The sequence below is a fragment of the Diceros bicornis genome, chromosome X, assembly GCF_020826845.1.
Source record: "Diceros bicornis minor isolate mBicDic1 chromosome X, mDicBic1.mat.cur, whole genome shotgun sequence".
Classification (NCBI taxonomy): Eukaryota; Metazoa; Chordata; class Mammalia; order Perissodactyla; family Rhinocerotidae; genus Diceros; species Diceros bicornis.
In genome coordinates, this window is record NC_080781.1 from 138097504 (window position 1) to 138241275 (window position 143772).

General features: G+C 46.2%; 4 protein-coding genes across 4 annotated transcripts in view; 2 read left to right on the forward strand and 2 right to left on the reverse strand.

Annotated features, from left to right (window-relative positions):
- Positions 1-11338: 11338 nt before the first annotated feature.
- MECP2 (methyl-CpG binding protein 2) lies at positions 11339-70334 on the reverse strand. Its single transcript, XM_058535003.1, has 3 exons — positions 70208-70334; positions 13888-14238; positions 11339-12555 (listed from the first exon to the last, which is right to left on the reverse strand). The coding sequence occupies exons 1-3, from the start codon at positions 70267-70269 to the stop codon at positions 11472-11474; spliced, it is 1497 nt and encodes a 498-aa protein (XP_058390986.1). The 5' UTR covers positions 70270-70334; the 3' UTR covers positions 11339-11471.
- Positions 70335-105324: 34990 nt separating this feature from the next.
- On the forward strand, positions 105325-116101 carry LOC131400219 (long-wave-sensitive opsin 1). The gene is made up of 6 exons (XM_058535005.1): positions 105325-105436; positions 109406-109702; positions 110347-110515; positions 111667-111832; positions 113363-113602; positions 115991-116101. The coding sequence occupies exons 1-6, from the start codon at positions 105325-105327 to the stop codon at positions 116099-116101; spliced, it is 1095 nt and encodes a 364-aa protein (XP_058390988.1).
- A 471-nt stretch (positions 116102-116572) lies between these two features.
- Positions 116573-129455, reverse strand: TEX28 (testis expressed 28). The gene is made up of 4 exons (XM_058535004.1): positions 129444-129455; positions 123292-124022; positions 117598-117733; positions 116573-116929 (listed from the first exon to the last, which is right to left on the reverse strand). Exons 1-4 carry the CDS (start codon positions 129453-129455, stop codon positions 116573-116575), a joined length of 1236 nt encoding a protein of 411 aa, XP_058390987.1.
- Positions 129456-135609: 6154 nt separating this feature from the next.
- TKTL1 (transketolase like 1) overlaps positions 135610-143772 on the forward strand; it is a 31586-nt gene continuing 23423 nt past the window's right edge. Inside the window, exons 1-2 of the mRNA XM_058535002.1 lie at positions 135610-135757; positions 142305-142422. Coding sequence (XP_058390985.1) covers positions 135624-135757; positions 142305-142422 — 252 coding nt within the window. The 5' untranslated portion in view covers positions 135610-135623. The remainder of the gene's footprint in view (positions 135758-142304; positions 142423-143772) is intronic.

Sequence of the window (143772 nt, forward strand, 5' to 3'; positions counted from 1 at the left end):
GGCGCGGCGGGCTTCCAGGAGGAGGGCCCGTCCGAGTGGGGCTCTGAGGCATGGAGGAAAGCCGTTCCCAGCCCTGAGGACAAAGGGCACGGCCAAGGCACGGGACGTTCCCGAAAGGGCTAGAGCCGGGCCTTGTGAGAGTCGCTGGGAGGTCCCCTTAAGAAGTTTTGGCTTTCTTTGGGAGGCAGTGGAGAGTCGTCAGAGAGCCAGGCAGGACGGGGTCAGATGTGGGTCCCACAAAGGCCCCCGGCCGACTCCCGTCAGCTGGCTGTCAGGCTGGGTGCAGGGAGAATGGTCTGGAAGCTTGTACAGCAGGCCACCCCCGCTCAGAGGATTTCTGCCCACCTCCTGAGCCCTGGATCCCATCTTTTCCTCTCCTTCAGGAACCTGCTCCAGCAATTGTTAGCTCTTTGCAGTATCTGTCACTTTTCCTTCTTTGCTGGCTCCTTCCCACTAGCACATAAAACGTATTCATCTCTCTTAAAAACGGGCCTTCAGCTCCTGCTGTCCCTCCTCCCTCTTGTTGTCATACTTCTGGCTCAGTTTGCACGGGACCCTGTGAGGACAGCAGAGGCCGGCCTCTTCCTCCCTCTTTTCTGAAGCAGTCACCAGGCACCAAACTCAGTTCCCAGCCTGTTCCACATCTTCCTCCATTTCTCTCTTGCCCATTCCCACAGTGCTCCGCAGCCATTGATTTCTTCAGATTTTCTGGCACTCCTCCATTCCCCGGCCCCACATCAGCAGCCACTATTTGCCTGTCATCTCCCTGAACATCTCTGGAGTCCATCTCTTCCCCACAGGCCCGCTGCTCTCACTACTACCACTTACCTGGATGAAACTGCTGGCTTCCTGATGCTTCCCTGCCTTGTCTGCCTGGGTGGTCTTCCTCAGGGACAAATCAAGCTACATGACTTTCCTGCTCAAGACCTTCCTGTGGTTCCCAAAGGCCTCCGGTGGGGTCCCAGCTCTTTAGTGCAGACTCCATGCCGTCAGAATTTGGCCACTGCCCACCCATGTCATGTCTAGCTCTCTGCACACGTCAGCAGCCTTAAGCCATCTAGAACTCATTAGGGTTCCACAGATGTGCCAGTGCTCCCACATCCAGGAGTTTGCACGTGCAGTTTCCTGGCCCTCATGTGACAAGGTTGAGCTCAAACAGCTCCCCAGGTGTAAGCCAGGGTGAAAATTCCCTGGGCCCCTCTGGCATCTCTCATGCATCCTTCTTGAGCCTGTGCACTTGCCTGCCTCCCCCACTACACAGGGGAAGACCCCAGAAGTAGATTCTCCAGCTGGATGCATGCTTGCAGGGCAACAGGTCACCTTCCCTGATGGCCCCCCCTTGCCCTCTCAATTCTGACCCCAAAGGGTTCCCCCCTAAGCTGTTCTCCCTGGGACTTAGGGGAGTTTCTGGAAACTGGGTCTGCCTAAGACAGGCCTCCATTGGAGCCTCTTCCCAGAAGTCACAGCCACTGCTGGCCACTCCCAAAGAGGAGGCCAGCCATGCCCTAAGCCTCAGTGGCTTATCGCAGGGACAGCCCTTACTGAGACTACCAACCCGGGTATGGGAAGTTATCATGCATGTACATACTAAGCTCCAAGAAAACAAGAGACTTGGTCCTACTTGCTCACTGCTGGACTGCAGCTCCCAGGACAGGCCTGACACACAAGAGATGCTCAATACACACAGGTCGAATTTCAACCCTTTGTTTTAATGTTCAAGGCCAGGACTTTCAAGTGCACCTTCTAGTAGGTGTGTCCACATTTGCATGTGAAGCTGGACTCTGAGCAGTTGTCACCCCCTCCAGCCCAGCAACAGCCTGGTGAGGATGGCTGTGGCGGGACAGGCAGCTCCTGAGAGCCCAGAGCCTTGCGGGAAGCCAGGGAGCGTGGGCAGGGTGTGATAAGGCCTGCAAACCCCACAATGACAATAGCGCCCCCTTTGGGCAGGGAGCCAGGTCAGCAGAGGCCATAGGAGCGTCTTGGGCGATAGGCACAAGAGGAGCTGGAGCTGGAGCTGGGGGGCGGGGCGGGTGGTGGTGGTGGTGGTTTCCAAAAGCACCTCGGCATATCCAGACATATCCAGACCGAGTAGGCACCCCTGCCATGTCCCTCAGGAACAGGGAGGTTGTGCTGCTGTGCAGAAGGCCTGCAGCCTGCCTGCCCTCTCAACCTAGGGCATGGCGGGCAGACTCGTGCCTGGCCCTTCCCGGCCTGCTGCCCCAGAACTTTCCATCACACGCAGGAGCAGTGTGCCCGGAAAGTGTGGCCTTGGAGCACCCAAGGGGAGGTGGTGCATGGAGTAGGCTGCCCTTCCCTCGCACAGCAGTCCTGAAAGCGGCTGGCTATTTGTGTTTAGGGACAGCCAGACTGAATCAGGAAACACACCACCATGCTGTCCTATGAGCTGTCTGATAATGAAAGCCCAGACCTTGAGTCACTTTCACAGAGAGATTTATCAAGAATGCTAACAGCACAGGATACAGTACTTCCCAACAAAAGGTGCAAACGCATCACTTAGAAAGGCATGCTGAGTATTCTTTGCTTTCACACGTATTAAAAAACTTACAAAAATAAAATAAAACTGCGTGCTGCCCATCTTTTCAAATAGTAAAAGAACCTTATGAAAAAAATCACTTGATTTTACAACAAAAGACACAAACGGACATTTTTATGTAAATTTATAAGGCAAACTCTTTATATAATAAATAGGTTACAGGGATTCAGTGGGGGGTGTTTTGAAACGTATACAGGTACATTCAGACAGGTTTACTGAAATGGTACAAATTTCCTTAATAAATTGCCTTTGTTTTTAAATATATCAGTGCTTTCAGTCATTTGGCTATACACAAAGAACCTTTTTTTGAACACTACAAAAAAGCAATCAATATTTTTTGTTTTTAAAACGACCTACTTATTTTCTAAAGTAATTGTCCCAAAACACAAAAACTGAAGGTGAATGCGATCAATAGAGGGCTTTTCGAGACATCTCCAGCCAAGTCTGTCCTGGGCGGCTCCCAGCGCCCCGTGCACACCTCTCCCACAGTCAGCCAGGCTTCCGGGCTGGAGCCGGCTCCCTCTGCACAGGGCGGCCTGTTGTCACTGCGACTCTGGAGGGGACAGCCACCCTGCCTGGGTCTTTCTGCTACTGAACCCCATGTACAAATGGTCACTACAGTCAGCACTGTCCTCGCCTTTCAGAGGAGGTGCCACTGGGCACTAAGGGAGCACACATTTGTCCCTGTTGCGTGAGCCCAAAACAATGTCTGGTGGGGGTAACAGCTTTTCTGAGAAGGATCTGGTTTTGGCATGGAAAGGGAAAGGGCTTTCTCACATCCAAATTTTGCTGGGGATTAGATGACAGCAAAGAGAGCGCACCTCCTCCACCGTTATCTTACTGCCCTGATGGTGGGATCAAGAGGTCACATGAGCGTTGTGCACTGCAGACAGGGTGGGATGTGATGGAGGTGTCCTAGACCGTAATGCCCACCGCCTGTCCTGTCCAGGAAGAGCTGTGTCAGGTGGAGAGTGGCCAATCTGCCCTGTCAAGATATATGTGACCTGTGGCCACAGTGGAGGCCTCCAGGGAGATGCCCACCCTTTGAGCCACATGGCTCAGGCCCACTCCATCCTCCTCCCACGGAGGCGAGGTCGGCTCTGCTCACACCCCGCCCTGGCTCCCCTTGCAGGAACCTCAACCTTGTGAGTCCTTAAAAATAGCGATGATGCTAATCATCACAGGGGTGAAAAAAAGGCAAAAGAATCCACAAGGTGGAACAAAACCTGGTTTTGCTCTGACTTTGAAAATGGTAACACATCAGCTATTCGGTCCGTCGGCTTGGGCTTCACTTCTTCTGGTGGCTTTGGGCTGATTGGGGCAGGGGTCATCTTCAGATCTCCCCTCCTGGGGAAAAAGGACAGCCCCTCTCATCTTGGTCACCATCCCCTCCCTCCGAATTCTTTTGTTTGTAAAGAAAAGGTGTCTAGAAGCATTTGTCTCTGGAACAATTACTTTAAACATGGTTACAATACAGACCAGTTCAAACACAGAAGAGATTTACTTAGCAAAGTTCCTTTCACCCACCAAAAATTACACAAATATAAGCCTCAACACCACAGTTAAGAGGACCAGTAGAGAGAACCTCAATGTTTGGAACACAAAAGGAGAAATAAAAACCAAACCAAACCCAAACAGAAAACCCCCAGAACGACAAGGGGAGGGCGAGGGAGGAGGGAGGAGAGCAAACACAGCACACGTTACAGTGTCCGGGTACACGGGAGCCCAGTGCGAGGAACGGGCTCGGCACACATTGAGTAACAGTCCTGGTGATATTTGGTCATATATTCATCAACTACTGACTCTGGAGTGGCTGTTATTGATTGAAGCAGTGACAAATCAAACGGAAAAGGAGGCCTTGGTAGCAAGGGAAGGAGCAGGCTTCGAGTTCTGCAAGCCTTTTGCACTCCACCGTCCAGCTCCCCAGAAACACTGAACTGGGTGGGCCCCGCTCTGTCCAGGCGGGGCAAGAGGTCACAGGGTGAGGCTAACTTGGGCGCTGATTTCAGATTTCAGTCAGACAGCACGCACATGGACACATGCGGACACCCATCTGTTAGTGACCAAACATCAGAGGCAATGGCCTCCCTGTCTCCTCTGCCCCCATCCCAGGCTGGGTGGGAAAGGACGTCGTGACCCACCACTAAGCTAATACTGAACGCAGACTGGAGCGGGCCCCGGAGCAGGCCCAGAGGCTGCCCCAGCCCAGGTCCTCCGAGGGGCCCGAGGGCAGCCCGGCCACCCAAAGGGCCTATGAGCTTTCTCTCTTGGATTCAGGCCTCAGAAGAAGTAATGACTCAGGGAGGGAAGCTTTTGGCCCTGGTGATTATAATGCTCTCTGCTTTGGAAGAACAAGTTTCTGGATTTTTTTTTTTGGTGTTTTTAATTACTTAAAAAAACGATCAAAAAGAACTGTTACAGCTAAACTCTCTAGCAGATATTGCTCATTAAGAATTACAAAAGCAAATGCAATTACTCATAGGATGGGAGAGAAGAGAAACGGACGTTTCTGGAGTCTTCGCTACCTCCTGGAAGGGACCCACTGGACTCTCATATGTGGTTCTGGGTCCCTGGTGTTCTACCTGGTGTGGCTCACACATTCAGAGACACGACAGGCCTCCCATCTCCCCTCCAGCCCCTGGACTCGGCAAAGTGGGAGCCCCACTGGTGGGGAGGCCTTCTGAGCCGACTCTCCACACATGATCACTCTGACCACATCAGAAGGGGTGGGGGGGTCAAGCCACCCCTGTGGACTCCAGCTGCGCCACCCAGAGGTGGAAGGGGACCAGGCGGTGCCAACTACATTCCAGACTTCGCCAGGGGAAGGGAGCGCTCTTGCACCCACCCATTGAGGTGAACTGTCCTGCACCAGCATCCTGGGACCTCTGTCACAAGCACAGGAGAAACAGTGCGAAACTCGGTGCAGCCTGGAGCCTCCTTCGCTTGGCACAGGGAAGCCCTTGAAAGAAGCAAGGAAAGACCACGGATCTGCTTGGACAGAAGAAGTGACCAGCAGACAGATCTGTCTTTTCTGTTTTTTGTGTTTTTTTTTTTTGTTTTTTTTTTTGTTTGTTTTTTATTTTCCCTTGTCCTATGCTATGGTTATCAGAAGTATTGTAATTAAGCAACAGGTATAATTTTAACAGGTCTTTTTTTTGTGTGGAGCCACAAGCAAAATGAGTTTATAATTGTGCAATATACAGATATATATATAAAAATTCAACTGCTTTGTGTGTCTAGTTGGTACATTAAATAAAAGGGACAGAAAAACTAAAAGCAAAGCTAAAAAGCAAAAGCCCAGGATAGAGGAGGCCAAGGAGGCCTACGTGTACAGTCTATAAGGTACTGGAGAGACTCAGCGTCACCAGGAAGAACAGCTTTGTCACTTGACACACAAACACTGCGGGGAGAGGGACTACCAGTGGGCAGGAGCCAAACCTCTCAGTCTTTCCATCTCATTTTCCCTCGCTGCTGAGCAGGACCTGAGAAAAGGCAAGCTAGAGGGGGAGCTAGGGGAGCCAAGGCAGTCTGCAAGTCTCCCAAACGTTCTGAAACTCAAAGGCCAGAGTTCTCCCTGTGAGGGTCTTGGCTCTGCCTGGCACCTGTCCTCACACCTGCCCTCCCTCTGCCCCGGGATTCTCGCAGGTGAGGGGTGAGGGGGGCACACACCTCGGTGAGTGCTCAGGCCTCTGTCCTCACCTCCGAGTTCAGAAAAGAGCGCCATTTCACCTAGGCCCTAGCCTCCAGGCCCCAAGGCAAGCAGAGCAGGGGAATGTCCTCAGCGGACAGGCTTCACCACAGGCAGAGGCTGAGGGGAGACATCACTCTCTCCTTCCTAGTTGCCTGGGCCCTAGTTAGAACTCATTTTTTCCTGACAAATCAGTGCTTGGGTAGGCTCTGTAGAGATGAGAATGGAACAAGACGCAGGTGATACTGGGTAGTGAGAACGTCACGGGCCTTCAGAGTCACTGGTGAACACTCCACTTCCCACACTGAGAGCTGGGCTCCTGCGGCTTTGGGACCAGGCAGGCCACCCCACAGGACAGGGAGGCAGCCAAGTCCCTGGAGACTGCTCCCCAAGGAGAGCTGGGCTCTCCAATGACAGCATGGCCCGGAGCCTCAGCTTCAGCAGCTTCAGGCTGGATCCTCCTTCACCTGAAGCCCTCACCACACACCAGACCAAGCTCCAAGTATTTTTAGATAAGCATTTTTGCAAAAGCTTGCTCTTATTCATTCAGAAACATCGAAATGTAATTTTCTGCCAAATGTTTTCTAGGTTTTCCTCCTGAATTGTTGAGAATGGGATTCCATGTTCACTGTTTCCCCTTTAATATGTAACTTTAGACCCTGGGGGAACGCAGTATCCTAGCAGTGTGTAACAATGAGACTATGCCTTTTGTAAAGAAAAGATTGATAGAGTATCTAAAAGAGAAAGAAACAAAAATGGAGACTCAACAAACCCCTCCTCTGTGGATGAGTTCACTGACCAGGGGAGCAAAGATGGGGCCCTTGCAGAGAGCAGAGTGAGTGGGAACACAGCATGGCGGGACCGTGGGGCCACGGGAGCAGGGGCTCTCCCACAGGCCTGGCGACGCTGCCACACTTGCCCCCTGCGCCATCAGCTGGGGCTCGGGGGACTGGCTAGGCAAACGCCCACAGGACTCTAGACAGTTGGCTTCCCGAGGTCTAGGTCATCGGTCCTAGAATCTGCGCATGAAATTTGCATCAGGAAACAACTCAGGGCAACAACACCAGCTAGGAATGGATGCACAAAGTTCTCTAAGAACTGGTACCTGTGACCTCTCCTGGCCCCGTCAGCCCAGAGAGCCCGGCAGGAATGCTCTGAAAAAGGGGCAAAGAGCTCAGCTGCCAGGCTCTACTTGGGCTCCGTGAGATCCAGTAGGCCCCGCCTGGTGGATTCAGTTCATACCCACTGCTCCCTCCCAGGCTTGAGCTACCTACTGAAAATTACTTCAAATCCAGAGGTCCTGTCAGCTAAGAAAACTCCTTTCTCACCAATGTGGTAATTTGTTTCTGGCCAATACCCTCTTTCACGATCACAGTCACAGCAATGACAAGCTGGGCAGAGGAGCAGGTGACAACTTGGGGCTGCTCCAGGGCCCAATGCCACCGCTCATGGCCTCTAGCCTGGAATGACGCCACTGAACAGACTGTTGTCCGCACCTGCCTTGGACAGAAGTAGAAGTACTACTTCAGGAGTAGAAGCCAGGTGCTGGCTGTGGCCAGCATCCATGGGCTACCACTATGGCTTTCACCTTTCAGGGAGCTGAGGGGCTGGGGTCCTTGGCTAGTTTGGCACCGATGGACTGAGGGATGTGGCATTTCTAGGTGTCTCCTGTGCCTTCTCATATGGGAATACAGCACCAGCAGAAGGGAGCTGTAGTAGAGCTTAGCTGTGGCCCAGTGTCCCCAGTTCACTGCAGTCCAAGGCAGGTAATTCTATTGGTTAGGACAAGCCCACCAACGGGCAGCCCAACGGGCTGGGCTGGGCTGGGCTGGGCATCGTGGGAGGAACTGGAGAACATACAGAACCCTGTCGGGAGAGGAGGTAGTAACTAACAACTAGAACGAGGGTCAGGGAGACTGAACATGACTCTGTGATCTAGTCCCATGGGTATCTGAAAGCTGTCAGTCAATTCCTGTGTTCACACAGTCCCTAAAAGATGCCCCCCCAATCTTCGTGCTGTTCAAGTACACATGAAATCGAGGTCACACCCCCAAACTGGGCCAGACACAGCTGGTGAGAATCCCACGGCTTAGGACAGGGGTGGCATAGGAGCCGCAGGGCCCCTGCATGCCAGGGCAACAAATTGCCAAAGTGGCCTGTTTAAAGGTGACTCACTTGTGATGCTTTTTCTTTGGGGAAGAGGAGGAAATGTGGAAGAAGGGGGGAAAGAGAGAAAACCCTAAGGAGCCTCAGACACCACCTGCAGCTTTGGAATTGCAGGGGAAGAAGCTGGGGAGCAAGGGGCTGCAGGTTGGGCCAAACTGAAAGAAAATGAGACTTGAAATGCTGTGCTCTTGACCACCAATGCCTAGTCAGCCCCTGAATGAACTGTCATGGGCGAAAGCGGGGCCTGGTGGGCCCCACACTCCTCTTCCCAGGACCAGATGGTACTGAGCCGATGGGGAAGCCGGCTCCTGACACTGGTCCCAGGAGCCACATTTCACTGGACTAAGTGTAATGCATAAAAATCTGACTGACCAAAATGGACAGGTCTCCACGACAAGCTGGCCAGATGCCATGCTCGTGTGGATAGGCGTCCTTTGGGGGTGCTGGGAGTGTGAGGCCACTGTGGGGTCAGGAGCCTTTTGTCCTTGGAGGAAGAGGGGTCCCGAAGGACTCAGCCCTTCTGACCCTGCTTCCCTTCCTGGAGAGGAGTCAGAAGTGAAGCCCAGGGGGTTGGCAGCAGCAGGAGTCTGGCTGCGGGACTTGCTTTTGCAGCATAAGGAGATGGATACAAAAATGCCAGAAAGGCCGACTCTGACTCTACAAACAGAACAGGGCAAACTCCCTTGCTTCTAACCATTCTGGAAGAGACAGACAGTTTTTCTTAAGCTACTGATTGGAACTGTCAACTATGGTTCCTGATCACTAAGGACTGGCAAGGAAGTGCTAGACAGTTTCTAAGATGTTCCACTCCTTCATGGTTATGCCGCAGTAAGGAAGCCAGGGGACAATAACTGAAATACACGAGACAACACACACTTGACAGTTCATGGCAGCAGCTCACATGGGACGTGCTTGTGGGTGTTTCTGGAAGCATAAGACTGCTGTCTCATTTGCTACTTTGATAAGGTACTTCTCAGTTGGACAGATTTAGATATAAGAGACATCTCTGTAAACACAGAAAAGGATATACCAATATGATGAAGATATGCAGCTAGATAAGGACTTCCTGAACAGAGGTTGAAAGGATGGGATCCCAAATGAAAACTGATTAACACCCCACAGCAAACCCAAGCCTCTAAGCCCCCACACCACAGCCCTGGCGCGAAAGTGGAAAGTTGTGATGTCCTGGCCCCACATAGCCTCCAGCAAGCAAAAGCCAAATGTTTTCCATTAGAAAAGAACTCATGGTTAATGGAGGAGCAGAGGGGCTGGGGGCCTAGGCTCTGGTCCCAGCTCAGCTCTGGGGGCGTCTACATTTGTTCCACCTGTTGCCCTGTTGCACTGCACTGTGCTAGCCAAGCCTGGTAGAGGCCAAGGTCAGGGCTGGGCCACTCAATGACTCCGGCAGGCCACAGCAGGCCTCCGTGCTGTCCTAGGCTCCCAAATCCAAATCCGGCTCAACTTCTCCCACCCGCTTCTCTCGAGTGAAAGGTTGAGAAGGCCGTGTCCGGGGTCTGACCAGGGAAGGGGGCTCCCTAGGAGAGCAAGACCTTGCTGCTCTCTTGCCCTTCAGAGAGGCTGAGGTACTAGGGGCCAGGTGGACTCAGCAGAGGCCAGGGCTTCCTCAGGGCTCAGAAGGGAGTGGGGGTGGGGCTGGGGCTAGCGGGCAGCAAGGCCAAGGGCAGGGTGAGTTCTGGGGGGCTGAGCTGACCAGCGTCGGCTCAGGGTACATGGGCACTGCAGCTGCCTGGAACAGAAGGGACGACCAAGGAGGGAGGAGGAGGGGAAGAAATGAAAAGATGAAATGAAAGAAGGCAGAAATGGATGGAGAGAAGAGAAACCAATCAGGAAGTCCTTATAAAATTGCAGCAAACACTTAGAGTTTCGGAGCTTCGTGGGAACCCTATGTGCTGAGCCCACTTTAAAACAAGCGCAGCTATATACAGATCCAGGTAGTTCTAAACACCATCACTTCTGGTGGCTTGAGGGACAAAGTGTCACCGATTCAAACCAGCTTGCTCTCAGAGCATGTTTGTTTTGAAGTGGGAACATGAAGACTCAATAGTGCAAATAGTTCTAAGCTGTCCCTAAAGGAGTAGAATTGGAAAGTTTTGGAAGAACGTTTTTCCCTCCTTCCCCCTGGCCCCCCACCCGTCCACTAAGCCTCCACCTACCAGTCACAGACTGCTCTGGGAGAACAGGAATCCCTCCTGCCCCGCTGCGCTGCGCTCTGCCGAGCCAGCCTGCCTCTGCCTTGTCCTGCTGCCTGCACGGCCTCTCTCTAGCGCCACCCACTGGAGGATGGCCCTGGGCCATCCTCTCTGGCTCAGGCCAGTCTACACCCAGCAGCTCAAAGGACAACTCCCTCCTAGCCATGCCAGAACTTGAGCGAACAGGTGCTATTTCCCTGTCCTGTGAAATGTCCTTGTCGGTTTTGGATTGGGGCTGGCGTGGGGCCAGATTTGTGCCACCATGGGTGGGATCACATGGACCATAGGCACTGGCCATCTCCATCTTTTTCTCTAAAGAACCCAACTGTCTCTCCTGTCTCACACCTCCCTGTCCCAAAGTGGGTGAGATTGGGGCAGGTGGGGGAGCTGGGGCTGAAGCAGGGTGGGGGAGAGGAGAGCTGAAACTGGGGCACCAGTGGCACCAAAAATGGGAGTGTCCTCTCAACTGCTCTCTGTCCCTAAGGACCACATGGGGGGAAGTCTGGGTGGGAGGGGAGGTGCAGGCGTACCCTAAGAAGCCTGGTCAACAGCTTGTCTGGTCAGTAGTATCTGCAGCAAGCCTTGTTGAAGGAGCCTAGTTTAGAAAAGTGCAAAGCTACTTCTGGCCCTGGTTAGGTCTTCAACCTGACTGTGCTTGTCGGTAAGAAAAACATCCCCAATGCTCCAACTACTCCCACCCTGAAGCCACGAAACTCTAAGTTTACTGAAAGAAAAAAAAATATTTTTTATTTCAGTTAATCGGGAAGCTTTGTCAGAGCCCTACCCATAAGGAGAAGAGACAACAGCTGCCTTTATTCTTGTTGGTTTGCTTTGCAATCCGCTCTGCGTAAAGTCAGCTAACTCTCTCGGTCACGGGCGTCCGGCTGTCCACAGGCTCCTCTCTGTTTGGCCTTGGCATGGAGGATGAAACAATGTCTTTGCGCTCTCCCTCCCCTCGGTGTTTGTACTTTTCTGCGGCCGTGGCGGCGGTCGCAACCGCGGGCTGAGTCTTAGCTGGCTCCTTGGGGCAGCCATCGCTCTCCAGCGAGCCTCCTCTCGGCATCTTCTCCTCTTTGCAGACACTGCTGCTCAAGTCCTGGGGCTCAGGGGGGCTGGCAGGGTCCTCAGAGCTCTGGGGCTCGGGCGGGGGCAGAGGCAGGGGCGGGAGCAGCGGCGCGGGTGCCCTCGGGGGCTCTGCGTGGTGGTGGTGGTGGTGATGCTCCTTCTTGGGGGGTGAAGAGGCGCTGCTGCTGCGCCCCTTGGGGCTGCTCTCCTTGCTTTTCCGCCCAGGGCTCTTGCAGGTCTTCAGTCCCTTCCCGCTCTTCTCGCCGAGGGTGGACACCAGCAGGGGCTTCACCACCTCCTTCACTTCAATGCTGACTGTCTCCCGGGTCTTGCGCTTCTTGATGGGGAGCACAGTCTCCTGCACGGACCGGATGGAAGACTCCTTCACGGCTTTCTTCTTGGCCTCGGCAGTAGCGGCTGCCACCACACTGCCTGGCTTTCGGCCCCGTTTCTTGGGAATGGCCTGGGGGTCTGCCTCAGCCTTTCGCTTCCTGCCAGGGCGTTTGATAACCATGACCTGGGCCGATGTGGTAGCCCCACCCCCTTCAGCCTTGCTCCCAGGTGAAGCTTGAAAAGGCATCTTGACGAGCAGCTTCCCGGGACTTTTCTCCAGGACCCTTTTCACCTGCACGCCCTCGGATGCTGCCGCCTTGGGTCTCGCGGTGCCGCTCCCTTTGGGGCGTCCCCGACCTCTGCCAGTTCCTGGAGCTTTGGGAGATTTGGGCTTCTTAGGTGGTTTCTGCTCTCGCCGGGAGGGGCTCCCTCTCCCAGTTACCGTGAAGTCAAAATCATTAGGGTCCAGGGAGGTGTCGCCTACCTTTTCGAAGTACGCAATCAACTCCACTTTAGAGCGAAAGGCTTTTCCCTGGGGACTGTGGGAACAAATGGAAAGACACAAAGAATGATGAGAAACTTCCACAGCAATGTCGGAGATGGGGCAGAGCAGAAGATGGTGATGAACTGACAGAAGACGTTCTCAACTGACATGCCATTGATGACACTAATGAACAAGAGTCACATTTAAGAGAAACCAAGATGAGCTAAAAGGAGAGGGGCCCAGCCCTGGTTATACCTGAAGTAACTGGACCGCCAGGGAGCAGTTGGCGCCTACACAGCCTGCTCTGATGCCAGAACAGCTTGGTGCCGGGTGCCCCACAGCTGTCACCTGGATGCCCCCAAGGACCCACCTGTCACTGAGTCCCTTCCTTTGGCCCCCAGTGGGGTCTGGCCCAGGGACCCTGTTTAGTCTAGTCGTCAGGCTGGGCCCATCCTGCTGGCTGAACTTGGGCATGTGGCTTAGCTTCTTTGGGACTTGGTTTCCTCACCTGTCAACAGATAATGCTTTGCTCAACCTTCTCAGAGTTGCTGGAATCAAACAAAGCTGTCTACATATGTCCTTTGAAAACTGCTAACCTTTTCAGGATCATCTAAGGGGAAGACCTGAAATGTACTTTTTCACTCCTCCTCTGAAGCTCTGGCTTGGAAGTTACTCTGTTTCAACAGAAAATGCCTGGCGACCAGCCCAAAGCTGGACAAACGCAAAAGGGACGGTTGGAAAGGCACATGGAGCCTGTTTATATCTCTCCCCAGAGGCCCTGTCAGAGAGCCCACCTTTCCCAACACGATTCAGAGTGGACTGAGCCCTATGAACTCCTATTTCTTCTGGTTCATGAAGCAATGTCACAGAATGACTCTCCCAGGAAGAAGAGGTTAACAGACTCTGAGAAGAGCCCCTTGGCTGGATGTTCTCCAGCTGGGAAACGGCAGGAACTCCAGGGAGCTCCACTTGCCTCCCAAGCACAGGCCACTATGCACAGCAGGCCCCGTGGCCTCCGGGCCCAGCCTAGGCAGGGCCTTGTGTCCTCAGTGCTTCCCAGGTGACCTTTCCTGGCATGCTTACTGTGGCCCTGGGTAGCCCCTACTGCTATTCCATCTCCAGACAAGGCCTCAAGGGCTGGCTGGGTAAAGTCACACCCTGCTACTCTGTGCACATTTCTCTCACTCAGGGCAGGGACCTCCGTACCCAGTCATTCCAAGCATACGTGGGTGTACCTGCAAGCGGTGTTCACTGGTGAAGCCCCCCTGAGCCAAGGTGGGATTATGCACACACATTTTCCTGATCACTGACCAGCATCAGTTTCTTAGTGCCTGTCCCCGCCCCCAGCCCACCCCGCTCTGCAGAGACAGGAGCTGCCCTTACTTACTTGATCAGATACACATCATACTTCCCAGCGGAACGGCCAGATTTCCTTTGCTTAAGCTTTCGGGTCCAACCTTCAGGCAGAGTGGGGTCATCATACATGGGTCCCCGGTCTCGAATGATGGAGCGCCGCTGTTTGGGGGAGGCAGAAGCTTCCGGGACAGCTGGGGCTGAGCCCGACCCTTCTGAGGTCTCCGCTTTGCCTGCCTCTGCTGGCTCAGCAGAATGGTGGGCTGGCGGCTGCAGGGGCTCATGCTTGCCCTCTTTGTCTTCTTTCTTATCCTTCTTCACTTTTTTAAACTTCAGGGGTTTGTCCTTGAGGCCCTGGAGATCCTGGTCTTCTGACTTTTCTTCCCTGAAGTGTTAAACAAGTATGTTAGTATCACAGAGAACACACTGGTTTGCAGAAAGAGGGAGCAAAGGCAGGTTCAGGGAACCCCAGCACAGGCAGGGCCCCAAAAGATGGGGCTGCCCTGCCAATACACACCCAGATCCTGATGCCACTCCCATTCATAGGTTTCTTTAGAGGCTTTGGGCTGCTGCTGGTGGTGGCCCACTGCCTGCACTGTGGCCACCCCAAGTCCTGCTGCCCTGAGTCCCACTCCTATTGTGCAGGACAGTGAGCGGCCTGCACAGATAGCATTTTTCTGAGTAGAAACACCATGTGGCTTCTCAGCACGCTGCCTTGGCAGAGGCCACTTTATGAGCCGTGCCCGAGGGCTTCTGGGCTTGATGGCTGATAAGACAACCTCAACTGCTGGAGAGGGAGGTGCCCACCCAAAATGGGGTGGGGGCTCCTCTTCACAAAGGCCTGGCTTGGCTGTTACTATAGCTTCTGTATTTTGGGTTTTCTCAAATGTGTGCTCGATAAAAAACAGCCGTGGGGCACAGTACAACTTGCTGATGGGAACACAGCCAAGCACTACCTGAACTCAAATCTTGACTCTGCCATTTCCAAACATGGACCTGAGCAAGTGACCTCAATGTCCCGTGCCTCAATTTCCTCATCTTGACAATGGGTACCAACACTCCAGAGGGAGAAAAGTCACAAAGGCACTATATAAATACTGGCTAACTCAGGCAACCAGAAACCATTGCCCAGGGTTCTGCCATGGGAAGAGAAGCGATCCCAGGTCAGATGAGCCTTTATCACCAGATGCTCCCTTACAACGCACAGCCTTGGCCAATGAGAGGGAAGAGCCAGGAGAAAGGCACAGAAGAGCACCCTCCCCATTCAAGGGCAGGGGCCTCCCCATTCTTTCACACTGACAGAGTAACTCTTTCCCTATTCTTCAGTTCCATCTGGTATGGTCCCGTCCTCGTGCACTTCAGAAATGATCACTGTGAGGCCCTGGACCCTAGGATCAGAGTCTGGGCATGATGCCCTTGTGGCTAGGCTAAGAGGGCAAGAACACAACCCGAGCCAGGGGAGGCTTGGACAGAAGAATCATGGGCTTGGAATCAGCCACCTGCCAGTCCCTCAGTTGGCAGTTCATTCTGGAAAAGAGCAAGACTATTCCTGTCCTCTGTATCCAAGCCCTAGAGCTGCCCTGTTCCACGTGGTTCATGTCAGCACTGGTTCACTGCCTCGTGGCTGGTCTACCCCAAGTGACCTCCCTTCTCGTCCACACTGTGGAGACTTCAGTGAAAGCACCATGGTGTGCAGTGGAAACGAGACTCAAATGATGTGGGTAAGTCACTGAAGGCAGGTTAGCACCAGGACTCACTTGGCACCATGAGGACACGCCTTTCCTGAACAGCTCAGGTCACGCGTGGGGAGACAGGTTGTGGTGAGGGTGTGTCCCAGCCCACCTGAGGCTCACCCGAGTTCCTCCCTATCCTAGATTTTCCTTCAGCAGTTGAGTGCCCCGAGCATGGCTGCCGAGATCTCCCAGATTCAGCTCACGACCTACAGGAGACCTTTTCTCGCTTTTGTAAAGCGAGCGTCCCTAACCTGTTTCTCCCAGTCTTAGCTTCTCAATGGGAAATGAGGAAGAACCCTGAGAAGCTCGGTGTGGCCTGCCGCCCACTGTCACGGAGAGGAGAAAAGGAGCCTGCCAGCAGCAGAGCAGTAAACAGACTGGAATCACTACTTCCACATAGTCCACAGGGGACTGCTGAAGGCCAGGGTTGCTCCTTGGAACCTGGACAGTCCTGGAGTCAGAGAAACCACCACACCAATGGAAAAGGTCTGGCTTCTTCAGAACTGTCATCTGTAGTCCCCAAATGCTTCAACCACCAGAAGGTCAAGTACAAACTACACGCCCCAGGAATGCCTCTTAGATACAGTCAAGGGTGTTGAGGCTATCTAGGGCAATTCCTTCTAGAAATTAACCCTGAAGAGACACCTCTATAAATGCAAAACAAAAGACGCATGATGTTATTTGTGACAGCATTATTTTTACTAGCCCAAGATTGCAGACAACTCAAGATAGCCACCATCAGGGACCTGTTGACTGGACGACAGCACGCCCACACCATGGAGAGCTGTGCAGCCAGAGAAGGGGCTAAGCAAGAGAGCCCTGCAATGCTGCGGAGTGATCCCCAGGATCTACCATGAGGTGAAAAATGTGTATTGTAGGCTGCCTTTTCTGTGAGGAAGAATGGAACTTTAGGAAGCATACAGCAGAAGCTAATGGAACTGATCCCCAGCACAAGGTAGGTGGAAACAAGGTAAGGTACAGGCGCTGGGCGAGACCTCTCTGGGTATCCTGGAGTGTAATTTAAACTTCTGAATCATGTATAAGTTTACATAACCAAAACCAAAACAAAAACAAAAGGGAACAAAACTCCACTACATTGAATGCAAACAGAAACAAAGGAATTGAACTGTATATCAAGTTGATAACATACCACATAGAAAAGATTTACTTCAAATACCTCTGACTGCAATGCTCTGTACTCCGCGGGTGGGACATATTCTAAGGCCAGTGATGGCACATCAGGGACAGGGAATAAGCCTCGAGTCTGCGGAAGGGCATCAGGCTCCGGGGAGAAGTGGGGGTGGAAGGCGAGGGAGTGCTTGGAAGCTAGCAGGGAGAGTCGAAGGGCCCCTTGCACTGGGCAAGGCTGTGATCAGGTGAGCGTCTAAAAGAATGAACTGATCAGAACACATTGAAGAAAAAAATCCATATGGTGACACTGGAAGAAAAATGAAAGACCTAAAGGAAGTGAGGGGGCAAGCCATGTGGCTGTGTGGGGGGAAGAAGGTTCCAGGCAGCAGAGAGGCCTCAAGCGGGGATGTGGAGGGCTTTCTTGGGTTTTATTCCGAGTGTCACAGGAAGCTACTGGGGAGCTTCGAGCGGGGGATGGAGACGAGGGCTCTTATCTTCAAAGGACCACTCTAGTCGCTGTGTGGAGAACAGTCAAGAAGAAAGCAGGGAGGACCCATGAGAAGCCTCTTGCAGTGGTCTTGGCGTGGCCCACGGTGGGGACAGCAGAAGATCTGGGATGTGACCAGGATGGGGAGCAACAGAGCTGGCCGCCAGACAGGTGTGGGGGTGAGGGGCCGGGACAAGTTAAGGACCACAGCCAAACCTGGGGGGATGACGGTGCCACTGAATGAGGATGGGGAAGCCTGGGCCAGGAGTGGGTGGGGGTTATAGCCACATCCACAGTCAGAAGTTCAAGGAGAGTGGAACATAGTTCTTCGGCTACTAGCTAGAAAGCGAGGAGACTCAGCTGTGCCCAGACTCTGACTTGAGTCTAAATGAACTGTTTGAGGTTTCAAGTTTTTTATTGTGATAAATATACACAACATAAAATTTACCTTTTTAACCATTTCTAAGTATACAATAAATGAACTTTTACTAGCACTGAAGATGAGGAATAAAAGGGTCTTTATCTGTAATATTCTAGTTCTTTTAAATTTAAATTACTTGAAGCAACTAGGACAATACGGTGATTTTCAATTCTGTGCATTGAGGGGCACATAGGTGTTTGTTACTTTATTTTCTGACTGCTCCTTCTCTACTTAAATAACAAAAACCCACAAAGAAGCCTGGAAGCCATTCTGCTGGGTGTGAAGTGGAGGTAAAAATGGTGCAGAACAGGTAACCTAAATGAGTTTACCCTTGGCCCAGCTGCCTGCTCAGTCCCAGGGTGACCGGAGGAAGGGAGGCCAGGCTGGGGTGCTAGGCAACTCCCCACGGCCCCGCGCGCCAGGAGGTTTAAGGGGTTTGTTGAAACACACACTTTTTCAAAGAAACCAAGCAGCCCTCTTCGTCCTCCCTCTAATCAGACCATATGTATGTGCATGTGTACACATATGTACACACACATGCGCACATGCACACACAATCTTGAAATGAGTATAAGGAGAACTGAACACCTAGTTCACAAGTTCAACTCTTCAGCATTACAGATGAAAAGAAAAGGAAGTACAACTAGACAAGGGGACTTGTCTGAGGTCATGGTTGAATCCACGTGTGTTCATAGACTGTCCCTGCCCTAAGCCAGACTCTGCTAGGGGCTGAGATGCCAGGGTGAAATTAGCATCATTCTTCAGTCTTCAAGAGCTCCCAGTTCAGTGGGGGGACAAAGAGATAACAATGTAATAGTGACACCTTCCCCTGTTCCAGGCACAGGGGAAGCCCAGAGACTGAAATTCCCTGCAGGAGGAAGGCCTGAGATGGGATTTTAGGGCTGATGAGGAGTTCCACAGGCCAGCAAGGAGGGCTCAGGGCAGGCAACACCAGATGAACAGAGGCAGCGATATCAACAGCCTGTCCCATCACCACTGTGACGCTCCTCCCTAGAGGAAAAAGTGACTAACGATGCTCATCCTGTGTAACCAGTGGCTCTGGACCAGCCCTCTCTCCCATCTTGGGTTAAGACCACACTTCTGAGAAGCCTTCCCTGCTCCTGCCTCCCCACTCCCATGAGCAGGAGCACCCTATGCTCCCCAGTGTACTTCAACTACACTACCGTGTGGGCCAACCTCCCTAGACGGTACGTGCCTTCTTTACTGTCATCTCCCTGCTGAACGCACAGTGCAAGGCACAGGAGTAGCACTTAATAATCCTGTGCCAAGTGACAGTCACAACCCAAATGCTATGCTACCTTTGCTTCTTTTGATGGCTGTATCCCTCTGGCCATTAGCTTCAAGGAACAGGGGCTAACTTTGCACCCAAAGCAAGCAGGCTTTCAGTAAGTGAATAAATGATGAGTTTGGGTGCTACCAGCAGCATGCTGGGCACTGCTGGGTAGGGGTTGGCAGGAGATGAGGCTAAGGCAGGCACTGAAGACCTTGCTGTCATGCACGCCCAGGAGCGCAGACAGTGACGTCTACAGTGATGGGGAGGGAAAGGTCACGGGAACAGCAGTATGGAGGATGGTTACACTGGGAGGACAGGTTCCAGGCTTCCACGGATTGGCTTCCAGCAATAAGGTGGTCGGGTCCACAGACACTCCTCCTGCTGAAACTACTAAAAATGCTGGACTGAACATCTTCTAGAAGATGCTATAGAAGACGGTGTTTAAAATGTCTTACTGCAATTACAAGCTGGGAAGAAAGTAAGGAATACACAGGTTAAGGAGTAAGGGAAGGAAGGTAAGGGTCCTGTTCTGCAGAGAAATCTGGCAGGCACTCCCTTAACAAGTGATCAAACAGTACCACCGACCATGGCCAGCCTGCTGAAGTGCCGCCCCATCCTGCAGGAAGGGGTAACTGAGGCCATGAGGAAAACAACTGCATGAGTCCAAAGACAAGGGCATTCCACACAACAGTGGGCCTCGGTTCTTCAAAACAACCTGCGGCATGAAAGAAGAGGGCTGGGGACTGCCCCTGGTTAAAGGAGACCAAAGAGACGGGGTGACTGACTCGGGGGCTCAAAGGCGCTAAAAAGGGGCAGTAATGGGGTTTTTAGGGAATGTGAACATGGCTCCATGTTAGCTCGACGCTAAACTTCCTTAGTGTTGGAACTGTACTGGATGCTCTTCGGAAAGCCACACTGAAGTACTTAGGAGTCAATGTAACCACGACTGCAACCAATCCTCCAATGGCAAAACACACGCAGCACCAATGTGGCAGCAGGTTTAAAAAGGGGGAGCTGACATCAATATAATTGGAAGCTGTGCTGGTTGATAGAAATATTGTGAAGCAGTTTCAGGCAAGCTTTCTAACAATTAAAGAGAATGCCTTCATGTTACACGAACACATTAAGAGAAAAAGCTGGAAACCTTGCAGAAGTGCCTTCTTTGAGTGGCTCAAAGAACCACAGTGTTATGTTCTATATGGTGAAGCTGTGAGTGTGAATGAAGGTGTCAAGATATTTCCCCGTGTTTAAAAAAAAATCATTGCTGAAGGTGGCCTTGCCTAGAACCCGACTTTTAATGTCAACAGAACAACTCATCTGTGCACGTGTGGGAGGAAGCACAAATCTGGGGGCTATGGTGAAAAAGGGTCGGCTGATGGCGACGCTGGGCACAAATGCCAATGCAGGCTTCAGTGTGCCCCGGCATTCTGTCTTTTAACCAGAATTGTCATTGGTTTTGTTAGTGAGCTCTGGTTTCCAAATCATATAGATTTGGCATGGTCTACCCCACCCCAGTTTTTCCCATAACAATTCCTATTTTTTATTGTGTGATTTGTAGAACACAAGAAATGATTTTTTTTTTAGGAATGCACATGTCACACTGAAGCAGAAAGACCTTTACAAATCTTAAATATCTATGAAGCATGAGAGAAGGCTCCTGACTAATAAACCATCATCTAGAGATTTTGCTGCTAGAAAGCAAACATTAGATCAAATCCTTCCTTTGATCTAGAGAAAGAAAATTAGAGTTGCAGGAATCTTGTTTTCAGGCCAAATCATTGTATCCCAAGGAGTCTGATGGCAAGAACTGCCTGTATTTTCATAATGAAAGTAACCTACAGTAATCCTGCAGAATGCAGCCTCAAGAGGCTGTACCTGGCGCTCATTTGACCCAAGGCTCCTGTATATCACAGGGGTGTAAACAACCAATAGCTGGCAGGTGCAGCTGGCTAGACAACTGCGGCTGAGGAGGGACCACTCAATCCCCAAGGCTTTCAGATTAAGAAGGAAAAAAAAAAAAAAAAGAAAGGCTACAAAGCCAGGTGAAAGCAGCAGCTGAGAGGTGTTTTTCACTTGAATTGGAATTCAGCCCCCTCCACGATGAGCTCCAGGGAAACTTCCAGAGCCCCAGCAATATCCTGACCTTTCCCAATTTCAGTCATGTTTGCATCAGGCCAATTTCAGGAGATGGTATTTCTCAGCACCTTTCATTTCCAGTCATCCATCCCATGAAGCTGCATAAGGAGCCCAAGTACCACAACGAGGCCAGGAATTGGAAGGGCAGGGTGGCAGCTACTTCCCCAGGTGAACGGTCAGGGACCAGAGGAGAGAAATGGCCTCCTTGCAGTGGCTGCTTCCATCCTGAAGTGTCATTCACTCGGAGCTTCCAATTCTGTCTACCTCCAGTATGAGCTGCAGAATCTCAGGATCAAGGAGGCTTCTCTGTACGAATCGATAAAGGCAGCAGCACTTTGAGACTCCAGCTTCGGCCCCTTTAAAGATCTGAGAGAAATCAAACTGGCACCAGAAGAGGGTCTCAGTGGTCTCTGGGGAGCAAAAGAGGGGATGGGGTTCAGCTCGAAGGCTATAGCAGTGGAACCTGAAGTTCAGCAGCACTGCTCTGAATTCAGTGTATTTTTTAATATCCCAGTTTTCAGAAGATGTAAGAAGCTGTCTATGTTTTGAAAAGATAAATAAAACACAGTTCTTGCCACCCAAAGGGAGATCCTTCTCCAAATACAGGCAGCCAGTGCCATACAGTGAGTCTCATCTTTATAGCACTGGCCACCACATAAGGGGGAAAAAAAGCAAGTTTAAACAAACACTGCCACTGTGGAGAACAGTCAGGCAGTTCCTCAAAAGGTTAAACATGGAGTTCCCATATGACCCAGCAATTCCACGCCTAGGTATAGACCAAATAGAATTGAAAATATACATCTATGCAAAAACTTGTACACAAATGTTCATAGCAGTACGATTTACAGTACCCAAAAGGTAGAAGCAACACAAGTGACCATGGATGGACAAATGGAGAAACAAAATGTGGTCTATCCACACAATGGAATGTTATTCAGCCTTAAAAAAGAAGGAAATTCTAACACCTGCTACAACATGGATGAACCTTGGGACATTATGCTAAGTGAAATCAGCTAGTCACAGAAGGACAAATACTGTATGATTCCATTTATATGAATTGTCCAGAATAGGCAAATCCACAGAAAGTAGATTAGTCATTAACCACCAGCAGCTAGCAGTAGTGGGTAATTGGGACTGACTCCTAATGGGTACAGAGTTTTTTTTTTTAGGGATGATGAAAATGTTCCGGAAGTAGACAGAGGTGATGGTTGCACAACACTGTGAATGTACTAAATGCCGCTGAATTGTAAAATTTAAATGGGTGAATTTCATGGTAAGTGAATTATATCTCAATTTTTACAACACCCCACTAAAACGGCAGCTGACTTCACCAACTACCCTTAATTGTACGTAAAGGTAGGTCTTACAATGCCCACGCAGTGCTCAGAACCCACAGCTGTCTCCAAGCAAGCCTGCCTGGCTGCAGGCATAGGACCCAGGCAAGCAGCTCTGCTGTCCATCTGAGAGAAAGAGGCCAGCATGGGGACCTAGGATGACGATACATGTTAGACTGGACCAAGCTGACCAGAATGCCATCTCTGAAGCCTAAGACATGGTAATCATGACAGAAAGGAATTTCGTTCAGGAAGTTTAATGACTAGGCATTTAGCCAAGTCGAAGGCTGTTGGCTAAATATTCTGAGGGCATTTGATCAATCTTTTTTTTATTGTGGTAAAATGCACGTAACATAAAATTTACCATTAGCAGCACTTAGCACATTCACAATGTTGTGCAACCATTGCCACTATCTAGTTCTAGAACACTTCATGACCCCCAGAGGAAACCCCACTCCCATTAAGCAGTCACTCCCACAGATCCCCTTCCTCCCAGCCCTTGGCACCCACTCATCTCCTTTCTGTCTCTATTGATTTGCCTCTTCTGGCCTTTCACAGAAATGGATTCCTGCAATCTATGGCCTTTTGTGTTGGGCTCCTTTCTCTCAGCATGTTTTCAAGGTCCATCCACGTTGTAGCATGTGTCAGAACATCATCCCTTTTGATGGCTGAATAACGTTCCAGTGGGTGGATACACCACACTTCGTTTATCCGGTCTCCTGCAGATGGACACTTGGGTGGTTTCCACCTTTTAGCTGCTATGAACATTCGTGTACAAGTTTTTGCATGGATGTATATTTTCAATTCTCTTGGGTCTATACCTAGGAGTGGGATTGCTGGGTCATATGGGAACTCCATGTTTAACCTTTCAAGGACCTGCCAGACTGTTTTTCCATGGGGCTTCCTTTGTGGGTGATTAAAATGTTCTGGAACTAGATAGGAGTAAAGCGGGATGGCAGAAACTGCTTCTACTCTGGAATGCTTAGCAGGTAGGGGCAAACTTCATTTTTTTAATTTAAATTTTTTTTAACATTTTTTTTTTAAGTTTCACAGTCTTGGAGAGGGGCCTCCAAGGCAGATTTCAAAGAAACCCTTCAATTTCACAATTTCTAATTCCTTTCAATAAGGCATCTGATTTGGGGTGTGGATTTTTTTTTTCCTGAGGAAGATTCGCCCTAACATCGGTGTCAATCTTCCTCTATTTCGTATGTGGGTTGCTGCCACAGCATGGCTGCTGATGAGTGAGTGGTGTAGGTCCACACCGGATAACTGAACCCAGGTCGCCAAAGGGGAGCATGCTGAACTTAACCACTAGGCCACAGGGCCAGCCCCGGGGCAAGCTTTAAACAGAAGTCATCACAGCAAGAACACTGGGAGCGGTGCTGGGGTGTTTCATTTTACCTATGCACTCATTCAGTAGTCAGCATTCCTTGAGCACCTCCCAGGTGCTGCACCTGAGCTGTGCGAGGGCAGGGGTGCCACAGCAATGAGATATGCTTTCTACCTGTGTCCATCTCTTCTCTCTCTGGGGCAGCCAGTCTTCTAAGGCAGACGGTTGACAATGAAATCATAGCAATGTTGATGAGTGCTGTGGAAGGGGAGATACTGGGAGCTGGGGAGACTCACTGAGGAGCTGGGGAAGAGCTCCAGAATACAGACGTGATGGTGACAATGTGTCCCAAAGATGTGGGGCCACTGGGGGTGGGGGAAGGATAGAGTCCAAGATGGTAAGGCTGGTAAAGTTGTGGACCACAAGTGGAATCCAAGCAGGGTGGCTTCACCACCAACTGTCCCCATGAAGGCAACTGCAGAGGGAGCTGGTCAAATAAGATAAGAATGGGAGAAAATCAAGCACCCAATCCTTATTAATGATGTTTGTGTTACTTCATCTCTCCCCCTGGAAAACCTGTATTGCTAGGATTCGTTCTCCATTCTCTAGTTTCCACATCTAGCAACTTCTCTTCCATCATGTCCCCTTCTCTTCCTTTGTTCTTACATCCTGCAGGATGCTCACAGTGATCCTCTGCCAACAGTGGTGGAACACTTGCCAGGGCCAAGTTGGCCTCCAGTGCCCCCATGACAAATATCCAGTCTTCAGGGTCCCAAAAGCCGGTCTCCATAGACACTTACACTATACTTGCCTTTTTGGTCCCTAGAAATATATTCCCACCGCTGCTTCTGCCCCCAGTTTTCTGTTGATACTGTTTTTTCCTTACTTTTGTATACTTTGTGTGAAGGAGTTTTGCAGACTTCTATCAAAGTGTTGGCTGCTTTTATTGAAGAACAAAATATTTGCCAAAATAAATTTTCAACACTGAGGCAACATATTTTGGGGGAAAAAAGGGGCAGAAAGGAGATGTCTAGTAATGGAAGAGAGAACTCTGTGTAAGGGTCAGCTCACTTTGTCTAAATCTCTTGTCACTAATGTGAAGTGAATGTTCTTGTTTTTATTATTGTGCCTCTCACTAGTGCAGGTCACCCCACATCTGCATGCCTGAGCAACTTCTGTTTCCCTATGATGACATCTGGGCCCACTGAAATGACCAACAAAATAGAAAAAGGGGAAATCTCTCTACCAGTGCTGGAAAACAAGAAGGGTACCACCAACGGCTGAGGCACTTTGAGAGACTGCTGTAGGATGGGGTGCGGTTGGGGTCACTGCTTGCACGGTTCTATCACACTCAAACATGGGAGCAAAGGAGGGACCCACCAGGGAGGTCTGGGGATAGGATTCCCCAAAAGAGTCCTAGGAAATCTTCAAGGTCAGAACAACAGGACCTGGAAGCCAGGTTGGCTGAAGTGCAGTTTGCTGGTGGCAAATGGCAAGGCCCAGAAGCCCACTAATGTCCTAGGCTGAGGGGAAAGGCCAGTGACAGGCTGAGGGGTTTCCCTGGGCACTGCTGAGCAGGGAAGGGGCAGAGAAAGGCTGCAGCCTCCAGTGCCTCTGCACTGCTGGAATCCCCAGAAAGAGGTACACAGATATAGATGGAGACCTTACTTGTCTCAGCAACTGCCCAGCAGCACCCTGGGCCCCCACTCTATTCCCACCCTGGTTTCTGACGACAGGGGTTCAAAACCACTGGGAAGCTACAGGGACTAAATCTCTATCCTATAAACAACTCTGGGGACTGGCTAAAAACTAACATGCCTGGTGACAAGACAAATATCACCAAATTGGTCATTTCCCTGTGTACAAACACCAACTGGGTAGAAAATACAATAAGACTGAATGCCATCCTTCCAGTTGAGATCCCCACAGAATTCCCTCTGGAGGCTGACATTTACGCAGAATAAGCATCTGTGAACAGTCAGAGAAAGTATAGAGGGGGTGAGGGTGTGAATTGCTTCTTGTGACCACTGCATCACATGCCACACAAAAGAATCAATGCCACACGGATTAGAGAATTAGATTCAAATGGTAGGTTACAACTTCCCACAGAATTGCTCTGTCTTAATCCCTAATAAAATGAAAAACAAAGGAGGGGAGGAGGAGTGTGAAGGGAAGAATTCATCAAACAAAGGAAAGATCCTGCATAAAATCAAATGCAGGACATTTCAAAGCCTGGCAGCCTCGGAGAGGATTGCTGCCCATAGACAAAGCAGCAGCAGGACCGAGCTCCTGCCCCTGCCCCACTCCTAGAAGTCATGCTAGGGAGCTGACAATATCCTGAGACTTCTCAGCCAATAAGCTGGAGAGAAACAAGTGGCTCGGAGTCTGTAACTATTTCCTTTTAGGCCCAGGAATTACAGAAGCTCCTGCTGGGAGGCTCAGAGGTGCAGGAGAAACAGCTCAAGTGCCCAACGAACCAGGCCAGCTCTGTGGGAGACAATTGCTCTTGGGTACACACAGACTCAGGGAACCACCTAGAGCCTGAGGTGCCCCCTTCCTGCACCCCTATGGGAATGGCATACATGTCCCTCAAGCAGCTAGAGTGAGCTTTGGTCTAAGACATTTAACACAGTTCTTAGGACAGAGAGAAGAATCTAGATACTGCCGAAGACCGCCCGGCTGCAGCCCCCCCAGCGTGCAACTTCTCTCTGACCACACGATAACAAGCTCACGACAGCCCAGAGGGGAAAGCAGTGAGAGGATGCCAAGAGAATGGGAAGAGAAGGCCAAGAATTTCCCCGCTATACCAAAGCAAACAGAGCGACTGGACGCAGCCATCCAACCTGAGCCAAGATGACAACAAATGACGTGGTAACTCTGCAAACGTATTACAGCCAAAAGAAAAAAAAAGACAGGGAGAGATGGCTCAGGAAAGGCAAAGTCTCCCACGAAGAAAACACTGCAAGGAAGAGAAGGAAATTCCTCACAACTTTATAACACATCCTCAATAAGAGTTCAAAGATGAGGTGATAAAACAGTAAGATGAAAGGTCAAATTCCCAATCTAGAGAAACAAACTGCCCACCCAAACACATCATTACGGGACTAATAAATGCATTTAGAAACAGCCATAAATAGAATATACATAGTTGAAAATCAAATTAGACAAACAGTGAATGCAGATGAAAAAGACAAAAGCTAAAGCAATTAGAGCGAAGCTAACAGCATTGGAAGAGAGACAAAGATAATCCAACATAAGGATAATTTGTGTCCCTGTAGTAGGGAACCCCAAAAATGGAACAGAAGATGCCATCAAAGATATATTATGAGAACTGACCTGAAACAAAGACAAACTGCATCTGCAGCTCGAAAGAACACACTGTGTTCCCAGGAAAATGTGATAAAGAAAGCTCAACAGTAAGACAGATTCTGCCTAACTTCAAGGATAGGAGAAGAACTCTTCAGGCACCTTGAGAGAAAAAGCAAACAACTTTCAAGGGGGAAACATCAGAAGCCCAGGTGTACAGAACATCTACAAAGTTCCAAGGCAGCTCCGTGCAGCGGTGAGGAGCACAGGCTCAGGAGCCAGCCCGCCGTGAGCACAAATCCTGGCACGGCCATTTATAGGTGTATGGGTGCGTGTGTGTGTGTGTACATGCACAGAACAGAGGTCAGAGATGAGGTCAGAGAGATGGGCAGGGGCTCAATCCCAGGGGGAGGCCTCTCTGAGGTGAGTCCGAACCCAGATCTGAAGGAAGTGAGGGGTGAGGAAGCAGGTCATGTAAAGAGGAACCCATGCATAAGGAGCAGCAAGAGCCACCGCCCTGACACCAAGAATAATCTGGGATGTTCCAGGAAAAGCAAGAGTGATGGGCTGGAACCAAGTGAGCAAGGCAGAGAAAATGAGCTCAAAATGAGGCAGGCCCAGCTACGTAATTTGCAGGGACCAGTGCAAAATGAAAAGGTTGCGCCTCTTGTTCAAAAATGGAGAATTTCGAGATGGCCACAGTAGAGCATTAAATGAAGCACGATTCTTCTAAGCCCTAGGCATTATATAGGTTGCATGCCCAGGAAGCCAGCCCTGCTTCCAGGCAACCGAGTTTGGGTTTTATTCTGAGAAGGATGAGAGGCCCCTGGTGGGTTTTTCTCAGAGGACTGACATGATCAGAGGAACAGTTTTAAAAAGTTCACTCTACATGGAAGATGTAGAGTGGGAAGGCAGTGAGAGGGCAGGGAGATGCAAGGTGCTGCAGAGCAGGCTCACAGTTTTGGGGGCTAAATATTTATGAGGGATTGACACCTGTGAAAGGAAGGAGGAGGAAGTGGACCTGGGCAGAGGAAGAAGCCAAAGTGGAAGCAGGCCCAACAAAGCTCCAGCCCACCTCACTCAGGCGCCTGGGGTCTGCCCTGGAAACAGTGTGACCTCAGTGAGGAGGCTCTGGCAGCTGAAGGCCACCTGCTGACTATACTCCCCACCGGAGATCTGCACAGTGACCTCCATGCCTGCTGCACGGGGCTATTGCAGAGTCCAGGCAGGCAATATGGTGGCTGGTACAGGGGCCATCAGTGGAGGGTATGTGTGTGCAGGAGGGAGGGGGAGTGCAGGAGATCAAGAGTTCTGACTTTCGTATTTTCCGTTTTCGATGTTGAGGCATTTCGCCTTCCAGAGGTCTAGAGGGCAGTTGGATATACGAGTCTGGAGTTCAGGGGAGAGGTCCGGGCTAGAGACAGACATCTGGGAGTCCTCATCACAGACGTCTGAAGAGTCAGGTGAGTGAGTGAGGGCACCTTGGATGGGAGTGTGGACAACCCCTCCCCCCCACTATCTGGAGTCGTGATGAGGAGAGTCACCAAAGGAAATACAGGAAGTGGAGTGAGGCGGTAAAAGGATGAGTGGGTGTATCTGTCCAGATTATTGGTGGCAAGCAACAGAGACCAATTCTAGCTGATTTACACAGACAAGGACTTTATTAAAAGGCTACTGGCAAGTGGAAGCTGGTGATGTTTCCACGATATGAATATACTTAATACCACAGAAATGTACACTTAAAAATGGTACAAATAGTAAATTTTATGTTATGTGTATTTTACCACAATAACAAAAATTGGAAAGAAAAAGGCTCCTGGGTGACCAGAGATCCCTAGAGGGCTGGAGGAACAGGTTTGAGTCTAGTTGGCCAGAAACAATATTCCAAATCCTGCTGCCAAGCTGGTGCAGGGCAGCCAGCACTGCCTCTGCCACGCTGCAGGGGCACCACAGCCACTGTGGCCCAGGAGCTGGTCCTTCCTGCAGCCCCAACGCTGAACAAGGGCTCCTCCTACTGGCTGGGAGGAGGTGGGTATGACTGGTGGAGCCCAGGGCACATGCCCACACCCTTGTGCAGGGCTCAGGCCATCTTTTTCTGTAAAGGGCCAGATACTAAATATTTTCTGCTTTGCCGGCCACACGGTCTCTATCACAACCACTCAACTTGCTGGTGTGGTGGGAGAGCAGCCACAGACAATGCATAAAGAAAGGAGTGGGACTGAGTTGCAATAAAACTTTATTTACAAAAACAGGCAGTGGGCCAGATTTGGCCTTGGGATGTAGTTTGCTGACCACTTCCTCAGCTGAAAGGGAAACTAAGAAAAGCAGCATCTGGCATTTTCAGTGACTACAGTCAGAGATTACTTGGCCTCCCATCAAACTCATAAGGGAGGGTGCGAGTTCCCCAAACACAGAAGGGGGCTCAGGTGTGAGGTGAGGTAGTCAAAGACAATAAAACCGACTAAGCCAGTGACACTGCACCAAAAGAGGTGGGATCCCTGAAGAGACACAAGAAAGGGGTTTCCAGGAGGGAACAATCAAGTCAAGAAGAGGACTCGCTACTGGCCATAGCAACATGGACATCCACTGGGGGCTGACAAGACTGTTCCGTGGAGTGGGCTGAGCAAAGAGTGGGAGGAGAGGAGGGGGGACAGTGAGTAGCCAAGTCTTGAAGAGCTTGGCTCTTCAAGGGGGAACAGAGAAGTGGGTGGGAGCTGAGGAGGGAGTGCTCAGTGAAGATGGGGACTTATTTTTTTATTTTTTTTGTGTGAGGAAGACCAGCCCTGAGCTAACATCCATGCCAATCCTCCTCTTTTTGCTGAGGAAGACTGGCCCCGGGCTAACATCCGTGCCCATCTTCCTCCACTTTATATGGGATGCCGCCACAGCATGGCTTGACGAGCGGTGCATCTGGGCACGCCCAGGATCCAAACCCTGGGCCGCCACAGCGGAGCACACGCACTTAACCGCTACGCCACCAGGCTGGCCCTGAAGATGGGGAATTCTAAAACATGTCTGTATGGTGATGGGCATGATTCATGAGAGGAGGGAAAATTGACAGAGTCCCGTGGAGCATGGAACCTGCAAGCAAGGAGCACAGGGTCTTTGTCACCAGTGGAGTTGTCTGTTAGAGCACTGTGGGTGGAGCAGTTTCCAGTGATGACAAAGTCCAGGCTGTGACAGTGGCAGTGGGTGGGTAAGGTCACTGGAGCAGAGGTGGTAAGAAGACAGGGAGCCAGGCACTAGGAGGACCATCTATGTGCACACTTAAATCACCTGTAGGATGGAAGGGAATGGAACAGAGAGACAAAGACTGTAGGCCTGGCATCGAATCCTCAATGGAGGGGGACTGTCCGGGGTGGTGAGCAAGCCCACGACAGGGAGTGTATGGGCTTGGAAAGCTGAGTGGCATGAGCGTCACAGCGTGCTTTTTATGAGAGCACGGGTCTTGAACGCAGAAGACACAGCCCCTCCTCCTGCCTGGGGAACATGAGCCGTGACAGTCAACAGACTGCTCTCTTGGTATGAGGTACTGCTGGGGAGCTGGGGGCATGAGATGAGGGATCTAACCTGGATGGGGCTTGGGGGCTTAGGGAGGGCTCTCTGCAGGAAGAGATACCTGAGCTGAGTCTGCAAGAATAAGCAGGAGGAGGAAATGCAGCAGGGGAACCAGGGACAAAGCCCAGGAGTGTGAGAGTAATCCTGTACGGCCAAGGGGCACATGAAGGAGAAAAGGAGTGGAAACAGAAGAGGCCAGAAAGAGGCAGGGGTCACATTAGCGGCCTCGACGCCATTTGAAGACAGGGGTACCAGTCTTGGGTTTCAAGCAAGGGAGTGAGATTTGACTCTAGGGACTGCGTGGAAGATAGAAATGTGTAGGAGAGTTGGTGAGTTATTGTAGGAGTTCTAGAGAGAGGAGGGCTTGAACCAGGGTGATGGTGGAAGGGATGAAGAGAGAGGTGGGAGAAGTGAAGGAACAATGGGCAGGGCTGGCTGGCTCCTTGGATGTGGGCAGTGAAGGGCAGGGCGGGCGACTCTCGGGTTCCCAGCTTGCGTGACTGGTGCTGCTGTCAACTGACTGAGACCAGAGGACATGGCGTGTTGCTGGTCTTCTGATCTATCCCCCTTATTTTAGGGGAGGCAGGGAATGGTAGGCAGGCAGTGCGTTAAGGACAATGCTAGGGAGAAGAAAGGGCAAAACCCCTCAAACAGTAAAATCTGACTAACGTGCACATACACCCCATGAGCCTTTTTTTAACATGAAGCAAAGCAAGTTTTATTTCCTTCATACTTCTTTTTAGTGCTCTCTGTCGCCACCTAATGGGATGTCAGCTGAAACCCAAAGACTCACCCGTGGACTGACAGGAGGCTCCTGAGACAGCAGCCACCCAGGCAGGGGGGAATGGGACACCGCCCGGGTGAAGGACCTGCCCGGCTAACTTCAGATGTCTGACAACACCTCTAGGGTCCACGGGACCACCTTCTGGAAGATCAGAGGTTCCTGCAGCTAACAGAGACATTCATTTGTTAATAACACCTCGTACAACTTAAGATCATTTTCCACAGACGTGCTTCCAGCTTGACTTCTCTGTACTCCCAGGATCAACTATCAAATTGAGGCATGCTAAGGGAACCACTGTGTAGACATCCATGAAACTGTTACTTGGTGGGACAAAAACTCTGGGGCACTTAAGCCTAGCTGAGCTCAGTTTTTGGTTACAGTGTTTAACATGCCACCTCTAGGTTTAGGTGGACTTACTTTATAAATTTGGGAATGCAAAAAAATCTCCTAGTGAAAAATCTTAGCTCTGAGGGCACAAACAAGGAGCTACACCCCTTGCTGCTAACTTTCTTCCTCCCACAGTTCTGGCACGCCTACAAACATCATTCACTGAACAAGAAGTGTAGCAAGTGCTGCCACACCAGAGGTGACAAGGGGAGGCTGTGGTAGGCGAGCAGACGCAGTCACTGCCCTCAGTGGCTTCAGCCTAGTAGGGGGCACATGCAGCAATAGGTAACTTCACAATCATCCAGGACCGCTTGGAGAGAAGTCCACAGGAGACTCAATGCAGAACACAGAGCCCAGTGCAGCGGAGGGGACAAAGACAGAAGGGCCAAAGAGCATGACCTGGTTTAACTCCCCTTTTTGCCAGTGAAGAGCTGCAAGAAGGAAATCAACATTTTCACATGCCAAGGAGAGGCCACTAGGACAAACGCTTGAGTCTGGTTAAGTTCTCACCTGCAGAGTGTGGGTAAGGAGAAGTCTGCCTCACGGGCTCGTACGGATTCCATGAGTGGATCCTGATCAGGCAGGCAGGCAGAGAACAGTTCGTCCGGAACCACTGCACGTGAGTGGGGGTTGGGTGGAAGGACCGAGTAGAGATGCGACCCCAAGGGCTGACTAACAGGGAGATGGAGATCGTGAATCTAAACTATTCTATTGGAAAGCTAGGCACAGAGAAGATGTGGGGTGACCAGAGGCAAGGGGTAGGGAGCCAAAAGGCGGCCAAGACAGAAGATACACTAAATTTGTGATGGAATATAAGGTAGCTTTAAAAGGATGCTTACTGCGTTTCATAACACAGGTGTCTTAGTCTGCTTGGGCTGCCATAATGAAATACCAGAGTCTGGGTGGGTTAAACAACAGAAATTTATTTCTCACAGTTCTGGAGGCAAGAAGTCCAAGATCAAGGTGCCGGCAGATTTGGTGTTTGGTGATAGCTCTCTTCCTGGCTTGCAGGCGGCCGCCTTCTCACTGTGTACTCATATGGCACATGATGGGGAGACTGTGAGCTCTCTGACGTCTCTTCATGTACGGACACTAATCCCATCGGGCCCCACCTTCATGACCTCATCTAACCCTAATTACCTCCCAAAGGCTCCATCTCCAGATACAGTCACATTGGGGGTTAGGGCTTCAACATAGGAATTTTGGGGAGGACACAAACACTTTAGTCCATAACAATGGGGATGTTTATGTTCTATTGTTAAATGGAAAATGAAGAGGCAGGGTATGGCACTACGTATACTGCATGATACCAATTAAAGCTCAATCCAAGAGATGGTAGTACAACAATTTGAATGTATTTAATGCCACTGAACTGTACACTTAAAATGGTTAAGATGGTAAATTTTGTATTATGTGTATCCTACCACAATTAAAAAAAAATGAATCCAAGAGAAAGCAAGAAAGAAGAAAAAATAAACAACAGATAATGTGAAAAAAATAGAACGCACAAAATAAAATGGTATCAAAAAATCTAAATGCATTGGTAATTAAATAGATGTTAATGGATGAAACAGACAGAATGGATTTTTTAAAAATCTAGATATTTGCCATCTTCAAGAGCTACGTCTAACCCACAAAGACAGAGAAGGGAGGAAAATGAAAAGCGGTAGCGCTGACCAGAAACGTAGGCGCACAGCGCTACTGCTTTCAGACGAAGTAAAAGTCAAGGCAAAAGCACTATTTTTTTTTTATAATTTTTATTTATTTATTTTTTCCCCCAAAGCCCCAGTAGATAGTTGTATGACATAGTTGCACAGCCTTCTAGTTGCTGTATGTGGGACGCAGCCTCAGCATGGCCAGAGAAGCGGTGCGTCGGTGCACGCCTGGGATCCGAACCCGGGGCCGCCAGCAGCTGAGCGCGCACACTTAACCACTAAGCCACGGGGCCGGCCTCAAAAGCACTATTAACTACAAAGAGGGTTACTTCATAATGTCAAAGGGTTCAATTCACTGGGAAGATAAAACTGTTTCTAAAACTGAAACTCTGGCCTCCAAATAAATAATAAAGCCAAAATTAACGAAGCCCTTGGAGAAACTGTGACACACGTTCCCCAGCAGTGGGTAAACCAAGCAGACAAAATGAGAGTAGGAAGAGAGGATCTACACTTTCATAACCCAGTGGACAAGACTGAGGTGATGAGCTTATTCGGGATCCTGTACCCCCAGCTGGTGGCTGCACGCTCTGTTCAGGTGGTCACGCTCTTCCCAACAAACCGTGAGGGCTGCTGTCACACAAACCACATTCTCTGACCATGGTGCAGTTCAGCTAGAACTTGATTTTTTAAAACAGTAACTAGGAAAAAAGCACAAAGCCACGTGCTTTGAAATTTAAAAAACACACTGCTAAATAATTTATGGGCCAAAGAAAGAATCATAATCATAAATAAAATTTAAAAACCCTTCGAGCTGACTTAAAATGGTAACACTGCACATCAAAACTTGTTGGATGGATGCAGCTGAAATAGTTTGAGAGTCAGCTGTAAATGCTTACACTGCAGTTGAAAAGAAGGTTGGAAATCAGTGAGCGAAGTTTACAATTTAAGAAGTGAGGAAAAAAAAACCAGAGAATGTACCCCAAGAAAGTAGAAGATATAATAAAGATAAAAGCAGAACTCAATGAACTAGAAAGCAGACATGCAGTAATACAGGACAATAATGCCCACAAGTTTGCTCTTTGAAAGACTAATAAAACTGACAAAATTCTACAAAGACAAGGAAAAAAGGGAGAAGGTACAAGTAAACAATACTAGAATGAAAAAGGAGACATAAATACAGATGTTGCAGAGGTTTATAAAAAGATGTGCACAACTTCATGCTGGTAAATTTAGTAATGTAGACAAAATGGACAAAAATATACCTTAGCCACACTGAGCCAAGCAGGTGCAGGGAAAATAAAAATAGGTTTCGAAGTGTGTGTACGTGCACAAAACACCTCAAAGGACACATACAAGACCCTGGAAGCAGCTGTTCCCTGCAGACGGGCCGGGTGGCAGCAGGGACACTCACAGACCAAGCATCACTCTCGAGTTCGCACCTCCTGAGTTGTGAATCGTGTGCATGCGTCACCTGCTCAACAGTGGATCCAAATACACCCGGTAGACAAGGAAAGGCCTCACCTGGCTGCGCGTGCAGACTGGCCCAGGAGGTGGGGAGCAAGCTGTGCAGCAGGAGCAGATCCCAATATCAGCTGGCACTAGGTCTTGTCTGTCTTTCTTTTTGTACTTTTAATCTTTACAAATTTGGTAGGTGAAAATGGCATCTTCTTTGTTCTCATTCGTGTCTCTTTCATTATCACCGAGGCAGAACTCTTTTCCTATCTTCATTGGCCACCTGTATCTCTTCTTTTATGAATTTCCTGTTCATATTCTTTGTTCATTAGTGGTGACTAGTGGTAAGTTAGCAATAAGAACTGCTGCATTCAAGTCTAGACTGAAAAGGAAATTTAAAAATCTGCCCAAGTGCACTCACAATAAGTGACTGTTGAATAGCCCAAATAATTGTTCCCACTGCCCAGTTGGAGGCATTAAGCCTAGGATGATTCATTGGATGGTGACCTGCAGCTGAACTATTTTTCCCAATCCATACACTTCAGACACACCCAAATCCCACGAAATTGCACGCAAGCATTCATTCATTCATTCATTCACTGAAGAGCCTCTGTTTGTCAGGCATTGTGCTTTGATGGAGGCCGGGGTCTGCTGAGAGCCTCACTCAGAGGGGGCACCAGCGGCACTTCCCACCCTTCCTCATCCCCTTTCCAGGAGGGCCCTTTGAGCTGCTATCAGTACTCCTAAGTTAATAGCCCATTACCTAAATGATATACAGTCAACCAAAAAGCTCAGACCAGAACATTTCCCCAATACTTTCACAATCGCTTTACATACAATCTCATTGAACGCTCAGCAACACACCAAAGCAGTGTTTAACCAAAGGCAACATAGAGGATCAAGGAGGAAAAAGTGATTTGACAGCCAGTAGGTGAAAGAGCTGGGATTTAATCCTAAGGTGACATGGCTCAAAAAACCTATGCTCATCTACTATATTCAAGATAAAATTGCAAAAGCATGTTTTTACCTTGCCCAGACCCCATGAACTGCATCAAGGTCCTGGGTTGCTAACAACAGAAACCAACTCTAGCTAACTTCAATCACAAAGGAGTTCTTTGGCAGATCTGGAAATGGAGAGAACAGAGAACTAGGCCCAGAAAAGCAGTTGCACAACTGAAAACACAGCCAAGGTTGTAGTAAAGGGACCGTCTGGTTGGGACACTCACCGTGGGCACCACTGCCACCTCATCATTGGACTTAGCCACTACTGCTGGCTTCCTGATGCATGTACCACTACCACGACTTATCTCTCACTGTCCCTCAAGAGTCAAAGTCCCTGAGGGCAGAATGGGTTTGGCCAAGCCTAGGACACATCACCATCCCCTAGCTTCCAGGGAGCAAGGGGAGGCAATATCTGTCCCCTATGGCAGGCATTGCTAGCTTCCCCCCAACACCCAGGTTCTCCATCTGCCTTCCTAACAGGACCCTGTGCTCAGCTAAGGAAAGATATTTCCCAGCTTTCCAGCAGAGCTGGGACAACATTCTGGCCAATGAGATGGTGCCAGTGTGCTGCCTGTTCCATTCTTCATGGCTGCTCTTGCCTCGTGCACTGTGAGCAGAGCACACCTCCCCGCCCACTGGCTCTGTGCTTGCTCATGCATCTGGCATCCACTGATGGGATTGAGGAGGAAGAGACTTTAAGAGGCCTCTGTGTCTCTACTCACTCCTCTTGGGCTCCTGACACGCACCTAAGAAGAGACTGTCCCTAGCAGTTGCTTCTCCTCACTGGGTCCTGGAATGACAGGCTTGAGAACAGATCTGAACCTCATCTTGCAGTTGACCCAGACCCATGAATGAGAAATAAATGATTGCTGTTGTAGGCATTGTTTGTTCCTCAGTAAAAAATTACGGCTCTGGAGATGGAAATTATTGAATGGGACTGGAGGGTGAGCCAGCAAGCGCCTGTTTGCCCTTCCTCCACACCCTCCTTCTTCCTAACTGGAGAGAAGGGTGCAAAAGCTAGAGCTGCAACTGCCTTCTTGTGACCACAGGCAACCTTACGGATGGAAGTCACCTGCTCAGGGTGATGGAGGAAAAAGACTGAGGGACCCTGGATCCTTACAAAGCCACTGTATTGGCCATGGACAGCCTGCCTCCAGACTCCAGGGCACATGAGAGAAGAGGACACCACAATCCTCCAAACCCATTTGTTTAGGCTTTCTTTTTTTTTTTCCTTCCCCCTTTTCTCTACAAAGCCCCAGTAGACAGTTGTATGTCATAGTTGCCCATCCTTCTAGTTGCTGTATGTGGGACGCTGCCTCAGCTTGGCTGGAGAAGCGGTGCGACAGTGCGCGCCCGGGATCTAAACCCAGGCTGCCAGTAGTGGAGCACGCGCACTTAACCGCTGAGCCACGGGGCCGGCCCCTTTTAGGCTTTCTTAAGTAGAAGCTAGGGCTCACCTGCCTCCTACCCAAGATCCACACAACGGGGAATTCTTTTAACACAAAAAAGGTATTAAGGTGCTTACAAGCCAAAAAAAAAAAAAAAAGACAAAATGTTCATGATAAACTATATGTGAAGTTTACTTGCTACATAGCTTTTTCACCAAGTTATCACAATAACTATAACTCAAGCCATTGAAAAATGACAAAATAAATTTTGAGATTCTTTCTTCCTATTTCTGTTGGCTAAAAATGCAACCTGTGAATTGTTTATAAGTGAATTCAAGAGACAAAAATAAACCCAGATAATTCAGAATGTACTGAAGACAACACATGTCTTCTATGTGATAAGCTCCTAGTATTATTTATTCAAAGAAAACTTTTCTCATTGCAAAAATATAAAAAACAAAACAATTAATGACACAACACAGCACTTCATACAACACCAGCTTCCTTTCTTTTCCTTCATAGTAGTGAGTGTCATAACCTGACCAGAACAAAAATAAAACATTGTTCAAATTGCTGAGACTCAGAAAGTTCAATTAGCCAGAGCATTTTGGTTTCCCAAACTACAGCCCCCAAGAAGGGAAATGAGTGGTCCCCACCTGCTGAGTGAGCCTGGACACCAGGTCCTGGCAGCAGGCAGACACACATGGGCCTGGAGGCCATGTGGTGAGCCAGAAACCCTGTCCCTTAGTGCTCCCAGGAGACTCAGGTGCTGTACTACACAGCAGAAGGCCCTGAGGAGTTGTACAGGGTCTCTGCTCCAGAAGCTCATAACCCACTAAAGAAAGAGCAACATGCCAGAAAACTGTTGTCCTTTCTGGCTATAGGGGCTGCACCATATATCTGTAAGGGTCACTAACGGCCCAAAGGGGGAGTGGTCAGGCCCTCAGGCCCGGGAGCTGGAGTGGACAGTGCCAGCCTCTTCTCAGGAAGCAGTTCCTGAGGTTCCATCCAATCAGGCGGAAAACCACAAAGGCCATTCTCACGGGTACTTTAACTAGCACATCTGTTGGCAAAACACAAATGTTTTGACACAAATACAAAGCCAAAGATTACAAAGGTACCTGACAGCCTTTAAAATTCACTTCTGTTTTGCAAAGCTGCATTGGGAAATGGTGCTGCTGTATTATACATTCATAAAGGATTATGTTAAAGTGGGGGAACTGTGTGGGTGCTATATAGCTTTTCATCAATTTATTCCATGTTTTTGGATAACTGTAAATCCCCAAAAATTAACTTGAACTCTGACTCCACATATCTGCCCTTTACGCGTACCTTCTGACTCTAGACTGCAGGTTTGATTAACTCATAAACAATATTCTTCTTCTTGGCCTCGTAAAAGCCAATGAGTCAATAGCAGAGCAGGCTGCATTCTATTCTGCCTCTCTTAGCATTAGATGAAATCTTAGGGCAAGGTCCCACTGCAGAATTCACCCATCCATCCAATAAGTATGCATGATTCCAGGCACTGGAAATACAGCAGGGAAGAGGTGAAAAAAATCTCTGCCCTCATGGGGCTTAGGTTTCTAGTGGATGGGAGAGGGAAAGGGGGGGAGTAGGAGGGAGGGAGGGAAGGAGAGAGAGAACACAAATAAAACCAACGAATAGAATAAAATGGGGTACAGCAGATGGTAAGTGCTGGCTAGGCAGGGGGAAGTGATGGGGTGGATGCAGGTGTCAATTTTCAGGGAGGGCCACATTGGGAAGGTGACACTTGAGCAGACTGGAAGGGTAAGGGCCAAGGCCCTGAGGCACGGGTGTACCTGGAGGATCCAGGGAGGAGCAGAGAGGCCAGGGAGGTCACAGTGAATGAGTGACGGGAGAGTGGCAGGAGAGGTGATCACAGCAGGCCTTGTAGCCCACTGTGAGGACTCTGGGTTGACTCTGAGTGAGAGGGGAGCCTCCCGGAGGGTCCTGAACAGAAGAGTGCTGCACTCCGGCCCGGACATTGCACGACTGAACAGAGACACAGGGAGCAAGGGCAGAGGCAGGCAGCAGGTGGTGAAGCTGGGAACTAGGACCAGGATGGGATCAGTGAAGATGGGGAGAACTTGCCAGGGGGCATGAACAGGGTGGACATGTGTGAGAGAAAGCATCATGGGTAACTAGCACCAGGTTTGTGGCCTGAGGAGCAGGAAGATGGAATTGTTGTTTACTGGGAAGGGGAAGACAAGGGAAAGAGAAGGTGTGGGGGGGTCAGAAGCTCAGGTTTGAATAGGTACAGTTGGAGAAACCTGGTAGAAGCCAAGCAGAGATGTCAAGTCGGCACTGGGAGCACAGGTCTGGAGTTCTGGGGACCCGGTCATCCTGGAGACACAAATTTGGTAGCCAGTGGCTTGCAGATGGCATCGAGAGCCACGAGGCTGGATAAGATCACATTGGGAGTGAGGGTGGGGAAAAGAAGTCTGAGCCGAGGCCCTCCAACACCACGTGGGGCACAGAGGGAGACCCAGCACACACTCACCAAGGACTCTTTGAGGACCCGTGGATGCCAGACACCATTCTAGGTACCTGACAGTGGACAACCCTGACCTGTACAGTTCTGCCCCAGTAGGGATGACAGACAGTTAAGATGAACATGATCAGTCACCTATTGTGTTAGAAAGGGACCAAAGCTGTGGTTTGGAAAAAACAGGGCAGTCAGGTTAGGCCCCATTAAGAAGGTACACCCTGGCACAAAGCCGCAAGGGAGGGAAGGGATTGGCTCATGCAGATACTGGGGTCACTGACGCTGACAGGTCAGGTAAGAGGAGAAGTGACAACTGGCCCCCAGATTTAACAACACGAAGGTCATCATTTGTGTCAGCAAAGGACCGACTGGAGAGGGCTCAAGAGAGCATATAGAGTGACAGAGTGGAGTCTTGCTGGTAGAGGGAAGCAGAGAAGCTGGAAGGGTGGTGGGGCCAAGAGCAGCTTTTGTCAACGTGGGGTACGTAGCAGCAAGCATCGAGGGAGGAATCTCAGAGGCGGGAAAGGGCTGGAGAGATGGCCCAGAACAGGAGCAGAAGCAAGGGCCCAAGAGAGGAGTGGGGAGTACAGAGCGGGGGCAGATGCTGGCAAGGAGATGCGGGGCCTGTGGATGTTCTCTTTGGATTGCTTCCTGGTTCTCCAGGAACTAGGAAATGAGATATCAGCGAGATGGTGTGAGGGCTAATGAGGAGGGTGGGAGAAGCAAGGAAAGACTGGGTAATCGCAGTATACTAGCTGGGCAGCGTGAAGTACTCCTGAAGTGAGTGGACATGAACTTGAAACGGGAGCAGTCAGGGAGCCACATTCAGCTGCATGGAAGAGCAGGTGCGGGGCAGGCAGATGACTGAATTTCACCAGGGTTGCGGGTTCATCAACTGAGTATGATGCGGCAAGCCTGAGAAGGTGGTATGCCAGGGAGTAATCATGATTGCCCATGCCATTTACGCTGGGAAGGAGATGAGTGAGGATACGAGGGAAGCAAGGGCCAGAGAAAAAAATGGAACCATCAATGGCATCGGAGTGCCCATGAGGGCAAAGGATTATTGGAGTTGAGTATAGAGGCAGTGAGCTGGACATATAGGAGGATCTCTGCTTTTACAGATGACAAAAACGATAAGGGCTAAATTTTCAGGCACCAGCACCAGCCATTGTAAAAGTTGTTTGACTTTGAGAAAGAATAAAAAGATGTGGCTACCCTTCAGAGCATGTGCATCTTTAAAAAGTTGTCTGGAAGAGCATAACCGTAAGCACCTTCACATTTTAACGTTTCCTTTCCATGTCTAGTCATAGAACAAGGTACAGAAGTATGAGAATGGACTTAAGGGAACACTTGATTTTAACTACACAAACTCTCCAGTGAATAGCGAGGGTTGTCCTGTTACAGCTGCCAACCTCGGGCAACCAGACAGCCAGGAGTTCTAGGGGTGCTATGTGAAGACTACTTAGAAGAAGATGAGCATCTCATTAAGTCTACCGTGAACTCCTTTAGCTAAAGGACTGTAGTGATGCTACACAGACTAGGACTGAATTGCCACAGCCCATTTGCTTACAGCCTGGATTCCATTGCAAACAACTGTTCTGTGGAAACTCCTAGCCTTACCTGGGCCCTTCTATTCTGGAGATGGACAGGCTTCTATAGTGGGTTTAATGGTGGCCCCAAAAAGGTACGTACATGTTTTAACCCCCAGACCCTGTGAATGTGACATTATTCGGAAAAAGGGGTTTTGCAGATGTAATTAAGTGAAAGATCTAGAGATGACATCATCCTGGATTTACGGTGAGAAGACACATGCACAAGAGAAGGCTATGTGAAGATGGAAGCAGAGATTGGAGTGATGCAACCACAAGCCAAGGAATGTCTAGGATTGCCAGACAGCTGCCAGCGGCTGGAAGAGGCAAGGGAGGATCCTCCACTAGAGCCTCTGGAGGGAGTGGGGCTCTGCAACACCTTAATTTGGGACCTCTGTCCTCCAGCACACTGTGCGAGAATACGTTGCTGTCAGTTTGGGGTGCTTTGCTGCAGCTGTCCTGTAAACTCACCAGCCTGTACTTGAGCTCTAATTCTCACTAGACTCCTGAGCTTAAACGAAGGATTCATGCACCTTCTACCCTCCTCGCCTTTACTAAAGAGGACGTGCCTGCCCAAAGCCCACCCTCCAGCGGCTGCTCTCCATGCAAGAACTCTGCTTTTCTAGGGTCCTGTCTCTTCCTCCTCGCGCAAACATGCTCTCATAGCCACCCACCTGAAAAAGACTCTCTGCAACCCCACATCACGCTCAACCCCATCCCCATTTCTCTGGTCCTCAGCACAGCAAAACTTCTCAAAAAGAGTTGTCTATACCCAGTTTCCACTCCCTCACCTCCCACTCACCTACTCCAATCTGGCTTCTGTCCTCATCACCTCTGATGAAATCCACCACATTACAGCTAGTTTCCTGCTTAAAATCTTTCATTAGAGGATGACCAACTATATGCATGCATTTGCTACCTAGCCCTTCAAATCTCAAAGAAACAAAGTACAGATGTATAAAGAGGAAGAAACCTCCAACAGATAGTAGGAGGGGACTTCTGAACAGATGAGATATGTTTCAGAAATTTCTAGATGCTGGAAGTGGGAGGAACATGTTGACTAATGGAACAGAGCAGAAAGTACTACTGCACAAGGGAGATGGGAGCCCGTGTGCCTGTTAGAACTCCAAAGAGACTCTAAGATTGGAGCATACCAGGCCAGGGGCAAGCAGTGCCCCCCCAACTTTCATATACACATGAGTCACCTAGAGAGCTTGTTGACTGTCAGATTCTGATCCAGAAGGTTTGGAGTGGGGCACTTCCAGCAAGCTCCCAGGTGAGGCTGATGGTACTGGGGCTGGTCAGTGGAGCACACTTTGAGTGGCAAGGTGCCACTTTCTTCCACTGGCAAGAAACCAAAGTGTCTTTTCTAAATCAATGACTGGAACCTTCCCTTCCTCTCCCCACAGCTCCTTGTGCGGCTTGCAGCAGCCCAGGTGAAACCCACCTCTTTCTGGCCTCTGAGGGTCCATGGTGTTAGGGCTGACCCCTATCTGCTTCCTTCCAAAGCCAAGTCTGGTCAACCACACCTGCCCTGCTCCCCACAGAACTCGTACTCCAAAACCCCCTTGGGGGAGAGAACCCATAAGAAACAAGCGACTCCACCAGAGCAGGGACAGCACACTAGTTACCCAGGCCTCATGTCCCCAATCTGAACGGCTCTCCAGGTCCAGGGGAAGAGATCCAGCAACACGGAAGACAGAGCAATTCTGTTCCTAGAGGAAACATATAATTTTCTCGGAGAAATTCTAGAAGATAATACAGCCATGAAACCAGAACAGAAACATCCACAAACAAGAAAGAAACAGATGATAAGAGTTCAGAGATTAAAAACCAGTTAGCTACAAATACAAAACAACAGTGTGGCAATGTTTATAACAGAAAAGGACTGAAAAGGACCCAAATGTCCATCCACAGGGAGCTGCTAGACTAAAGCATGGTTCATCTATACAACAGAGTCTGTGCAGGAGGAACAAAAAGAATGAGGAAGGGAGAGCCCCACACTGCCATAAAAAAGGAGAGTATCTACCCCGAGAGGGAATGATCTCTAGGACAGACAAAGTGAAAACTAAAAACAAGATGTGCAACAGTATATCCAGCACGCTCACTTTTCATGTAAGAAACGAGGAGAAATGAGAATACATACACATATTGGCTCATCTTTGCAAGAGGAGACACTAGAAGGATGAGCAAGAAACTAATAAGAATGGTCATCTATAAGGGGTGGGAGAGACAGGATCGGGGGGTAGAGACGGGAATGTGACTTCTGAGTATACCTTTCTATATAGGCTTGGCTTTTTAAAAAAAATTTAAGGCTGCTATACTCGATTCAACAGACATCAAATTTCATTTCGATAAATGCAACCAGAACAAATAAAACAAAAGAGATTTACAAAAACCATACACGTTGTTTATGTGTACATAAAGTGTGCATATAGGCCATTAATATAAAGAATCACTATTACAATCATAACTTTTTATTATTCCACAATCATAACTAAACAAAATTTGGTGAAGTAGCAATTCCCCATATTAAATTAGGCTTGACTTTTCTTGAACCATTAAATACTTTATATATTTCAAAAATAAAGAGAGAAAAAAGCAAACCACAAAACCAAAAACAAACCTAACTGTATATGAAATCAATAACATAACCACACAGAAAAGAATTATTCCAAGTGACTTTTTTCCAACATATTATAAAGAAAAAATTCAAACATACAGAAAAACTGAACAAACTGCACAAATAACACCCACATACTCATCACCTAGACTCGACTGTTGTTGACATCATTCATCCATCCATCAACCCACTGTATTTTTGATGCATTTCAAAGTTCACACACAAGTACACTTCATCCCCAAACACTTCGGCATGTATATCATTAACCAGAGTTAAAAACTCATTTTCATTTTTTTAGGTAAAATTTACCTCCAGTGAAATGGCCAATCTTTTTTTTGCGAGGTGAGGAAGATTCACCCTGAGCTAACATCTGTGCCAATCTTCCTCTATTTTGTATGTGGGTTGCCACTACAGTATGGCCACTGACAAGTGATGTAGGTCCGCACCCAGGAACCGAACCCAGACCGCCGAAGCAGAGCACGCTGAACTTAACCACTAGGCCATGGGGCTGGCCCCAAATGACAAATCAAGTGTATGATTTGATGAGTGCTGTCAGGTGCACACACCTGTATAAGCCAAACCCCTATCAATATAGAAGACATCACCATGGCCATAGAAAGTTCCCTCGTGCCACTTCCCAGTCAGCCCCTGACACTTGGTCCTCAGCAACATTTGGTGCTGTCAATTTTCAGTTTGGGCCATTCTAGTGGGTGTGGTATATCGTTGTGGTTTTAATTTGCGTTTCTCTGATGACTAATGTTGAGCACTTTCTCATGGGTTTACTGGTCATGATTCAGATGCCTTCCTTTGTGAATTATCTATTAAAATCTTTTCCCCTTTTAAAAATAGGTTATCTTTTTATTATTGACTTGTAGGAGTTCTTTATATATTCTGGATACAAGTCCTTTGTCAGATACATGACTTTCTATTTTCTGTGACTTGTCTCAACTATTTTCTCAGTGACTTGCCTTTTATTTTCTTAATGGTATCTTGTAAAGAGCAAAAGTTTTAAATTTTAATGAAGTCCGATTTACCTATTTTTTTCCTTTAATAGTTATTGCTTTCTGTATCCTCAGAAACCTTTATCTTCAGATTGTGAAGGTATTCTCTTATGTTTTCCTCTAGAAGCTTTATATTTTTAGCTTTTAAAACATTTAGGTCTATAATCCATCTCAAATTAATTTTTACGTATGGTGTGAGGTAGTGTTATGGGTTAAATTGTGTTCTCCTTAAAAAACGTGTTGAAGTCCTAACCCCCAGTACCTAAGAATGTGACCTTATTTGGAAATAGGGCTGTCACAGATGTTAGTTAAGATGAGACCATCTTGGAGTAGAATAGGGTCCTAATCCAATATGACTGGTGTCCTCATAAGATGACAGCCAAGTGAAGACACAGACACACACGGAAAATGCCACGTGACGACAAAGGCAGATACCAGAGTTATACAGCTCCAAGTCAAGGAACACCAAAGATTGCCAGCAAATCACCAGAAGCTAGGAAGAGGCAAGGAAGGATCTCCCTACAGGTTTCAGAGGGAGCATGGCCCTGTCAACACCTTAAGCTTTAAGCCACCCAGCTTGTGGCACTTTGTTATGGCCCTAGGAAACTGATATGGGTAGGGTTAAGGTTCATTTTTGTTTGGTATGGACATCATTTGCTGTCACCCAGAACCATTTACTGATAAGGCTGTCCTTTCTCCCACTGAATTGCTCTGGTAACTATTACAAATCGACTGATCATAGAAGTTTGGTTAATTTCTGGGCTCTCTATCATATTCCATTGAACTATGTGTTTATCTTTATACAAGTATCAGGCAGTCTTGATCATTGTAGATTTACAGTAAGTCAAAGTCAGGTACTGTAAGTTTTTCAAGATTGCTTTGGATATTTTAGATATTTTGCATTTCCATATATGTTTTAGAATCAGTTTGTCAATTTCTACAAAAAAGCCTGCAGTTATGATTGAGATGATGATCAATACATGGGGAACTGACATTGTAAAGATTATTTAGCCTTTCAATCCACGAACACGGTATATCTATTTATTTAGATCTTTAATTTCTTTCAGCAATGTTTTCAGTTTCAGTGTATATATCTTGTACATTTTTCATTAAATTATTCCTAATGGTACTGCATTGTAAATTTCACTTCCCAATTAATTTTTGTATAACTGACCTTGTATCCTGAGACCTTGCTGAATTCACTTTTTAGTTCTAATAGGTGTGTTTCCTTTCTTTCTTTCTTTTTTATAGATTCTTTCAAATTTTCTACATTACCTCCCAAAAAACACACCAGTTTTATTTTCTTTAATATTAATGCCTTTTATCTTTTTTCTTACCTGATCATAGTGGCTAGAACCTCTAGTACAATGCTGAATAGAAGCAGGAAGAGTGGACATCTTTGCCTTTTTCCTGATTTTAAGGGGTAACATGTTCAATATTTTACTATTAAATACAATTTATCTCTAGCTCTTTCATAGGTATACTTTATCAGATGAGGTTCCCTTCTCTTTCTTATCTGCTGACTTCCTATTATGAGTGGGCATTAAATTTTGTCAAATGCTTTTTCTATATTTATTGAGATAATTATATGCTTTTTCTCCTTTATTCTCTTAATATAGTGAATTACAGACTGGTCTTTGAATGTTAAACCACATTTGCATTCCTGGGATGAGTGAGCCTCACTTGGTTGTGATGTATTATCTTTTTTATATATTGTCGGATTTTGCTAATATTTTATTCAGATTTTTACATTTATATTCATGAGGGATATTGGTCTATAATTTTCTTTTTATGTAATATCTTTGTAAGATTTGGTATCAGGGTTATGCTGGACTCATAAAACAAGCTATGAAGTGTTTCTTCCTCCTCCTCTATTTTCTAAAAGCTTACGTTTATGTAAGATTAGTGTTATTTCTTAAATGTTTGATAAAATTCACCAGTGAAACTATTTGGGCTTAGAGCATTCTTTGTGGGAAAATTTTTTGATAATGAATTAAATCTTTTACTAGATGAAGGGATATTAATATTTTCTATTTCTTATTTTGTCAGTTTTGATATGTCCTGTTTTTCAAGGAATTTGTCCATTTCATCCAAGTTGTCAACTTTAGTTGTTCATAACATTCCTTTATAATCCTTTTAATGCCTGAAGAGGCTTTAGTAATATCCCCTTCTATGCCTGATACTGGCAATTCACGTGCTTCTCTTTTGATCTTGATTAGTCTGGCCAGGGGATTATCAACTTTGGTGATAGTCATGCACCAAATAACGAGGTTTCGGTCAACAATGGACCGCATATACGATGCATATAGTGGTCCCAGGCTACTGTTGCAACTGAAAAGACACTGATGCAATATTGGAAGGATTACAACATCTATGACTGACTGCATCAAGAACCTTGCTTGGGCTTGGGGTGATGTCACCAAGGAGTGTATGAATGGCATTTGGAAGAAGACATTCAAGAGGTTCGTGCATGACTTCAAAGGATTTGCCAAGGATGCGGAGGTTGCAAAAACCAACAAGGCTGTGGTTGTGATGGAAAACAACTTTAACCTGGGTGTAGAGGAAGATGACATTGAGGAGCTCCTAGAGGTGATTCCTGAGGAAGTGACTAATGAGGAGTTGCTGGAACTGGAACAGGAATGCAAAGCTGAAGAAGAGGCAAGAGAAAAGGAAACTGCAAGAGAAGAAAAACAAGAACATCCTCAGGAAAATTCACAGTGAAGGGTTTAGCAGAAGCTTTTGCAGACCTCAACAAGCTCCTTAAAAAGTTTGGAAACATGGACCCCGACACCAAAAGGTTTTCATTAATAGAGAGGAATGTTCATAGTGCCTTATCTGCTTACAAGCAAATCTATCATGGAAAAAAGAAACAAGCCAAGCAAACCACTATGGATATATTTCTGAAAAGAGTGACACCTCCTCAAGAAGAGCCTCAGGCAGGTCCTTCAGGAGGTATTCCAGAAGAAGGCATTGTTATCACAGGAGATGACAGCTCCATGCATGTCACTGCTCCTGAAGACCTGCCAGTGGGACAAGATGTGGAGGTGGAAGACAGTGATACTGATGATCCTGACTCTGTAGGCCTAGGCTAATGTGTGTGTTTGTGTCTTAGTTTTCAACAAAAAAATTTAAAAAGTAAAAAAAAATTAAAAACAGAAAAAAGATTATAGAATAAGGATATAAAGAAAATATTTTTGTACAGCTATACAATGTGTCTGTGCTTAAACTAAGTGTTATTACAGAGTTAAAAGTTTAAAAAATATTTTTTTATAAATTTAGTGTAGCCTAAGTGTACAGTGTTGATAAAGTCTACTGTAGTGTACAGTAATGTCCTAGGCCTTCGCATTCACTCATCACTCACTCACTGACTCACCCAGAGCAACTTCCAGTTCTGCAAGCTCCATTGATGGTAAGTGCCCTATACAGATGTACCATTTTTTATGTTTTCCCCTACCTTTTCTATGTTTGGATGTACAAATACTTACCATAGTATTACAAGTGCCTACAGTATTCAGTACAGTAACATGCTCTACAGGTTTGTAGCCTAGGAGCAACAGGCTATACCATATAGCCTAGGTGTGTAGTAGGCTATACCATCTAGGTTTGTGTAAGTATACTCTATAACATTTGCACAATGACAAAAGTACCTAATGATGCATTTCTAAGAATGTATCCCCATTGTTAAGCAATGCATGACTTTATACTCAAAGAACCAACTTTTGGCTTTGTTAATTGTCTCTATTCTTTGTTTTCTATCTCATAGATTTCTGCTCTTACTTTTATCACTTCCTTCCTTCTCTCCACTTACTTTGGGTTTACTTTGCTCTTCTTTTTCTAGCTTCTTAAGGTGGAATCTTAGATCACTAATTTTATACCTTTCTTCTTTTCTAATAAATGCATTTTATTAAAGCTATAAATTTCCCTCTAAGTACTCCTGTAGCTGCATCCTATAAATCTTAATATGTTGTATTTTAATTATAATTCATTATTGCTTGAAATATTTTCTAGTTTTTCTTGTGATTTCTTCTTTGACCCATGGGTTATTTAGAAATGTGTTGTTTAATTTTCAAATATTTGTGTTTTTTTCCCTAGATCTTATTGTTATGATTTCTAATTTAATCCCATTCTGATCAAAGAACATAATCTGTAGGATTTCAAGTCTCTGAAATTTACTGAGACTTGTTTTGTGGTCCAGCAAATGATACCTTATTGACCTGTATCATGTACACTTGAATAGAATGTGTGTTCCGGAGTTGTTCAGCGTATTGTTCTATAAATGTCAATTAGGTCAAGGTGGCTGGTAATGTTCAGATCTTCTACATCCTTACTTCTTTATTTTTGCCAATTTTTTCATGTATTTTGCAGCTCTGTAATTAGGCACATACACATTTATGACTGTTAATGTCTTCCTGATGAACTAACCCTTTTATCATTATGAAATGTATCTCTTTATCTTTAGTAACATCCTTTGTTTTAAAGTCTGCTTTTTTTGATATTAGTATTGCCATTCCAGCTTTCCAGTGCTTACTGTTCGCATGGTACATCTTTTTCCATCCTTTTAGTTTCAACCTAGCTGTGTCTTTATATTGAAACTGCTTATCTTATAGACAACATATAGTTGGGTCTTGCTTTTTAATCCAGCCTACAATCTCTTGCCATTTAACTGAAATGCTTAGTCCGTTTACACTTAATGTAACTAGTGATGTGATTGTATTTAGGACTACTGATTGTTCTTTCATTACGAGCATATTTTCTTTTATGTCCTTGAGCATAGTTATAACAGCTACTCTAAAATCCTTCTCTGCTAATCCCAACATCTGGGTCATCCTGGGGTAGGTTACCACTGATTGTGTTTTCTCTTGAATGGGGGTGGGCAAAGTACGACCTGCAGGCCCAAGGTGACCCACTGCCTGTTTTTGTAAATAGTTTTATTGGAATACAGCCATGCCCATTTGTTACATACTATGACTGCTTTTACACTACAACAGCAGAGTTGTATAGTTGTGACAGAGACTGTATGGCCTGCAAAGCCTAAAATAATTACTATGTACAGAAAAAAATTTGCTTACCCCTGCTCTTGAGTAAGAGTCACATTTTCCTACTTCTTCAAATGTCTAGACATTGTGAGTGATACACTGTCAGACTTTGGATTCTGTTATGTACCAACGAAGAGTACCGATTTTTTATTTTAGCAGGCAGTTAACTTGACAGAACTCAAAACTCCAAACTGTCTTCCCTATGGTGGACAGCAGTTGAAATCTCTGTTCATTTCCTCTGCCTTAGCTGGATTTTAGCAGAGTTTATATGAAGTATCTGGGCTACCCGCCTGTGGCTATCTGCTTTCCAGGATTTCTGCCCTCAGTTTCCAGCTTCTGTGGTTGCTCTGAACTCTGTGCTCTTGATTCCTCAACCCCTGAGACTGCAGGTCTCTATGCAAGTCTCAGTCTCCCTGCAGCAGCACTGACTAGGACCTCCCCCAGGCAGAAAACCTTTACAAATAGGAAACTCACCTAATGCAGTTTCCTTCTTCCAAGTATCAACTTTCCTCCAGTTTCTGCCTGCTTTTAGTTACTCTCTAGGGCCTTTAAATAGTTGTTTTTTATTTTTGTCCAGTTTTTAGCTGTTATCTGCAAGAGGGGTAGTCCAAAATGAGCTACCTCACTACTACCAGAAGTAAATCCCCCAGATGACTTTTGAACACAATAATCTTGATTTTACATCCTGAGTGAGATATATCCTAAGGACAAAAAGAAATCTTTTTTTTTTCATTTTTATTTTTTCCCCCAAAGCCCCAATAGATAGTTGTATGTCATAGCTGCACATCCTTCCAGTTGCTGTATGTGGGATGCGGCCTCAGCATGGTTGGATAAGCGGTGCCTCGGTGCGCGCCAGGATCCGAACCCGGGCCGCCAGCAGCGGAGCGCGCGCACCCAACCGCCAAGCCACGGGGCCAGCCCCCCCCAAAAAAAGAAGTCTTAAATTTCATTTAGTACTTTTATTGTTAGTAGTAATATTGGTATTATAATTTTATAATTATTTTATGTATATTACAAGATAAGGCAAATAAGTAACTATGTTAATGTTGATTGGGAATCAATATTTTCAGTGTAAGACAAGATATATAAGGATAAAAGTTAAAGACAAATCCTCTAATGTTAAATTTCCAATAAAGATATCATATGTAGGGGCCGGCCCCATGGCATAGCGGTTAAGTGCATGTGCTCCACTGCTGGCGGCCTGGGTTCGGATCCTGGGCACGCACCAACGCACCGCTTGTCAGGCCGTGCTGTGGCAGCATCCCACATAAAGTGGAGGAAGACAGGCACGGATGTTAGCCCAGGGCCAGTCTTCCTCAGCAAAAAGAGGAGAATTGGCATGGATGTTAGCTCAGGGCTGATCATCCTCATAAAAAAAAAAGATATCATATGTATTCATGAGTTTAAAATTTTTTTCAGTAGATTTTCTAGCTTTGTCCACTGAAAGAGCCTATATGCAATGTTACCCCCGGTAAGAATGAGCATATCTAGCACCCAAATCTTGGATTCTAAATACCATTTCCCACTAAAAAGAACCAGAACTCTTGGAACCAGTTCTGGGGCAGGAAAAGCACATGGTAGGATGGAGTATCTTGTGCCAGAAAGCAAAGAATCACTCAACGACTAATTAATGAGGGTATGCCAAGAGGACACAGGTGACACCATGAAGGAACTCTCACTGACCAAATATGGAACAATTTGATCAAAAGAGAATAGTGACTGTAGCCGAAATGTAAAACATTCAATAAATAAAACTCCACGAGTCCATACTGACATGAAAGAGAAGATAAAAACGCAACAGCAAATATTTTGCCACCATTTGAGGTGACTATTACACCAACTCCTTACTCTGCCATTTAACAAAGGCAAAGACTTAGCATTTATACTGTCTTTTGGGGAGGAAATACAGTTCCCCCTTACTTGATGAGGGAAAGTTCTTTACAGAGGAATGCCAATATTAAATGTAGAATAGATGACAGAATTAGAAAACCCATCATTTTGTAACCCCCAATGTAATAATAGATCCAGGCATGGATCATCAATGAATGCTAAAACCACTGGGTGAATGGCTATTGGGCAACAGGATCTTTGTATGGTGCCAAAGCATCATACTACAGATTACTTATCAATTACAACAAGAAAACTGTACAACTGCAATGGAGATTCAGAATTCACCTCCTTCTTCAACCAAGTGGTAAAATGTAGCATCAGGAACCACAGGAGAACCAGCCAGTATGTGCTTCCTAATCTGATGCTAATATGAAATATTCTTGCCCAAAATGTTTACCTAAACAAGCTAGCAGATCCTACCTCTCATTTACAATTAATATAAGGGATAAACAGGAAAAGAGACACATCTAGAATGTGGGCCTTCTGTAAGACAACTGGGCTGGTTGCTTCAAAAAGTCTATGTCAGGGGCCAGCCCCGTGGCCTAGTGGTTAAGTTCGGCACGCTCTGCTTCAGTGGCTCAGGTTTGGTTCCTGGGCATGAACCTATACCACTTGTCGGCGGCCATGCTGTGGCAGCGACCCACATAAAAAGTAGAGGAAGACTGGCACAGATGTTAGCTCAAGGTGACTCTTCCTAAAGCAAAAAGAGGAACACTGGCAACAGATGTTAGTTCAGGGCGAGTCTTCCTCAGGGAAAAAAAAATTTACGTCACAGGTGGACTGGAGGTAGGGAGGCTATTCTTGTTAAAAGAGACAAAGCAAGCATACTCAAACACAAGATATAAATCTTTATTGCTTACTAGCTCCCCCCCACCCCCAAACAGCTATAAGAGACATTTGGGGGAAATCAGAATTTGGAACGTCTGTCTGATAATGTTAATTTTTTAGATGTGCTCGGGGCATTGTGCTTTTATTGGAAAATGTCTTTATTTTTAGGAGACATATGCCGAAGTAGCTAGGGATGAAATGTCATGATGTATGTGAATTCTTTTCAAACAGTCAGCAAAAAGGTATAAAAATGCACGTATCTATATATACCAAGTAAATATGCCAAATGTTAACAATCGTTGGATCTAGGCAGTGGGCATACAGGCTTCACAATAAGTTAGAAAAAAAGAGTTGGCTGGAATAAAGAATTTAACAGAAGGGATAGAAAAAGTCTAGGAGATCTTCCAAAATTCAGAGCAAATAAATAAATAATTAAACAGAAAATACGAGAGAAGATCTAGACAGAGGGTCAATATAAGAAGTCCAAAATTAAGCTAACAGGAGTCTCCACAAGAAAGAGAAAATGGAAGGATGGAAGCTAATGTATTTTTTTAAAAAAGAGTTGACAACAGACAAAAGTATTCTGATTGAATGACTCCTGCATAGTAAATGAAAAACACACAACTCTAGGCACATTCTCATGAAATTTCAGGACACTAAACAAAAAGAAAAGACCCTAAAAATTCTCCAGGAAAAGGGAGAGAGACAAGAGGGCTACCCTACAAAAGAACCACAATCAGATTGGCATTATGCGTTTGTTTCATATGTGACTCTGTCTACTAGAAAACAATGGGAGCAATGCCTGCAAAGTTAGGAGGGAAAATGACTTTCAACTTGGAATCCTAAATTCAGCCAATTGAGAAGAGCAGAAGAAAGGCATTTCAGACAACCAGTGACTCAGAAGTCATATCTGTTATAAGGCTTTTGGCTGCAAGAAACACAAAAGTCAACTCAAACTGGCTTACACAATAAGAAAATATATTCTCTCATGTAACTGGAAGCCCAGAGCTGGGGGTTCCTCCTGTCTCTCTGCTCCACCATCCTTGGTGAGGAAGCGTTCCCTGAGTCTGAGGTTACACAAGAGCTGCCAGCAGCAGCTTCCTTATTCACATCCAGTTAGGGGGAAAAAAAGACAGTCTTCCCTGAACGTGCCATCAAAGGCCTTCCCTTCAGTCTGAGTGGACCAACTAAGATCATAGGTCCAGCAACTGATCAATAACAGTTGCCAAGGGAATGTGATGTGTGGAATGACTTAAGGATCCTTGCTAGAGTTGGGAATAAGGCAGAAAGGTGAATAATACCAGGGTCCTGTCAGGAACAGGAAAAGAGGGAATGGATATGGTAAGCAACAATGGTGTCCGCTACAGTTTACTACCCAAGCACTCTACCTTAGCAAGTTATTTAAAGATGTATTCCAGAAAACAAGGAGTAAACCAAGTAAAAGATATGGGTTCTGGGAAACAGTGGCTCCAGCCCAAGAGTTCAGAGAAGGGAAGATCCAGGTGGCAGCTGTGTACAACCTGAGCAAGTACTTGTCCAGATTGCAGGAGGAAGACAGAGAGCTCCGGGAGGAAGGCCCTTGAGGGAGAAACGCAGAATCGCAGGAAAAAAATAGCATAACTGAGAGGATTTTACAAGATCAGAGAATACTATTAAAGAAAAGCGAAAGGCAGGCAGAAACAGTGGGAAAAACAAAGAGTTGTACAAGAAAGCCAAGGTCCAAATATGAAGCAGGTTGAATTCTGGCAAGGATTTTAAGCAGATGATGGAGTCTAAGAAAAGAGAATCCATTTGACCTTGATTGGTCATTCTCCTTTGAGCGGTTCAGCGATTGTGATCTAGGCCTGTAAAGAAGGAAATGTAATCCTAGCATTCGTCATTTGGCCTCGCAGTGAACAATATTTATATATGCATGGTTTTCAACGTTAGAACTAACCTATAACCACTTGAATGTGGTTGCAGGGCAGAGCATAAACGTCAACAATTCTAAGAATAGATATGGTCAAGTATAGCTTTCAGGAGGCAGAAGGGGGTGGGGTGTGTGGAAAGTAAAGCAAGGTCATTAATATCCTCATCTTATACAGAAGAGAAGTGTCATCTGGACTAAAGATGACGGAACGAACGCTGTTTAAAATTAGAGAAAATGTGAATATGAATCTCAACATGAGAGGTGATGTAAGCTAAGTCTTCCTCCTTCATTTCAGGGAGTTAATATAATTCCCCAAAGTTGGCAAATCAAGAAAGATGCATAAGCATACGATTTAGTTTTCAGGTAACCATCACAGAAACTAAAAGTAGAAATGGTTAAAAGCTGTCATTTCTGGGTCGTGGAACAGGAAGCAGAAGGCGTAGACTATTGTTTTCACCTCTCTCTTTTGAGAGAGGTTATGCTGTTATTGAGTGGCTGTAGTATTTTGATAAAAACTTAAAATACAAATAACCTAAGCCTTCAATAGTTTCCTACTGCTCTGACGTTAACATCAAAAATCCTGCACCCAGCCCATTCAATTTCTCTGCCCACATCTATAACACCCCCCCACACCCTACTCTGCTCTAGCCACACAGGGCTTCTTAAGTGCCTCATACAGCTAAGCTCCTGCCAGACTCGGGGCCTTCACACATGCTCTTCTCTGTCAGGAAAACCCTCCTCCACTCTGCGCCTTGCCCACTTCTGTTCACCCCTTGGTTCCCAGCTTCAGCATCGCCTCCTTAGCTTCCTTATCCCTCCCAAGGCTGAGCTGTTCCCCCATTACACATGATCACAGTGAGCATCCCCTGCCCCCCGCCATACTTGTCCTTCAGGGCACTTAACCCGCTGTAATTACATAATTACTTGTGAATTATTTAAAGTCTGTCTCACCCACCAAACTTAAGCTCCATGAGGAAAGGTACCAATCTGTCTCAGTCACCCTACAGCCTGCCTACCACAGTGCCTGCAGTACTGTGGCCACCTGACTCCATCGTGGAATGAATGGCTAGATGACAGACTGATGAACTGTAGATCCTTCAGCATGGAGCAGCAAGAAACTCCATATTTAAACTGAACTGTATTGGCCAGATGAAAAAGTTACTAAATGTGGAATAATCCTATCACTTACAATTGAGTGTCATTATAACAAACAGTCCTTTGAAACGTGTAGTGTTTCACGAGTGTCAGTGAGGAAGCTGCTCAATATGTCACTCAAAGGCCTGCTGCATCCATCTGCGAGGTGACCTGTGGTTTGGACTGAGGTCTTAGCAGTGGAGATGGTGACAAATGATTGGTTCCAGGGTACCTTTTAAATGCAGAGCCCCACAGGACTTGCTGGTGAAATAGAGGAAGGTGCGGGAAAGAGCAGAATCTAGGACACCTCCTAGAATTTTGGACTGGTAACTGAGTGGATGTTGATGTTATTTACTGACACAGAAAAGACAGGAGGAACAGCAGATTTGAAGGGGGAAAAAAAGCAAGCGTTTCCAGTGGGATTTGTTAAGCTGGAGATGTCTATAAGCAGCTCAAGTGGAAATACTGAAGAGGCCATCCAATGTGGGGCTCAAGAGGGAGGTTAGAGATGCAGGCACAGAATAAAATCATCAGCACACAGCCATACCCATCATTTGGAGCACTGAAAACGCAGAAACAATGGAAATGTCCCTAATTAAATCAAGGCATAGCCATCAACGCAATGTCATGTGGTCATTAAAAACGATGGTGTAAAGACATTATCCAGACATCATCTATCTGTAGATGGTAGATCTTTGGGCAATTCTTACTTTTCCTCTTTCTATATTTTCTAAACATTTTTTTTTCATAGAACAGGTATTACTTTTATAACTGGAAGATGAAATTAAGTTATTTTTATTTTAGGGAAAAGTTATGATATAAATCTATCTTTACCGACATGGACAGACATCTACGACATATCACTGAGGAAAGAAGGCAAGTTACAATAGCACATATTACATGATCCCATTTATCTAAAACAATATGCATGCATGCACACGGGTGCATAAAGAAGACTCTACAAGGATGTTCAAAATGTCAACAGCAAAGGTAACTTTTAGGCTATTATTTACCAAGCAATTTATGTGGTATTAAGTATTCTTAAACAGTTTTAGTTGCATTACACTTTGCATGGTATCTGTAAAATACTAAATGTGTTCATAAAAAATATCTGATATAATAATTTGAACTAAGCTTTAAAGGTCATTTGTTTCCCTTTATTGCACCTCTGCTTTAGGGCTTTCCTTGGTCTCCTTCCCACACATGCTGACTACTCAACTACTGGCTGTCCTTATACTTGTAGTTGCATGGTATAACATACACAATAGGTGTTCTTCACCTTTTTCTGCCGTGGACCCTTTTGGCCCTCTGGACTCCTCAGAAGAATGTTTTGAAATGCATAAAATAAAATGCATAGAAATCGATTAACAACATACTCCAAGAATCAATGCTAGAGTAATACGTGCTTCTTTAGTAATCTATTAAATAACCAGATCTAGAGATGGGTCTAATAACTACCCTAAGTTTGAAGCAGTGATGAGCACAAATGATATGTCAAAATACTTGGAACTATAACATGATATGAAAGTATCTTTGATCTCTATTGGTGACAAAGTCACAGGTACTACCATGTTAGGTAACTTCAGGTTAGTGAAAATAAGGATGGAGTGTTTTTCCCACCCAAGGTCACAGAACCCCTGAATTCTCCACCCTGAGTTGGAGCCCTCGGTCTAGAAAGATACACACCCAACAATAACAGCACTTTTCTCTGCATGGTGGAATTTCCAGAATGATTTCCACACGCATTTTCCAAATTTTCTACAACGATGTTTTACTGGTGTAATTAAAAAATCAAGAGCTTAATAAATACTGTTTTTGTTTCTTTGTTTTCTCTTAAACAACCTGGAAGAGTGGCTAAAAAATTTCATACAGTTGCTTACAAGCTACATTAACATTTTTTACAGGGTGATACCACTTAAAAAATGACTGTCAACCTTCCCTAACTACTTAAGTATTATGACGACTTTAATCATTCCCATGTTCTTACAAGCCTAGAAAAAAATTCACTAGAATTATTTATTCTGCAGTTAAAAAGAACAAAAAGACAAACTGTCACAACTGCAGACATTTGTCTATTTTTTTGCCAAGTGTAATTCCAAAAACAGCTGAAAATATTAGAGCAAATTAATACTTAATATGGACTAATACCTTCTGCTGTTTACAAAAACCAGAAACACACGGTAATTTATATTTTAAAAATAAGTTACTAAATATCTGTATAGAAATTTAAAATACAACTTATCAAAGTAATGTCATAACTTAAATACTACTAGAAGCCCTAGAAAAAACAAAATGCTTTAATATTTTCAAAATTAATTCACACGTGGAAAGTCAGCTCACGCTGAAAAGTGCTCGAGTTCCTGTTTTAGCAGCAACGTGGAATGTTGCAAATGAGACAGGAACGAAGGGAAATGTGCATCTCTCAGAAGCCTGCTTTGCTTTCTTTCAAATCTAAAAATAAAACATTTGGACTGCCCTATTAATAAGTCTAGAAAATGGATGCCTTTTTTTTGCGGAAAGCTTTCACAAACACAGAAATAAAAATATCTTCTTCTCAGTTAATAGGACCAAAGAATGTAAACATAAACCAGATGTCAATCCTTGTTTCTCTACAATTCTCTTCACCCTCAGGGCTCCAGTGGGGCTTCTGTTGTAAAGATGTGTCTAAAGCACAAGGAGACAAGTGAAATGAATGAAGGTCTGCATAGAGCAACACAGACCAGGCTCAAAAGCCAGGTATTGGGTGAAAAGAGCCAGTTGCAGAATGTTACATACAGTTAGGACACCATCCTGTAAATTTACAAAACACTTTCGAATGTTACATATTGTCACATGTAACACAGCATAAAGCTTGCATGGAGAGTATCTCTATTACCTTTGGGGGACAGGCTACCTTGGGAAGGCAGGGCAGCAAGTGCAACCATGGTCTGGGATTTCGCTGGAGCTGTCACATTCAAGTTCCATAAAAGGAGGCTGACATGAATAGGGCAAACTGCTAACATTTCCAAAGTCCGAGTCGACAGTACCCGAGTAGCTACCACATGAGCAGAGTGCAGAGGCCGGGGAGGAAGAGGGCCAGGACGACTGTGGAAAGGTAGGACCTCAAAGGCAGAAGGGTCGGCATGGCCTCAGGGAGGGTGGAAGAGCAGGCACGGATGAGCGGCCGAGAAGGGCTCCGATCCTACCTCTGGAGCCCAGGCTTGGGGGAATTACAGCAGTGCTGTCCACCGTGGCCATCAGGGTGGACCTGGTCCTTGACAAGACAGGAGTGAGCTTGCTTACCTACTGCTTTCCTTCACCATGAAAGTCTTAGTAAAAAAGTAATAAATAGGGGCCGGCCCAGTAGCATAGGGGTTAAGTTCATGTGCTCCGCTTCGGCGGCCGGGGATTTGCAGGTTCGGATCCCGGGTGGACCTATGCACCGCTTATCAAGCCATGCTGTGGCAGGCGTCCCACATATAAAGTAGAGGAAGATGGGCATGGATGTTATCCCAGGGCCAATCTTCCTCAGCAAGAAAAAAAAGGTAATAAATAAAAATCAGAAGAACTAAGCAGTGCGTTTGGTACCATAGTTGACACACGCTATGCAAGCTCCTGCCTTCCTCCCAGTATTGAGTATCAGAGAATGAAGTGTGTCAGAGAAAGGGAAGCCCTCTCCTCATGGGTCCCCCAGGTCTCCTGGGACAGAAGTGAAAGAAAAGAAGGCTCCATGAAGAGACCTGGAGTGGGAACCCCAGGGGCCTGATGAGTGGGTGGGAAGTCAGCTCAGAGCAGATGGCTTCCAGAGTGGCACAGGGTGGAAAGGGGACAGGATGGATGGCAAGAGTGCCTCACACTGCCTTCCAGGGCTCAGGAACATCTGAGTGTGCTGCAGCTTGGAAGGAAAGTGGAGCCTATTTGGCACAGCTGGTGTGGCTGTGTCTGATTTCCTACCAGCACGCCCTGGTAGGAAACCACTCCTAGCCCCTCGACCTGTTTCGCTCCGCCTGTCTCATCTCCGCACTCCAAACTCCTAAGACCCGGCCAAACAGTTCTCGTGTCCGAGCCTCCATACGTGCTGGTCTCTCTCCCACTCATACTTTCTCCTGAACTCGCTCATGTTACCTTATTGTTTAGGTCCTGGGGGTCACTTTTCAAAGAAGTCTCTTCCCTGATCCCGCCCCCAACTCTAGGTGGGATCCCTCGAATGTTTACATGCTCCTTCAGTGGCCAGTACTTCTCCATGGTAACATTTAGCCCCTTGTGAAGTAATGGCCTGTTTGCCTGTCTGTATCTTCCTTTAGACCAGAAGATCACTGAGGGGAGGGACACTCCCTGGCATCTAGCACAGTAACTGACACATAACAGATGCTCAGTATAGGGTAAACAATAAAGTATTGCTCTACACATAAACAGTACAACAGTCAAAGAGAAATGAAGCAACAGCAACCTGGTCCTGGTCCAGGATATTCCTTATGCATATCACAATGCAAACGAGGCAGAAGGTCCAGCAGCTGCAGGCGACTCTTCAACCCTGAGTCCCAAGGAGCAACTTAGTACCAAAATCAAAATGCTCCATTTTCTTCAAGATTCACACATGAGAACTGGCTGAAGTTCCCCTTGCCAAGTAAAGGGTCCTACCTCCAGGCTCTGCTCACACGAGGTCCCATCTGATGAAATGGAAGCTTCCGAAGTTTTGCTTTCTAGTACTAACTGCTAAAAACTATTTCTTCCCAGCCTAATTAATAGCTCTCTAGTCTCTACAAGTAGCATTGCAGTCATAAATTTGTGTGCTTATCTACTCATATGTAATCTTTTCTTTAAAACTATGCAATTAGAAGGCCACCCTTGACTTAGCAATATCTATCAAAGTTTAAAATGCAATAAGTCCCAATAAGTCCCTTTGACCCAATAAGTCCCATCTCTAGGAATTTCTCCTACAGATAAACTTGGCAGTGAGCAAAATGGTATATGTAAAAGACTATTCACTACATTATTAGTGAAATAAAAAACACTGGAAACATAACTACCCATCAATAGAAAACTGGTTATATAAATTACAGTGTATCCATACAATGGACTACTAACCCAACCCTTAAAAAGAATGATACCACTCTATAGCAACTGATATCTAATATATCTCCAAGATACATTAACTAAAAAGAGCAAACTTCACAAATGTGCACGGTGTTTTACTATTTATGTAAAAACACACATATCCTTGTTTGTTTGTGCATGTATACACACATAAAATATATGCATAAACATATATAAAAATATAAAATAATATGAGGTATCTAGAAGAGTCAATTTCATAGAGACAGAAAGTAGAAGTATGACTGCCAGAGGCTGGGGGAAGAGAGACGAACAAAGGGGGAGTTATAATTTAATGGGGGCAATTTCAGTTTTGCAAGTTGAAGAGGGTTCTGAAGATGCATAGTGGTGATGGTGGTACAACAATGAGAATGTACTTAATGTCATTAAGCTCTACACTTAAAAATGGCTAAAATGGGGGCCGGCCCGGTGGCGCAAGCGGTTAAGTGTGCGCGCTCCGCTGCGGCGGCCCGGGGTTCGCTGGTTCGGATCCCGGGCGCGCACCGACGCACTGCTTGGTAAGCCATGCTGTGGCGGCGTCCCATATAAAGTGGAGGAAGATAGGCACCGATGTTAGCCCAGGGCCGTCTTCCTCAGCAAAAAAAAGAGGAGGATTGGCGGATGTTAGCTCAGGGCTGATCTCCTCACAAAAAAAAAAAAAAAAAAAAAAAAAAAAGGCTAAAATGGTAAATTTTATGTTATCTATATTTTACCATAATTTAAAAACTTTACACACACACAGATTAATAAGAAACTGGTAATGATGGCTGTCTCCAGGGAGAGAAACAGGTGTCTGAGGACAGGGTGGCAAGGAGATCTTTTACCATGTAGCCTTGAAAACCACCTTTTTCATTCTGTACTCTATACCTAACTATGCAAACAAAATCATTAAAAAAAAAACAGCCTTCCTTAATCACAAGTCATTTATATCCCTTCTTTAAGTAAAAAATATTTTCAATCCAAATCAGGATTCCACTTCAGTTTTGAGGGTATTTATTAGATTTAAATGATGCAAGCTGCAAAAAAATTACACTTGTTCCCAGAATATATTCACCAAAAGCTTATCTTTATTTGTATCAGCTATTACAGAAAAGCTTCAAAATCATCACAGAAGAAAATTACCATTTTTATCAGTACATAACTTTTATTCCATCACAACCGAGCTAGCTGAATATAGAACTGTTTCAACAGCAAAAAGCCCTCGTCATAATTCAAGACAAAAATCAGCCTGCAATTACATGAGTTAGAAAACAAACTATGCTTATGTCGCAGTCTACTCTAAAGCTCTAACTTATACGTCAGAATTTAAAACACACAGACACACACACAAACCATCTGGATGCCTCCTAGTTTATCTAAAAGACACTTTTGTAAAGATCCACTATTTTCTTGGGTCTTCTGGAATAAGCACTGCAGCCGGGCTGTTGGCATCGCAAGTCTGTAGCCCCACTCCCCGTCAAAAAGAAGGCAGCCCTTGAAGGGCATAGAACCACCCCTGGCTCAAAGTAGGGGCTCAAATATTTATTGGGTGAATGAATAAATGATTATCTGCTGACAGGCCTGCCATCAAGCCTCACACACACACAAAAAATTTCAGAAACAAAAAAGCACGAGATGCTTTTTTCACTTGAAGTCAGCACATGAGAGAAGTGAAGACTAGAGGATGGCTGCAACACAACTGGCTAAGTAGGCTCTAGACCTCATCCCATCCCAAAATTAAATACAAAAACAGGTATTTTAAAGACCATATGAAAAACATAGGACAACTTACCTATAAGATTCTTTTGTATGCATCAAATACGTGTGTATGAATACCGTACATCATTAAGTTTTTTAGGAAGAAAATACAGATTATTACTGACATGTTCTCAGAGTAGGAAAGGACTTCTAAGTATAAAAGCAACAGAAGAAATCATAACAGAAATTTTACATATCAAAAAGACAAGCAGAGGGGCTGGCCCGGTGGCGTAGCGGTTAAGTTCACGCACTCCACTTCAGTGGCCCGGGGTTCGTAGGTTCGGATCCCGGGCACGAACCGATGCACTGCTTGTCAAGCCATGCTGTGGTGGCATCCCATATGAAGTAGAGGAAGATGGGCACGGATGTTAGCCCAGGGCCAGTCTTCCTCAGCAAAAAGAGGAGGATTGGCAACGGACGTTAGCTCAGGGCCGATCTTCCTCACACACACAAAGAAAAGACAAGCAGAGTCAAAAGATATATGACAAAGTAGAAAACATAACTGCATGATGACAAAGAATTAATATCCTTAATACTTTACAAGTTCTTACAAATCGACTTAAAAAGAAATATCCTGATGGAAGAATGAAGGCAGAACATGAACAGGCAAGACCAAATACAAATGGCCAATGATTACTGAGTTTCAGCCTCAGTAATACAAATTTAAAAGATGGATATCCAGTTCTGGGAGGGTATGAGAAGTGGGACTTTCTCAGACTGTCGTGGGAACTGGGAAAGCCATCCTGGTAGGCGATGTGGTGATAACCACCAGCAACTCCAAGTCTAGGCAGTCACTCTTCAAAAAGACTGGCACATGAGGAAGTTCAATCCAGTAGTATCTCTAATAGTGAACCATTGGAAAAACCAATGGGGGAAAATGCAAGACAGTAAATCAGCACCAGACCACACTGCTATTTAATAGAAATGAGGCAGAGAGAAATGTATCCCATGGACAGATGCAGAATATGTATAATACCATCTTCATTTTGTTAAAACCACAAAAGGTGCATATTTGTATAGCCTGAGAAGAAGATTCAGAAGGATCTACGTTAACCAATTAAGAGTGGTTATTCTGGGTAGTGGGTGGGGAGAGTACTGGGAAGTTTTCACTTTTTTACTTGATATACTTTAAAATGGTTTAAATTTCCTATAAAAGCATGTATTATTTTTATAATTTCTTAAAAAGTAAAGAAGAAAAATACTAAGATATCAAGTACTTATCTACTAAAGACAGGTTCTGTCCTTTAAGAATTCCCTTCAAAGTTCCTTGAAGCTCAAATGGCCACGTCTTTCCCATTCATAAGTAATAGATATTTTTTAACACATCTCTTCCTTTCTACATTTCTTAGAAGAAACTGTATAGAGTCACTACTACCTGTTTTATAAAATCCGTTCATAATCTGAGAAAAAGACTATTAAAAACATAAACCTCCCCACCAGGCCTAGCGTCTACCAGAAGAAACACATTCACTGCCCATATTACATTTAGTCCACACAATTTCTGAGACAATGCACAAAGCGCCAGCCACACAACTCCCACCAGCATAAATACGTGGTGTACAAAGAACGTCCTGTCAGCAGGGCCCAGGGCACATACTGCAGCAGTAAAGGGGAAGGACAATTTGAATCACAAGATCAGGAGTGGAACCAAATTGGGGACTTGGAGGCAGTGCGATGCTCTTCACTTCCTTCCACACCTTCTAGTCTATTCTGCCCAAACCCCGCCCCTCATGTAGTCCCTAAACAGGCTATCTGTTATGGATGTCCACACAGCTTTAGACTGAGGTGTCAGAAACCACTAGAGAGACACAAAAAATGCTACTTGGGGGTCTCAGCTGGAATCACAATGGAAGCATATGTGTAAACTCACATTTTTTTTCTTAGGAAAAGAAATGGAAAAATTCAATTAGAGTGTTCTGCCTTACCACACGAAATGTTTGAAACCCGAGTGTCAAAACATTAAATGTGGAGTGACCACTCATTTTAAAAAAGCTTGAGATACTGAGACTGACAGTTGAGAAATTAAGAAACCATTCATTTTTACAAAATGAAAGTCCACACAATGGCACCAAAGTAGCCAAAAGTGCTGCTGACAGAGCACCTGAGCATCAGACCTCAAATGGCCTGGATCCCCAGCTTTTCAAAAGGCATTCATTCTGCTCTAGAGTCTCAAGAGCCAGCTGCATCTGGGTGCTCTCTTTAGTTCCTGCGGGAGGAGTGCGGCAAACGCCATCAGCCGTGGGCTCTCCTGTTCTCTGACAGCTTTCAGGAGGCCATCCTTCTAGGGGGCCACACACCAGTTCCCATTTCTGAAAATGCATTACCACCGCCCACTAACATTGACCAGGAAGTCATTTACCCCAAACCAAAGCAAACAAAGCACCATGCTGAAGGCCGCTGGGCAACAATGGCAGCGGCAGGTGAAGAGCTCAGTCAAAGCGCTCTCAGGGCAGCTGACCTGCTTCAAGGTGAACTGAAGTTGCAGATCACCAGTTCCGGCTCTAATCTGACGCCCGCCCCCAGATCACGCTGTGGCTACCAAGTAACCCTACCCAAACTGACATTTCAGGGCTCAGGGAAGTGACTTTTTTTTATTATATGGCACAGTTTGGCACAGTTATGTCTTCAATCTTTGGGGTACTTTTATACTGTCCAAGAGTAGTACATCTTGTTTTTTTCCTTTTTTTTTTTAAAAACAGATGGCCAAACCAGGACATATACTAAAAAAAAAAAAAGGAAGGTTACTTACCTGAGCCCTAACATTCCAGCTACCATGGAATCCTGTTGGAGCTGGTCTACAGAAGCAAGATGTATTCTGGGGAGTCACATGTCACATCAAAGCAGGAACTGGTGAGTCTGTATTTTTATGGAGCCTAAAACAAAGAAAACCGTAAGTTGAAAGCCCCCGTTGTGCTGCACGACCTCTTTCCCAGGACTATGCGGACATTGTGAAGATAAACTACAGACAAAGTACTAGGCTATTTCCTGGCTTACCTAACTAGAAACAAAGGACACACTGCAAATGACTGGCACATAACACACAGGGCTAAAATAAAGGAAAGATTCATGCGGGTTAGAATCAGCACTATCACAGGTCTTGTCACCTCTGAGGGACACTGTGACACCATAAAGCATACCGTTAGTGGTGATCTCTGGTAAGCACTTCTTGCACTGTCATACAGAAATACGCAGGGAGATAATACATGTTCAAGAGAACATGCAACATCAAAATGTCATTCCAAAAAGAACACGTGAAATCCAGAGGCAAAGCCTCCCTTCTTTTTCAAGCAGCTGAAGTTGCAACGAGCTGCTGTAACATCACGGAAAGGGGCTTTAACCCTGCGAGAAAAAAAGCAGCACCAATGGAAACCAAGTGCTCTGGGAGAGTCAAAGCCATCCTCCAAAACCTGCAAGTCTGTTTCAGAGCCTCTCAGAGCAGTAAATTGCAATGTTCAACAAACTGAGTTATTAGTTTGATAGTTTCTCTTTTGCTTTTGAACACGTTCAAAGAAGGACTTTTGTCATTACATTTTTCATCGTTAAGATAACCATAGGTTCCTTGTTAAAATCTAAACTGTCCCATATTAGCTAATCTCTGATACCTTGCTGGCCCAAGAGTAGCACTTTTATCTTTAGACTAAAAAAAGCCTTAAGTGTACAACTTAGAGGCCATTCACACAATTACTCATGTACTCAAACCCAGAGGAAGGGCAACACCAACCAAGTCTTTTATGGCTCGTCTATAACTACCAGGATGATACCTAGAATTATCTATTGAGGTGCAGTGAGGCCTTCTAATTCCCTTAAACAGTCGAGTCATAGAATGCTGTGAAACCCCAGAAGTCAAGGTAACAGTATTACTCAGTTAGCTATATAATAAAAATCAAACTGGTATCCTGGCTGGGAGGCTCTGGAAAAGCCACAACTTCTCACAGCCACATTTTTTTTTTTTTTACTTGTAAACTGAGGGAGCTGGACCAAGGTTCCTTCCAGTTCTGAAAGTTTAAGATCTTTGATTAATTCAAGATTCATGGGGGGAAAAAAGAGCCAGCAAATGAGAGCAGTTAGGTGAAAACCCAAGAAAGCAGTCATTTGCAGGTCCATATAGAGAACGCCCTCAGCTCTTAGGCAAGGAAGACAAGTGAACCCTTCCTAAGGCTTGCTCCCAAGAGTACAGACTTCTGCAGTAACTGCAAAACAGCTCTGGTGAGGACACATTCCCATGCCAGCATACCCAACAGAAGTGTGCCCTGAAGAAGTTACAAAGGCCAAGGCTTTATTCTCTTAACAGAACGACCACGGCCCCCCCTTGACATGGGAGTGGGGCTGCCCTGCCCACCTCCAAATCCCCATTCCCACTCAGTTCCCCCTCACACCATACCTACCATCAAAGTGGTGGAACCAAGTATTTAAGCAATAGCATGCAAATCAAGGTTTCAATAGGAAAAAGTTTCTTGCAAGAGAAAGGCAGAAGAGAGCAGGTAAAGGCAGAAGAGCACAACTTGTGTGTAACTGAGCCCAAGGAAGAGGAACCTGCTTACATCTGTCCTACCCGAAATGAGTTGAAGGTACAGTGGTGACAATGGCAGTTGGACTGGAGAAGGCTGGTACAGAAGCACCGAAGATAAGCTCCTTCCGCCGGAGTGGCAATAATGTTCTACCCAAGAAAGAAGGTTGTGTCTGCCGGCCACACGAAGCTGGTCTGCACGCATGTCACCACTGCAGAGGCAGTGAAAACAAGCAGGTGTCCTGCCACACTCCCTGGAACTTGTTGCCAGTCTAGGACTATGTTTTTACCCCATGTGCTTAAAACACTAGTTACTACAAATGTCAAACATTTTCTACAATTCTCTCCTCATAGATAACTCAGGCAGCCTGGCGACAAACTGCTCCTAGCTAATTAAAAGATTTCCACTGATATTCACCTTTCTAAAAGATTATGGGTTCCAAGACACATCATTTATCATGCAAACAGTCCCAGGCATTAGTGGTGGAAACTATTTCACCTCTGCTCTTCTTTATTTTGGGTTCAAGAAGTGAGCTTCTCATTCCATTTCCACATAGGGGAAGGAGTATTCCAGTGGGGGCAACATCATATTGGACTCATCTAGCCAGTTTTTCTGTCAAACTCCACAGCTTGCCTCCTCACCCCACTAGATTCGGCCACTCACAGGCAGGGCAGGCGGGGAAACAATGACTCTGGCTGGAAATTGCAAATAGAATGCAAAATTGTATTCTAACCCTCCCAATACACAAACAGCACAAAAGTCAGAGAAAGGTTTGACTGCGTCATGCTTTATCAGGTGAAACAAAGACCTGGTACTCTAGGTTTAAAGCATTCCAGGCAAATTTGTAACAACAAGAAAAAGACAGGGTGACAGGCCAGTACCAGCAAGAAAGTGTAGAAGGTTTCTTCGAGCTATTAGGACACACACTCTACATGCCACCAGGCACCTTGCAGAGAACTATATTCTGGAAGCTGTGCTGTTTAAAGGGCTAAGGGTACGACCAACAGCTAAATGGAGGGGCACCCGAGGAGGCAAACGCATTGCCAATGAAGCATAACAAAGCAGAGCCCTCGTCCTGTCATGTCTCAGGTTGAGAGGTACAAACCTTGGAACCTTCGTCAAGCGAGGCTTGTGTGTCTTGTGTGTGGACAAGAATGAACCTCACCGATCTGCCACCTAGCTGACATGCCACGATAGGGTGATCTGTGGCGACTTATTTAATCAACTGTATGTCTACCAGATTGATTGTGCCCTTTAAGGTTCTGACATGTCCGGATAAGAAAATAAAAGTGTTTCATAGGCTTCCTGACTGAGATTTGAAGTAGAAGTCCTAAAAAGCCCATAAATAAGCCTATTTCCCTATATCTCTGATAGAGATTTCCAAAAGACCTAAAAAATCCAGACCCTGGTTTTTTGTTTTTTGGGCTTTTTTTGGTAAGGATCCAGCATACTTCAAAAGACCCAAGAGGTCAGCTTAATCTCGTTGTTAACTGAAATCACTGAGATCCAGATAAAAATTCCAGCCATGAAACCCAAATTTATCCTCTAGAGTAATAATTGCCTATTAACAGTGAGTTTTACTACCAAGGCCCAAATATGCTTCATATTTCTAGTATAACAAAATACCTAAAACTTGTGAGAGACCTACAAATTCTAAGCCACTTAGCATCACACGCTGGTAGGTTTGGTTCCACGATCACAACCACCCCCTGAATTCCATCCTACCATCTATTTGGGGTACTGATCCTGCACAGGAGAGGCACAACATGTGAATGGTTCTGCAGAGCCCATTCCTGTTCCTGGAAAAATAACCAGAAGCACACATCTGCCTGACCATGAGTCAGGAATATCAATTTTGTGGTGGAGCCCATTTCTGCTGTAACCAATCCACACCAAGCGACCGCCACAGAGGTATTCCAGAGCAAGCTTTTCCCCCCTCGGGTCCACACTTAGCAATGTCATAAACGGTCGGTCGGTCTCCTCTGTGAGAGCAATCTTTTTAGACTCTTCACAATGACCTTAAGTCTTCAGTGCAAAACCACACAAACACTGGCACGCCACATAAAAGTCACCTGAGTTTCAGTTTGGGTGATTCAGTCATAACCAAACTAAAAAGAAAACAAACTTTCAGGGACAATTGACAGGAACCACAGCGATGCGATGAACTTGCCTCATCTGGTACTGGTGATCTTGAGCAGGGCGCGCTCCAGGTCTATGGGAGCCCGTTACATACTATGTCCCACTCCACTTATGTAACTGGAAGATCGCTGGTGAAGGGGGGGAGGATGGGAAGGCGCTCATATTCTGAGGCCACAGCACCCCCAAAGACCCTGGGGGCATGCTCCCACCGAAGAGCCTCAGGTGCTGCCGGACACACATTGCCCTACCCACGGCTCCTAAAGGGAACTATAACCGCCTCTTTATGACGAGTTGTGGGACCAGGAACACACTGTCTAGTCCCTTTTGTGGGTGGACGATAATTGCCACCTACTTGTTCTTGCTAGATGGGAAAAGAGATGGTGGACCGACTCGCTCGCAGTGGGGGCAGAAAGTCATGGAATAGGCGAGAAGGAGGGGGAGGCAAAGCCTGGAGATGGGGGTGAGAGCACAGGAGCCCTTGTGGCGCACTCTCCCGAAGGGAGGCGGACTGCGCACGCGCGCCGGTGGGGGGGCCGAGTAACGGGAGAGGGGGCGCGCGAGGGAGGGAGAGGGGAGAGCGCGATCCAGGGAGAGGCCGGGGCCGCGGGCGCGCGACGGCGCCGCGGGCCCGAAGCCCCGCGAAGGGCACGACGCGCGCGCAGCCCCGACAGGCGAAGCCCGGGCAACAGGGGCGCCTGCCGGGCAAGGGGCCGGGATGCGCGCCGAAGGCGGGCGGAAGGAAGGGGGCCGCCAGGCGACGGCGGCCTTGGGAGGCCGCGCCGACGACGGTCACCCGCAAGTGCGGGTGACGGGCCGAGGGGGGAGCCGTCACCGGCGGCGGCGGGAGGGGGAGGGTAGAGAGGAGGGACGCCATCCGCAAGCCTTGTCGCCCGACCCCGCGGGCCCCTCCCGCGCCACGTCCCGCCCCTACCCCCCGCCCCCCGGCAAGGGTCCCCACCCGCGGCCGCGGCGGTCCCACTCACAGTCTCTCCTCCTCGCCTCCTCCTCCTCCTCCGCTCGGCGCGGCAGCGGCGGCGGCGGCCATTTTCCGGACGGCTTTTACCACAGCCCTCTCTCCGAGAGGAGGGAGCGCGCGCGCCGCCGATGCCGGGATCCCGCACGGCCGACGTCGCGCCCCGCCCTCCCAGCCGGCCTGCGCGCTGCTGCACCTGCGTGCCCGCGTCCCGCCCCCGGCGCCGCCGCGAGCCCGCTCGCCATTGGGTGCGGCGGCTGGGGCAGGGCGGGGTCTCGGCGGTGACGCCGCCAATTGGCGGGAGTTGGTGTCCATTCCGGCCAGGGAAAAGGGGGCGGACTCCCTGTCCAGCTGCCGATTGGCTGTCGTCAGCCGTCATTTGGGGGAAAAGAGGTGGCTTGGGCGCGGAGGGGCTGGTTTAGTGGGCGGAATTTGAATATTAAGGATTAATGGGCCCTTGCGGATGCTGGGGCGAGTAAAGGCCTAGGCTTCGGACGCCTGATTGCGCGGCCCTCCCGGGCCATTGACCCGCGCTGTCCACAAACGCCCAAAATACGCGGCAGTAAGCGGTTCACTGCACCTGCATTTTCTCAATGTCATCATCTTCAGTAGAAGCAGCAAAGTTGCCTGCCCCGGAGCCTGACGTTGTTCCAGCCGAGGGACCTTGGTTTAAGAGGCTTACCCATTGCATTCTTTCATCTGAGCCTGCCTTGTGCCACACTCTCATAGGGACAGGGAATAAACTGACAACAAATCACAGCCCTGGCCTTCGTGAACCTCTGGTGGGGGAAGACGGTGCATGCCAAGGCTGCACGAGTCCTGTCGTTGGTGGATCAGATGGTTTGGTGGAGGCGTGGAAAAGGGGCAGTGGGAGCACAGAGGAATCGCACTTAGCTCTGCCTCGAGGGAAAAGGGAAGACTTCCTAGAAGAGATGATTTGGGAGCTAAGATCCAGCAGTTCCGTTTTGGAAAAATATTTAAGAGTATGAGAAAAGTTTTAGCCAACGGGGTGATCAGGACAGGACTATTTGTCAAAGCCACCTGACTCTGATCCAGCCATCATCCAATTCATCTAATGCTCCTTGTGCTGCTTCTGTGCTTAACAAGGAACCTTCTGATTCTGATTTGGCTCCCCCAACCCATTCATTTATTAAATACCTCCTATGTGCCAGGCACTATTCCAGGCTCTGGATACTCAGTACTGAACAAGACAGTGAACTAAGATTCTTGTGGGGAAGATTCATACTAAACATACAAATAAGCATATAATATAATGTCATATAGTAATAAGGGCTTTGAGATAGATAAAGCTAGGGTGAAGGGGTTGCTATTTAGATATCCATAGACTTTTGCCCTCGTTTTATTTCCCCATATGGATCTCTGGGGAGAGAACATCCCTGGCAAGTTCAAAGGCCCTGAGGAGATACTATGCCTGGCATGTTGGGGACTAACAAGGGCTAGAGAGTGATAGGGTTTGCAGTTGGAGAGGCATCTGGAGCCACCATGGGAACTGGGAGCTTATTCTGAGATGAGATGCCCTTGGAGGATTTTAAAGTGGGAGCTGACATCATCAGATCTATATTGTAGGTGCAGTGTGGAGAGCTATCCATGGTGGGAGAAAACTAGGAGCAAGAGCCCAGTCAGGAGGCCCTGGCGACAGTCTTGGAGAGGTGATAGTGGCTTTAACTAGGGTGGTAGCAGTGGAGGTTCTGAGAAGTTGTGAGATTCAAGCAATGTTTTCAAAATCGATGCAGCTGGCCTGGTGGTGTAGTGGTTAAGTTTGCACGCTCTGCTTTGGTGGCCCGGGGTTTGCACGTTCGGATCCCAGGAGCAGACCTGTGCACCGCTTGTCAGGCCATGCTGTGGCAAGCGTCCCACATAAAATAGAGGAGGATGGGTATGGATGTTAGCTCAGGGCCAACCTCCCTCAGCAAAAAGAGGAGGATTGGCAACAGATGTTAGCTCAGGGCTAATCTTCCTCACCAAAAAAAAAAAAAAACACAAGCAGAGAGGATTGGATGTAGGGTATAGAGAAAGAGAAGAAACAAGGATGATTCCTGAGTTTTTGGCCTGAGAAACTGAGTGAAAGGGTGCCTTTCACCATGATGGGGGAAACTGTAGGAAAAGCACATTTTTGGAGGTAGAGATCAAGAATTCTGTTTTGGCTATGTTAAGCCTGGGGTGCCCATTAAATGTGCAAGTGGAGATGTTGAGTAGGCAATTGGGTCAACAAGCAGTCAACAGGCTGAACATCCAACTCAAGAAGCTATAAAAGGAACAACAGTGTAAACCTGAAGAAACTAGAAGGAAGAAAAATTAAAATGAGCATAAATTGATGAAACAGAAACAAATGATAGAGAGGACTGAGAACATCAAGAGCTGATTCTTTGAAAAGCTGAAAAGCCAACCCACTACCAAGCTAGATATAAGGAGATAAGAGACAAGCAAATTGCACTAGAAATGAAAAGGAGATGTAACCACAGATACAATAGATTATACACTAGATAATAGATAAAACAGATAAATTTTTAAAAGGTTATTATGAAGAACTGTATGTCAGTATATTGGAAAACATAAGCAAAATGAATAAATGTGCTTCCCAGACAAGCACAGCTTACCAAAACTGATTCTAGAAACAGAAAACCTGGACAGGCTCTCTATAACCACAAAGAAATTGACTATATATTTTAAAATCTACCCTCCCCCTCCCAAAAAAGTTCAGAGAGCTTTACAGATGAGTTCTGCCAAATCTTTAATGAGTGGGTAATTCCAGTGATAAACAGAAAAGAAAGAAATCTCTCCAAACTTATTTTATGAGACTAATGTAACTACTATAAGGAGCCAATGAAAGTATGACAGAAGACATAGAAATAGATGTAAAAATTCTAGACAAATAAACTGAATCCAGCAGTATGTAATGATATATCATAACCATGTTGAGTTTTCTCCTAAGAATGCAAAGATGGTTTAAAATTAGAAAATCAGGGGCCAGCCACCTGGCCTAGTGGTTAAGTTTGGCACGCTCTGCTTCAGCAGCCTGAGTTCAGTTCCCAGGGCAGACCTACACCATTCGTTGGTGGCCATGCTGTGGTAGCGACGCACATACAAAACAGAGGAAGATTGACACAGATGTTAGCTCAGGGGGAATCTTCCTCACCAAAAAAATAAAATAAAAAATTAGAAAATCAACCTTAACAGATTTAGGGAGAACAAATATATGATTATTTCATTAGATGCAGGAAAAGCATTTGATAAAATTCAACACCTACTTATAATCAACAACAACAACATCTTCGGGAACTATGAATAGAAGGGGCCTTCCTTAGTCCGATCAAAGGTAATATCTGTAAAACCCTTAGAGCAAACATCATACTTAATGGTGTTAAGTAGGAACAAAGCAAGAAACAGCACAAGAGCTAAGGTGCAACATCATCCGTGGGACATAACACCCAAGTGTCCTCTCCTCCCATTCTCTTTGACACCTCATCCTTGGAGTTTCACCATGAGGAGAGAGACCCATTAATCTCAAGTCTATTCCCTGGTTGTTAGGACACAGGCATATAGACCCAGCCAGTAATAAAAAGCTGGAAAAAGTAATGGGAAAAAATAAAGATTCAACTCAGTCTAGCTATAGAAATTCTAAAACAGCTGGGAATAAACTTAATAAGAAATGCCGAAATCCCTACATTAAAAAACAATAAAAATTTACTGGAAATCATAAAAGAAGACCTGAAAAAAAAATAGAAACTACCATGTTCCTGGAAAGGAAGAGTAGACATCATAAAGATGTCATCTCCTCATAAATTAATCTGGAAATTCTTTGCACTAGTCAAAATCCAGGAGTTTTTATAGACTGCAACAAGTTACTTTTGATCAGGAAGAGTAAGTGTACAAGACTAGAAGTCAAGACATTTTCAAAAGAGAAAACCAATGAAGAGAGTCTTGCTAAATTCCTTAGCTTGAATAAACGAGAGTTATTTTTTTTTGAGGAAGATCAGCCCTGAGCTAACATCTGCCAATCTTCCTCTTTTTTTTGCTGAGGAAGACTGGCCCTGGGCTAACATCCATGCCCATCTTCCTCTACTTTATATGGCACACCGCCACAGCATGGCTTGCCAAGCGGTGCATCAGTGCACGCCCAGGATCCGAACTGGCGAACCCCGGGCCGCCGCAGTGGAGCACGTGCATTTAACCACTTGTGCCACCGGGCCGGCCCCTGAATAAATGAGACTTAAATGATACAATTTCACTCTTGCCATTGAAAAGTAGAAAAATATAGAGTTTAAAGTATTTATGAATAGGGCCAGCCCCGTGGCTTAGCAGTTAAGTGCGCACGCTCCGCTGCTGGTGGCCAGGGTTCGGATCCCGGGCGCGCACCAATGCACCGCTTCTCTGGCCATGCTGAGGCCGCGTCCCACGTACAGCAACTAGAAGGATGTGCAACTATGACATACAACTATCTACTGGGGCTTTGGGGGAAAGATAAATAAAATTTAAAAAATAAAAAATAAAAATAAATAAAGTGACTAGCTTTAAAAAAAAAGTATTTATGAATAAATTTTTTTTTATTTTGGTGAGGAAGATTGGCCCTGAGCTAACATCTGTGCCCACGTTCCTCTATTTTTTGTATGTGGGATGGCACCACAGCATGGCTTGATGAACAGTGCATTGGTCCAAGCCAGGGATTTGAACCTGTGAACCCTGGGCTGCCAAACTGGAGCCCTCGAACTTAACCACTACGCCACTAGGTGGGCCCCTACTAGTAAAATTTAAACTGGGCCATTTTAAAAAAATGGAACTATAACATTTTTTAAATGGGTCTCCTTAAAAATGGGACTGTAGAAGATAAAATCCAGGAAAATATAGTGTAGAAAGCAATTGACAGGAAACCAACAACCAGAAGGATTTTATCGATATGGCAGACAGAGCACAAACTTCTACTCCATCTGTCTAAAATTCCCTTGAACTGATAGCAAATAGGTATTTTTTAGAAGAGCAAATCCAAAATGACAATGGAAAATGAGAAGGGTAAAACAGACGGTCCCAAATTTTAGAACTAACATCCCAGATGATGCCACAAAATAACTCAAATTTGTTTCAAACACTATGCTTCTCTGGCAACAATACATTAAAATTCAAACTTAGAAACAAAAGAATGGGCCAAAGTAAAACAAAGCAAAACCACTCTCCACTTGGAAGTTTAAAAACAAGCTTCAATATAAACTCTTCAGAAATGACCAACAGTGAGAGCCCTACATATTAAAACCTCTTAGGGGCCGGCCCCATGGCTTAGCGGTTAAGTGCGCGCGCTCCGCCACTGGCGACCCGGGTTCGGATCCCGGGCGCGCACCGACACACCGCTTCTCTGGCTATGCTGAGGCCGCGTCCCACATACAGAAACTAGAAGGATGTGCAACTATGACATACAACTATCTACTGGGGCTTTGGGGGAAAAATAAATAAATAAAAATTAAAAAAAAATTATTAAAACCTATGCTGTATGACCAAAGTGGTCATCTAGAAAAATTAATAACCTTAACTACATTTATTAGAAAATAGGTAAATAGATAAGAAATGAATTGATTCTGATCCATCATGCTCACACTCATGTACAAGTGCATACACCCACAAACACACAGAGTTTTCCTTCTTTACCCTTAGAAGCTCACTACAAGAAAAGTGTCGAGGAACAGAAAGGAATAAAACCATCAGAGTGAAGAGAACGTGGTAAGGATGGAGTCTATCCTCAATGCACAGATTTCAACAATTTTTGGAAAGCAATCGGGAATTAGTTGATAAATAAAATAGGCAGGAAAGATCCAGCCTAGAATATTGGACAAGGGAACTACAGAGGAGGTGGGAGCCAGTTTGCCAGACAGAACACCAGAGAGTAGGCTCAGTACCAGCAGGCATGTGGTGGAAGACGATCGAATCAAATGGGACTGAACACATGGGAACTGATTGAAGGCCCCACTACAGAACGACTGCACCAGTTGGAACCTCCTCTCCTCCACCAGAGGGCTGAGCTGGCAGCTGGTGCAGGCCTGCAGACAAAACATCTGACAGTTCTCTAAAGAATGGGATGAAAGTCGGTAGAGAGCTAGGGCTTCCAGCATGGATGGTGGCAACCCCTGAACAGTTTTCTCCTCACTCTAGCATTTGCGGGATGTGAACTCTGTTCCTCAGCTCCCTGCCCTACACAGAGGAGCCATAGCAGGAAAACTGACCTATTTGCCCTAAAGCAGATTAAATCTGCAATAGCTATCTAGCTCTTCTTTTTTTTTTTTTGTGAGGAAGATCAGCCCTGAGCTAACATCGATGCCAATCCTCCTCCTTTTTTTCCCCTTTTTCTCCCCAAAGCCCCAGTAGATAGTTGTATGTCATAGTTGCACATCCTTCTAGTTGCTCTATGTGGGACACCGCCTCAGCATGGCCGGACAAGCAGTGCGTCGGCCCGCGCCCAGGATCCAAACCCGGACCGCCAGTAGTGGAGCGCGTGCACTTAACTGCTAAGCCACAGGGCCGGCGCCTAGCTCCTCTTTTTTTATCTTAAAATTAAAAAAAAAATTTAATGTGTCTAGGCTCTAGTTTCAAAATGGTGTCCTCACTTCTTTATTAAATATATACCGACCACTAAGGACCATCAGAAATTTGAAGAAGGCCTTCAACATTAAAAATAGTCAAGTATAGGGGCCGTCCAGGTGGCCTAGTGGTTAAGTGCGCGTGCTCTGCTGCTGGCGGCCCGGGTTCGGATCCCAGGCGCGCGCACTGATGCACCACTTGTCAGACCATGCTGTGGCAGCGTGCCATATAAAGTAGAAGAAGATGGGCACCGATGTTAGCCCAGGGCCAGCCTTCCTCAGCTGATCTTCCTCACACACACACACGCACACAAAAATAGTCAAGTATAGCCTATAGGGGAAAAATGAACTTGCAGGGGGGCTGGTTGGGTGGCATAGCACTTAAGTGTGCGCCCTCCGCTGCAGCGGCCCAGGGTTTGTATCCCGGGTGCACACAGACATACCGCTTATCAAGCCATGCTGTCGAGGTGTCCCATATAAAATGGAGGAAGATGAGCGTAGACGTTAGTCCAGGGCCAGTCTTCCTCAGCAAAAAGAGGAGGATTGGCTACAGATGTTAGCTCAGGGCTAATCTTCCTCACCAAAAAAAAAAAAAAAACCACAAACTTGGAGGAATCCTAGAAAATGCAGGGAACATATGGAAAATTAATTAGCATATTCAGAGAACTAAGAGAAAATATTGTATCCACAAAACAAGAACAGAATATTACGTAAAAGAAGTGGAGAACAAAAAAGAATTCTTGGAAATTAAACATGATTATTGAAGTTCAAATTCCAATAGAAATATTGAAAGATAAAACTGAAGAAGTCTCCCAGAAAATAGAACAAAACAACAGAGACAAAAAATATGAGAGAAAATATAAGCACTTTGAAGAGTGATCTAGGAAGTCCAGCAAGCAACTAACAAGAGTTATTGAAAGACAAAACTGAGAGAAAGGTATAGGAATCAGACTAAATAGCATCAGACTTCATAACAACACTGGATGATAAAAGATAATAGGGCAGGGCCTGCCCGGTGGTGCAAGCGGTTAAGTGCACACGCTCCATTGCAGTGGCCCGGGATTCACCAGTTCGGATCCCGGGCGCGCACCGACGCACCACTTGTTGGGCCATGCTGTGGCAGGCGTCCCATATAAGGCGGAGGAAGATGGGCATGGATGTTAGCCCAGGGCCAGTCTTCCTCAGAAAAAAGGAGGAGGATTGGCAGATGTTAGCTCAGGGCCAATCTTCCTCACACACACACACAAAAAAAGATAATAGGGCAACTCTTAAAAGAAGATAATAGAGCAATGCTTTCAAAATTCCAAGAGAAAATGACTTTCGATTTAGAATTCTACACCAGCCAAAATATCCATCAAATGTGACAATGGAATAAAAATATTTTTAGAGATGCATGAGCTAAGAAAATTTACCTCTCAAATATCCTGTTTTTAGGAAGCTACTTGAGGATGTTCTCCAGCAAAACAAGGGTATAAGCCAAGAAAAAGGACGATATGGGATCCACAAGACAGTGGATCTAATCCAGGAGAACAGTGACAGGAAATCCCAAGGATGCCAACTGGGCAGAAGGCCTGATTGGCAATCAGTTCAGGTTGGAGTAGGAGGATGGCAGGCTCTGGAAGAGAGGACTCCAAGAATTAAAAAAAAAAAAAAAGTGCATGTATGTGAACTCAACATATTAGGTAGTGTGATTGTAAGTTTGAAGAAAATTGAATATGATGTTGGTAATTGGTACAGGAAAATAAGGAAAAGCAATTAGAAACAGCAGGGAAAAAAGAACTGTACAAGAAAGTTATGATTAAAATAAAAAGCAAAGTAAAATATATTATAATTTTACCACTTGTTGGTGTGTAAGAAAAGAGAATCCATTGGACCTTGATGGTAAGAAAATTCTGTTTTCAAGTGGCCCAGGGGTCATCAAATTATACTTAGAAGAAGGAAATGTACTCTTAGCACGCCTCCTCTTGATCTGGCATTAAAATATTTACATAAACATCGTAATGTGAATTTTTGTCTTAGGTTTTCAACTTTTAGAGTCAACCTATGCACAGAACGTGGAGGGATAGGTTTTTGTTGCAGGATGGGACTCAGCCCTCTTCGCCTTATGTGTAGTAAAGGGTTAACTCAGCCCTCTTCCCTTTATGTGTAGTAAAGGGTTATCTCAGCAGACCTGGGTGTTTGAGGGTGGTCTTTGGGACACCTAACACACCATATTTGATATTCTTACTGTTATCTTTAGTTCTCTGTAAGTTTAAATAATACACTCAAGCCTCTTGTCTCATTAACTTTCAATAGTAATGTATCTTTGACCACTTGGTGTCAGCTACACTTTATTTTTCCCATGTCAGAGTTAACATTTGCCTCCCATCCTGAGAAAGATAAAAAGAGAATCACTGAGGGAGAGGTGGGAGAGTAGAGAGCGGGGGAACGGGGTTTGGAGGGGCCCAATGAATGCCATCCATTTTCTCCCTCCCTGAGTGTCATGGAATTTGACAATATGACATCAGAGTAAATGCACAAGGTGGGCTAAGAAAATACTGACTCAAGGGAAGACTTGCCTTACCAGCTATCCAAACACACTGTGACACGACAGTGATGAAAACAGTGCGGCTGCAGTGCCAAAAGAGAGAAAGGATCGATGGAACTGAGTAGAGCCCTGAAGAGACCCGGACACAGTCGGGGCAGATTCCCCTTCTGCCTTGTTGCTAGAGCCCTGGTTATATTCCGGCTTCCACTCTTTTCTTGTGTGATTCAGGAAGAAATCCTGCTGTGGCAAACTGTGGTGGCAAGTGATCTAGTTCTGGCCAATGAGAAGTTCAGGCAAGTCCTCCAGGGGCTTCTGGGAAGCCGCAGCCCTTCTGCTCCTTCTCGACTGGGTTGGATCTGAAGGTGACATTTGAACTGGTGGCAGTAGTCCCCCCACCATAACTACTTTTTCTGTTCCCTTGATCACAAGTTGCTTGTGACCCCGGGTCGGGGGGGCTTATGGCGACCTCTGTGAGGTCTTGGGAGATTAGAGACTTCCTCAGTATCTGTTGTTATCTCCCAGTTTTGGTTTTTAATTTTTTCTTTTTTTTTCTTTTGCTTAGATTGGCTACTGTTTTATCTTCTTGTCTTGTTTTTGGGTTCTGGAAGAACCAGTTTCAGGATGGATTTATTAGTTCTCTGTGTTCCACCTCGGTACTTTCTGTTCTCATCATTCCTGTTTTCTAGATATTCCACAACTTTTTCTTTGATTTTTTTTAGGGCCAGCCCCGTGGCTTAGTGGTTAAGTGCGTGCACTCCGCTGCTGGCGGCCCGGATTTGGATCCCAGGCGGCACTGACACACCGCTTCTCCGGCCATGCTGCGGCCCTGTCCCACATACAGCAACTAGAAGCATGTGCAGCTATGACTTACAACTATCTACTGGGGCTTTGGGGGAAAAATATATAAACAAAAATTTTTTAAAAAGATTTTTTTAAAGGAGTTCTAAATTCTAAAAGTAGGCTTTTGTTTTGTTTTCTTTTCCATTTCTGTTTTTAACCTTCTATTCCAAGAATGTATTCTGTATTATTTTCTTTTCTATTTCTTGAAATTTCCTGGGGACCCTTTCCAGCTTACTGTTTGGTTAGTGGTTCGTCTGTCACTTTCCTCTGCCATGACGCCCAGCATGGGCTGTTCCTTATTGTGATCGCAAAATGGCTATTTTATCCATTAGGGTCGTCCCAGGAAAACAGAAACCACTTCAACTGAGGGCATTGAATGCCAGGAAAGGGGCACCTTAGGACTACTGGGAGGTTGACAGGAGGCAGTGAGGCAGCTTGGGGATCAGCATAGGCATGAAGTCGCTGCTGCCTCTAGGCTGGAGGGACACAGGGAGAAGACGTGGAATCATGGCAGCCTCTCCGTGGAAGCTGCAACTGCTGCTCCTAAGGCAGAGAGGCAATGCCCTGACGGCTCCCCTTCCCCCGGCCCTCCAGTCTCTTGCTCATGCCTCGCACAGTCAATCCCAGCCAGAAACCAGCTGGGCCTGGAGCCTGGGAAAGGCTGAGGGAAGAGTGAAGAATGGATCTGAGGACAAACAGGCCCGGGTAGGTTTGAAAAGAGCAGCAAATTAGCACACTCACCCTCCTTGCCACCTCCCCTCCTTCCCTGCCCTCTGCTCCTCCAAACTTTGTGTTTATATTATTACTTTTAGATCTTCTAGTGGTTTTATTTATACCTTTAAATAATATATTCAAACCTTTACTACTTGATTGATCAACATCAGACATTATCTATTGATAAGAGCAATTTTTATTGAAAGATAAAGGAACCAGCCCACTTGAACTCTCTCATCTCTTCTCCCTCCATCTCTGATTTCAGTCTCTGAATTATGATTTCTGTATCCTCACAGGTCCACACATTTACGTTCCAGTTTGGAATAGCAGCTCCACAGATGCCCGGCTTTCTCACGGTTCTCAGTCTTCGTGGATTAGTGCTCACCATCACTCTTCAGAACGCATTGCTCCGTGCATCTGGGTTTGCTAGACTTTGTCATCAAGCATTTTGGCATAAGTTTCAGAATGTTTCTTTTCAGATAATCACTAATTTCTAAAATGGGATGATTCCACATGAAGCAGACACCCCTTGGCCTACCTATACCCTGTGGCCCGCCACTCCAAGCCAAGGCTCACTGGCTTGTCCCTTAGATGTGCCAGTTAATTTGAACAGCCTGTGCACTGGCTGAACTCTTCAGAGATGCGTCTGCTCTCAACAGCCTCCTTTGTAAATTAATGGAAAAAGTAATATGTGTGTCTGACAAAGGGAAATTCAAAGAATATTAAATGGTACCCAAAAAGTATCATTTTATGTCAATGAGGAGACACTTTATCATAAAGAAATCACCATAATGAATCTTTATGAACCGAGTAGTATTTCATTGAAGCAGAGAAAGCACAATTTGCTAGATGCATGTGAAGAAGAAATAGGCAGAAATATAACAGTCTTATACTTGGGGCAAAACAAAGAGAAGGGTACAAGCTGGTGTTTTGTATTCTTTTATGGGAGGATCAGTCAGATGTGGCCACAAGAGGAGACAGAGGAGAGGCTCCGGAAAACAACATTTATTACACTCACCGGTCCTAGAGACAGGAGGCACACCACGCAGGGCCACATAGGGAAGCCCCAGAGTGGTCAGAAAGGAGACGACAGGAGCAAGGGGAAGGTTTAGGCTAGAGCCTTTATTGGAGTTTCTGCAGGAAAGGCGAGGCAGGGAAGGGTGAACAGTTTAGGACTGGCTAGTTTGAATATTCTCTGCGAGCTTTGGGCTATGGGAGTGTCTCTAGTTGCCTGGCACCTGGCCCTGGGATAATGAAGGCAGAGGAATATTGCCTCCAAGGCTGTAGGAGCCAGCTAGAGGAGGCACTGGGTTGGTTATTTTGCATATCAAAGACATGCTCCCGGCAGGGCCCTTTGCTATCTCTAAGAATTGGTTAGCCCTAGGAAGGGAAGTCTTTCCCCATCCAGAAAAGTTTTTTAGGTTGTGAAAACATCATAATATACAGAAAATTTAAAATACTTACCGTACAGTTGGCTAAAACTGTAATCCGCCACACTGGTCTTCTAACTACGTATCAAACTGTATACACTAGAGAGAATACATGTTTTCTAGTTCCAATGAGAAATTTACAAAAAATCATACTAGATTATGCTGCAAAGGAAATCAGAATCAATCGCTCAAGTGTCCCTGGCTCAGAGAAGCCCTCCCCACCTACCGCACGTAAAATAGCAGCTGCCACTTCTGCCCTGTCCTGCTCCACGCCTGGCTCTGCCTGTCTTCCTGGCATCTAGCTCTTCCCAATGATAGAGGATCTAGAGGATCTAGAGGCATGTTAACCTTTGTCTCCTCCACTGAAAGGTGGGCGCCTGAGGGCAGGGCTGCACCTTGTTCTCTGCTCTATCCAGTGCCTGAAAAGTGCCTGGCCCGTTGTTGGCACTCAAATGTCAGTTGATGAAACGGATAAATTCCCCAAACACACTTGCACCTTTATCACCTTGTTATCAGTGTCCAGAGGAAGTGATATCTTTGTTAGCTTTCTTCACCATTGGAGCTGTAGTCTAGAATGATGGGCAATGGGAGGGTTACAAGTTTAGATAGGGTGACAGGGAAGGCTCACTTTGTAGAAATGCACGATGAAGGTAATGAGTATAAAATCTGAGTGGGGGGTAAGGAGAGGGCTACCTGGTCACTCTAGGATGACAGATGACGAAGAGTCCAGGCTCCCCGGAGAATAGAAACTGCAGAGAGTTTCTGGGTCGTGGTCTGGTCTCATCTTCCCAGTTGGGCATCTGGCAGGGCTGGGATGGGCCCAGGGACCACATATATCTGTCTTTTGCATCACAATTTTCCCATCCAGACTGGCTGCCCCCGAGCCTGGGACCTGGAGTCAGGCGGGACCCTCGTCCTGGGGCTCCTTCCCCTCTCTCTTCTGTTAGAGCTTGTGTCCCTGGGGTCCCCGTCTTCCTCTGTCATGTTTACCCCACATTTGGGGGGAGAGGAAGCATATTCTCCAGCAGTTCCCTGAGCAAGAGTGTGCAGGAGAGAAATTTTTGAGAACTTGCATGTCTGACAACATCTCTATTCTGCCTTTAGATATGAGTGATAATTTGGCTACTTATAGAATCCTAGGTTGGAAATGGTTTCCCTCCAGCACCTAAAAGGAACTACTGCATTAGCTCTTTGCTCCAGGTGTTGCCATTCGGATTCCTGCCTCTTTACACTGAACTTGGGGCCTCTCTCTCTGGAAGCTGGTTGAATCTTCCCTCTGTTCTCAGTGCTCTAAAGCATCAGGAGGAGGTACCTTGGAGAGGGTCTGTTTTCACCCATGTGCTGAAGGCCTGGATCTGCACGCAGAGGAAAGGCTCTCCACTCTGAGCACACAGGCTGCAGACATTCACTGGATCGCCATGTTCCAGGTAGAATTTCACTCCCCTCAATTACACCTGGTGTCCCACAGTCCACTGACCTCTTGTTTTGCCCTCTCCAGAGAATAAAGCTCCCAACTTCCACCAGGTCCTGTCCCTGTGCCCTCAGCTCCCTCTCTGCCAGTTTGTGATCTGACTTTCTGGTAGGCTAAGTCAGTTCCCACTCACCCACCTGTTTCCCCAGCTCCCAAAACGTCCTCATCCTCTGCCCTCCCCTTTCTTGTAGATTTACTTTATTTTTCTCCCAAAAGTCAGTTTACTGTGGCTCAGAATTAGCTACAGATGTTCAATCTGCTATCTCAATCTGAAATGAACCTCTCTGAGCATTTTTATGTTCACAGAAGCTTTATTTGTAATAGTTGCAACTGAAAACACCTCAAATGTCCTTCAGAGGATGAATGAGAAACACACTGTGGTCCGTCTGCACAAGGGAACACTACTCAGCGACAGAAAGGAAGGACAAAGCCGAACATGTGACAACCAGGATGAACCTCAGGGTAACCAAGCTGCGTGAAAGAAGCCAGACAGAAAGAAAAGATATACTGCATGATTCTATTTATAGAAAACTCTAGAAAATGCAAACTAACAGATAGTGACAGAAAGCAGATCAGGGGTTGCCCCGGAATTGGGCTACAGAGAGTGGTGGAAGGGAGAATTTACAGAGGGCCATGAGGAACCTTTTGGGGGTGATGGCTCCGTTCACTATCTTGATTGTGGTGGTTTTACGGGTGTGTACATGTGTCAAAATGTGCCCAATTGTATACTTTAAACAATACACTTTGTTGTATGTAAGTTATACCTTGATAAAGCTGTTTGAAATAAAGCACGTCAAATATATTGTACAGTTTAAAGAACAATTCTGAAGTGAACACTCTGCAGCTCAATAGATCCACATTGCCAGGCCCCCCACAACCAGCTGTCACTTCTGTCTTCATTTTTCTGATAATCATATCCTTGCTTTTCTTTAGAGTTTTACCACCTAAGGAAGCTTCCCCAAACAAGAGTTTAGTTTGGCGTCTTTGTGAACTTGATAGGAATGGAATAATCCAGTATATATTGGTTTGTGTCTCTCTTCTCTCACTCACCATTATGATCATGAGATTTACCTATATTATTAAATGTAGCTAGAGTTCATTCATTTTCGTTCCTGGATGATATTTCAACGTGTGACTATGCCACAGTTTAGTTATCCATTGTACTATGGATGGGCATTTGGGTGGTTTCACTACAAAGAGCCAAACACTCTGCTGTGAACATTCCTCTCAGAGCCTGTGTGCATGCCTTTCTGTTGGGCATGTGCATACACCCAGGAGGGAAGTGCCAGGGCAGAGGGTATGTGCATGGTCAACTTGAGCAGATAATGCCAAACAGTTGCTCAAAGTGGTTGCACCAAGGGACAGCGCCAGCAGTGCGCCTGTGGCTTCCCATCCTTGCCAACACTTGGTGATGTCAGAGCTGGGATCTATCATCCTTGCCAGCCTGGTAGGTGTGTAGTGGTCCCCGATTGTGGGCTAATTTCCCACTTCCCTGATTACTATTGCGGTCGAGTACCTGCTTTTGTAAGGTGCCTGTTCAAGGTTCATGCCCATTTTTTTATGGAGTTGTTGGTCTTTTCCTGATTGAATGGCAAGTCTTTCTCTATTCTGTATATGAGTCCCGCGTTGGGAGTGACAACCATGTCACTGTGTAGCTTGTCTTTTCATTCACTTTATGATGTTTTTGATGAATCCAAGTACTTGATTGTGTGTGTGTGTGTGCGCGTGTGTGTGAAGATCAGCCCTGAGCTAACATCCAATGCCAATCCTCCTTTTTTTTTTTCTTGCTGAGGAAGATTGGCCTTGAGCTAACATCCGTGCCCATCTTCCTCCACTTTATATGGGACGCCGCCACAGCATGGCTTGACAAGTGGTGTGTCAGTGCGCACCCGGGATCCGAACCCGTGAACCCTGGGCCACCACAGCGGAGCGTGCACACTTAATTGCTGAGCCACCGGGCTGGCCCCCAAGTACTTGATTTTAGTGTATACCAGTTCTCAGTCTTTTCCGTTGTGGTTAGTGCTTCTTGCATCTTGTATAAAAATCCTTGCTTACCCCTAGTAATGTAGATATTCTCATATATTTTCTTCTAAAAGAGTTATAGTTTTGCCCTTCCCATTTAGATTTCTAATCTATGTGAAATTGATTTTTATATATGGTGTGAGGTAGAGGTACAGTTGTCCTGGCACAGTTTATTAAAAGGTTTATCCTTTCCCCACTGCCCTAAGTGCCACTTCTGTCATGCAGCAAGAGTCCACATAAGCAAGGGGGCTATTTCGAGGCCCTCTATTCAGACCCACTGGTCAGTTTGTCTAATCTGCTCCCAAACTCCACTGTATTAACTGCCATAGCTCTAGAATATGCTCCATGTCTGGGACAGCAAGTCTTGCCCCTTGCCCTTCATCTTCAGGTGTGCCTGTTCTATTCCTGGGGCTATGCAGTTCCATATAAATTTTAGAATCAACTTGTTGTGTTATAATTTTGATAGGCATTGCATTGAATCTGTACATTAATTTGGGGAAAATTGATACTTTTACAATATTGAGTCTTCAATTGGACATGTGTATATCTCATTTACTTAGGTCTTCCTTTTTTTTTTTTTTTTGGGAGGAGATCAGCCCTGAGCTAACATCTGCCAATCCTCCTCTTTTTTTGCTGAGGAAGATTGGCCCTGGGCTAACATTCGTGCCCATCTTCCTCTACTTTATATGGGATGCCGCCACAGCATGGCTTGCCAAGCTGTGTGTCAGTGCACACCCAGGATCCAAACCAGCAAACCCTGGTCCGCTGAAGCAGAGCACACACACTTAACCACTACGTCACTGAGCTGGCCACTTCTCTGGGATTTTTAATCTATGCTCATGAGTGAGCTTGGCCTATAATTTTCTTTCTCATAATGCCCTTGACAGGTTTTGGTGTCAAGTTCATGTTTGCCTTTTTTTTTGTGTGTGAGGAAGATCAGCCCTGAGCTAACATCCATGCTAATCCTCCTCTTTTTGCTGAGGAAGACCGGTTCTGAGCTAACATCTATTGCCAATCCTCCTCCTTTGTTTTTACCCCAAAGCCCCAGTAGATAGTTGTATGTCATAGTTGCACCTATGTTTGCCTTCTAACAAGAGTGTATCCTCTTCTTTTATTCTCTGGAAGAATGTGCATACAATTAGAATTATTTATTCTTGAATATTTAGTAGATCTTGCTGATGAGGTCATCTGGGCCTGCAGTTTGCTATGGGAGAAAGATATTTGATTACTTGTAGAAAATATTTTATTATTATATGACTATTTAAGGTTTCTGCCTTTCCTTGAGTCAATACTGGTCATTTCTTTTTCTAGGAATTTGTTCATTTTAACTGCATTTTCAAATGTATTGGCATGAAGTTATTCACAATATCTGTTAGTTTAAAGCCTTCCTTCATTGGTGGTTATGTGCCATTTTCCATTCAGAAGATGCTTCATCAGTGCCTTTTCTCTCATTTGTCTTGAAGAGGTTGGTAAATGTTCTGGTCCTTCCAGGGAAGCTTCTGCCTTGGCCGGGCAACTCTGCTTTACCCCCTGCTCTATCCATCTTGTCACCATCCTTGTGACAACAGTCTAGATTGCTGTTCAAAGCGGGAATGACACAAAGACCACATCCACAAGTGGATTAACTTTATTCCAAACTTAAGAAAAAGTGGATTTTCTCCCAACTTAAGCAGGACTTTGTCATGAGAAAAAACTGGAATTTCTTGCATTATATTTCTGATTGAAGCTTACAACTATATTGCTCGTAATTTCTAATAAGGATTCTCATGTCTGGCATTTCTTGGAGATGTATCTAGGTCAACGTGACCCAGGTTTAACCCATGCAACTCATAAAGACATGGCAGATTTTTAGCCCTTGAGAAACTAACCTGCTTCACACCTATTGAAGAAACTCCTATAAACACTCCTGTTTCTTGGCAGCCTGTTCCCGAGATCTGCACCGTAAGCCAGCCTTCTCTAGCTAGCTCCCCTATTGCCCTTTGATGCCTGCTCATCATCTCTCTGGCTGAGAGTACTGCTTTCACAGTTTGGAGGTTTCGCCCGTTGTCACTTGCCTCAGGATAGCTGCCATCGGAGCAGAGCCTTGGCCCTCAGGAAGTCCCAGCAGTGTGCTGTGAGGGCCCTTGAGTCTCCGGCCCTCCTTCCCAGAAGGGCTGCCACTGACTGGGGAGCTGAACCTTGGTTGCAGTGATTGAGCTGGTTTCTGGGTTCTCGTCTGTCAAAGTCTGGTGGCCACTTGAGGTTTCTGGTCCCCTGGTCCTTCTTGGTTAGCTCCTCTCATCTTTTACAGTGAGAGATTGAAAGTCCTGTTTCTGTGAATCATGACTGTGTCCCAGGAAACAAAACTGACCAGGCGCCTTTTTTTGTGTGTGTGAGGAAGATCAGCCCTGAGCTAACATCCATGCTAATCCTCCTCTTTTTGCTGAGGAAGACCGGCTCTGAGCTAACATCTATTGCCAATCCTCCTCCTTTTTTTCCCCAAAGCCCCAGTAGATAGTTGTATGTCATAGTTGCACATCCTTCTAGTTGCTGTATGTGGGACGCGGCCTCAGCATGGACGGAGAAGGGGTGCCTCGGTGCGCGCCCGGGATCCGAACCCGGGCCGCCAGTAGCAGAGAGCACGCACTTAACCACTAAGCCACGGGGCCGGCCCTGACCAGCCACCTTTTAACACATTTTTCTTCCAGTTTAGAAACCAGAAGCCTAGATGAATTGTCCTGTCTCCCAGATTGAAATGACGCCACCGGTTGTCCTCTCTGTGCTTCTGGTCTGCGGCCAGAGTAACTGTGCCCAAGGACCAGTGCTTTCTGCCTGGGCCAGCCCTAGCCCAGTAGCCCTCCCTGTGGACCTGGGGGTCTGTTTACACTTAGCTTCTAGCTCTAGCTGCAGAACTGGTCCTGCCCATGTGGTCTTTGCTCTGCTGCCTGGAGTCACCACCTAAGGAGACCAGGGCATATTGCATGTCTGTGTCCTCTAAGGAAAGATACATACCAGTAGCTGCAGAAATGGGACAGGTTCGCAAGAGAGCCACTGCCATGAGAATGGCATCCTGGGAAGGAGTTTGGTTCCTGGGGGAATCCAGGGCACCTGTGACATTGGAAGCATGGCTGTGGGAGTCTGAATCTTGTACTGGAAGGGAAGCAAGTGGAGTCCAAGCCAGCTCATTAGCCAGACCTCTATCCGAGCTCCCCAAGGCTGCTTCTGAATGCTTTCCCTTTCTTTCTTCCCCTCTGAAGAACCAGAGGAATTCCAGGAAAACACACAAGTGGGCTAAGGCAGGATGGCAGGAGAAGCTGTGCATGCCAGAATGAGGTTGGAAGCTTCACACTGAGTCCTAGCTTGCCCTCAGTGCACTCCACAAAGTACCAACTTTCTGTAGTGCCTCACGAAATGAGGGCGGCCCTCTCCCCAGGTCAATGTGCACACAGCAGTTCCTGAACTTATTAACTCCATGCTCCAGGGAGACTCTGAGACTTTGTGCTCAACCAAGACCCCCAGTTTGGGCACAGTCCCAGTGGGAGAGCTTCTATGCTCACAGTCTCCAGCATGCCAGAGAGTTCAAGAAGGTTCTTCTGTTGGGTGAGGGTGAGGCTTTTTTCTCTGTATGCATATCAGTGGGAGGAGTTTTCTTTGAAAGATACCTTTGCCCACTTCCTCAGGAAATGAACAAATGAGGACACCGAGGCTCTCAGAGCCAATGGAACTCCTATTTCAATTGGTTTTGAAGACTCTCAGGAGGAAAATGTTTTAAAATTTAAGCCCACACCTCTGATGCTGTAAAAGTACTGGCCCCTCAAGGGTAGGAAACAGAAGAAACTACAGGTTGGGTCAGAGCCCAGGCAGGTTTCCTCAATGAAACCCTCACCCCCAGTCCCCTTCCTGCTCAGGGGGCTCGCCCCAGGATTGGGGAGCAGGCACCAGAGACCCGGGCCACCCTTACACCCTGGCGGGGGGTGGAGGACCTCATCAAGTAGCCTGACTTCTCTTTGACCTCGAGGAGAGGGAGCCACAGGAGAGCTGCTGGGTCGAGGGCAGGTGAGTAGGGGAGGCTGCAACCAGGCTTCCAGGTCATCAGGAGGGTCCTGGGGTGAAGGAAGTCAGGACAATGAGGGGCTGGCCAGGCTGGGCCCACTGCTGCAGTAACTGCGACCCAGAGGCCACAAGGAGGGAGCTGGGCCCTCCAAGCCCACACCCCAGGCCACACTCGAAGGGCTGGTCACACAGCAGGGAGCTGGGTCTGAGCAAGAAACCACAGAGGAAGTTCCTGAGGTGGCTTTCCTGATAAAGACTTGTGAAACTGAACGAGACTGTTCTAAACCATCAACTATAAGACATTTCCATCAAGCATGCCAGAAGGAAGACTGCTTTATTGTTCTATTCCCTCTGTAGCAAATTATGTTTCAAAATTATTGTCATATGGAGATGTTATCAAAGAGTGTGCAGCCAAAATGTAGGGAGAAAAAGAGAACGCAGGTTGGTCAAGTAGAAAATATAACAACAACAGTAGTATTTTGCTGGCTTTTGTTATTTTTGTGGTATTTGTCAGCTTTTTAAAATTTGTAAATTGTTGTGATTTCTTTTCTTTTTTCTAAATAAATATACACTTTTGGAATTAGCTTTGTATTCTTTTTCTTAAAGAAGGACCCAAATTCTATCAACTTCAGTCCCCATACAGTGTGAATCTGCCCTCTGGTATCCCAGTCCAGATATTTAAATAAATTAGAGAAATTGATCTTGCGGGGACAATATCATATCATGTTTTTTTCTGTGCACAAAGATAATTTCTAAATGCTCAAAAAGGAAAAGAAAAATTAATCAATAAAATCATAGAATTTTTGGTTATTATACTCTAACAAGTAAAAATAAAATATGTGTAAATAATCATATAAAACCAACTAGACTATTAATAAAAGCCTAAACGGTAGTCCTGTTTCATCAATACATTCTTTCTCTCTCTACAAAAGTTTTCGGATGAGAGAAATGGAAAACTTGATTTTTTTTCTTTAATTGCCACGATGTCCTGGTTGCTAACTTACAGAAAAAGGAACAAGGAAACGCACGTGACTATCAGGCCAAACACTAACCCTCAGGAAGAAGCTCCAGGAACCCCTTCTGTATTAAACACTCTTACCGTTATTTCAAGGGCCTTAACAATGTAAGATAGACAACTGGGGAAGTGGCCTGTGGGCCTGATGCGGACGGGAGAGCAGAGAGGAAGTCCTCGCCCATTGAGGTTCGTCCTTCCCCAGACGCCTCCGTGGGCCCATGGACAGGACGCCAACAGTTGGGAGACTCCTCAAGCCCTCACCAGTCATGGGATTCTAGGGCCATTGAAGCTGGGAGCTGGGTGGCCTTGCGTTGCAAAGGCCCTGGTCATTGCACTCATCTCCCTAGTTTCTTGTGATTATCAAGTTGTGGTCCTGCTTGTACCCCCTTTGATAAAATAAAGCCAAGAAAATGATCTAAAACTCTGAGTTCCTTCAATACTTCTATGCAAGGTAAACCCTTGAATAAATTAAATTGTTTTGTTAATTTTCATTTAGAAGATAGCTGTCTTCTCCCCAATTTTATCACAGTATAAAATATGCAAACACTACATTTGGGTTTTTGCAAGATTTGAGATGTATTTATTAATAATTTCTTACAAGAAACTTTATTAAGTGAAACTTCCTAAACTCATGATACTTATCCTACTGATCAGATACATTATCATTTCTTACACTAGATATCTATGGTTATGTAAATGTAAACACACTGAGTTGAACTAAATTGAGTTAAAATAATTAATGTCTTTATTTTTTGAATTGATCCTTTTAAATTTGCAACAATAGCAGTAATTATGTAGCCCTACAAAGCTAGTCCACTTTGTAAAGTAATTTTCATTCATCAACTGTGACCGTATTGTTCTTCAATGTCAACCTACTATAATTTCTAAGATTCTGTAATCCATTGACTTTGAGACCTTAGGTGAATAATGAATTGAGGTAATTAGCGAGTAATCTCTACCTGGACAATCTCCAAAGGAATTAAAATTCACAGAGGCAGAGAATGGAGAAGTACATAGTTACTTTTTACTTATACATTCTTGTCTGTGTATAAACACAATTGCCCCTCATAACACTCAAATTAAATTCAGAAAATCACTGTAGTATAAATGTTGTTTTGTGCTCTGCCTGGTTGTTTTAATTATATTTTAAAACCTAAGCCTTAAAGCTCTAAATAATATTGCCATCTGAACACCTTTTGCTGTGACTGTATATAAGTTTAAATTTGTATAATACTTATAATGGTGTATTTTTTTTTAAAGATTTTATTTATTTATTTTCCCCCAAAGCCCCAGTAGATAGTTGTATGTCATAGCTGCACATCCTTCTAGTTGCTGTATGTGGGACGTGGCCTCAGCATGGCCGGAGAAGCGGTGTGTCAGTGCACGCCCGGGATCCAAACCCGGGCCGCCAGCAGCGGAGCACACGCACTTAACTGCTAAGCCACGGGGCCGGCCCTATAATGGTGTATTAAGTCAATAAATGCTTTAAAAGCTTATGTATAATAGAGAAAAGAGGCCTGCTCAGCAAAAAGAGGGTCTTTAAGTAATCAATATCTTCTCAGCACGGGTAGTCTACCCAGAAGGCAGAGGTGTTTTCTCAACCTAGTAGGAACTGACAGTTCAAAATTGTCACCAGAGGTGTCTTTCTGCTGCCCCTGGGCAGGCTCGTTTCACAACTTAGGCCAATTATAAGAAAATAAGCAAACCAAACAAGTAGCAAAGGCTCTTCCTTAGTGGAGGAGCTAAAATTCCTACTGGTTATCATCTTACTTTCTCCTGTGAGTTGTTATCAAATATTGTGACTCTGGTCGCACTGTCAAGGCCATGGGCATTTCTGGTTCTAGAGTACCTGTGCTCTTATGAAGCAACTGACCAGTCTCCTCACACAACTCTCTTTGATACTGGCCTTCTCTAAGACCAGTCCTCAGATTAATAACGACGCTGACGAGAGTCTTCTCCATGCCACTGTCTTTGGTAGATGGCTGCTTGGTAGCACCAAGGTTTGCCCGTTCACCTGGCTTGGGTGACCATGTATGGTGTACATGAATAAAGTGGAGGTGTCAGGAATAATGACGCATGATCAGAATGCGCCATAGTTATTAAAACCAGCTCAATGAGATTATAAAAGCTACCCTGTAAATTCATTAAAATGTCATTAATTTAAATATGTTTTGGTAAAGAGGAATGAAGTTCTGGCACGTGCTATAATGTAGATGAATCTCAAATGCACCATGCTCAGTGAAAGGAGCCAGATGCAAAAGGGTCATGTATTGCATGATTCTACCTATATGAAGTGTCCAGGATAGGCAAATCCATAGAGACAGAAAGCAGATTAGGGGTTGCCAGAGGCTGAGGGGAGCAGGGAATGGTGAATGACTGCTAATCGCTCCAGGGTTTCTGTTTGGGGTGATGGAGATGTTCTGCAACTAGATAGAGGTGGTGGTTGTATAACATTGTGAATGCACTAAATGCCACTGAATTTTATACTTTAAGATGGTTAGTTTTATGTTATATGAATTTCACTTCAATAACAAAACACTTAAAGTATGTTTTAGTAACTGTATAACTTCTTAGAATGAATTTTAAAAATGCTCCTATTTTTACACAAGGGCTAACACAAGAACTCTCAGCACAGTGACTTTTATACCATCTGAAAGATCATATTCCAAGGGTTAAAACTCCCTTGCTTATTGATAGCATTAGTGACACACAAAATGCACAGACTGTCAGGCCCAAGGTGGCTGGAAACAAATGGCCCAGCAGGATAGTGTCGAGGTGTACAGCCTGGCAACTGCAGCCACACGAAGGCTTATCAAGTGGTGACAACAGAGACAGCAATACTTGGGAAGGGGTAGTGTCGCGGTCATAGACCCACACCTTCCTCTATCAGAGACCTCGGTGCCAACTGTTTAACAACTTCTTCCTGTCCCTTGGCTTTTCTCTTAGATGTGGGGACTGACAGAGCACTTCTCACTGGATGGGAGGACTCTTTCCAAAGATGGCCACTGCAATTGCTCCCATCCTGCACGTCCTTTTGCAATATGACTGGGCCACTCCTCCCAACAACAGATAGAGTCTATTTCCCCTTCTCTTGACCAGTGCTGGCCCTGTGACTTGCTTCGATTAATAGAATGTGGTAGAAGCGACACTGGGTGACTTCTAGGCCTGAGCCAGAAGAGGCTTTGCAGTTTCCGTATTTGCCCTCTTGGAAGCCAGTGCCATGGAAAGAAGTTTGGGCTGTCCTGCTCGAGAGACAATGTAGGGAGAGAGGCCCTGGAGGATGAGATGCCACTCGGAAGACAATAATACAACCCAGCTAACAGCCAGCAGCAACTGCCAGCCACGGGACTGAGGCCATCTTGGATGTTCCAGCCTCCTCAGCTATGCTCCCAGCTGAATGAAGTCACATGGGGGACCCCGACCAACACCATGTGGAGCAAAGAACCACCCCCTTGAGCTCAATCAACACATAAACTCATAAAAAATAATAAATCCTTGTTTTAGGCCATGATGTTTTGGGGTGGCTTGTTATGCAGCACTAGAGAGCAGATACACTGGAGATCCACGCCAGATCCTGAGAAGAGCCTGAAACAACCTGAAGAACCCGGCTTAACCTAGAGAGGATTGAAGCTCAGGAGTCTGAGGACAAACCCTGACCGGAAGCAGGTGACTTCCTGGGGTAAGCAGCTGGCCCAAGACCAGTGGAACAAGACATAATTACAAAGGACTTTCAGGGAACAAGGGAAATTGATGATGGAGAGCCAGCTGTCATTATCTGTCCTTGAATGTTTTTGGCATTGTCCTTAGGGTGGCATTTTCTAACAGTCACACAATGAAATCTTTTCTTCTTGTTCTTTCTCTGTTTCTCCATTTAACAGGTTATGCCTGTGCAGACTGGACTGCAGAGCCCCTGACATCAGAACCACAGTAGATCTCCTTGATGCCACCATGGGAAAGAGAAGACTTGCAATGTAGAAAATACTCAAGCAAACTTGGAGACAATGACCACAGATGGAGATTCAGACACTTGTATAACGAATGGATTCGAAAACCCACAACTGTCTTTTGTTAGAGGAATTTGGGTTGAGAGCATATTAACCTTGACTTTTATTCATCCAAATTTGTCTTAGCATTCTGCCCCTGGATCCCCTTCACGTCCTTCTCACAAGCAAAATACATTCATTCCATCCCAACAGCCCCAAAAGTCTTAACCAGTTACAGCATTGACTCACAAGTCTAAAGTCTCACCTAAATCTCATCTAAATCCAATGTGGGTGAGACTCGAGGTCCGATTTATCCGGAGGCACATTCCTCTCCAGCTGTGAACCTGTAAATCAAACAAATTCTGTGCTTCCAAAATACATTGGTGAGACAGGCACAGGGCAAACACACCCATTCCAAAAGTGAGAAATTGGAAAGAAAGAGCTTACAGGTCCCAAGCAAGTGTGAAACCCAACAGAGCAAACAACATCAAATCCGAAGGCTTGAGAATCGTCTTCTTGAACTCAGTGATCTGCCCACCAGGCACACTGGGGCAGGGGTCCTGCCTTCTGGACATACCAGGGCATCCCTGTCCCCATGGCTTTGTGGGGCACAGCCCACACAGCAGCTCTCAGGGATTGGAGTTACGTGCCTGCGGCTCTCCCAGGCTGGAACCACACACCAGTGGCTCTACCAGTCTGGGGCCCCAGGGGCAGCCCTGACCCCAGGGCTCTGCTGGGCATTGTCCTAGCCATGGCCCTCTGCCTGGGTTGCATGCCTGCAGCTCCAAGTGGCTCCATCCTTTGAAAACCAGGTGGAAGGAGCCACACTCCCCGAGCTCTGCTGGCAGGGGTTGCCCCCATGCTCTGGGCAGCACGACCCAGGGGTCTTTGGGAGGCACTGTCCCCACAGTTTTGGGCAGGGGTCATCTGGCCTGATGAAACCCAGGCAAATGCCCCCCCTCAAACCGAGGAGGCAGCACTGATGATCTCTGAATAGCCTCTGGGGTCCTTCCCTTGTCTTGAAGAATAGCTCTATGGTCCTGTCCTGTGAACTCTAAGAAGTTCCACAGCTTTCCTTCCTTCTTTCCTTCCTGTTTCCTTCCCTTCAGTTCAAATTGGCAGTTTTCCTGCTGGGGGGCTGATGAAGTCCATGGTTCACCCCCACACCCGTCTCCTTATCAAAGGGTGGCACAGCCACACCCTTACTGTTCTCTTCCAAATATGCCTTCTCATTGTTTGCAATATGGATAGGCTGAGAATTTTCCATATTTTTAAGTTCTGCTTCCCTTTTGATTAGCCATTCCATCTTCAAGTCATTTCTCTCTTCTCGCATCGTACCGAAAGCATTGAAGAGAAGCCAAGCCACACTTTCACCACTTGACTTAGATAGTTCCTCAACCAAACACCCAATTTCATCACTCACAAATTCGATCTTCCACAAAACACTAGGACACAAACACAATCCAGCAAAGTTCATTGCCACTTTATAACAAGGATGGCCTTTCCTCCAATTTCCAATAGAATGTTCCCCATTGGCATCTGAGACCTCATCAGAATGGCCTTTAGCATCCATATTTTTACAAACATTCTGTTCACAGCCCGTTAGGTATTCTCTAAGAAGACTGAGGCTCTCTCTACAGCTCTCCTCTTTAACCTCTGGGTCCTCACCAGAACCGCCTTTAAAGGTCCGTTCATGGCAGTGCAGGCTTTTTCTAGCACGGGCCTCCAAACTCTTCCAGCCTCTACCCATTACCCAGTTCCAGAACTGCTTCCATATTTTTAGGTATCTGTTACAGCAGCACCCCACTATTCAGTACCAATTTCCTGTCTTCATCCATTCAGGCTGCTATAACAGCATACCATAGAGTGGGGTGGCTAATACACTACAGATATTTATTTTTCACAATGCTAGAAGCTGGAAGTCAGAGATGAGGGTGCCAGCATGGTCGGATGAGGGCCCTTTTCTGGGTCGCAGACTTCTCGTTGTCTCCTCACATGGAAGAATGGGAGGGGCTCTATAAGGCCTCTGTTTTAAGGGTATAATCTCATTCACGGGGGCTTGCCCTTATGATTTAATCAACCCCAAAGGCCCCACCTCCCAATACCAGCACTTTGGGCATTAGGATTTCAACATACGAATTTGGGGGGGACACAAACATTCAGACGATAGCAAAATTATAATACGTTTATAACTAGCCTCAGGTGCAGTTTATCACAAGTCAGCGGAGAACCTGACCAAAGGCAGTTAGCTCATCTCTAAGCATGGTGGTGCTGGTGGTGTGCTGGGCCTCTTCCCAGGGGCCGCTGAGCTGCAGAGCTGGTCCTCCTTCCTCCCAGACTATAACTGGATAAATCCAATTTGTAATCACAACCTCACCAGAAATGTCACTTGTCAAGGCAAAGCTCAACTAATCAGACTCAGAGCAAGGGGGGGTGGACCTCGCAGGAGGTGACCTGGAGCCTCCCCTAAGGCCACCAGGAGGGTCACAGCCTTACAGAGAGGCAAGTCACTCCCCCAAAGAAGGAAGGGCGACCTGCTACCAGATCCAGTGGGAACAAGCTTTCTGTCCTCAGCTACCTGAATCAAAGACAGTAAAAACATTTCCAGAACAATGGAAACAAAGCATATCTCTTGTTGTACTGTGTAAAAAAGGCGGGACAGATAAAAGGAACACACACAGTAATAGATAAAGGGAATATACACAACAAAAACGCCGGGCCCTCATGACGCAAGCAGGTAAGTGCTCGAGCTCCGCTTTGGCGGCCTGGGTTTCGTGGCTTCAGATCCCTGGCGCGCACCAACACACCACTTGTCAGGCCATGCTGTGGCGGCATCCCATATATAGAGTAGATGTAGATGGGCACGGATGTTAGCCCAGGGCCAGTCTTCCTCAGCAAAAAGAGGAGGATTGGCAACAGATGTTAGCTTAGGGCTGATCTTCCTCACAAGAAAAAAACACATGGGGCCCTGAGCTACAGGAAATATAACTGTTAAAATCAGACTCGCCCTGGGCTTCTATTTGGAATTGTTTCCCTAACAGTGGCAGACAATTAAAGGGAAGCATGTTGCATGTGCACATCTTGTTGATAAATTTAATTGCATAAATATTGTGTAAGCTTTTGTCTGATTCCCACTGTCTGTGAGAGTGAACATAAAAAAAACAATTAACTCGACCACAAATTGAATTAATGATCTTAATACAAAAACGACAATGAAGACAATGCGACTGTACTAATGCCACTGAACTGCACACCTAAAAATGGTTACGACGGTAAATTTTATGTTATGTGTATTTTAGCACAATTTAAAAACCAATTTTTTGAAAAGAAAAAAAGATAATGAAGAGATTTCTGGGTTCAGGTGGAGTAGGAAGGCAGCAAAACCCCCAAATTCCTTCACTTCTAAAAGCACAAAAACACGAGAAGAACGAATGAAACCCCCCCCCAACTACATGTTTCTCGGGAAACCAGGAAACACAGACAACTAGCAACCAGAAGCATCTGCAGGACCAGAAGACACTAGGGTGTGGCAGGGCAGCGGGGCGGAACAAAGGGTCCCAGCGGTCCCAGGACACACCGACCAGGATGCATCCTCGCAGGACACGGCCGGATCCTACGTGGGGACAGCTGGGGGCAGATCTGAAAAGGATCGTGACAGAGGCCGGTGCTGGTGGACGGAGGGAAGAGGCGAAGAAAGCGGAAGCAGCCCCGGGTGGCCGCGCAGCGCAATCTAGCTGGGCGAGCCGCACGGCGTCGCCAGAAGAGGGCGCTCGAGAGCTAGAGCGCAGGCAAGCGGTGGTCCCTTCCCGCCCACAAAGCGTCCCTGCGATAACAGCTGGCAGCTAGGAAAACGAAGTCGCTCAAACACAAGCAATGAAACGTTTTGCGCCCCAGTATGGAGAGGGGCTTGCACAGATTCCCTTCGTGTCAGAAATTCTTTTTGATTCTCACTTTGCCATGTTTGGCCAGTGGGAGCTCCCATGTCCTTTTGCCGTTCCCCACAGTTTCTGACGCAACAGAGATGCTCCAGGCTCATCTTGTACTTCTTTTGATAGACAGTACTGGGAAATACGCGTAAAATGTACAAATCTATACGCATGTATTTAAAACAATGAGTTCAGATCGAAATTTCCAATTAACATGCAACATTACATCTCCTATCTCTTCAAGATTTGTGAAGCAAATTTCTTATTTTCTTTGTCCTAGGATATAAAGAAGCCAGTTTGGACATAACGATACTAACGGGAAAAGAGAAGCCTGATGTGTGGGAGGGGGCGGGGGGACACACAGACGGAGGTGGCAGCCTCTGAGCCCCCTGGCAGTGGGAGTTCTCCTCCCACGTGAGGCTTGAGCAGGCAGGGGCTGCCTGGGACACACCCCAAGGAGTTAAGAAGTGACTGGTCCTTGCCTAACCCAGCTTCAAGCTCAAAGCCAAACGCGTGGTTGGCCCATTTGGAGTTTGGCAGAAACATAGCCCACAGTCTTTGACTTTGTGTTCATCAAGTAGTGACAATGCAGACACCAATACTTGGGAAAGGGCAGTGCCTCTGTCATAGACCCACACGTTCCCCTATCAGAGACCTCGGTGCCAACTGTTTAACAACTTCTTTGTGTTCCTCTGGATTTCTCTGAGACATGGGGATTACAGAGCACTTTTGCCTTAATGGCTTTTACCGCTTTTATCTTGCTGTGCGGAAACTGTTTTTATCTTGCACAAATTCGATTTATCCAATTTACTTTGGCTGTGCTGTAAGTGACAGTGTAATGGAGAATATTTTTTATTGTAATTGTGGTAAAATACACACAGCATAAACTTTACCATCTTAATCATTTCTAAGTGTACAGTTCAGTAGTAGTAAATTTTCTGCAGCCAAGCTCCAGAACTTTTTCATCCTGAAAAACTGAAACTCTGACCCCATGAAACACTAACCCCCCCCCGGCCCCAGGCACCCACCATCCTACTTTCTGTCTCTTTGAATCTGATTACTCTAGGACCTCATACAGGTGGAATCATACAGCATCTGTCCTTTTGTGACTGGCTTCGGAGAATATACCTTTTTGAAGGCTCTTTATACCCAAACACTAAACAATTCAATTACAGTGGAAATTCTGTAGAGTTTGAGGCTTGGCTCTGAACTAGATTGTAACCATGGATCAGATTGGAAATAAAACCCTTTTTATTCCAAGTAAAAAGAAGAAAAATAGATTTAAAAATACAAGGAAAACGAAACAAAGAAAGAAAACGAAGCAACAAAAGTCCAACAGGTTTTTCTGGAGTAAAATTCCATAATATTGTGAATGAACAAAACTGTGTGTTTCTTCTCTGTTGTGGTTGTGTGGCTAGTACAGCAAACAGGATTACGGGGTGGAGGCATGACAAGTTTTAGTCCATTCAGATTTCAGATATTCGCACCAAAACTTTCTAGCTATCTTTTGTTGATTTTGTTTGTTTGTGTGAGAATAAAAACCTCTGGGGATGAGCCGCAAAGGTCTGAGAATTACTGGTGAAGATGATACAGGAAAGGCATATCCAGGCTAAAAATCCGCTTAGGCCTGTGTGGGTCAGCACTGCAGCAGAGACATTCCCTGTGGCTGGGTTCGAAATTAGGGCATTGATGTCTTAATAGATACAGAACTCTTCAGATTTTTTATTTCTTCTCCAGACCATTTTGTTAAATTGTGTTTTTCTAGGAGTTTGTCCATTTCATCCAGATTTTCACACTGATTGGGATAAAGTAGTTCAGCATATTCTCTTTGAATACCGTCTGTAGGTCGAGGTGGTGGCTTCTTTCCAACCCTCAAATTGGCCATTTATGCCTGGATTCCTGATGCTCACACCCTCCCTCCACCAGGCAGACCCCCACTGCCTGTGGCCCTGACTTTTCAGCTGAGGATAACTGCATCCTTCTAGTTGCTCAGGCCCCCAACCTTGGGGTTGGTCTTGACTCCTCCCTTTGTCCAAGTGCTTCCACATAAGCCAACAGGAAATCCTGTTGGCTATACCTACAAAAGATATCCAGAATCTGACACCCCTCAGCAGCCTGCTGGGCCCTCCCTAGGAGGAAACTTCACCATCTCTCACCTGGTCCCCCTGCTTCTGCCCTGGCCCTGCTACTCTCAGAACAGCCACCAGGGAGAGTTTGTTAGCATCTAAGTCAGATCGTGTCACTTTTCACTCAGAATCATACGATGCTCCCCATTTCATTCACAGCAAAAGCTAACATGCTGAAAATGGCCTCCGGGACACACAAGCTCTGGCCCCCACCCCCCTCTGACCTTCCCTCTTCCTAGTTTCCACTCGCTCACTCTGCTCCAGCCACCCTGGTCTCCCTGCTATTCCTCGAGAGGACCACGCTGATGCCCTAGAAAAACAGGTATCCATTCCCTCCCTACCCTGGTGCCCCCAACCTCCACATCCTGTTTTCCTCTTTCTGTCCTCCATCCTACTTATCACAGCTTATTTATTATGTCTGGTGTTCACGGTGTCTCTTCCCACTAGAATGGCAGCTGCAAGAGGGCAGGGACCTCCGTCAGTTTGTTCCCCAGGGACCTAGAACAGTGCCTAGCCCACAATCGGTACTTGAGGAGTATCTGTGGAATGAATCGTTGACTGAATTTTCTGTACCAAATATTGTGCTAGAACTTTTCAAAAGGATGATCTCATTCAAGTCTTACAGCAAGTGAATGTTATCCCCAGCTTCCTGATGAGGACGCGTCTTCTAGAGATGGTGACCGACTTGCTGAAGGCCCCAGAGTGTGGACATGGCACTTCAGGAGACCTGCAGCAGGCAGAGTGAGATTATGGGACCGAGCTGAGACTCTGGAGACTATTCAGAGGAGGGAACATTGGCAGGTTTGGGGAACTGGTCAGCTGGAGGGCAGGGTGAGTAGTGAATCTGATTGTTGTCAGGTTCTGAGGTGAGGGATTCAGGACGCGGTGGGACAGTCACAGAAATGGGGAAACGGTCCGACTCCTGTCTTTGGACTTTATATACATGGTGCATGTTTACAACTCTCTGAGGAAATCAGGGTGGAAGTCAGATTTGACCACATAAAAATTAAAATTTGATATATATAAATCTGTTCCAAATACAAAGTCAAAGGCAATGGATACTCCTTGAAAGCATTATGGTAAGTGAGCTAAGCCAGACACAAAAGGACAGATGCTCTATGATTCCACCAGTATGAGGTCCCTAAAGGAGTCAGAATCACGGAGACAGAAAGTAGGATGGTGGGTGCCAGGGGCTGGGGGAGTGGGAGAAGGAGTTAGTGTTTCCGTTTGGGAAGATGAAAAGTTCTAGGGATGGATGGTGGGGATGGCTGCACAACAGTGTGAACATACTAATGCCACTGACTGTAAACTTAAAATGGCTAAGATGGTCAATTTCATGTTCTGTATATTTTATCACAATAACAAAAAAGTCAAAGGCAAATCGCCAAGTGGTTCCTTGCCCTGTAGCTTTAGCAGCCACCGCCTGTTAATGACAAAGCCCCTGGCCTGCTAGCCAGAGCCAAGAGCTGAATCAAGGTGACAGTCAGCCCCCAGGGCTCCTAATCAGCAGCCCCGAGCCAAGTCATTTAGGAGTAGTCGGATTAGAGACAAGTCCGGCTTCTCATCTTCCAGCCTGGCCAGGCAGCTCCAGCTGGCGGCTAGGGCAGGAGAGCCAGGGCAGAGTGGAGGGCCTGGCAACGCCCCTCGGCTTTCTCCAGTCTCCTGGCTTGGCCCTTTCTCCTCCCCCTCCTGTTTCTCCTGCTGCTCTTCACCCACATTTTTGCCCCACTCCTTGTTCTTCATCTCCCTCTTGAGTGCCCCTCCCCTTTCATCCACCCTTTGCCAGAGTGCAGGACCCCGAGTGAGCTTTCACTTGCCCTTGGGGAGCACACGTGTGTGCCCAGGTGCTGGGTGACTTTCCAGGGCGGTAATCTGCTTTCAGCTAAAACGGGACCTGATCTTCTGTTAGCCCTAATCATCAATTAGCTCCCCACTCTGCAGAGACGGTGGAGGTCCAGGACTCACTGCCATCTCGCCTCCTCCCCTCCCCTTCCCCAGGGTCTTGGGGCAGACCCACAAGTGAGCTCAGTCATTAGTGTAATGCTGGCCAAGGGTGGGCCAGCTCCTGGGCTCAAGCTGGAGGCTTCGCCCAGATGTCCTGCTCCTCCCCTGCCTGACCCCCACTGAGATGACACTTCACCTTTGCAAAGAACTTCCAAACAACATGCAGCCTTGGATGCCCGTAGCAGCTCTGTGGGTGAGGGGACAGGCAGGATTGGTCATCTCCCTTTAGACAGAAAGAGAACCTGGCCTGAAAGGGAAGGGTTGCCCCATCCAACGCCACCCAGGCCATCCGTGAAGGTGCTGGGGCTAGGTGGTCCTGTGTTCTATGCTCAGAAGGGATCGCCTGTTGGGCAGGCGATCTCAGAGGAGGCCCACATCCAGCTCTCATGTTCTCAGATGCTCTGATCCTTTGACCCTGGTGGGAAGAGGTAGATAAAGCTCCCTGGGACCCAGGGGGAGGGAAAAGCATGGACTTGGAAGTCACACCATCTGGAGTTGAGTTCTAGTGGTCTGGCCTTGTCACATCGGCCTGTGCCTCGTCACATCGACCTGTGCCTCACAGTGCCACCTGAACATGCTATGTTCGCACTATGAGCCCCTGCTTTTAATTCTCTTGGGTATATACCCAGACGTGGCATTACTGGATCCTATGGTAGTTCTATTTTTCATTTTTTTGAGGAACCGCCATACTGTTTTCCACAGTGGCTGCACCACCACAATCTAATTTTAGAATATTTTCATCACCTCCCAAAGGAATCCTGTCCCCATTAACAGTCACTCCCCATTGCCCCATGCCCCAGCCCCTGGCACCCACTAATCTTCTCTGTCTCTATGGATTTCCATCTTCTGGACGTCTCATAAAAATGGAATCATACGGTAGGTGGCCTTTTGTGTCTGGCTTCTTTCACTTAGCGTCATGTTTTCGAGGTTCATCCACGTGGTGGCATGTGTCAGTGCTTCATCCCTTCTCATGGCTGACTCATACTCCACTGCATGGCTGGACCACATGTTGTTTATTTAGCCATCTGTTGATTAACCTTTGGACTGTTTCTACCTTTTGACCTCTTGTGAATGGTGCTGCCACGAGCAGTCCTGTTCAAGTTTTTGTGTGGACATATGTTTTCATCTCTTCTGGGTAGATATCTAGGAGTGGAAGTGCTAGGTGCACTTTCTCCTGCGGTTAGGAAAAACCCAGCTTTCCAGGCTGCCAATGGGCCCTCCCAAGCTTGTGGCCAGGAGGCTTTCCTTCGATTCCACTCAGAGCCCCTAGCCTGGCACCTGGCACATGGCAGGCACAGACAGATGCTAGGCACCATTCTTGCTGTGGGTGGCAGAGCTGGGGCTCCATGCAGCTCAGGTCCTCAGCTCAACAGCCAAGGCTTCCCCTCCACCTGCAGGAGCGGCCACGTCACCAGGAACCTTAGTGTGGAGTGCTGAAGAGTCACGGCACTGAGACCAGGGAAGTGAGGCCGTGAGCCTCTGTCTTGGTTTTACTGAGCTTAAGGCCAACTCAAAGGAGGTGCCCGATGGCAGCTAGATTTCGGGACTGAGTAGAGAGGAGCTGCAGAAGCCACAAGAGAGGATGTGCTCCCTAAGGGGGGGCCTATGGAGGAGGACGGAGGTCCTCAGTTGGAAACAGGCAGGGCTGAGGAGTTGGGCAATTAGCCAGACTGCAGTAGGCAAAGAGGGACAGCGGAGGCAGCCCACCTGCAACACTCTGTTGAGAGGTTTGCTTTTGAAGGCAAGTCGAGAGGGAGGCTGTAGTCAAGGGCAGTCCAAGGAAAGGTCGTGAACTCAGGGGAGGAAGACTTGAGCAGATGGGATCTGAGTGCCCATGGGAGGGCTGCTGGGAGGGCCTGGATGAGCAAGCTGGTAACCAAAGGAGTGGAAAGCAAAATGCATGCTGGAGGCTCCCGCCCCAGCACACCGTGCATCCATTTGGGCCCACCGAGACGGCCCGATCTGAGGTTCTAAGCGTCAGCTCTGGGAACTCTCTTGGCCCCCTACTTCCCAGGGCTCTGGGCAGAACCAGATGGGAAAGGCGGATTTGGACTTTGGGCTGCTTCCCTACCCACACTTCAACCTGAAAATTCTGGCCCTTGCACCCGCCTGACCTAAGAGCCGGTGCCACGCGGTAGAAGGGAACAGGGGACATGTAAACGGGAGCGAGGACCCACGGCAGCTCCCACAGCCACCTCCAAAAGCCAGGGCTCCAAGTTCGGTTCCCAGCAAATCCCTCTGAGCCGCCCTCGTGGGCTCGCCTTAGGAGCCAAGAGGCGAGTGGTGAGGGAGGAGGAGGTCTAAGTCTCGGGCCCAATTAAGAGAACAGATGGGGAAGGGTTTGGGGGCTTTTAAGGTGAGAAGGCCTGGGCTGATCCCGCAGGCTGGTATAAAGCGCCGTGACCCCTGGGCAGCGCCAGGGCTGGCAGGTATCGGGGACAGGGCTTTCCAGAGCCATGGCCCAGCAGTGGGGCCCCCAAAGGCTTGCAGGTGGGCAGCCGCAGGCCAGCTTTGAGGACAGCACTCAGGCGAGCGTCTTCACCTACACCAACAGCAACGCCACCAGAGGTGAGCTAGCAGGTGCCGTGGAGGCTGGATCACACTGGCTGGAGTGGCCCTCCTGGGACACTAGGCCCAAGTGGCCACACGGGGGGCCATCGGCCACCCACCCCACCCAAGAGAGTCTCTCTTCTGCACATTATGAGATGGTCTTCTCCCTTAGCTCTTATGATGATGTGAATGGGGGGGGGGTCCTTTCTGAATATAAAAAGACACCATAATATTGATGTATATTTTCAAACCACAAAGGTTTCCCAGATGCCTTGAGAATCCCTGTCCCAGGAAAGTTCATTGACTCTCTCCTTGTGCCCCCATACTGCTGGCGAGCACTCATTACTTTCAATTCTGAGGTGTCTGTCTGCTGCACTGCCCTGAGCTTCCTGGGGCAGGAGCCAGGTCTGACTCACCTTTGCTTCTCCCGAAGCCAAAAGGAGGCAGGAGGCTGGAGGAGGCTGGCCTGGAGGAGGGTGAGTGGCTTTTAGAACCTTAGGGTAGGAAGAGACTGTAGCAGTCATCTTGTTCTCCTCCAGTCTGGCCCGTAGCCTTTGGCTGCACGCTCCGGCAGAAGAGGCTCGCTTGACTCCCGGGGCAGCCTTTCCGCTGCGAGCTGTCCTGGGAGAGAGAGGTTAGGCCCAATAGAAAGCTGAAAACTCTGTCGAGGCAGCCTGAGCTCTGCCCTGGGAGTGGCCCAGTCAAAATGCTTTGCATGTGAGCCCTACAAACAGCTGAGGACCCTAGTGACCCCCAGCCCCCGGCTCCCTTACCCGGGGCCCTCCTCCAAACCAAAGACCATTGGTTCCTTCAAGAAGGTCTCATGCACCATGGTTTCCAGAAGCTACAACAGGTCCTTGACGGCCAGGGCAGTGATCAGCAACAGGATTCCCGGGCCAAACTGGTTGAGAACCCTGAAGTTGGCCTCGGCCTGATTGTTGGCTCCCCAGAATGTCCTTGACAGGGACGCAACAACGCTCTCCCTGGAGGCCCCGGGGCTTCGTCGATGCCCGAGATTCCTTTTTGTAAGGTTTTTTTTTTCCAAAAATTCAATATCTACCAAGGTAGAGGGGAGAGTATAATGAACTCCTGGGGATCCCTCACTCATCTGATTTCTGGAAGCAGATCCAAGACATCACATTTCCTCTGTAAATCCTCAGTTGTACCTCTAAGAGGAAACGACTCTTTAAAAACCATAACAACAATGCCATCACACCTAAAAGGTGACATCGCCTAGATGTCATCGCATCTCCTAGTCAGTGTTTACAAACAGGTCACACATGTTTTCACTTTGCCTGAATCAGGGCTCATGTAAGGACCGCAAGTTCGGATTGATTGGTACATCTCTTCGTCCTCTTTGAATTTAGAGGTTTCCCCCTCGACCTCCTTGCAATTTATTTGTTGAGGAAAATGAGTTGTTTGTCCCTGAACTCATCCACTTGAGACTTTGCTGATAGCTTCCCACGTGCGGCTTCCCATGCTGCTCTCACCGTGTTTGTTCATCATTCCGTTTCTGTAGCCTGGCAGCTGATCTGCAGATCTGCTGGGAGGCTGGTTGGATTTGTGGGGTGTTTTGGCAAGACTGCTCCATTAGGAAGGCATCCCTTTTTCCAGGGTGTTGGCAGCTGCTGAAGCTCGATGCCTGGACCCATTAAACCACTGGGGATTGCAAAATGGTGACATTCTGACTCTCTTACCCTGCCTTCATCTATTAGCTAGACTACTTCGATAAAGAAAAACACGCCCTCAACTACTTTTAGGTTCCCCAGGGGTACAGTGTGTATGGGAAAGGCAGGAGAATGCTTGATTCTTTCCTTTTATTTCTCCCATTTCAAAAGAATGACTTGGTTCCCCAGTGGAGCCAGTTGGGTTTGACCTCTGTGTCCCCTTTCTCTCCCACTAAGAATCCTGTTCTCAAGGGCTTTGGATAGAATTAGAATCTCATTTAATTACGCATTTCCTTTATCTCACACACATTCACGATAGTCTCAGAATAATGACACCAACACTGCCACCAACAACATGATTACCAAAAACGTAACACTGGACAGGTCTTTTTATCCATCGGGTATACGCCACTAAGCTCAAGGAGTCAAGCCCCCTAGAATAGTCCCTGACTTTGTGATTATGCCACCCAATGGATATGCATTTAAGTCCATTTGTTTTATTTTTGATTTTCAGGAATTGCTTTTTAAATTTTAATCTTGTTTTACACTTATGTAATAAAATATTTATAAGATTGCAAATTCAAATCTAGAAAACATGGTATATTCAAAGAAATCCTGCTTCCCTGCCTGCACCCACCCCTAATCTCCCCCGTCCCTGTATTCCTTAGAGTTCCTTTGCCTGGGTGTTGACTGTGATACCCTTCTTGTGCTCATTTCTTCCTGAAATGAGCCCTGGAACTTTCAGGAGCGAGGGGCAAGCTGGGACACCTGCTCTGGTTGCACTGCCAGAGGCCCCTCCGCTGTGGCCTCCCACATTCAGAGCACTCCTGTCCCCTCCTCTACCATGCACAGCCCTTGTCCCTGCCCCGTCCCTATTGTCCCTGCCCTGCCCAATTGGGACTCCATGGGTTGTCTGGGAAAGATGCTCCAGCTGACTCATTTTGAAACTGTTCCAGCTCCTTGCACTTGCCTGCAAGCTGGAGTGTTCCAAAGACCTCCCGGTTCCAGCTACTGTTCTCAAACTAACCCACTGTACTTTCTGGAGAAGATCTGTTGGCACTTTGGGGTTCTCTGATCTTGGGTCTATTGGCAGCCCCTTTGCTTCGCTCTGCTCCCTTCTAAGCAGAGTAGTCAGAGGTCTGTCCCTGGGGATCCTGTGCCATCTGGCATGGTCGCAGATGTTGATGGGTTTCCAGGAGCTCCCTGTGGTAAGGGCAAATGAGGCCCGTGCACAGAGGGGAGCAGAGCTGAGCGAGGGAGACAGAGTGCTGGGGTGTCATGGCTGCTGTAGGGTCCAATTGTGCTGAGGGTGAGATTTACCCCGCCCCTCCTAGCCATGGGACCCAAGAAATCTCCATTTTTCCTAAGCTGGTTTGAGTTGAGTTTTTGTAACACACAACTAAAAGGTCCTGGTGAATCCAGGGACTCTTTGCTGTGATACGGCAGCAGGCACTGTGACTCATATCCCCTACAGGTATTCTGCGAAAAGTAATGGTGACGAAAAAGGTTCTTTCAACGCAGAGAGGTGGAGGGCCACTGTGTGACAGTAAAGGGGAGTCATCCCCCCCTTTTCATCCTGTGTGCGTTTCCTAGGACTTCCATGACATTCACCACAAATTTGGTAGCTTAAACAACAGAAAGGTATCCTCTCCCAGTTTTGGAAGCCAGCAGTCCGAGATCAAGGAATCCGCAGGGTTGGCTCCTGGTGGCTCTGAGGGAGACTCCATTCCGGGCCTCTCCCCCAGTTTCTGGTGGTTGCTGGCAATCTTTGGTGTTCCTTGGCTTGTGGAAGCATCACCCTGATCTCTGCTTTTCATCTTCACGTGGACTTCTCCCTATATGTGTTTGTGTCTGTGTCCACAATTCTCCTTTTTATAAGGACTCCAGTCATATTGGATTAGAGCTCACCCTAATGACCTCATTATAACTTGATCACCTCTGTACAGACCCTGTCTCCAAATAAGGTCACATTCTGAGGCACTGGGGGTTAGGCACTCCAGAGGACTGGCCTGGTGAGTCAGCCCAGGGAGCGATACCCAACAGAGATGATGAGGAGTTCTGCCCTGTTAAGTTCAAGGATGCCCGTGAGGGTGTCCAGCAGGCCATAGCCTCTGACCTGAGACAGGATGGAGGGAAGGTTGTTTGCAGATGGGCAAAGCTAGAGGGAAAGAGCCCATTGCAGGCGAGGGCAGTGGACAAGAGGGCAGGAAGGTTGAGGGGGAGGTTCTGACGGGGCAGGGAGGAGTGGGATGGAGTAGCAGTATGGGTGGGTGACGCTGCTGCCCAGCTCCTCTCCCCACTCTGTACCTCCTGCCTCCAGACCCCTTTGAAGGCCCCAATTACCACATCGCTCCCAGATGGGTGTACCACGTCACCAGCACCTGGATGGTCTTTGTGGTCATTGCGTCGGTCTTCACCAATGGGCTTGTGCTGGCAGCCACCATGAAGTTCAAGAAGCTGCGCCACCCTCTGAACTGGATCTTGGTGAACTTGGCAGTTGCCGACCTGGCAGAGACCATCATCGCCAGCACCATCAGCGTTGTGAACCAGATCTATGGCTATTTTGTGCTGGGCCACCCTATGTGTGTCGTGGAGGGCTACACCGTCTCCCTGTGTGGTAAGTCAGCTGGGGGCCCAGGCTCGAGGGTGACCCAGCCTGCTGTGAGTAAAGGAAACACACGGAAAACCTCCAGATGTGCCCCTGGTGCATGTGCAAGGTACATGTTTGAAGAGAGACAGACCTGCACGGGAAGCTGGGCTGGGGTCATCATGGAGGTGGGAGGGCTTGCAGGGTTCTGGAGGCTTCTATCTGAGCACCCACTTAAATTTGGCTTGCTTAAGTCCAACACACCCTGAGTGCCTACTCTGAGTTAGGCTCTGCCTGAGGACAGCCAGTCTGGGGCCATGCAGCTGGCATGGGAGGAGACAGATGTAGAGCCAGATAATCCCAGAACAATGTGGGAGGAGAGGACTCTGCATGCCCCAGACAGAACTCCCACCCAAATCAGGCGAAAAGGCCGAATTAGAGAGGGCAAGGAGAAACGGGGTATGGATCCAATGGGGAAGGAATGGGGAAAGCAGGTGTTAGAGAAAGAAATTGACCAAGAGACCCACCATCCTGTGGACCTGAAAACACTTTTTGGAGCATGAGGTTTTGCAGGTAGGCGGGGGGATGCCTCTCCATCCTGAAAACTGTTGGCTGCTCTGGATGGAAGTGACATTTGAGGCTCAAAGCCCTCGTCTGTCTGATCTCCCCTGCAGGGATCACGGGGCTCTGGTCCCTAGCCATCATTTCCTGGGAGAGGTGGCTGGTGGTCTGCAAGCCCTTTGGCAATGTGAGATTTGATGCCAAGCTGGCCATCACGGGCATCACCTTCTCCTGGGTCTGGGCTGCTGTGTGGACAGCCCCGCCCATCTTTGGTTGGAGCAGGTAAGGAGGCCAGGGTGCCAGAAAGGTGGCTCCTTTAGGCCAGAGTGGGGAGGGTCAGACTCTTGATTCCCTCTATGACCTCAGGGCAAATTGCTTCCTGTGTCTGGACCTCTGTGGCCCCATGAGTAAAGCGATGATGGACCTGTTTGAGCGTGCGGTGTGTATGAATCTGCCTGGCTGCAACATGGAAATGGGCCCCATGGTCTCTTAGCCTCTAGAAGGGTCTGTTTCTCCCAAGCATGAGCAGTTCACGGGAGCACACGGAGAAACGCCGATGAGCTCAGGCCATGGGCATGGCTATAAGCAAAAGCAGGGCACATTTGGATTCCAGGCCTCTCTTGCCCACTCTGCCCCAGGCCACTTTCTTGCACATTCTGAGGGGCCCCCCTTTCAGAGGCTACTTGGGTTGTAGGTACATCTAGGCCTATAGGTCATCTGTGTCCTAGCCAGGCTGCTTCTTTGGAGGAAGACCCACATTTCCGCATAAGTAGCTCAGCCGTTTGAGCGGGAGGGATGGGACAAGGACGCTGCAGTTCCCTGTCTTCTGCTGCAAGCTCGGGAATAAGTCCTCGTGGTGTTTGGAGAGGGAATGCTCTTTCCTTCTCACAGCTATCCTGGGAGCAAATCCCTTTATTACAGTGGCTGCCTAGTAGATCCCAGCAAGATGATTCAGGTATTCACAGGTGTTCTTAGAAGGCAAGAGGGCACCTCACCCTCCCTTTGTAAAAAGGGGATGTGAATGGGGTGATGAAAATGTTCTGGAACCAGATAGTGGTGATGGTTGCACAACACTGTGAGTGCACCAAACCACATAATTATGTTATCTGTATTTTACCACAGTAAAAAAAAAAAACAAGAGGGGGACATGAGACCTAAAAACGGACAAGGATTTACCAAAATCTTAACCAAGTGTTTCCTCTTGGGGTGATGAAAATATTTTGGAACTAGATAGAGGCGGTGGATGCATAACATTGTGAATGTACTAAATACCCCTGAATTGTTCACTTCAAAAACGGTTAATTCATGGAATGTGAATTTCACCTCAATAAAAAAAACCAACAACCCTACCCAAGTCAGTGGGGTGCCTGGGCTGGGGCTGGGGGCAGGTTGCCTCATCCACATCAGGATGGGCTGCCTGCCCTTCTCTCCAGGTATTGGCCCCATGGCCTGAAGACTTCATGTGGCCCGGATGTGTTCAGTGGCAGCTCATACCCCGGAGTGCAGTCTTACATGATTGTCCTCATGATCACGTGCTGCATCATCCCCCTCAGCGTCATTGTGCTCTGCTACCTCCAAGTGTGGCTGGCCATCCGAGCGGTAAGCCCCGCACCCTCCTGGCTTCACCCCAGCTGGTAGGATGTCTAGGCTGGGACAGAGGATCACCCAGTCCACTCTCCTGCCCCCAAACCAGATGTGAATCTGGCAATTCCTTTGGGGCTGCAGTTGCAGCCCTGGCTCCCTTGTCCTCACCCCTGCCAGATGGGAAGGGACTGCCCCCCGCTTCGTGGAGGGGCTCAATAAGGCAGCAGAGCTGCATTTCCTCCTGAGCCTGGACAGGTGTCCCCAGGGTGGAAAGCCTGCCTCTCCCACCAATGGAGTGCAGCTAGCCAGATCTGCAAGTGAAACCTGCAAAGGAAGGGATGTTTTGAAAAGGCAGCCACTGGAGTGCCTTTGTTCCCTTCATGGGGCTGTTGGGGTGGGCCAAGGAGTGGATTCACATGTGCCATCTGCTCCCAGACCCACTCTCCACTCTCCTCCCTGGACAGCTGATCTGGTCCACAGCCACGCCCCATCCCCCCATGGGCAACCTCCAGCCCCGAAACCCATGCAGGCTGGGCTACCACTGGGGAGCCCCCGCAGGAAATCAGAGCAAGGCAGGAGAACGAGATTGGGTCCTGAGGTGCTGAGAGCTCTGTGCTCCTCTTGTGGTCCCCCAAACATCATATGTAAGTTGTCCCTTTGTCAATCAACTCACCTACAATCAATTTGATCTGGCTGTACCATCTGTTTCTGTTGGGATCCCGTTTGGCATAGGCAGTAGAAGGCCCTTCGGGATGGCACCTTCCCTATATGAAGCTGCTTGTGCCCACAATCGGATCAGCATGTGTTTGTAAGCTCTTTCTAGAGTGGAGGCCATGGGGCTTGAGATAATCTCCCCTCACCTCACTGCCTTCAGCCTGTGATTTGCCACCCTTCTTCCTCCCCCCAACTCATTGGTGGTCGGGGATCAGAAGCAACTTAGCTGACTCCCGCAGGTATCCAACCACAGCTTTGGCTGTGGGAGCTCTGGGCTGTGGAGCCCAGGCTCCAAAAAGTGCTGCCAGCCCTCACAGTTACTCCTCATCCCCACTCAGTTGCCTGCTGTCAGTCCCTGCCCACAACAGGTGGTGGCCAGCCTCTGTGTCTTCTCCTACCCAGCCCCTCAGACCTGAGCATGGGAGGGGACACTCTGATAAAGGACCAAGTCAACCTAAGAACAACCTCCTTAGCTCCTTCCCAAACTCCACATGGGAGCCAAGCTAAGCTGAGAGCTTGGAAGGCCCTGGCTCAGGGCCATCTTAGCCAGGCCCAGCTGCGTGATACCTTGAAGCCTGCACGAGCTCCTCCTGCAAGGCCAGGCCAGGCCGTGCACTCACTCAAGTGGGAGCTGGCTGCTGGCTGGCTGGAGTGCTGCAGTGGGTGGGCCCATGTCCTTCTCCCCACAATTCCTCATCCCTGGGCAAACCGCATCTCGCTGCCTCCCCAACTCACTGCCCAAGCAATAGCAACACAGAGTCCCCTTGGATACAGAGCCCTAAGAGACTCTCCCACTCACTGTCCTTGGGCACAACTCTCTGTCTCCCCCAGGTGGCAAAGCAGCAGAAAGAATCCGAGTCCACCCAGAAGGCGGAGAAGGAGGTGACACGCATGGTGGTGGTGATGGTCTTTGCGTACTGCCTCTGCTGGGGGCCCTACACCTTCTTCGCATGCTTCGCTGCTGCCCACCCTGGCTACGCCTTCCACCCTCTGGTGGCCGCCCTACCAGCCTACTTCGCCAAAAGTGCCACTATCTACAACCCCATTATTTATGTCTTTATGAACCGGCAGGTAAGTCACTCCCTTGGCAGAGCAAACTAGCAATAGACCGCCCCCCACCCACGGAAGAGCCCAGTGATGGCTCCCACCTGGAATCGTGTTTGAGGGGAGCCTCATAATGACCTCCTAGACAATGACCAGAGAAGGATCAGCACATGACCCAGCCCCAGCCAGCCCTCCCTCTAGAGTCTGTTATGGTCTTGGCCTGGGCATGGGCGTTTCCTGCAGTGTGCTGTGTGCTATGGGCTCTTCCCTTCTGTTGGCCTCATGGCTGGCCTGGAGCTCAAACCCGAAGACTGCCTGAATACTTGCACAGTGACCCTAGGGGTGCCCTTCTTGCTTTTATAGGCACAACTCTTCTCTCAACCTTGATCTTTCCATCTTCCAACCCTAACTCCGACAGGGACACACTGACCTGAGGCTTTCATGACTTTATGAGTGAGTTCAGGAGGTACAGACTGTGGTCCTGCCCAAGGTCTGGCCAGGTGGCAGCCATCATGGGCTGGAATATTGGGCCTCAGCAGCAAACTGCCCACAACTCCCAGGCCTCTTGGTTGGTTACACGTGACCATTGAGGCCCATCACCTTCCAAGTGCAATGTGCCCTATTCTTCCTGGACCCCATCACATCCACTTCATTAAGAGGCAGCTGTGATGTGACTTGATGGTGACCAGAAAGGTCCATGAGTCAGAAACATTGCCTCTGCAGGGGCCTCACATTTCACCAGACCCAGTGCACTCCTTCCAACCAGCCCTTCTCTGCTCCCCCATTTACAGTCGCCCCAACGCTCCCCCCCCACCTGGCCCTGACTCTCTGCCGCGTTCATTAAGTGCGCATTTTTTGGGTGATGTTTAAGCATTAAGTAGGACTAGTACCACAATCGATTCCCCAGGACTCCACTGTTGGCACCTCAATATTCAGAGTGTAGTTTTATCCCTGACCTCTGTTTCCTGTCTCTTTTTAGGCCTGGCTTTTGTTTGTGGAATCCTAGGCTACCTTGCCAAGTACTGTCTTTACTTGAGTCTTTCCATTCTCCCTTTCTGGAACTCCCCCTCCTAGACAGATGTCTGCACTTCTGGACCTCTCCAGGTGTTCAAACTGTGCTTTCACCCTTTCTACATTGTTATCCTTTCCTGTTGCATTCTGAGAATTTTCTGGAATGGAGCTCCATAAGGACAGGGAATTTTGCTCCTTTTGTTCACTCCTGATCCCCCTAAGACTGTGTCAGTTCCGTTCCAATGGCCATTCAGCCCATTTCTTCTGTTATTGATTTCAGCAATTACATTTTTTATTTTTGAGATTTTTGATGCTGGAGGGAGCTGGAGGAAGTCAAGAATAGGCCTGGAATATATAGGAAACACTTCTGGTCTGTATTCTCAAAGCATTGTCGTTAGCTCACTGATGATATGAGGTATAATTTGAGAAATGAACACGGCCCAGATCTCTTTAGCGGCCAAGCAGCAAAGAGCAGGGTCTTCCTGATGCCAGAAGACTCTCTTGGCTGAAGAGATAAGGTGGTGGCTAGACTGGTGTCTACCTAGTCCTCATCTGGCCCCCAAACTGATGGAATAGAAACAAGATGAAAATCATGTTCCTTTTTACTAAAATGCTTCTGAGTCTCTTCCCAGACATGCTGGATACAGGTCATTCTATGCATGGGCCCCTTAGCTGGCATCATCTTTGGTCACTGTATGAGTTTCCTGGGGCTGCCGTAACAAACTACCACATCCTGGGCAGCTTAACACAACAGAAATCTATTCGCTCCCAGTTCTGGAGGCCAGAAGTCTGAGATCAAGGTGTGGGCAGGGTTAGTTCCCTCTGAGGGCTCTGAGAAAGAATCTGTTCCAGGCCTCTCTCCCAGCTTCCGGTGGATGCCAGCAATCCTTGGTGTTCCTTGGCTTGTAGATGCATCACCCTGATCTCTGCCTTCACCTTCACGTGGAATTCTTCCCTCTGTGTCTGTGTGTCTGTGTCCAAATTCCCTTCTTATAGGGACACTAGTCATTGGATTAGGGCCCAGCCTACTGCAACATGACGTCATGGTAATGTACATATTAATCACATCTACCAAGACTCTATTTCCAAGTAAGGTCACATTCACAGGCTCCAGTGGTTAGGACTTGAACATATCTGTTTGGGGGACACAACTTGACCCACAATAATCACCATCAGCTGCTAAATTAGATGACTTATATGACCAACTAGTCAGGAATAGAGCATCCCCTTAAGCAAGGAATAACCGGAGCGTTTCTCCATTCTCCTTGTAGGATTCTGAATAGTAGAAGAGAAGGTGTTAAGTCATCACTTAATGAACACCTTCCTCAGAATGCCCCAACGTCACTTTTAGCATAGCACATTGGCCCTTCCTGCTCTGCTGAATAACACTTTCTCTCCTGCCAGTTTCGAAACTGCATTTTGCAGCTTTTTGGGAAGAAGGTGGATGATAGCTCTGAACTCTCCAGCGTCTCCAAAACGGAGGCCTCATCTGTCTCGTCTGTGTCACCTGCATGATTCTCTCCCAGCCCCGACAACAAAAAGGTCTGCCTCCCACCAGAAAATGTAACCCCTGCCCCACTCACCAGGGCTTTGGCTACCACCCCCACCTCCTGCCCCTGCCTCTTCATCCCTGTGAAATAAACATAGTTTCTCTTTGCCAAAAACAACAAAGTCACAGAGGCTGCCACTGCAGTTTGGGGGCACCTGCGCCTCCAAGTGTTCGGTCACTGGGTCGCAAGAAGGTGAGGGGCACAGAGAGAAGAGCACCCCTGCGTGCCTGAGGCTTTCATCTCTTCCAAGCCTTGTGTCTGGAAGGTGGTGTGGAAGGGTCGTGAGGAAGGGAAGTGCAAGGCGGTGGGTGTCCCCTACCTCTCACCAGGCTGGTGGGGATGGAAAAAGAAAGGGAGAGCTGAGAAGTGGCTGTCTGGGCAGGACTGGACACCCTCCAAGCCCGGAAGGTGGGAGGAGCTAGCAATCCCAGGCCCTTCAAGGCCCATCTGATAGAGGCTTGGAGTCCTTGGAATACAGTCTCCATCTGGAGGGGACCCAGGCTTGCCAGTCCATGGCGGGGATAGTGTGCCGCTTCTGCCAGGCCAGGGCCCCCAGCCCGATCAGCAGGAGTGTGGTGCACGTGCGCAGGCGCGAATTCACCAGCGGCAAGGGGCAGGCACACACGGTGGAGACGAAGACCAAGAGGATAGTGGCCAGTGTGAGCAGCAGGCTCACAAATCGTAACATGAATTCCCGGGGACGGCTCCTGAGGCTCTCCATCATTTCCAGTTGGGTCACTTGCTGTAGAGATTCGAGCTTGGATATACGGCTCTTGAAGGTCTCCATGACCTCCTGCAGGTGACAAGAGCACACATCCTCACCAGAAGTCAGAAGGGAAGTGTGGTCATTTACTTGCGTTCCTAAGGAGTGTGCAGCAAATGCGGGTGAGCTGGAGATTTAGGAGGAAATCGAGAACCTAGAGCACACGTCCTGGGAGGGGCCGTGTGTCCAGCCACAGCGAAGGTCTGATTTGACTCGGCCACACTTCCTCATCCAGTGTGGTCGGAGACTGAGAACCTGGCCGTGGGAGAGCTGACCGAGGACAGGAGTAGAGGCTGAGGGTGTGGAAGAGGGGGAGGCTAACTGTCACAGGGGAGGGAAACCCTTTACCTGCACTTGCTAACACAGGGTCAAAGGCAAAGGTTCCCAGAGGGTGCTCCCCATACCAGTAGCAGTTCCTGGGGACTCATCAGCACCCCCTCCCACCCCAGGTGGTTCTGACACACCCTCGAGTATGGGAACCACAGCGCCCAAGTTCCCAGAGTAGCCAAGCTGCGTCGGGGGAAGTGCGGCATGAACATCAAGACTGGACCCTGCTGGCTCTGACACAAATGTGTGCGGCTCTGTCTCCTTCCTTGGCTTGGGAGGGTCTCAGAAAGGACTCGCTCATCCTTTGCTTCTCTCATCCCTCTATCCTTCTCATTGGCCATTTCTCAGCAAGCTCCCCAGGAGGTTCTCACCCATATCTCCTTGGCTCTCTTGTAGGACAGGTAGGCCATTCTCTCTTCGGTGCAGGCCAGGTTCTGTTTGAGGTGGTAAATCTCATCCAGGTGTCCCTGCAGGTGGTCATTCACCTGTTCTTCCATCGACACTTGTCTTGGAGCAAAAGAGAAAGTTATACTCCCTGAGTAGCCTGCCCAGAGCTCATGCTGGCAGTGAGCGGTCCTACATCCAGACTAGACTTGAGTTCAGATTCCGCCTTCCACCTCTCTCCCCAAGCTCCAGTCAAACCCTGGCTCCTCCACGTCTGCCTCAGAGCACCCCAAATGCACATCAGCCCCCACACTCTGATATTCACATATCTTTTATATATAGTGACTCTTTTGTAACAGCTTTACAAACATAGTGATAGATTAGAAGTTGTAGAAATCAAAATCTAAACTACCCGTGTATGCTATTAAACTCCACATATACCCCAAGCACCAGTGTGTGGCATGCAGTAGTTACTCCATAAAGATCTGTTGATTACAGGGATGGAACAGTCACAAAAGACCACATAGCGTATGATTCCATTTATATGAAAGGTCAGAAGAGGCAAATCCAGAGAGACAGAAAGGAGACGAGTGGGTGCTGGGGGCTCGGGGACGGGGGAGGTGGAGAGTGACTGCTAATGGGCGTTGGGTTTCTTTTAGGAGTGATGACAATGTTCTGGAATGAGATAGAGGTGATGGTTGCACAGCTCTGAGAATATACTAAAAACCACTGAATTGTACACTTTAAATGGGTGAATTTTATGGGATGTGAATTATATCTCAATAAAGCTATTAAAACAAAAACAAAAAATTGGATTGTGGTAATGGTTGCACAACTCAGTAAATTTACTAAAGATCATGGAAACGTACAGTTAAAATGGTGCATTTGATGGCACGTAAATTATATCTCAGTAGAGCTGTTAAAAAACACACAAAAAATCACACCCTGTTGTTTATGGCTATGTATATAAGTAGTAAAAGTGTAAAATCATGTGTGGGAAAGCTAAGTGCTCAGGGAGGAGAGCGAGGTGGGTGAGAGGGGGTGGGACTGGGGGTAATGAGAGATCTTCAAGTGAATCTTTTAAAGTTTTATTTCTCAAAAAAAAAATAAGATTGGAAGCAAATACGGTAAATGTTAATCATGTTATTCTCCACATTTTCCCTGGGTTTGGAATATTTCGTAATTTTAAAAAACTCTGAGGTTCCTCATTTTGGCACAAGGATGGGCCAGAAGGTCAGAGGCCAGGTGGCTTCTAGCACCATCATTTAGGGAAGAGCGAGAGAGGTTTGACCCAAGCCAGGGCAGTGGTAACGCTGAAGAGGAAAGGTACTGGAGCGCACTGGAGACACAGAATGGCCAGGGGGGCCCAGATCCTACCATCACTGTGGCTCTGGTGTGCACGAGAGTATAACCAATGGTGCTACGGCACAGACAGGGAATGTGAAGCGAGGAGGTCAGTTTGGTCTTGCTTCAGGGACACCCACTTGGAGATGTCCCCCAGGCAGCTAATAAGCTGAACACTCATTTGTTGAAAGCCAATTCATCAAGAGCCAGTTCATAATAGCATTTGAATATTCCATTAGTTTCAAGGAATATGCCATTAGTCTCTGCCCTGCTCCCTATTGAGAAGAGAGTGGGCTGACAAAGTGGCCGAGGTTACCGCCCACAGAGAGGGGGAGATGGCAGGGTGTACACCCCGAAAGTAGATTCCTCATGACTGTCTTTCCATTTACACAAAAGATCTAGCCACAAGAACATTCAATATATTAATTATGTTCAAGTATATATTCATGATATATTCTTCATGAATATGAAGTCAACAAATAGATTCTTCATTAATATATTTATAAGAATTTATGAATACATTCTTAAATGTATTCTCGAATATATTATTGAATAAGAAAAGGTTAATTCCTAAGGATATTCTCTCACTCTCCCTTTCTCTCTGGACCCCAGCCTCCTCGCCCTCTGGCAGCAGCGTCCTGGCTGCAACACGGCTGACTCTCCTCCCTGACCCTCCATTGGTCAAGGACTCCTCTCTGTCCAGCTCCTACAGTCACAGAGGCAAAGGGACCACCCTGGAAAATACTCTTACAAAGACAAAATGATGATCAGTCAACCAAAATGCCCCCCAAATCTTCCAACGTTGTTAAGGCTGCCCTCTCCAATACAAATTGTCCTAAACTTTATTGTTGCTGCAAAAGAGTATATTCTGGATCATATCTGAGGATTGCCTTTTGGCAAAGTGAGCTAGAACCCAATGGCCTGCAACTTGGAAGACAAGTCCGAGATGGAGAAATAGATGTAGGGGGATCAGGCAGTGTGGATAGGGCAGGGTAATGTGGCAGGGACAGAGGAGCACCTCCTGAGCAAATGTGCGGGCCCTAATTGCAATCGCACACATCCTTATGAGAGGGAAGCAGAGGGAGCTTTTACACACAGAGGAGAAGACAGAGCAGAGATGTGAAGATACTGGCCTTGAAGATTGGAGTGATGCAGCCACAAGCTAAGGAGCCCGGAAGCCACCAGAAACTGGAAGAGGCCAGGAATGGATTCTCCCCCAGAGCCTCAGAGGGAGCAGGGCCCTGCTGACACCTTGACTTTGGCCAAGTAAAACCGGTTTCAGACTTCTGACCTCCAGAACTACAAGAGAATAAATTTCTATCGTTTGAAGCCACCAAGTTTGGGGTAATTTACTATGGCAGCCATAGGAAACTCCTCCATGGTGCTACTGGCATCTTGTGGGTAGAGACCAGGGATGCTGCTAAACATCCTACAATGCAAAGGATGGCCTCCCACAACAGAGAATCATCTGTCCCAAAATGTCAATAGTGTTGAGGTTGAGAAAACCTGGGCTAGGGTGACACAATTCAGAGTTTAGGGCCCACCACGTTGTAGCTGAATTTAAGAGGCTGAAATTTCAAAGACTGACCATACCAAGTGTTGGCAAGAGTGTGGAGCAACTAGAATGGTCATACACTCCTGGTGGGAATGTAAAATGGTACAACCATGTTGGAAAACAGTTTGGCAGTTTCAAAGTTCTACATAAATCTACCCTATTATCCAGCAATTCCACACATGAAAGCATATGTTCACAAAAAGACTTGTACAAGAATGTTCATAGCAGCTTTATTCATAACAGCCTCAACTGGCAGCAGATGAATGGGTAAACAAACTGTGGTGCATCCACACAATGGAACACCACTGAGCAAGAAGGAGGGAACTGTTCCTACACACAATTTGGATGAATCTCAAAATAATTACACTGGGTAAAAGAAGCCAGACACAAAGGACTACATACTGTATGATTCCATTTACATGAAATGTCCAGAACACATAAATCCTGAGAGAGACAGAAAGCAGACTGGTGGTTACCTGGGACTGGGGAGGGCAAATGGGGAGTGATGGGGTCTCCTTCTGGAGTGATGAACATGTTCTGGAACTAGACAGAGGTGATGGTTGCACAACATTGTGAATGCACCCAATACCACTGAATTGTATACTTTAAGGTGGATAATTTTATGTTTTTTGAATTTCATCTCAATTAAAAAATAAAAAAGAGGGGCTGGCCCGGTGGCACAGTGGTTAAGTGTGCGCACTCCACGTCGGTGGCCCAGAGTTCGCAAGTTTGGATCCCAGGCACAGACCGACGCACCGCTTGTCAAGCCATGCTGTTGTAGCATCCCATGTAAAGTAGAGGAAGATGGGCACGGATGTTAGCCCAGGGCCAATCTTCCTCAGCAAAAAGAGGAGGACTGGCATCGGATGTTAGCTCAGGGCTGATCTTCCTCACACAAAAATAAAAAATAAAAAAGAAAGCCCTCTTGAAACCAAATGGGCTTACCTGTGAGAAGTGTCACAGGACTTTTCAGTTTGAAATCTCAATTAGTGGCGCCCCAGAGGAGACATGACAATCACAGGGGCCTGGGTGGTGACTACACAGGTGTGAACACTGGTGACACTTCATTGAGTTGAACACATTATGTCGTGTGCCCTTTTCTGCGTCTGCATCTAGCTCACATAAAGGTTTTTTAAAAGATTTGAAGGAGATAACATGTTTTTGAACATGCAACAAATTCCTATGTCCCCTTCACCTAGCTTAGGAAGCCACACGGTGAGGCCAGGACGTGTTGACATGCTCTCAGGTCTTCACTTCCCAGTCATGTGGCCGGCTTGTGCCTCTCTGAGACTGCATTGCCCCATCCGTAAAGTGGGTGTCTGAATGCTACAGGTGAACAATGCTACAAGCTCCCTGTGGTCACCGCTATTACATAAAGTCATCTTCAGCCCATTCTCCATTTCTCCTGGTAATCTGAGTCCTACAGACCTGGTTTTTGCTTCTAATGTATATTAATCAGGATAGGCTAACTGCTGTCACCAACAACCAGAAAATGTCAGTGGCTGAATAAAGAGTTTAGTTCACACTCCTGTCACAGTCCGATGGGAGTGGGGGCTGGCTCAGAAGGGCAAGCTTGTAGAATTTACCCAGAGTCTGTGGGGGAGGGAGGTCGCCCTGCTCCCCTGCACAGTTGGCAGATTCTGATTTGCTGAGGGGTTATGAGCTTACTGGAGCACAACAGTGCTGCTGGCCTGTGCAGCATGGAAACATGAGATATACATAACTGCCACCAAGCCCTTGTCTTGCTTTACATAAATCCGACCTTGGAAACGTTATTTCAGCAAAGGGGTTTTTAAGAGTCTCAAGATTTTAGATTTGGTTGTCGTGTCCTATGAAAATCACCTCCAAAAGAGACTTGTAGTTCTGACTGGTTATCTTACTTGACAGTGGGTTGCCCTGTAATACTCTTTTCCTGCCCTTTATGGATTTGTCAAACAGTGTAAATGCGGGTAAGATTTCCCTGTGGAAACAGAAGAGGGTTGATTCCCACGTGCCTCTTCCCCCACAGTTCTTACTTTCATGAAAATGCTGAGAATCTTGGCTCTTCTAAGCGAATCCCTCCCTCCCGGCCAGGCTGTCGGAAGGATTACAGTTAATGCAAGTACCCAACGCATCAGCATGTGGGGGTCGGGAGGGAGTGTGGCACCCTCAGGGCCAATGAGACCCCAAGAAGGGTCCAAATAGGAATGGAGGGGGTCCTTGGAGAGACCGAGTTTGCCTTTTGCCTTTTTTTTCTATTGGTGGGTCTGAGTCTTGTCTTAGACGAAAATAAAATCGACCCTCTGCACAGTAGAGAGAAAGCATTCTCCAGAAGGCAGTCATTTTCAGAACAAACATCCCCTCGGGACCTTGTGCCCCAGCTCAGCCACGAGCACAGGTGAAGGGATCAGGGCTGGTAAGGGGACTCCAGTCCTGCCTGACATGTCATTCCAGCAGACAGGGACTGGGAGGCCACCTCCCTGACTGATGATGGGTGCCTGCTGGGCTCACTACCACCACAGCTGTCTCTTGCCGCCCCAGTCAGAATGGCAGATGCAGGGAGTGTCTGGCAGGACCCCGAGCTGGAGCCTTGTTCTCCAGCAGAAGGCCAGGCAGTTGTGCAGCAGCGGATGAGCACTCTCCACTGTGGGGCCCAGTCACCAAGAGGAACACTGACCTGCTCCTCCCTACCTTCACCTCCCCCTGACCCTCCAAGCCCATGTCCTGGCTCCCTTTCACCCTCCCACAGACAGTCCTGGGGGCTGTCCCCAGACACAAGGTGGCAGAAGGGGCTCCGCCTCACCTGCATCTCTCCTCCTGAAGGGACTCCAGCGACACCTGCAGGTCCATCAGATACCTCTCTTTCAGGCTCCGAAAGGACACCTGGAGGCTGAGATGGAACTTCTTGACTTCTTCCAGCTCTTCCTCCATCTTCTTCAACAGCAGGTTCTGCTGCTGAGCCACATGCTTTGTCTCTGAGGACTTCCCCTGCTGCAAGCCCAGGAAGCGACTCTCCAGAGGGAAGTGTCTGACAACGTCAGGCAGACTGGTAAACAAGCAGTCTTCCCCACCTGGCTTGGGGGGCTCCAAAGACGGGGCCTCCTCGCTGGGCTGCTCACAGTTGTCCAGGCTGCTTTCTGCCTTCAGCACTAAGCCCTTGGGCCTGCAGCCCCCCTCCAGCTCCTGTAGCTGCTGGTGACACTGTCGGAGCCTTCGCTCGATCTGGGCAATGGTGGCAGAGGCGCGCTGGTTCACCTTCTCAAAGGCCTGCCGGATGTGGGGGGCCTGGTGCCGGTCGGCATTGGACACCAGCTTGAGGTAGCCCACAGTGTTCTCGTCCCGACTGGCCTTCTCCACTCTCAGCTGCTCTGAGAGGTAGAGGATGCGGTGCTTGATGCTCTCCTGTAAGTTCTGGGCCAGCTCCCCATCTGAGAGGCTGGAGTGGCCACTGGGGCCATCCTCACTGGATGACAGGGACTTGCATGAGGGCACGTTGGAGGGGAGGGTTGCACTTGGGCTCTTGGTGTATTCCGTCTGGGTTGGGAAACAAGAAATTACAAAACAGGTACTTCTGTGAGCTGCAAACTGTAGGAAAATTGGACACATTATTGCTTTGCTCTATAAGAATACCTACGTATGAGAAATCAAAGCATATCTGGAGACAAATTAAAATGAAAATACACCATACCAACTCATATGGGATGCAGCAAAAGCGGTCCTGAGACGGAAACTCATAGCACTACAGGCGCACCTTAACAAACAAGAAAAAGCCCAAGTAAGCAACCTCAAACTGCACCTAACTGAATTAGAAAAAGAGGAACAAACAAAGCCTAAAGTCAGCAGAAGGAGGGAAATAATAAAAATCAGAGCAGAAATAAAAGAAATTGAAATTAAAAAAACAGTAGAAAGGATCAATGAAACAAAGAGCTAGTTCTTTGGGAAGATAAACAAAATTGACAAACCCTTAGCCAGACTCACCAAGAAAAAGAGAGAGAAGGCTCAAATAAATAAAATTAGAAATGAAAAAGGAGAAATTACAACATATACCACAGAAATACAAAAGATAAGAGAATACTATGAAAAACTATATTCCAATAAATTGGACAATCTACAAGAAATGGATAAATTCCTAGACTCATACAACCTCCCAAAACTGAAACATTCAAAGAAGACTTAATATCTATCCTTCTCAAACTATTCCAAAAAATAGAGGAAGATGGAACACTTCCCAACACATTCTATGAGGCCAACATCACCCTGATACCAAAGCCAGGCAAAGATAATACTAAGAAGGAAAACTACAGACCAACATCCCTGCCGAACATAGATGCAAAAATCCTCAACAAAATATTGGCAAACCGAATACAGCAATACAGTAAAAAGATCATACACCATGATCAAGTGGGATTTATACCAGGGACACAGGGATGGTTCAACATCCACAAATCAATCAATGTGATACACCACATTAACAAAACGAGGAATAAAAACCATATGATCATCTCAATATACGCAGAGAAGGTTTTTGACAAGATCCAACATCCATTTATGATAAAAACTCTCAACAAAATGGGTATAGAAGGAAAGTACCTTAACACAATAAAGGCCATATATGACAAACCCACAGCCAACATCATACTCAATGGGGAAAAACTGAAAGCCACCTCTCTGAAAACAGGGACAAGACAAGGGTGCCCACTCCCGCCACTCTTATTCAACACAGTACTGGAGGTTCTGGCCAGAGCAATTAGGCAAGTAAAAGGAATAAAAGGAATCCAAATAGGCAGTGAAGAAGTGAAACTCTCGCTGTTTGCAGATGACAAGATCTTATATATAGAAAACCCTAAAGAATCCATCGGAAAACTATTAGAAATAAACAACAACTATAGCCAAGTGGCAGGGTACAAAATCAACTTACAGAAATCAGTTGCATTTCTATATACCAACAACGAACTAACAGAAAGAGAACTCAAGAAGACAATCCCATTTACAATTGCAACAAAAAGAATAAAATATCTAGGAGTAAATTTAACCAAGGAAGTGAAAGACCTATACAATGAAAACTATAAGACATTATTGAGCGAAATCAATGATGACATAAAGAAATGGAAAAATATTCCATGCACTTGGATTGGAAGAATAAACATAGTTAAAATGTCCATACTACCTAAAGCAATCTACAGATTCAATGCAATCCCAACCAGAATCCCAAGGACATTCTTCACAGAAATAGAACAAAGGATACTAACATTCATATGGGGCAACAAAAGACCCCGTATAGCTAAAGCAATCTTGAAAAAGAAGAACAAGGCTGGAGGGATGACAATCCCTGACTTCAAAACATACTACAAAGTGATAGGAATTAAAACAGCATGGTACTGGTACAAAAACAGACACACAGATCAATGGAACAGAACTGTCAGTCCAGAAATAAAACCTCATATCTATGGGCAGCTAACCTTTGACAAAGGAGCTAAGGACATACAGTGGAGAAAGGAAAGTCTCTTCAATAAATGGTGCTGGGAAAACTGGACAGCCACATGCAAAAGAATGAAAGTAGACCATCTTCTTTCGCCATACACAAAAATTAACTCAAAATGGATCAAAGACCTGAAGGTGAGACCTGAAACTATAAAACTCCTGGAGGAAAATATAGGTAGTACACTACTCACCATCAGCCATAAAGGGATCTTTTTGAATTCCGTGTCTACTCAGACAAGGGAAACAAAAGAAAAAATAAACAAGTGGGACTTCATCTGATTAAAGAGCTTCTGCAAGGCAAATGAAACCAGGATCAAAATGAATGGGGAACCCACCAGCTGGGAAAAAACATTTGCAAACCGTATATCTGACAAGGGATTAATCTCCATAATATATAAAGAACTCACACAACCGAATAACAAAAAAACAAACAACCCAGTCAAAAAATGGGCAGAGGAAATGAACAGACACTTCTCCAAAGAAGATATACAGATGGCCAATAGGCACATGAAAAGATGCTCAACATCACTAGTCATCAGGGAAACGCAAATCAACACCACACTAAGATATCACCTTACACCCATTAGAATGGCTATAATCACCAAGACAAAAAGCAGCAAATGCTGGAGAGGCTGTGGAGAAATGGGAACCCTAATCCACTGCTGGTGGGAATGCAAACTGGTGCAGCCTCTATGTAAAACAGTATGGAGATTCCTCAAAAAATTAAAAATAGAAATACCTTATGATCCAGCTATCCCACTACTAGGTATCTACCCAACGAACCTGAAATCAACAATCCAAAGAGGCTTATGCACCCCTATGCTCATCGCAGCATTATTCACTATAGCTAAGACATGGAAGCAACCCAAGTGTTCCTTGACTGATGAATGGATAAAGAAGATGTGGTATATATATACCATGGAATACTACTCAGCCATAAAGAAAGACAAAATCGTCCCATTTGCAACAACATGCATGGACCTGGAGGATATTATGTTAAGTGAAATAAGCCAGAAAGAGAAAGACAAACAGGGCATGATTTCACTCATATGTGGAAGATAAACCAACACACACACAGATAGAACTGTTTGGTGGTTACTAGGGGTTGGGGGGGGGTAGGTGGGCACAAGGGGTGAAGGGATGCACTTATATGGTGACTGATAAACAATAATGTACAACAAAAATTTCACAATACAAAAAGAAAAAAAAGAAAAAGAACAACAAATTATGAATAAAAAAAAGAATACCTGCGTATGCACAGATATTTACATATGCAAGATTTGTGCATTCGAGATGGGCCCAACACAGACTGGAGAAGGCGAGTTCATCTTCTGGGTCCCTCTTCCTCCTTTTCAGCACCCAACTCCTTGCTCTACATGTGTACCTCACTACAACCCCCAGATGGCTAGAATCCCCCTTCTACACCTTCCCTGTCTGTTTTCGGACTTCTCTTCCAAGAATTACCAACTGTGGGTCTCTTTTTATAAAGAACTATTTTTGCAAACTATGGAATAAAATTCCCATTAACCCATATGGCTTGCTGTATTGCTGCTGCCAGGCAGATAGAAGAGGTAGGCAGGGAGATTTGCATCCTAACAGGCTCATTCCTTCATCCAATCATTCATTCAATACATATTTCCTGAGCACCTACCATGCGGTACAGAAGTCAGATACATTCCTTGATCTCATAGAGCTGACAGTCCAGAGTGGAAAATTCTATTGTAACACAAACGAATGAGTCTCTTGCACGGTGAAGGATAATAGAGCACCGCTTTCAAGACAGAGCCCAGTTCAAATCCTGACTCTACCACTCTGGGATCTTGGACAAGTTAATAAACCGCTTGGAGGGTCAGTATTCTCATCTCTAATATAAAGATGGCTGGGGCCAGCCCAGTGGTGTAGTGGCTAAGTTCGTGCATTCCGCTTCAGTGGCCCAGGGTTCGCAGGTTCAGATCCTGGGCATGGACATACACACCACACATCATGCCATGCTGTGGCGGTGTCCCACATATAAAATGGAGGAAGACTGGGACAGATGTTAGCTCAGGGACAATCTTCCTCAAGCAAAAAGAGGAAGACTGGCAACAGATGTTAGCTCAGGGCCAATCTTCCTCACCAAAAATAAATAAATAAGTAAATACAATAAAGATGGCCATAGCAGCATAGCTGGGACACAGTAGACCAGGGCAAAGTGGACGGTGATGAGCTAGGAGAAGTAGGTGGGGTCAGAGAAGGAAGAGCCTCTGTTCTGTTTCTATTTTTTACCTCTAAGAGCCTTCAGGACTGTTTTTGATCTGAAATGCTTTCCCAGTGGCAAGTCAGCAGTGATGATATTGTAACAGATAGCTTGGTTCTGTGTATTTTATTGTACGCAAATTATACCTCAACTTAAAAAAACACAATGTGATACTACTATGCACCTCACAGATTGGCAAAACTTAGACTAACAATAATAAATGTCAGCGAGGATATGGAGCAACAGGAACTCTTAATCACTCCTCGTGGGAGAGTAATTGATACAAGCACTTTGGAAAAGCATTTGGTAATACCATAAAGTTAAAGACATGCATAACGAATGGCCCAGCAATTGCATTCTTAGGTATATCCTTGGCAGACAGGTACACTAATGTTTCCAATAGCCAACTGCTAGAACTTTCCCATTGATAGTAGAATGTGTAAATGAACTGTAACATATTCGACACTATACTACTATACAGCAATGAAAATGAACTACAGCCTTGAAAATATGAATGAACAAGCATAATGTTTAACAAAAGAAGACAAACACAAATGAATCCATACTATATATGGTTCCATTCATAGAGAGTTCAAAAGCAGGCAAAATGAAATGGTGTTTAGGGATGCATACACAGCAAGTAAAGCTTAAAGAAAAGCATAAATATCAGGATAGTGGTTCCCACTAGGGTGGGAGAAGGGGATTGTGATTGGGAGAGAGACATGGAGGCCAGGGTGCTTGAGCTGAGTAGTAGTTCAATGTGAGTTCACCTTATTATTATTTCCTAAACTGTATGTTGATGTTTTTTGCACTTTTCTGTACATATGCCAGATTTCACAATTTTAAAAAACTTTAAAATGTTCAATAGATGGATTTAATAGCAGATTAGAAAACACTGGAGAGAGAATTAGTAAATTGTAAAACAGAGCTAAAGAAAGCATCCAGAACGTAACACAGAGGCAAAAAGAAAGAGAAAATTTGAAAAAACTGAAAAATAGAAAATACGGAAGATAGAGTGAGAAAGTCTAAAAGGAATCTAATTGCCATGCCCCAGGGAGAACACAGAATGAAGCAGCAGCAAGATTTTAAGAGATAGGCACTAAGAACTTTCCAGAAACTATGAAAGACACAAATCCACAAATTCAAGAAGCCCAATAAATCCCAAACAGGAAAAACAGAAATAGATTCACAGCTAGACACAAGATCTTAAAAGCAGCCAGATTAAAAAAGCTGATTACCTTTAAAACCATGACTTTTAGACTGAAAGCTGACTTCTCAATGGCATCAGTGAAATCCAGAAGACACTTGAACACTATCTTCAATACGCTGAGAAAATAACTGTCAGAGAGAAAAAAAAATAGGTCACATTCAAAGAATCAGAAATATGAATGTCTTCAGACTTTTCAGCAAAGCACTTGGAACTAGAAAACAATGAAGTAATGCCTTCCAAATTTGGGGGGAAAATGATTTTCCAATCTAGAATTCTAAACCAAACTGTCAACTGTGAGGTTAAAGACATTTTCCAACATGAAAATACTCAAATAGTTTACCTCCTCTGCATTCTTTCTCTGGAAACTACTAGAGAAGGTGCACCACCAAAACCAGAGAGGAACCTAAGAAAGAGGTAGAGATAGGATCTATGAAACAGGGGCCCCAAACCAAAAGAGAGGTGAATGCAATCTCCAGGATGATGGAAGGGGATCCCAGGCTGGTGGCTGGGCAGTGGTCCTAGAGGGCAAGGCAAAAGACTCCAGGAGGGAGTACGCCAATGGAACGAAATGAATGGAATGCCAGACACCTTTGACCAGCTGGAGAGGAGATGTAGATAGTTGGGGGAAGTGCTGACCCATGACAAGTAGTATAGGAAAAGTAGCACAGGGGCAAGGGGGAGACAAGTGCTAACTCTATGGAAAACAAAATGTCAGGAGAGAAAGGAAAAGTCATCAGGATGATGACTCAGTTGTAACTAGGGTTTCCATGGACTCGATAATGTGAACTCCAAGGAATGTTCTAACCCAAATCACTGTATACCATACTGGAAGGAAGGGGGGCGGTGAAAGAGCTACATCATCATCTTTTATAATAAGAAGTCAATAGATAATTTCTAAAAAATAAAGAAATAGCACTATAAATTTATTTAGAGAATTAGAGCTAAATGCCAAAAGAAACAGCTAAAAGGGTTAGAAATGGTTGATTCTGGGGAGTGGACGATTTGGTGGGTGGAAGCCAAGGATTGCTTTTTTTGTAATAAACCCTGTAGAACTATTTAACTCTTTGGACCAGGGTTTGGCAAACTATGGCCCAGTTTTGTACAGGTGTAAGCTAAGAATGGGTCTTACATTTTTAAATGGTTCAAAAAAATTAAAAGAAGAATATTTTGTGACACGTGAAAATTATATGAGATTCAAATTTCCATGTCTATAAACAAAGTGTGATTGGCACACAGCCACACTCGTTCATTTACATATGGTTTATGGCCAAGTTTGTGCCACAGCAACAGCAGAGCTGAGTAGCTGCAACAGAGACCACATGGCCTCAAATATTTACTGTCTGGCCCTTTACATAAAAAGTTTGCTGATCCCTGCTTTAAACTATGTTCATATATACCATTGATAAATGAAAGAACTAAATAATTGTTTTAAAAGGAAGTAGGAAATAGGAAAGATTAAAATTTGCTAATGACTTGTTCTATTGCGGAATTTTACAGATATCATATAAAACTCAAAATTGAAAAATATGTTGGTGAAAAAAATTAAAAGGTAGCCACTAGAAAAAAGCCAGGTACATAACATCCAAATAACCAAGAGGAGAAAAAAAAATGGAAGTCAATTAATCCAAAAAAAAGGAAGGAAAGGAAGAAGAAAAAGAAACAAGATATCAGGGTAAATAGAAAATATAAAATAGGATGCCAACAAAATGTGATTATCAACAGCTATATACCATGTTCTTGAAGAGAAATACTGTAAATATGTCAGCCCTCTACATATTAACATATCAATTCAATGAAATCCCAATAAAAACCCAATGGGAATGTCTTATGAATCTTAAATTAGCGGATTCCAAAATTTATTTGGAAGAGAAAATGCAAAAGAATAGCTAAGAAATTTTTGAAGAATAATAAATATGGTCTTGGGACAATTGGCTATTTGAAAAAAATTTAGAGTGCCACCTTACATCATATACAATAAGAAAGTTGAGGCAGAATAAAGAAGTAAACATAAAAGTGAAACTCTAAAAGTGTTACAAGGACATAATTGGAAACCTTTTTATAATCCTTGTGTGGAGAGGACTTTTCTAAACAAGACTCAAACCAAAATGCCATAAAGGAAAAGATTTACATATTTAACTACTTAAAAACATATTTTTAAACTTTCTTATGGAGAACAAAAGCATAAAGTTAAAAAGAAGCAATATTTAGGTTTTGGTTCAAACACTTGCTGCTTCTTAAAAATAAAGTATCAATAAATATAACCTCATCACTTTAAACACACACTCACAACACAAGATGGAATAAATTGTGACAACAATAACTTAGAAGGGGAAGAGGAAAGCGATCTAATTGACTTAGTTTAAGGAAATAAGAGGTTATCAGATAATGGACTATCTCATCTACAAGATTTTTTATACAAACCTCACGGTAACCAGTAAACAAATAATCAGAACAGAGTCACAAATGATAAATAAAGAGAAAACTAAAAAAATCAACTTACACAAATACCAAACTAAAAAAATCAACTTACACAAATACCAAACTGAATTGGTGGTCCAAAACACACGGGACGAGAAACAAAGGAAATGCAAAAGAACCAGAAAATGAGCGAAAAAATAGCAACATTAAGTCCTCATGTATAAATAATCACTTTAAATGTAAATGGATTGAATTCTCCAATCAAAAGACACAGAGTGGCGGGATGGGTTAAAAAACAAGACCCATCAATATGCTGCCTCCAGGAAACACATCTCAGCTCTAAAGAGAAACACAGGCTCAGCATGAAAGGATGGAAGACAATACTCCAAGAAAATGGCAAACAAAAGAAAGCATGTGTTGCCATACTTATATCAGACAAAATAGACTTCCAGATAAAACAGGTAATGAGAAACAAAGAGGAGCAATATATAATGATAAAAGGGACAGTCCACCAAGAAGACATATCAATTATAAATATATATGCACCCAACATACGAGCACCAAAGTACATAAAGCAACTATTAACAGACCTAAAAGAAGATATTAACAACAACACAATAATACTAGAGGATCTTAACACCCCACCTACATCAAGGGATAGATCATCCAGACAAAAAGTCAATGAGGAAATAGTCAACTTAAACGAAAAACTAGACAAGATGGACATAATAGATGTACACAGAGCACTCCGTCCAAAATAAGCAGACTACACATTCGTCTCAAGTGTGCATGGAACATTCTCAAGGATAGACATTATTGAAAGAAATGGATGATGACATAAAGAAATGGAAAAATATCCCATGCACATGGATTAGAAGAATAAACACAGTTAAAATATCCATATTACCTAAAGCAATCTACAGATTCAACGCAATACCAATCAGAATCTCAATGAAATTCTTCATGGAAATAGAACAAAAAATACTAAAATTCATATGGGGCAACAAAAGACCCCGAATAGCTAAAGCAATCCTGAGAAAAAAGAACAAAGCTGGAGGCATCACAATCCCTGACTTCAAAATATACTACAAAGCTATAATAATTAAGACAGCATGGTACTGATACAAAAACAGACACACAGATCAATGGAACAGAACTGAAAGCCCAGAAATAAAACCAGACATCTATGGACAGCTAATCTTCGACAAAGGAGCTAAGAACATACAATGGCGAAAGGAAAGTCTCTTCAATAAATGATGCTGGGAAAAGTGGACAGCCACTTTTGCCAAAGAAGATGGCAAAAGTAGACCATCTTCTTTTGCCATACACAAAAATCAACTCAAAATGGATCAAAGACCTGAAACTATAAAACTCCTGTAAGAAAATATAGGCAGTACACTATTTGACATTGGTCATAAAGGGATCTTTTCAAATTTCATGTCTACTCAGACAAGGGAAACAAAAGAAAAAATAAACACGTGGGACTTTATCAGGTTAAAGAACTTCTACAAGGCAAATGAAACCAGGATCAAAATGAACAGGGAACCCACCAGCTGGGAGAAAATATTTACAAATCATATATCTGACAAGGGGTTAATCTCCATCGTATGTAAAGAACTCACACAACTGAACAATGAAAAAACAAACAACCTGTTCAAAAAACGGGCAGAAGATCTGAACAATTTTCCAAGGAAGATATATAGATGGCCAATAGGCACAGGAAAAGACGTTCAATGTCACTAATCATCAGGGAAATGCAAATCAAAACAACGCTAAGATATCACCTTATACCTGTTAGAATGGCTACAATCACCAAGACAAAAAACAAAAGTTAGCGAGGTTGTGGAGAAACGGGAAGTCTAATTCACTGCTGGTGGGTATGCAAACTGGTGCAGCCTCTATGGAAAATAGTATGGAGATTCCTCAAAAAATTAAAAATAGAAATACCTTATGATCCAGCTATCCCACTTCTGGGTATCTATCCAACGAACCTGAAATCAACAATCCAAAGAGGCTTATGCACCCCTACGTTCATTGCAGCATTATTCACTATAGCCAAGAAGTGGAAGCAACCCAAGTGTCCCTCCACTGATGAATGGATGAAGAAGATACGGTATATATATACAATGGAATACTACTCAGCCATAAAAAAGACAAAATTGTCCTATTAGCAACAACATGGATGGACCTAGAGGGGATTATGTTAAGTGTAATAAGCCAGAGAGAGAAAGACAAACACCGCAGGATTTCACTCACATGTGGAAGATAAACTAACACACGGACAGAGAGAACTGTTTGGTGGTTACCAGGGGCAAGGGGGTTGCAGGGGTGGGCTCCAGGGGTGAAGGGATGCATTTATATGGTGACTGGCAAACAATAATGTATGACTAAAATTTGACAATGTTTTAAACTATTAAGACATCAATAAAACAATAAAGCATCTCTGTTACCATTTTTAAAAAGCAACAGATTGAGAAGAAAAGATTTGTAATATCTCTCATAGATAAAAAGCTAATCAATATAACATATAAAGAAGTCCTACAAATCAGGAAGCTAAAACCAAATAATCCAATACAAAAACAGTAAAGGATAGTAATAGAGATTCAGAAAGGACGATCTCCGTCCGGATGGCAATAAACATACAGAAACTGTGCAACTGCAGGGAAATCAGGCAAACATATATCCAAGCAATGATGAAAAACGGCTTTCTCACCCATCAATGAGAATGCAGCACAGGAAAAAGACTAACACTACCCAGGTGGCTGAGGCTGTGGGGCAAGGAGTGCTCACACACTTTGCAAGTAGGAGGACACAGAGGCTCCGGGTTTGCTGAGGAATACTCCGCAGTATCAGTGACCATTTTTAGCGCACGTACTCTTTTAACTGAGCAAGAACGTGGGAGCCTGGCCATATTCGGGAACACCTGGGGGCTCTCAGGAGCTCGGCAGTTTTGAGCTAAGATGCTCCCCAGTGGTTGAACTAAGGGTATAGTGTTGTGGAGATGGTGCCACTGGCAGCCATGCTGGTTCCTGGAAGACCATCTCCATGTCAGAGGGACGAGCTCTCTGTGACTACACTGTGGCCTTGGAGATGGTGACTTTCAGACGCAAAGTCAATTGGAGCTCCCTCAACTCAGGCTCCCTGGGAAAGCTGCAGGGTAGCATTGGGCGACTGCCACCTCAACAGTCGCGCGGGTCTTGCCGTACAGAAGGTTCTAGAAAGAAAAAAGGGGTCAGCGCTGAGACGCCTTGCATCTCAGGACCCTCAGCCCGCCTCATCTGCTGAGAAGGCCACCTGGGGGCTGGGCTGCCATGGGGGCAGGCGAGGGCAGCAGCAAACTATAAAATTCCAGCGTGCCTTTTGTTATAGCGTGATAAAACGTGCAAAACAAACATTACCATCGTAACTACTTTAAAGTGCGTGATTCGAACACCATTACTACATTCTCCTCGTTGTGCAAACGCCACACCATTTAGTTTCAGAACTTTTTTATCACCCCAAAAGTAGACCCTGGATCCACGCGCAGAGGTACCGTCTTTGAATTGATAGCATGAAAAGAAGGTATAAAGAAATTAAACTGTTTTGAATAATGTCTAACGTGCCAGTGATAAATTCAAAATTCATTGAATTGGGCGCGCGGAGGGAGCGGCGCGCGGAGGGAGCGGCGCGCGGAGGGTGCGGCGCGCGGAGGGTGCGGCGCGCGGAGGGAGCAGCGCGCGGGGGTCACGTGGGAGCGCCTCAGAGCACAGTCCGCGGCATTTGGTCCTCAGGCGCCGACGGGTTAGCAGTTATGGCTGACTGCAAGTCGACCGCTGCGACGGCCGATGAAACCAAGCCTGACGCGAGGACTTTGCAGGTGCTTCGGGACATGGCTAATCGCCTTCGCATCCACTTCATCAGGGTCACGTGTGCTTCGAGCTCCGGGTAAGGCGTCCTCCTCGAAGCCCACGTGGCGCCGAGCGACGGGCCCAGCGGTGACGGGGGCGTGAGGTGAAGGGAACTGTTGAGGGCTGAGCGGACTCGGTGGTAGGGCCCTGTTTCCAGCGTCGGGGCTCGGCTGCTGCCCCCAGACGCCAGCCGACTGGCCACGTGCTTGGGCGCCCGCCCTCGCTGCTGCGTAGCTGGCCCAAGCTGGTGGCCCCGGCCCTCAGGGTGTCCCTTGTTAGCAGAGGGAGCCAGAACCGTCGCGGGCGGGCAGGAAGAGCCCCGGGGGTCAGACCGGGCAGGCGGGGGAGTGGGGCCCAGGAGCGGGGTACCAGCCGGCTTTCTGTGTAAGCGGTTGCCGTTGATGCCAGGGTCCCAAAACCCAGGACGTGGAGTTTAAAGAAACAAAGCCTAAGAGAAAGCAATTGGCGAGTAAGAATTGGAACAGAAGGGAGCTGTTGGGTCTGCTAGTACTTGGGTGAGGATTTTTGTGTCGATATTCGTAAGAGATGTTAGTAGTTTTCTTGTACGGTATTTGTCTGGCTTTAGTATAGGGGCAATGCTGGCCGCAGAATGAGTTTCGAAGTGTTCCCTTCAGTTTTTTGGAAGAGGTTGAAAAGGATTGATGTTAATTCTGTGAATATTCGATAGGGTTAAGCAGTGAAGCCATCAGGTCCAGACTTTGTCAGCGAGGTTTTTGACTGCGAATTAATTCAGTCTCCTGATTAGTTACGGGTTTATTCAGATTTTCTATTTCTTTGTGATTCAGTCTTCTTGGGTTTTCTGTTTCCAGAAATTTCTTCTAGGTTAACCAATTTATTGGCGTACAATTGTTCACAGACTTTATAGTCCTTTTCATTTCTATATAATCAATAGTAATGTCCTTATTTTCATTTCTGAAATGAAATTAGTAATTTTAAATCTGCCTTAGTAAATTTAGTAATTTCTTTTCTCTTTCTTTCTTTCTTTTTTTTTTTTGTTGCTGAGGATTGTCCCTGAGCTGACATTCCTTGCCAATCTTCCTTTTTTTTTTTGTGAGGAAGATTCTGCCTGACCTAACATCTGTGCCAATCTTCCTCCATTTTGTGTGTGGGTCACCGCCACAACATGGCTGACTAGTGGAGTGGTGTAGGTCAACGCGGGGGATCCGAACCCGTGAAGCCGCAGTGCAGCACATGAACTTAACCACTATGCCACCTGGCGGGCCCCTCTTTTCTCTTTTTTACTTAGTCAATCTAGATAAAGATTTGTCAATTTTGTTCATCTTTTCAAAGAACCAATTTTTGGTTTTGTTGATTTTTCTGTATTGTTTTCCTAGTCTCTATTTTACTTATTTCTGCTGTAATATTTTTTTCTTTCAGATAGCTTGGGGTTTAGCTCTTTTTTTTAGTCCAGAATTTGTAAAGTTAGGTTTTTGATTTTGGGTCTTTCTCTTTTTTTTTTTTATTGCTGGGGAAGATTCACCCTGGGCTAATAAGGGCTGCCAAGCTTCCTCTTTTTTTTTTTTTTGTATGTGAGCAGCCACCACAGTATGGCCACTGAGAGACAAGGGGTGTAGGTCCATGCCTGGGAACTGAACGTGGGCTGCCAAAGCAGAGCATGGTGAACTTAATCTAGGCCACTGGTGCTGGACCCAGGATCTTTCTTTTTTTAATGTAAGGATTTACAGCTATAAATTTCCCTTTTAATACTGCTTTTGCTGCATGCCACAAATTTTGGTATGTTGTGTTTTTGCTTTAATTGGTCTCTAAGTATTTTCTAATTTCTCTTGTGATGTTTTCTTTGATCTGTTGGTTGTTTGAGTGTGTTTAATTTCCATAAATGTGTGAATTTTCTGATTTGCTTCTGTTATTTATTTCTATCTTCATCCTGTTATGGTCAGATAACATATTTTGCATGATATCTGTCTTAAAGCTTGTCTTCCAGCCTGGGCTATGACATTAAAAGGATGGTGTAGATGAGTTTAAGACTTGCATATTTTGGGATTTTTTTTTTACACTTTTATTTTGCTCACTTCATCTTCAAATTTAATAATGGTTTGCATTTTCTCAAGGGATCTCTAACAGCTTTTAAATCCAAATCGTGCACTTAGGGGATACTTGTAAGGCAAGAGTTTTGTCTCAGTTTTCTATATTGTGAAACTTGGAAAGAGACATTATTAATACACATGAATTGGATCTAAAATCTTACTCTTGTGATGGTGGGGGTGGGGCTCTAGTGAGTTGGTTTTGTCCCCTGCCCCCTCCCTGCTTCTTAATGAGGAACTGGCTGCACTTAACATGCAGGCTGCTTTCTAAGACCAGTGCTTATTTTAGCATTCGGTAACTGCCTCGAAGTTCACCTTGAGAAGCTTCTCAGGCTCACCATTCACTCCTAGAAGAAATTCACTTGAGGTAGTAGAATGGGGTCTTCTTCGTGGTGTTTCATTTTTTGACTTTTTTCTCCAGTTTTACCAAGATACATCTGACATACAGCACTATAAGTTTAAGGTGTGCCGCATAATTTGACTTGCTTACATTGTGAAAGGATTACCACAGTAAATTTAGTTAACATCCGTTGTCTCATATAGATACAAAAAAAAGAAAAGCAAAAAAATGTTTTTTTCCTTGTGAGAACTCTTGGGATCTACTCTTTTAACAACTTTCCTACGTAGCATACAGCAGTGTAGCATACAGCAGTGTCGGCTATAGTCATCTTGTTATACATTACAACCCTAGTACTTAGATATCTTATAACTGGAAATTTGTAACTTTTGACCACCTTCCTCCAATTCCCCCACCTCCCTGTCTCTGATAACCACAATTCTAATCTCTTTTTCTATGAGTTTGTTTTTTTTGTTTTTGTTTTTTTTTAATTGATGTTTTAATGGTTTCTAACATTGTGAAATTTTGGGTTGTATGTTTTTGTTTGTCCATCACCATATATATGACTCCCTTCACCCCTTGTGCCCACCCCCCACCCCCACTGCCCCTGGTAACCACAGTCCAGTTTTCTCTGTCCATGTGTTGGTTTATATTCCACATATGAGTGAGATCATACAATGTTTGTCTTTCTCTTTCTGGCTTATTTCGCTTAACATAATACGCTCCAGGCCCATCCATGTTGTTGCAAATGGGACGATTTTGTCTTTTTTTATGGCTGAGTAGTATTCCATTGTATATATATACACCACATTTTCTTAATCCAGTCGTCTGTCGAGGGACACTTAGGTTGCTTCCACTTCTTGGCTATGGTGAATAATGCTTCAATGAACATAGGGGTGCATAAGCCTCTTTGGATTGTTGATTTCAGGTGCGTTGGATAGATTCCCAGTAGTGGGATGGCTGGATCATAGGGCATCTCTATTTTTAATTCTTTGAGGAATCTCCATACCGTTTTCCATAGAGGCTGCACCAATTTGCATTCCCACCAGCTGTGTATGAGGGTTCCTGTTTCTCCACATCCTCTCCAACATTTGTTGTTTTTTGTCTTGGTGATTATAGCCATTCTAACAGGCATGAGGTGGTATCTTATTGTTGTTTTGATTTGCATTTCCCTGATGATTAGTGATGTTGAGCATCTTTTCATGTGCCTATTGGCCATCTGTATATCTTCCTTGGAGAAGTGTCTCTTCATTTCCTCTGCCCATTTTTTGATCGGGTTGTTTGTTTTTTTGTTGTTCAATTGTGTGAGTTCTTTATATATTATGGAGATCAACCCCTTGTCTGATGTATGTTTTGCAAATATTCTCTCCCAACAAGTTGGTTGTCTGTTCATCTTGATTCTGGTTTCATTTGTCTTATAAAAGCTCTTTAATCTGATAAAGTCCCACTTGTTTATTTTTTCTTTAGTTTCCCTAGTCTGGGTAGGCATGTCATCCGAAAAGATTCCTTTAAAACCAATGTCAAATAGTGTGTTGCCTATATTTTCTTCTATGAGTTTTATAGTTTCAGGTCTCACCTTCAGGTCTTTGATCCATTTTGAGTTAATTTTTGTGAATGGCAATAGCACATGGTCCACTTTCATTCTTTTGCATGTGGCTGTCCAGTTTTCCCAGCACCATTTATTGAAGAGACTTTCCTTTCTCCATTGCATGTTCTTAGCACCTTTGTCGAAAATTAGCTGTCCGTATATGTGTGGTTTTATTTCTGGGCTTTCAATTCTGTTCCATTGATCTGTGTGTCTGTTTTTGTACCAGTACCATGCTGTTTTGATTACTATTGCTTTGTAGTATGTTTTGAAGTCAGGGATTGCGATGTCTCCTGCTTTGTTCTTTTTCTTTAGGATTTCTTTAGCTATTCGGGGTCTTTTGTTGCCCCATATAAATTTTAGTATTCTTTTTTCTATTTCTGTGAAGAATGTCATTGGGATTCTGATTGGGATTGCATTGAATCTATAGATTGCTTTAGGTAATATAGACATTTTAACTATGTTTATTCTTCCAATCCACGTGCATGGGATATCTTTCCATTTCTTTATGTCATCATGGATTTCTTTCAATAATGTCTTGTAGTTCTCATTGTATAGGTCCTCCACCTCCTTGGTAAGATTTATTCCTAGGTATTTTATTCTTTTTGATGCAATTGTAAATGGTATTATCTTTTTGAGCTCTCTTTCTGTTAGTTCATTATTAGCATATAGAAATGCAACTGATTTTTGTAGATTGATTTTGTACCCTGCAACTTTGCTGTAGTTGTTGATTGTTTCTAATAGTTTTCCAACAGATTCTTTAGGGTTTTCTATATATACAATCATGTCATCTGCAAATAGTGAGAGTTTCACTTCTTCGTTACCTATTTGGATTCCTTTTATTCCTTTTTCTTGCCTAATTGCTCTGGCCAAAACCTCCAGTACTATGTTGAACAGGAGTGGTGAGAGTGGGCAGCCCTGCCTCGTTCCTGTTCTCAGAGGAATGGCTTTCAGTCTTTCCCCGTTGAGTATGATGTTGGCTGTGGGTTTGTCATATATGGCCTTTATTATGTTGAGGTACTTTCCTTCTATTCCCATTTTATTGAGAGTTTTTATCATAAATGGATGTTGTATCTTGTCAAATGCCTTCTCTGCGTCTATTGAGATGATCATGTGGTTTGGTTTTTGTTTTTTGATTCCACATATAAGTAAGATCATACAGTATTTGTCTTTTTGGGTTATTTCACTTAGCATAATGCTCTCAAGGTTCATTCATGTTGTCACAAATGGCAGGATTTCCTTTCATTTTATAGCTGCATAATACTTTATGTATGTACCACAGCTTCTTTATCTATTCATCCGTTGATGGACACTTAGGTTGTTTCCATATCTTGGTTATTATAAATAATGCTGCTATGAACATGGGGATGCAGGTAACTCTTTGCGATCCTAATTTAATTTCCTTCAGATATATTCCCAGAAGTGGAAGTACTGGATCCTGTAGTAGTTCCGTTTTTCTTTTTTTGAGGATCCTCCATGCCATTTTCCGTGGTTGCTGTACCCACCAGCAGTGCACAAGGGTTTCCTTTTCATCCTTGCCAACATTTTTTGTCTCTTATGTTTTTGATAATAGCCATTCTAACAGGTGTGAGGTGGTGTGTCATTGTGGTTTTTATTTGCATTTCCCTGATGATTAGTGATGTTGAGCATCTTTTCATGTACCTGTTGGCCATTCATATATCTTCTTTGGGAAAATGTTTGTTCAGGTCTTTTGCTCATTTTTTAATTGGATTATTTGGGTTTTTTTGCTATTGAGTTGTATGAGTTCTTTATATATTTTGGATATTAACCTTTTATCAGATACGTGGTTTGCAAATACTTTTTCTGTTCTGTAGGTTGTCTTTTCATTTTGTTGATGGTTTCCTTTGCTGTGCAGAAGTGTTTTAGCTTGATGTGGTCCCACGTGTTTATTTTTTATTTTGTTATTAGTGCTTTAGATGTCATGTCCAAAAAGTCATTACCAAGACCTATGTCAAGGAGCCTTTTTCCTATGTTTTCTTTTAGGAGTTTTATGGTTTCAGGTCTTACATTTAAGTCTTAATCCGTTTCAAGTGAATTTTTGTGAGCGGTGTAAGATAAGAGTCTAGTTTCTTTTTCTTACGTGTGAATATCCAATTTTCCCAGCACCATTTACTGGAGAGACTATCCTTTCTTTTGTTGAGTATTCTTGGCTCCCTTGTCAAATATTAGTTGATCATATATGCACGGGTTTATTTCTGCTTCGTGACATTTCTGATTAATGATATCACAGATGAATTCAAAAAAGTGAAAGAACATTCAGGTGCTTATGGAGTGATGAGGTGAACTTGCCCCAAGGTCGTAGATGCGCCATTGATAGAAGGGGGCTGGTCTTGGAGGTCTTGCTCTTTACAGGGAAAGAGGTTGTGAGGTTACTGGGCTGTAAAGCATCCTTATAAGCTGTGAGCCTGGAGACAGTGGCCCTGCATCCTTTTCCCTTGGCTGGATTCTTCCAGGCCTGGGAGAAATGACTGCTGCTTCCGGTCTGAGGAGACGATATGCTAAAAGGGCTCCTCGTGCACCCTGTCCCTGGTGAGTCACTTACCCGTGAGAAATGATCTGTGCTATGTCTGTCTTTCAGTCACCCCACATCGTGCAGCAGTGCTGCTGAGATCATGGCGGTGCTGTTCTTCCACACCATGAGGTATAAGGAGGCGGACCCGGAGAACCCGGACAATGACCGATTCGTCCTCTCCAAGGTAAGCTGGCATGGGATCCCAGGGCCTGCTCAGATGCTCACTTCTTAAACTTATTTTAAAAGCCACCATGTAGCAACAAAGCCTGAAATGGGTTCCGCTTATCTTTTTGGTTCTTCTTTCTTTGCCCCGTGTCTTAGTGTGTTCAGGCTGCTATAACAAAATACCACAGACTGAGTGGCTCATAAACAATGTAAATTTATTTTTCACAGTTCTGGAGGCTGGAAGTCCAAGATCAAGGCACCAGCATTGTTGCATTCTGATGAGGGCCCTCTTCCTGGTCACAGACTTCTCATTGTACCCTCACATGGCAGAAGGAGAAGTGATCTCTCTGGGGTCTCTTTTATAAGGGCACTAGTCCCCTTCTTGAGGGTTCTGCCCTCGTGACCTAATCACCACCCAAAGACCCCCACCTCCTTACCATCACCTTGGGCATTAGGTTTTCAACATACGGATTTTGGGGGGACACAAACATTCAGCACCTCATAGAGATCTACAAGATGTTCTAGTGAGAACTGCATGGTTGGAAGGATGACTTGTGGCAACTGGTCGCCCTTCCTTTGCTTTGGTGGTGCCCTGCCTTACCCCACCAAGCACTAAAGCTCCCCTTGGCAAGGTCCTGTTGCTCGCATCCTCTGCTGCCTCAGTAGAGGCGGGCAACATTAGCAGATCTGACTTGCTGAGGTCGAGGAAAATTGAGTTTGATTTGGAGGGGCATCCCACCCCTGTCAGTCATCTTTATCTTTTGTCTCTCTGCAGATCTGATCTGCCGCCAAAGGGAGAGTTTCTCATTAGACTAGATATAGTACCAGGTATCTCATAACACTGGGGGATAGAGAAAAGGAGTGTAAAAGCAAGGTTGATCTAGAAGAGTATGCAGCTCTTTTGATGCTGTTGGAGAGTTTGCTGGGTCCTGAGTAAATCACTTAAAATTCACCTGCCAGAGACCCATGTACAAACAGAAGCCCCAGATCCGGGCAGTGGGAAGTAGTTTAAAGACAAAGTCAGAATATAGGTATGGCTGAAGTAGCTGGGGTTGTAGTTATGACTCTTGTCTTGGTGTCTGAAATGTAATCTCAAATGAGGTTTGGCACAATATAAATCAAATGTGTGAGTGTGCGTATAGAAAGAGATGAAGCAAAAGTGGTCTGTTAGCAATAGTTGATGAATGTAGGTGAAGAGTATATGAGACTTCGTTTTACTGTTCTTACAACTTATAAGCTTGAACTTCTTCACAATAAAAATTGAATAAATATAGGCGTACAAACACAGTGTGAGTGTTTAGATGTCTGGTTTAAGAAAAGGAAAGATGCCTAGACTATCCCATAACCGTTGCTATCATATAATAGGAGT

What these genes read in the sequence shown, in the direction of transcription:
- MECP2 (XM_058535003.1), bottom strand. Translation starts at nt 70,269, where the DNA reads ATGGCCGCCGCCGCCGCTGCCGCGCCGAGCGGAGGAGGAGGAGGAGGC. An exon ending in GGAGGCGAGGAGGAGAGACT is followed by an intron (nt 14,239 to 70,207) that starts GTGAGTGGGACC and finishes TTAACACTTCAG; the next exon opens with GGAAGAAAAGTCAGAAGACC. An exon ending in TATGATGTGTATCTGATCAA is followed by an intron (nt 12,556 to 13,887) that starts GTAAGTAAGGGC and finishes TTGTTCCCACAG; the next exon opens with TCCCCAGGGAAAAGCCTTTC.
- LOC131400219 (XM_058535005.1), top strand. Translation starts at nt 105,325, where the DNA reads ATGGCCCAGCAGTGGGGCCCCCAAAGGCTTGCAGGTGGGCAGCCGCAG. An exon ending in CTACACCGTCTCCCTGTGTG is followed by an intron (nt 109,703 to 110,346) that starts GTAAGTCAGCTG and finishes TCTCCCCTGCAG; the next exon opens with GGATCACGGGGCTCTGGTCC. An exon ending in ATGTCTTTATGAACCGGCAG is followed by an intron (nt 113,603 to 115,990) that starts GTAAGTCACTCC and finishes CTCTCCTGCCAG; the next exon opens with TTTCGAAACTGCATTTTGCA.
- TEX28 (XM_058535004.1), bottom strand. An exon ending in CTTCAGGAGGAGAGATGCAG is followed by an intron (nt 117,734 to 123,291) that starts GTGAGGCGGAGC and finishes TTTTGCTCCAAG; the next exon opens with ACAAGTGTCGATGGAAGAAC. An exon ending in AGAGAGCCAAGGAGATATGG is followed by an intron (nt 116,930 to 117,597) that starts GTGAGAACCTCC and finishes TGTCACCTGCAG; the next exon opens with GAGGTCATGGAGACCTTCAA.